Raw genomic sequence first — 121,896 nt, forward strand, 5'->3', positions numbered from 1 at the left:
CGGTCGGTGAGCCCCGTTCTTCCTCCTCCCGTTGGTCTAGTTTGTCGATCGTTAGGGAGCCCCTCAACTCGTCGTTTTGAGCGGAGATCTGGAAGCATCGACGAGCGAGCTGTTGGTCTCCGTGCATCTCCCCGACTCCGAGCCTGGTCGGAAACCGAACCAAGAGGTGGTATGTTGAGACAATCACCTTGAGAGCGTTTAGTCCGGGTCTTCCAAGTATGGCATTGTAGGCCGAAGGCACTTGGACGACCACAAAAGTCAAATGAACCGTGCTTTGTCGTGGTTTGGTGCCGACCGTCACGGGCAGGGTAATTTCACCTTCCGTCGCGACGGCGTCCCCGGCAAAACCTATCAAGGGCGTAGGGACCCTCTTGAGTCGGTCGGTTGATAGTCGCATCCGGGAGAAGGTCGAGTAAAACAAAACGTTTGTTGAACTTCCATTATCTACAAAAATTCTCTTTACATCATAGTTTGCTATTGTTGTCGAGACAACAACAGCATCATCGTGGGGAGTTTGGATGCCCCGAACGTCTTCTTCTGTAAAAGTAATCACGTTGTCCGGGCGCAGCTTCTTCGCGGACTCCCCTCCAGCAGACGTCCCCGGGCCAAGTCGTTTGGAAATCATATTGATGACCCCGGCCGTCGGCTGATTAGTGGTCGCTTCCTCAGTCGGCGGGGGTCGTCGGTCGGCCACTGGTCGAGTCGGCGGGTTTCTTCGAAATTTATCGAGATACCCTCGGCGGATGAGAGCTTCGATCTCATCCTTAAGCTAGATGCATTGCTCGGTATTGTGGCCGTGGCCCCGGTGGAATCGGCAGTACTTCCTTCGGTCGAGGCCTTTTGCCTTCAGAGGCGGAGGCCGTCACAGGTATTCTTCCCCCTCTATCTCCATCAAAATCTGCGCATGGGGAGAAGAGAGAGGAGTGTAGGAGTCGTACCTAGGGCGTGTCGGCCCTGGAGTCTGTCGTCTAGGCGACTTCTGGTTTCGTCGTGGAGGCGAGACCCGACCATCGGTCGGGGGCCTGCTAGGTTCGGTGGGGTCCCGACCCTTCCTTCATTTTTCCTTCGGACCTTTGAACTCGGTCGAGCACCGGTCGGAGGCTCCTTCGTCCGCGCGCATATACTTGTACGCGCGCTCCAACAATTCGGCATATGTCCGGGGGAGGGTCTTGTCCAGGGAGTAAGTGAACCGGGACGCCCTCAGCCCCCGTTTCATGGCCGAGATGGCCATGTCCTCATTGAGGTCCCGAACCTCGAGCGTGGTCGTATTGAATCGCGCCACGAAGTATCGGAGCGTCTCATTTTCTTCCTGTTTGAGGGAGAAAAGGCTGTCCAACATTCGCGGCGGCTTCCGGCTGATGCTGAAGTGAGCCACGAAAGAGTGCTCGAGCTGTCCGAAGGAGTGGATACTTCCTGATCAAGAACCGGAGTATCAGGCCCTGGCGGCTTTGCGTAGCGTGGCGGGGAAGCCGATACAAAAGAGAGCGTCGGTTGCCCCCTGAATCGTCATGAGAGCTTTGTAGCTCTTCAAGTGATCGATTGGGTCGGTGGAGCTGTCGTAGGGCTCCACGTGTGGCATCTTGAACCGACTGGGGATCGGTTCGTCGAGAATGAGTCGGGAGAGAGGTTGGGCGGTCTGAAAGTCGATATCGTTTGAAGACTTCTGCCCGTCCACCTGCAACTGTGCAAGCCGACGGTCAATTTCCTCGAACCTGCGTTCGTAGTCGTCCGTCCGTCAGCGCTGGGAGACCCCAGGAGTGGAGTCTCCGAAAGATTTCGAGGGGGAGGCGGACGGCGTTCGCGGTCGCTTCTCCTTCCTCGCTCATTCCAGCTGGGAGGGAGAAAGCTGTTGGGACCGATGGGCATCGCGCTGTGGCCGCCCCTCCTCCTCTCTGTGGGAGCGCTGTGGCGGGCGCTCCCACGGAGATGACGGAGATCGACGCGGGCGTCGACGGCTGCTCCTGGAGGGCATCGGACGTGCCGCCGGCTGCCCGACCGGTGATGGCGGCAGCCGTACCGGCTGTTGCTGGAGGCTTTTGACCGCGTCCGTCAGCACGGTCATCTGCCGTACGATTGCCACGATCTTCGCCTCCGTGGTGACCGCGGGGTGTGGAGAGCTGGGTTCCGCCACGGAGCGTGGCGGAGAGGCCTCTTCCCGACGGGAAGAGCGCCTCGCCGACCCGGTGACTCTCGATCGTTGAGCTCTTATCTTTGTCATTAGTATCTTCTGCCCCCCTTCCTGGCGCGCCAATCTGTTGCGGCCAATTCCCTCGTCGTCTGGTCGCCGAGAACGAGTGCCTGCAAAAGAAAGTCCACACTGATCGGAGGCGGCTCCGGCGGGGACCCTCCGACGGTCAAGTCAGAGAGAAGACTGGGCAACAGTGAAATGAAGATAGTGAGCCCAATTGAGAGAGAGAAAGGGAGCAAGCCTGAGAGTTTTTCGGAAGACCCCTAGCACTGTTGCCTTCCCCGATATATATAGTGGAGCACGGTATGGTGCCGTCATTAATGGCGCGGACAATTGGAGAATTGTCAATTCACTGTAGAATGTCAGAGTCGCCGTGAAGGTGTCACATCGCCGTGGGGCTATCAAATCACTAGGGTTGACAATGCCCTAGACGGAATGATGCCCTTAGACGGCAGTGCCGCATGCTACCGTCAGGACTGACAGCCTCTTGCAGTAGTACGGCGATCGGAGGAGTCGACCGACCTTAGGTCGGTGGCCGACTAAGTGGCATTGGGTGGAGATTTGGACCCCTCCGACGGTCAGTCGGGCACGTTGCGGGAGTCGGCCATCGGACTCCCTGATGCAGTCGGTCGGGAGAGCGGAAAAGGTCTGCCCGACCGATTATGAGTCGGCATGAGCAGGGTCGGTCGGTAATCCCCAATAGAAATCTTTTACCGGTTTACATTCTTTAAGCTGGGAGTAAAACCAATAGCTTCAGAGAGCTGTTCACAGATTGCTGGGATGAGGCTTGATTAGTTATGTAAAAGGCGCACAAGGTGCTTGTCCAGGCACTCGGGCAGGGTGATGAAGCCCCTGAGCATTACTCAAGCAAGGTGGGATTGCTCAGGTGCAGCCTAGGCTAGCAGCTGGTTGAAAGAGAGGTGCTCGGGTGAGCAGCTCTCTGGATCAGCTAACTGTTTTTTGTTTCTTCCATTTCTGCCCATCTTTGGAAGCCATCCTATTTGATGTTTTAAAACCTAAATCACAGGCAATTTGAAGCACCAACCGGCCAGGCTTGCAGTCCAGGCAGAACAAATCCAGTGCCTCCTAAAAAATCATTTAATTTGGAAAAACTGTGAGAACCATCTTATGAATAGGCGATCCATCCAAACCAAAATAATTCCCACGAACAGCCCGGTTTCCAACACTATTAATGGCCCAAGGGCCAACCACCCCAAGTCTCTTCCTCTTCTTCCCCTTCATCCATGCCATTATTGACCAGAGGGAGGTGATGGTCGGTGCCAGATAGGTAGGCCACTCATCGTCTCTCTCTCTCTCTCTCTCTCCTTGGGCAACCACCACAAGTCTCTTCCGCTTCTTCCCCTTCATCCATGCCATTAATGACCAGAGGGAGGTGATGGTCGGTGCCAGATAGGTAGGCCACTCATCGTCTCTCTCCATTTATCGTCTCTCTCTCTCTCTCTCATGCATTGAAATGCTGATATGAATAAAAAAAAGAAAAGTTTCAAATAGCATCATATCACTGAACACATTATGAAAAATATTTTTATGAAAAAATTTCAGTGAAAAACTTCAAAAACATTAAAAAAATAATAAATATTTTTTGTTTTCAACCATGCGACATAGAAAGATTAGAAAAAAAAAATATAGAATCATTTTAAAGTGTATCAGCTGACCCAGTTGATGAATTTATTCCTCCTCGAGAGTCGTGACCTCAGGCTTCATTGGGGGCAGGAAGATAGTGTCTTTGACCACCAGCCCAACTAGGTGCCACCTAGTCCACCCACTCTCGGCTCTTGATGCTCAAAACCTCAGCCATGGGCTTCCGCAATGATGGTGGACAAGGAGGCCTCAACCCAACCACCTCCATGATTTGCCCTAGTCTAAAGGCAATAAAGCCTTCGACTTCAAATTACCTCAGGCTCCAATAGGAGACGTGGAAATGAAGGCTTTCTATTGTCAAAAAGAATATTTGTGGAAGAGGAATTAAATATTTTCTACCTTTGTTTGTGATTTTGGATTAGAATAAGATACGGTTTGTTTGTTGTTCACAAGGATTTCATTGGTATATTAAATTATTATGTGATGCTATATTTTTATTTACAAAATTCTGATGCTTGATTTGTAATTAGTTTCTTAAGCAATGACCATCTAAATTTATTTACATTACATTTTTTATAATCAAAATGGTAATTTTATCAAGGTTGTACCTTTGTAAACAATGTTGGATAGTATTAGAAGAATGCTATGAAGTTTTAAAATATATAATTAATTAATCATATTATGTAATTTACATAAATATTTAATATTTAATATATTATTGGTTGAACCAGTGATTCATGACTGAATCATCTTTTAGGTATCTTTCAAGTTGGATCGACAGTGTGAGTTTTAAAATATGGATTCTAATTAGGGGTTGCAATTTACTCCACCCCATCAAATACCAATCTGATCTAAATGGGGTGGATTTTACCCAACTTGCAGCCAATCTGAGACAAGTATGGATAATAGTAAAATCCATCCAAAACTTGACCTGAATATATACAACTATTCACAAATCCCCTCCAAGATAAAACAAAAAAAAAAAAAAAAGAAAGAAAGATGTGTATGCAATCTATGTATATATATAGCTTTATTTGATCCAATCCGTCTAACTCTACCTGCCCTACCCCACGTGGAGGCAATATGGATAGGTATGGGTAATTGCCTACCTGACCCATTGCCATCCCTGATTCTAGTTTTATCTTGAGTATTGCAGCTGATTGGAGCCATTATATATACGGGGGCTTTAGGAACAACAAAGAAGTCACTTCTCTTATTTGGCTAGGGTTGGGGTTTGCTTCCCCTCTCCCCTCTCGTTTTTTCATTGGCATTTTTTTTTTCTTTTGTTCTTTTGCTCATGTTTTTCATCTCTTTCTCTGTTCTTTTTCTTTATACTATTCATATTCTGACTTGTTCTCACTCTCTTACCTTTTTGTTTTTCACCTTTTCCCTGACTTTTCCTCTCTCTGTTTATTCTTCCTTTGTACCTGACATATTTTTCTCCTGTTCATGCTGTCTTTTTTCCCTCTCGTCCTTGTTCAGACCTTTTCCTGCTCAGTTTTCCTTTTCTCCTTTCCTGCTTCTCTTTTTTTTAATGTTTTTCATTTTTTTTCTTTCCTTTCTTATTTTTCCCACACTCTCTCTCTCTCTGTTTAATAATGGAAACAGCCAGCCTAGACATTCCATTTTCCTTTTCCTCCTGTTTATTTATTCTCTTTTCTTCCCCCAGTTTTCTGTTTTATCTCTCTTCCCTCTATTTCACTTTTCTGCCTTTTTATTCAGCATCTCTTATTCTTTTTTATTGTTTTTGGTGTCTGAATTCTGACCAGTGATCTCAACTCCATTTTTGTCACAGTATTCTGTTGCTCGTTTATCTAATTTCTGATTAACAGTGTACTATATGTGCTGTTACATTTTCTATTATTATACTCTGTTTTTAATGCATGTATGGTAACTGTTTTGTTTTTTGAAGTTCTGTCTAAAGAAGATAATATCTTTATTGAGGATAATTTTTAATTCTTACATTTCATTGTTCTCCAATAGGAGTATATATAGATTACAAGATCTAGCTATTGTAGCAATTACAAGAAGAAGGAATATCTCGATTACATACCAAGTAAAGAGAAACCAAATGTAGAATAGCTAAACAAGGAGAAAGACCAAATAAGAGAGAAAGACCAAATAGGAGTGCCAGCCAAATATGAATATGTGTTGACTTGCTAAACATAGGAAAGAGCCAAATAAAACTGCAAGCCAAAATAGAATGTTGGGTTGGAATGATTGTGTGCTGATACACCCCCTCAAGATGAAGAATCGGGAGCACGAATCTTCAGCTTGTCCTTTAGGAACCTAAAACGGGAGGTACCCAAGGGCTTGGTGAGAATATCGGCAAGCTGATCTTGGGTGGAGATGAACTGAACAGATAGTTGATGTCTTGCAACACGTTCACGAACAAAATGAAAATCAATTTCGACATGCTTCGTGCGAGCATGAAAAATAGGATTGGCCGACAGATAAGTGGCCCCAATATTGTCACACCATAGAATCGGAGGACCATGTAAGGGATGGCCAATTTCCTGAAACAATGACTCAAGCCAGATAAGTTCAGCTGATGCATCTGCTAAGGCTTTATATTCAGACTCTATGGACGAGCGGGCAACTATTTTCTGTTTACGAGATGCCCAAGAAATGAGGTTGGGACCGAGAAAGATTGCATAGCCTCCAGTGGAACGCCTATCAATCCCACTACCCGCCCATCTGCATCTGAGAAAGCTTGGAGAGAGTGAGAGGTGGATCGGCGAATGTGTAACCCATGATCAGCTGTAGCTTGAAGGTACCGTAAGATGCGTTTGACCATAATCCAGTGATCAGTATTAGGAGACTACATAAACTGACATACTTTATTCACTGCAAAGGAAATATCCGAACGTGTCAATGTAACATACTGAAGAGCCCCAACAATGGAGCGATACTTTGTGGGGTCCGGATGGGGAGCACCCCCTGAATCAGAATCCTTTGTCATAGCCATTGGGGTCTGAACAGGTTTACAATCAACCATGCCTGCCTTTAAAAGAAGATCTTTAATGTAGCGGTTTTGAGATAATAATAATCCAGCAGAGTTCCGAACAACCTCAATTCCTAAGAAAAAATGGAGATCACCAAGATCCTTAATAGAAAATTTCTTAGCAAGCTTTTGAAGAAGAAGAGAAATCTGACTGGAGTCATTACTGGTTACCAAAATATCATCAACATAGATGAGCACATAGAGGACATGAGACCTCATCCTTAAAATAAATAATGAAGGATCAGTTTTGCTGGCAACAAACCCTAGTCGGAGAAGAAATTGGGAGAGACGGTGAAACCAGGCACGGGGTGCTTGTTTTAACCCATATAAAGATTTGTGGAGATGACAGACATAATCTGGATGGTCGCGATCCTCAAACCCTGACGGTTGGGACATGTAGACTTCTTCTGTTAGGTTGCCATGTAAAAAGGCATTATGAACATCTAATTGTCGGATGGACCAACCTTGAGAGATTGCAATACTTAGAATAGACCGAATGGTGGTAGGTTTGATAACCGGACTGAATGTCTCGTTGTAGTCGAGGCCAAGTTGCTGATGGAACCCTTTAGCAACTAGACGCGCTTTGTAACGCTCGAGAGACCCATCAGCTTTTCTCTTGATCCTGTACACCCATTTACACCCGACCAAATTCTTTTGATGAGATGAACGTGGAACAAGAGACCACGTACCATTGCGAATTAAGGCATTAAATTCTTCAGTCATTGCAGCACGCCACTCAGAGTGTTTAGAGGCTTGAGTAAAGCAAGTAGGTTCTATGGTGAGGATAGTGGTGGTGAGGGCGGATGGCTGGTTGGAACGGGGTCGAAGTACCATGGAATGTGTACGGGTGGGTTGGGCAGGTGGGTCAGGGAAGGTTTTGTCTTGCAGGGAGCTAGTGTTAGGGGAAGGCGTAGGAAGGGAAGGTTTTGCTGATGAGGAGAGGTCAGTAAGTAATCTGGTCCGAACAGGTGCAGAGTCGTTAATGCTAAAGGGGCTTGGAGTGGGATCGGTCATAGGAGAAGGTGTTGAGGCAGACCGAGAAAAGGGGGATGCAGCCGATGATGAGTTGGACAGACGATGCAAAGGAGAATGTGGAATTGGTGGAGAAACAGATGGTAGTGGGGTGGCCTCTTGTAGAGGGTGAAGTAATGTAACGCCCCAAGGTGAGGAAGAGGGAGATGATGGTGGTGGACAAGTTAATGAAGACTGAGATTGAAAAGGAAAGGTAGATTCGTCGAAGCGAACGTGCCTAGCGATATATGTTCGATTTGTTTTTAAATCGAGACATCGATAGGCACTATAAGAGGGACTATAGCCGAGAAATACACACGGTTGAGACCGATACTCCATTTTATGCCGATTGTAAGGACGAAGAAGAGGATAGCAAAGACACCCAAAAATTCGTAGGAAGGCATAGGATGGTGGTTTGTTGTGAATGAGTTCGAAGGGGGATATATCACTAGAGACTTTAGATGGCATCCTATTAATGAGAAAAACAGCCGTTTCAAAGGCATAGTGCCAGTATGACATGGGCAAGGATCCATGAGCAAGAAGGGATAGGCCGGTTTCCGTAATATGACGGTGACGACGTTCGACAGCCCCTTGTTGCTCATGGGTGTGAGGAGCAGCAACACGATGGGTAATGCCAATTTTACGAAAAAATTGAGGAAGAGAGCGAAATTCTCCTCCCCAGTCAGTTTGGATTGATTTAATAGTACGAGAGAAATGCCGTTCAACCAAGGCTTGAAATTGTAAGAAAGTAGAGAATACATCAGATTTGCGCATTAATGGATAAAACCAAATATATTTACTTTGATCATCAACAAAAATTATGTAGTAGCGGTGTCCTAACAAAGATGGAGTAGGGGAAGGACCCCAAACATCACTATAAATAAGATCTAATGGAAACTGACTGCGACGATGGGACAGAGGTAAATGCAACTTACTAGACTTGCCTAATTGACATGAGGGACAAAGGGAACGAAGATGTGCAGACTTACAGGGTAGATTATTGGTCTTCACCATGGAGCGAAGCAAGCGATAATGGGGATGGCCCAAACGGTTGTGCCAGCCATCAAGAGTGGTGCTCTCGGCTACGTGAACAGATGCAGACAATGGAGAAGGGTTGGAATGGAGAGTGTATAATCCTCCTTTACTCGGACCGGATAACACTATGGTCTTGGTAGTTCGATCCTTCACAAGAAAATGAGAGGGGTGAAATTCAAAAAAGACATTGTTATCTTTTGCAAACTGTTGTACGGAAAGTAAATTTTTAGAAATAGAAGGAACGTGTAAGATGTTAGATAACTGAAAAAAAAAGAGAAGAGTAGGGAGAGGAAAAAGAACCATGACCAATATGTGATATATGTAATCCCTTACCATTGCCTACATGCACCTGATCAGGACCAGTGTACTCATCATAGGAGGACATAGAATGAATGTTAGGAGTGATATGGTGAGATGCTCCTGTATCTGGGTACCAAGTGAGGGCAGTGGAGGGGTGAGGGGTAGGGAGAAGTGGTGGATTAGGGTGATGTTGAGATGGATTTGGATATGGTGAATATGAGAAATTGGCATTGGGTTGTGGAGAGGAAAAGTGTGGATATGGTTGCTGAGGGCGATAGAAGCAGGTGGCATTAGAGTGGTTGTTACGATTGCAAAACGAACACCATTGAGAACCACGGCCACCAAGTGGACCAAAACGATCACGACCTCGACCAAACTTGCCACGTCCTCCACGACCTCTAGTAAAGCCACGGCCAATAGAGGGCCTAGGGTCATTAGAAGAATGGACAAACCGTTGAGCAGTATTGACGATAGGATTGGTAGGAGTGGCATCAGCAATAGTTAATTTTCTAAATGCCCGCATGCTTTCATGGCTAAGTAACAGCCCATGAAGTTCAGTGTATGTCGGAGGGGTGTGTCGGTTGAGAATGCCAGGGACCGCATCCTGTAGATCATCACATAGAGCACGCAATACATGAAGATTAAATTCGGTTGGCTTGAGGGCATTACCAGAGGCAGCAAGTTCATCAGCCACAGCTTTGGCACGTCGGAGCAGAGAGGTGACGGTCTCATCTGATTTTTGACGTAGATTCTGCAACTCTAGATGCAGAGACATGAGCCTGGTAGGAGATGCTGAACCAAAGGCTTCATGAAGAGTGGTCCAGCACTCAAAACTAGTCTCTTTGTCAAGAAGAAGAGGAACCAAATCTTCAGATAATGAAGCAACAAGAAGGCTTACGAGTTGGGCATCTTGTTGTTGCCGAGCAGTAGCGGCAATCGGATCGGTGGGCTGTGGGTGAGAGCCATCAAGGAACCCAAACAGGCCTTGACCCTTTAAGAAGGGAGTAATTTGCTTTCTCCAGATCAAAAAATTGGATGCATTTAATTTGATAGATAGAAAATGCTGTGCCGATGGAAAGGTGAGAGGGGTCGTTGTGTTGGGTGGAGGAGGAGAAGAGGGATTGGAGGAGGTGGAGATAGATGAACTGGTGGCCATGAGAGAGCACAGAAGGAGGAAGAAGAAGAGATGCTCGTTGGAGCTTCAATGGCTCTGATACCATAAAGAAGGTAATATCTTTATTGAGGATAATTTCTAATTCTTACATTTCATTGTTCTCCAATAGGAGTATATATAGATTACAAGGTCTAGCTATTGTAGCAATTACAAGAAGAAGGAATATCTCGATTACATACCAAGTAAAGAGAAACCAAATGTAGAATAGCTAAACAAGGAGAAAGACCAAATAAGAGAGAAAGACCAAATAGGAGTGCCAGCCAAATATGAATATGTGTTGACTTGCTAAACATAGGAAAGAGCCAAATAAGACTGCAAGCCAAAATAGAATGTTGGGTTGAAATGATTGTGTGCTGATACTGTCGTACCCTTTTTTTCTTTTAATTATGCTGATTTCTTAGTTTATTTTTCTTAATATTCTTAACTTCTGATTGACAATGTCATATTGTATACCAAGGTCTGCAATCTAACCATTTTTCTCACTTTTTATATGGATACGCCTTGATATGAATTTTGGTACACCTCACTTTTCATGACTCTTTCTAATTTTACAGACTGATAGCCACATTGTTTCAAGTAAAATGTTATATTCTGAACCATCAAAATAGAAGAGGGAAAAAATATCTTGTCATGTTATGTCTTTTTTGATTGAAATCTAGTCATACTATGTCATATATAGATTGTGGAAGTGAGGTATGGCAATTGATTTGCTGAAGCTATATCTATATACGTATATGTGTGTGTGTATCTATATCTATATATATGTGTTTGTGTGCCTGTACGCGTGTGTGCATGTTTGTATGTGTGTATGTATATGACGTATGTATATTAATTATGTGAGCGATAACCTAAAATATAGAATGCTGGGTTGATGATATGGGGCAAACAACTTTGGGACATGGAAATCACAGGGCCCAATTATTATAAGCATATAAGCGCATACAGGATGAGCAACTCATGACTGATAAACTAATTTCATGTAATGATTCATTTAGCTTCCTCGTGTAGGAATGAAACTTTCACAAAAAGAAATACATCAGCTGCAAACTTAGCATAGCTTTTACAGCATAAGAATAAAAGAAGATGATTCGCTTGATGAAGCCAAAATCTGCAATTTTTAACGCAGAATTGTCATCTGACATTGACAGAGGTAGATTCTGTCACAAAATGATCAACTTCAGAGTTTCCTCACAAATGATAAACTTAAGGGATGTATGTTACTGTTCTTACTTTTAAGCAAAAATAATGTTAAAAACACCAAACCTTTTTTATTAGAAAAAATCCAAGCTATACAGGTTGAAATATTTATTAGATATTAAAACGAGCTTGGTTCTACGGATCATGGTACTCCAAAATAAGGAGGAGCATAGCAGAGCTGAGGATATTTACGGAGCCATTTGGAATGCAGGAGAAGCTGATGAATGTGTCCCCATAACAAAGTTCTAGGTATCCTTCATCAAGCAACAGATGGGACATAGGCAAGCCAGATGCTTATTCATCTATCTACTGGTGACACTGTGACAACTAACAGAACAAGGCCTGCAACTTAAAGATCATTATAAGAACAATAATGAGCTGGAGAAGCAGCCTATCCTGTAGACATGCCTATGATGCAAGATTAATTAAGCAGTAAATCAATTATATTGAAATTTGTTCCGACGAAATGCAATGCAAGTATGTAACCTAAATTTTATTGCATAAACAAACATACTGTCACTGAACACCAATCCACCTAGCCCAATCAACAAATTGCATTTTCCCCTATAAATGCTGTTTGCAAAACAGGCAAAACAGACACATACTGTGAAAGCCATTGCAACATGAGGAATATGTCTGGCCAAAGGTGATGCCTCAACCACGCATTCTAGTCCATTAATGATCTGGTAGCAAGTATTAGAAAACAGATAAAAGCACCCCCGACAATCAGAAGCAGAGCATTAAGATTGAGTATGATTGTTTCAAGGAACACCTCTTTATGCTGCCTACAAAAATCCCAAAAATATACAAGCTCAAGTGACTGCATTTAATAAACAGTACGACCAGACAGAGCCAGATAAAATTGCATGACTCATCAGAAACTTATAAGAGATGGACAGCAATGGCTATGACTTGGGCTATATACACCAAGATCTGTGTAGAGAAGATTCCCAATCTTAATGTTTCGCTTTATCAATATATCTAGTTGTAACTGTTTATGCCAAGGAATGCAGTGTAAACATGCCATTGACACTTGAAATGGAGAATTTTTATGGTGTAACACCTTTAAATTCTTTCTACAAATACATATACATGTCCAACAAAAAGAAAGAAGGTCGGCATCACTTTCATCTTTTACTTTCATCTGACATACTGGGAAACACTTCCGTCGAAAAGACAAACAGAGAAACACATTAGACAAGACCAGGAGACTTATAACTGCACCTCCTGGGAGCTGGGCTCATCATGGTATGACAGGAGCGTATGGACTACAGAATCCATCGTCGGTCTTTTGTTTCTGTCTTCTTCCAAGCAAGATACTACCATCTCCAGCATCTTCTCTGCTTGCTTGCAATTGAACTGCCCATTTAATCTAGAATCCACAATCTCTTCGACCCATGATTCATCTCCACTCTCCAGTTTTCCCTTCAACATCCTAACGAAACTTTTCAGCGTTCCTTCAACCTCCTCTTCCTCATCAACCATCAAGTTTGAAACCCTGATTCCCTTCACCATCTCCAAAAGTACGACTCCATAGCTATAGACGTCAACCTTTGTGGTGATTGGAAGATTTGTAGTCCATTCAGGAGCCACGTATCCCCTGGTTCCTCGAATCCGTGAAATGTCCGAACCAACTCCACCTCTCTTTGACAATTTTGCCAATCCAAAATCTGCAATCTTAGGCTCAAATTCACCGTCCAGGAGTATGTTTTCAGGCTTCACGTCACAGTGGATGACCCACTCAAGGCATTCATGATGAAGGTATGCTAATCCTTGTGCCACCCCTACTGCAATCTTGAACCTCTCGCTCCATCCCAAAACACATGCTGTGCCATGTTCGCCGAAGATGTGCTTGTCCAAAGAACCATTCGCCACATATTCGGTAACTAGCAGATTGTGCGGACCTTCGGAGCAGAACCCCCATATTCTCACGAGGTTCTTGTGATAAATTCTCCTTATTAGACTCATTTCAGCGCCGAGCTCTCCTTGGATCGCATCTCCCAACTTCTTCACCGCCACCACCCTCTTATCGTCCAATACCCCCTTGTACACAACACCTGAGCCTCCCCGTCCAATCTCATCCATGAATTTCCCAGTTGCCTTCTTGAGCTCTTTATATGGGAACTGCCTGAATTGACTGGAGACCTCCCTGCACCCTTCTTCCAGGGATGTTGGCTTCTGTTCCCATCGGAACATACACCACCATCCTGATACAAAAAACATGATTTCGATGGCACCGAATGCTGATACGAACCAATAGAAATACACCCATCTCGTCTTCCTGCTGCTGTTCGCGTACATATTTGAAGAACTTGCTGTGGCTTCAGAGTCCCCAGCATTGCAAATGGGCTCGTGCATTTGAGGAGCAGAGGACGCCGATGTTGATATACTTGCAGGAATCCTCAAGTACGTGATGCCTGGGGTGTCCGGAGAAGCTCTCCCATTAAAGAGACTGCTTTTAGAATAGCACTCACCAGACCCAGACCCATAATGTATTCCTTCGCAAGAACAATCCTCTTCGCATGTCTTCTTGCAAGCTTCCAAGGAAGTGGACTCGGAGTAATTGAGATCGTAACCCCAGAAATCTGTTCGGGGTAGCTCTAGGAATGAGTTGGTGTTGCAGCTCATGTGGAACTTTGGCTTGCAACCTTTGCGCCAGTCGCTTGGATCGCTCATCTCGTAATGAGGAGGGCACGAACAAACCACTTTGGATTGCATACACATGCAGATTCCGTTCCTGCCACACAGCCCATGTATCAGGCAGGGCTGCGGAAGAGCTTCCCAGGTAACCGACCACGTTCCTTTCGATTCATCTAGGCTGTAAAGCCTGAGATTGCCATCGTAGTCCAGAGTCAGCCTTCTTAAGATTCCAGGAGCCACGTCGGAAGCATTGAATGCTAACTTGTCGCTCGAAACGAACTTTCCCATCTCATCCAATACTGCATATCTGCTGCTGTTGTAGGTCGTCCTGCCACTTTGAAACACACTGTAATCAGGTTTGGGCCAGTAGATGCTAGATATCTCAGGCCCATCGTATATGAGCCTGAGGACGTTGTCGTTGTCGAAATACAAGCCATAGTAGCCTGAAGAGAGTGTTCCTGGAGCGGCCGCAGATACTACTCGAATGGCTTTAGTAATCGGTTGCGTAGGGAGAAGAGTGTCCGTAGGAGAATCGAAGCTTTGCCATAGAATTTTACCGCTGGGGTCCTGCACGACAAGATTACCGGTGTCCAATAGCAGCACTCGATCGGCTAGCGTCGAGCTTGTGTTGGTGCTCCACACAACCGTGCCATCGGCGTCAGCTAGAACCATGCCTCCATCCTTCCAGAAGCTAATTTTTGATCCATGACCATTTACCGGACGATCCCAGTTTGCAGTCCATGCGACGGTCTTGTTGGCTGAGTTGGAGAACCAGATCGAGAAGGAGGCATTAGTGCCGACGTTATAGAAGCCGCATGTGAAAGACCTGCTTGGGGAGACGAGGATATCCGAGTATTTCTCTACGGAGAGAGAAGACCCTCTTGAAAGAGAGCTCCGTGCTGCTCGCGATGCAGAGGGAGCGAGCAAGAAGAGGAGGAGGAGGAGGAAAAGAGGGATGAGGATGTTTGTAAGAGGAGATGGATTCTTCATGATCTTCTGGTGAATGGTACGAGAAGAGAATCTCTTCCCTTGAGCTGTTAGTTAAATAGGAGGAGGGAGAAGAGCACCAGAATGAGTTTCATTTTAAAAATTCTAAGAACATTCAACTCTACCGCCTCTAAAACTCTGTAGCTTGTTCCTTTGAAAGCTAATTTTTGTCCATTGGAACCCGTCTCTCTCTCTCTCTCTCTCTCTCGGTTCAAACAGTGAAACTATCCCCAATTTCTTTTATTTTGCTGAACGCAAGTGGAGGAAGGAAGAACTTCCCCAAATTTATTAATAAAGAATGTAGATTTAACAAATTGATGCTAATCTAGTCGTTCCTCGCCATAGCTAGCTAAAGAAAGCGCCAGCGCCGGTCGCGCCTGCGTTTAGGTAAGGTCTACATGAATGTATGGCAGTCTTCTTCTTGAGATGGTCTGGGACGGTGAGCCATTCAAATTCCACACAGCGTCCATGCCGTCGTCTTCCGTCTAAATCCACGCGTCAAATGAACTGCTGACCCTTGAACACCAGGGAACCGAAAATTGACCTAGAAGAACCCGTCAAAGATGAATGGATGCCGCAGCAACCCACCCATATCGCGGAAGTTCCCCTACGTGTCATTCCGAATGATATCCATGTGTCCATAGCATGCATGACATAGTTCAAGAGGTCAGCATGCATGACAAGTTTATCATCTTGCACAATATTTTGGAACGCACGTAGCAAAAAAGGATCGGTGTTTCACAGCAGAATCCCTTGTGAATTGCACAATATGAAGGACCTGTACTGCAGTTGAGAAGTGGCTGCTTTAGGTTCCAAGGCCCTCGCGTATCTCATTGTTCCATCCTTGAATTAGCATGATATGATGGCAGCGTTTCGAATCCTCCCTCACATATCCTAAGTGGCACCTTAATCACCTCATTGATAATGGTGAAAGTAGTTTCTTAGCCATAATTTTGTACGGCATCAATAGCAATTCTAAAGTAACTCAGAAAAATCACTTTTTAAGTCACTCTGCTGCGTTGCACCGTTGGCATAACTTTGCTTCATGATCGTAATTCAAAAGAGAACGATGATAATACAATTCTGCTTTTTCATTTAAAATTTTAAATGATAAAAATACTCTTTCTTTTCTGAAAAAATTATGACATCTTATGATCAGATATTCTGCGGTCAAATTATGACTTCTTGTTCATAATTTGACAACGGGATGTCATAAGGAAGAATATTTTCGTCATTTAAAAAATTTATAAATTTTCAATGATGAAAATATCCTTCCCTCTTTGTGACTTTTGAAAAAAATTATAATTTTCTGTATACAAAAACTCATAATTTAACCACAAAATATCATAATATAGCCACAGGATGTCATAATTTTTTTCAGAACAATAGAAACATTTTTGTCATTGAAAATTTTAAACGAAAAAAATAGAATTACAGATACTAAATAATGTTAGAAAGAGATAACTATGTGCTCCAAGATGATTGGATGGTGCACTTCATGTCACTTTTATTGCACCGCACACGGTGCATAAAGAATTCGATAGCGACTGGGCCATTCTTTGCCCAAGATCCACGGCAAGCTCCTCCACATGCCCAACTTACATGAAGAAATTCTTTTTTGATTAGCGAACAAACAGCAGCAACTGGCAGTTGGGAGCCGATGCAGCTGAAGATATTCTGCTGTATTGGAATTGGAAGCATCCTTGTTGCCGTAGTCCTGATCTCTGTCGATGGGCTTCTTTCTATAGCTGACGCACTCTGTGGCAATCAAAATAATCCCCATCATGCAGTGGGCTGATGTCTGCTCCATAGTTTCCCACGTCTCCCTTGATCATTGTGAAGTCACAGATGGTGGAGAGCTGTGACTTTCCAGGCAACCAATGGCATGAGTTCCTTTGATTGCTGCACCAATTATTGGCATTGATGCACTTATATTAATCCACTACATTTTGGAGATGCAATCGGTGAACTTTCTGATGAGCACGGTGATTTAATTACGTGACTGGCAAGCACTCACTGAAGAAGATGACATCTCTGGGGGTGGTTCAGGCACAAAGGCATAATCATGGTCAACAAACTCCAGAGAATCTATGGCTGTAGAATCCATACATCAAAGAAGAGATAATCAGTGCAAAATGAGTAAAATAAGCAGAAAATAATATAAAGACCAAAGAAAGGCTGAGGGTGACACCTTTTAGAGAAACATTGGTAGCCCTTAGTTCTACGGCTAACTTGGTATCTTTGGCATTGCCACCCAGAGATCTGTGGGAACCATGCCTATAAGCAGCAGCTTCTAGTCTATGCATGGAACTATATCCAGAAAAAAAGTTCATATTTTTGGTGAGACTACAACCTAGATTTTTGTCAAATCCGATACCAACAGAGGAATCCGTAAGCCGCTCTCGTTGAGCTCTTTTTCATCAGCAAAGATGGAATTCCATCTTGCTCACTGTATTCATCATCTGAAGGGAAAGGCATGCAGTCTTCACAAGAACGTTCTCCTGATGGCCATCTCTCACATTGTATGATGTCCGTCTGTTCATGAAATGTAGAAAATTTCATATTTTAATATGTTCAAGAAAATGGTTTATGGTATTCAGGATTTTATTTTAATCTTTCATCTAAAGGGTGCTCCAAAAGAAATTGGAGGTTAACGTTAAATGTTCCATGCTCCACTGAAAGCAACGGTAGTGTCACAATCATAAGTAATACACCTTTATCATTGTATCATAACGCTTCATATGAGTGAATAGATATGCAACGCAGAATTATATTAGCCAGCAGCAGTGGAAAGGATAAATGACGTTTCCCAGATATGCAATCTCCAACAAGAGAACAAATACTATTGAACAATAACTTTGAAACTGCACATAAGCCTTCTTTGGTCTCTCTCTAACACACATAAACATTACTAGTTCCCAAATCTGAGTGTTGTTGAGATCAAACAAAATCAGTGTAAGTCTGGTCAGAGGCTGGTTGGGGAACATAACAAAATCAATTTAAGAACAAGACCTTCCAGTCTACGAAATCTCTGCAAAATGACCATATGAAATCCACCTAGTTACTAGCCTACTTGTACTTCAAGAGCCAGGTTGTTGCTCATTCTTTACATATCACTGAAACATTGCAAAAAGAATGTAAAATGGAGTTCCACCACTTCATTGAAAGCGAAGCACAAAAGCATGGAAGACTCGAAGCACATGAATCACACAACCAACAATGTGATTCAGGTCCAGTCCCATGGCCATTCCCATGTTCCACTAAAATCCAATAGAAATGCATCCCTATCATCAACAAACACTACTTTGTGGCCACCTCAATCTTGCACAAACTCACCTGGAAATGGCAAGTACAATGTTGGTCCTACATCAATACATTTGCCTCAAGCAGCCCCCACCACACACAAAATTGCAGAACCATCAAACTGACATCCCCTAACACTCTAAAGCTGAATCAAACTCGATTGCAAGTCAATAGACTATTCAACAGTACATTGCTAGGAAATCCAGATACTTTCCAGCATAAAGCCTTCATAAAGCTTCCCAAGATACCCTCCTCCTTTCTCTACAACTGTTCAACCTTACCATAATCCATATACAAGGCAGAACAAGTGGGCAGAACTATAATCTGGATAGTAAGATTATATCATGCTGGGAAGCACCAAAGAGATAATATATTGCACGAACCACATGACTCCAAAAATCCATGCTTTGATAACTCAGGGAGCTATCCAAGCGTACAGAGTCCTAAAGACTTGACTTCAATGACTTAAAATGCTTAGTATTGGCTTTGATCATGAAATTCCAAATTTGATGCAGGACGACCAAAGATACTCTGTCGACAAAAATTTCAAAAGAGTTAAAAAAAAAAAAAAAAAAAAAAAAAGGACATCAGCTATCATATGCATCATGAACATGGATCTGTTTTCAATAACTAAAATGAGAGATAATTACATGATAGTTGCAGGCACAGCATTACTACACCAAACACCCTAAATCAATACCACCATCAGGTCAGGACAACTGCTGAATTGAAGAAAGTATTAGAAAGATGCTATCTTAGAATGTATAACCATGCATTTATACGTTTTCATGGGCATGAGCTCTAAATCATTTGTTTGCATTTTTACTAATAATAATTTGGCCCTTTGTTCTAAACAACCCAAACTGAAACAAGTAAATAAATGAATGACAAATTACAGTTCTATCCATCAAAAAAAGACAAATAGCAGTTCTGCAGCAAACAATTTGCAGCTAGAAACTCCAAGGAAGCAGTTATAGGAATGCAATCTACATGATACCTTGAAAAACATGTATAATTAAAAAATAAAATTATACTACAAAATAGTGGCTCTCTAAATCTAAACCCAACCACTGTTATGCTTGTTTGAAACTAACTGGGGAGCCTTGGCTCAGAAAAGGAGGGGTGGAATCTGAACTCAATCCTAGACCGGTAATTAGTCTCATGAATGGAGGAAAATCATCAAAGTTGTAACTGCATCATATCAAAATGTGCAATCTGTTCTCTTTCATCCAGAGTCATTGCCATGATTAATTCTTGGTACAAGAATTTGACCATCAAGGATATTGACCCATTTCTACGCTACCATCACTTCATTCTCATTGAATTTGTGGCAACAAGGGGCTTCCACCTTTACGATGCTTCTACTTCAATTGCTGAATTGACAGGGACATGGGAGGGTATCAGATATGCAGCCATAGTCCTTAAGGCCAGCCGCATCTTTCTTCTTTTTTTTTTTTTTTTTTTTTTTTTGGAGCAAGACTCGAGCATAGTGGCAGTTGGGTGAGGAGGCAGCATTGTTTGGCCAGTACCTACCCACTTTTGATGGATATTTTGGGGATGGTTCAGGATTTGCCAGAATTCAAGGTGAGTAGTGACCCATAACTTCAGGGAGTCAAACGATGCTACAGATTTGGTGGCTTCTTATGTTACCTGGCATTCCAAGGAAATCCTATGGGGGAATTTGATATGATTCCTGTTCAACTTCAGGATATTTTGTATTCAGACTCTTCTGGCTGTATTTATACTAGGATGAGATAATACACCCATTTTATCAAAAAAAAATGTACATCTAAAACTGTGTTTGTTGTTGTTTATTACATATAACCATTAAGCTAGTTTCAGCGGCACATCTCTTAAAAGATAATGCAAGGGTCCTAAGATGAGCTTAACGAGAATAAAAATCTCATGCAAGAAAAAGCTGAAAACTTGCTTAATTCTAATTTCTGGTATGAATACGAACTATGAAAGCATGACCTATGGATCCTATAGACCTTCGGAGTTGAAGCTAGAGGTGTCAAAAAGGTTACTGCAAGAATAACTGGCTTGCGCAGCCAAGCATTCATAGTGACATTGCTTTTTGATCCTTCAATGTTGGCTCTTCCTATTATTGTGAAGCAAAATTCACCAAGTGTTGGATGGTTCACTCACCAGTAGGGAATGTGAGCTGGGTTTAGATCATCATGAGACAAGTTAGTTTTACCCTATTGATAGCCATGCCGCAATATTAATTCAACCTAGTATGAGAGGAACTACTAATCAAACAATCGATTATCACGCTTGGTTGAAAAGCTAGTGGTGTGAACCATGTGTTGCACAAAAGTGGTATCATTTCATGAATAATAAGCCATAGTAGGTTGAGACAAGCAAATGCTTGCATTCATGACTCTTTCTAATTTTACAGACTGATAGCTAAATTTTTTTAAGTAAAATGTTATATTCTAAACCATCAAAATAGAAGAGGGAAAAAAGATCTAGTCATATGATGTCATGGACTGTAGACGTAAGGTATGACAATTGATTTGCTAAAGCTATATCTATATATGTATTTGTGTGTGTGTGTATCCATATCTACATATGTGTGTGTGTGTGTGCATGTTTGTATGTATGTGTGTATATGATGTATGTATATTAATTATGTGAGCGATAACTTGAAATATAGAATGGGTGGGTTGATGATATAGGGCAAACAACTTTGAGACACGGAAATCACATGGCCCAATTATAATCCGCGCTTTTAGGATGAGCAACTCATGACTGATAGACTAATTTCATGTAATGATCTATTTAGTTGAAACTTTCACAAAAGGAAATAGCATCAGCTGCAAACTTAGCATAGCTTTTGCAGCATAAGAATAAAAGAAGATAATGCGCTTGGCAAAGCCAAAATCTGCAATTTTCGACACAGGATTCTCATCTGATGTTGAAAGAAGTAGATTCTGCCACAAAATGATCAACTTCAGAGTTTTCTCACAAATGATAAACTTCAGGGATGTATGTTACTGCTCTTAGTTTTAAGCAAAAATAATGTTAAGAATGCCCAACCTTTTTTATTAGAAAAAATCCAAGCTATACAAATTGAAATATTTATTAGATATTAAAACAAGCTTTGTTCTACGAATCATGGTACTCCAAAATAAGGAGCATAGCATAGCTGAGGATATTTAGGTGGCCATTTGGAGTGCAGGAGAAGCTGATGAGTATGTCCCCATTACAAAGTTCTAGATATCCTTAGTCAAGCAAGTAACAGATGGGACATAGGTAAGCAAGATGCTTATTCATCAATCTGCTGATGAAACAGTCACAACTAACAGAACAAGGCCTGCAACTTACACATGATTATAAGAACAATCATGAGCTGGAGAAGCAAACTCTTTTGTATCCATGTTTATGATGCAAGATTAAGTGGTAAGTCAATTATGTTGAAATTTGTTCCGATGAAATGTAATGTAAGTATGTAACCCAAATTTTATTGCATAAACATACTGTCACTGAACACCAATCCACCTAGCCCAATCAACAACTTGCATTCCCCCATAAATGCTGTTTGCAAAACAGACACATACTGTGAAAGCCATTGCAACAGGAGGGATATATCTGGCCAAAGGTGATGCCTCAACCACGCATTCTAGTCCATTAATGATCTGGTAGCAAGTATTAGAAGACAGATAAAAACACCCCTGACAATCAGAAGCAGAGCGTTAAGATTGAGTATGATTGTTTCAATGAATATCTCTATATGCTGGCTATAAAAATCCAAAAAATATACAAGCTCAAGTTACTGCACTTAATAAACTGTACGACAAGACAGAACCAGATAAAATTGCATGACTCATCAAAAAGTTATAAAGATGGGCAGAACGGTTATTACTTGGGCTATATACCAGATCTGTGTAGAGAAGATTTGCAATCTTAACTTTTCGCTTTATCAATATATCTAGTTGTTACTATTTATACCAAAGAATGCAGTGTAAACATGCCATTGACGCTTGAAATGGAGAATTTTTATTGTGCAATACCTTCAAATTCTTCCTACAAATGCATAGACAAGCCCAACAAAAAGAAAGGTCCAGCATGACCTTTATATTTTATTTTCATATGACATGCAGAAAAACACTTCCATCAAAAAGACATACAGAGAAACACAAAAGACACAACAAAAATAAACTTATCTCTTGGTTGTGTCTATTCAGTGAATTCGAGGGAGATGTTTACTATTAGTATGTGAGAAAGATGAACAAGAAGAAGAACAAAAGGCATCAAGAACAAATAAAACTAAATCTACACCAAAATTGTGCCTCTTTTTTTTTTTTAATAGACGGGCCGGCCCACGGGCTAGACGGCCCAGCCCTTCATGGGTCGGGCTATAAATGGGCCGGGTTGAAAAGCCCTTTTGTTAAATGGGCTGCCAAAATACTAGCCCGGCCCTACTATTTTAAGGGCCTAAACGGGGCGGCCCGCAGCCCATGGCCCATTTTGATGGCTCTAATTAGAAAGAATATTCTATCACCTGTCCTGCAATGTCACTGCAGATTCATGCAATTACATGAAAATGCAAACTTCCAAATTATTTTGACATAGATGCAGCATATCTAAAATTGATATTGTAAATATTAATATTGTAAAAGAACTGTAATGTGTACCCAACCAGTGCAGCCCTTTTATCAACATGATAATCAGAAAGCAAGCATCCAATGAACAAAACCTTTTCTTCTGAACTAGAAAACACCTTACAAGAAAACGTACAGTAACTTGTATGCTACAAAGAATCAAGACATAAATGCAACCTTCCAGAAATTCTCATACTTTGTATTTGAATAGACTAGGTTGCCCCAGAGTATTAATAGATGGAAATTAGAGATCAACAACCAGAAATATGCAGTGCAAAAGGGTAGAATAAACCTGTGGCTTTAGATCTCGATGAAGACCTGCAAAGCAGCAGCTGTAGAAGAACACAGCAGTACAGAAAAAGAGAAGCTAGAATTTTGGCAAGTAGAATGCAACATAAAAACATATGTCCACAGATATCTAATATTTCCGAAACTCAAGCTAAGTGTATATAGTAGCTTCCAGAACACTTCCATGATGCTATACATACTTGGATGGATTACCACCTCTGAGGCCTAGGATAATGAGATGGGCAAATATATAAATGAATACAATCATTAACAAGATTATTATGATATAAGAAACACTCTTCCTCTCTATGAATTGCTCTAATTAAAGGAAAAATCCACAGCTAATATGCACTTTCTCAGCTAATCAAGATTAAATACTGTAATTTAGACATCAATAGAGAGCATTATAAAAACCAACAGCCTGTCTAATGTCTTCTTTTCTCATTGTAATTTCTCAATATGTATCCATCCCTATGTAATAGAGCCATCTTTGGTTTTTGCTGCATACAAGCACGCCATCTTATTTGGTTCTCCATCACCTTGATCCCTGCCACTGCCACTGCCACTACCGTGCATCATGGGGAATACACAATTCAAATCTCAACAATCTCATCTCTAGGTACACAATTCAACTCTCAGCAATCTCATCTCTACTGAGAGTTCCTATGTATATCCATTACTCTCACTGCTTAAGCTCCCATTTTTAGTCTAAATAACACTTTCTTTTGGTTGCTGAAGTATCACCAACATGTAACAATTACAAAATATTCCAAAGGGGCATCTTTATATTACTCATTAAATGTCATTCAAATTGAAGGCATCCTCAACAATCTGTTCATCCTCCATACCTGCAAAACCTAAGGTGTTGTCTCCATGAAACAAACACATCAATTAGTCTCATTTTGGATCCTTATCCCCCACATTATCTCTACATTGCTATTCCTAAACCAACTAAACCTTTGTATATTGATCGACAGTTTACCAACTACAAATCTAAGGGGTTAAAATGTTTAAAATGGACCACTAATTGTAAGCTTGTCTGGGCACAATCATCAATAGCGTTCACTTTAATTTATATATTTGTTCTGGCATTTATATATTTTATAAATGCTGAGGTACCAAAATTAATATAGTACATTTCCTGACTTCACAAATCCCTGCTCCATTTTTCAGTCACTAATATTCCATCCTCAGCCAACAACATTACCAACCATCCTTTTCTCTTATTTGTTAAATATAAAAAGGAAAAAACAACCAGCCAGCCATGCTCAGTTCATCATGATGCAAAATCACCAACCTCTCGTCGTTTTTTTCTCATCATCACAAATGGTGAATAAATAGAGAGCTCTATATCTCTCAATGATGCATGATGGTAGCCATCACTCCCCAGGCAAGAATTTTTGGGAAACCAGCAACCATCTGACAAGGTGATTTCTGTATCACAAATTCTTGGAATCTACTGATTTGGCCCATGGGATTTCAAAGTCATCTCATTCTCAATTCACACTAATCACATGGCCAAGCTGGTAAGGCAACCAGAAAGCCCCTTAAAAATGCAGATGATAGATACATTAGGAAGGCCACTACATTCTAAATTCCCCCACTCCTACCAAATGTTGCAATTCCATATAAACTGCAAAGAAGAAGAAAACCAACCTGGATGAAGTCGTGAAGGGTGATAATGTTGGGGCAGTTGATCTTTTGGAGGAAGAAGACATTGGAGAGGAGGCTGTCCTGGAGCTTCTTGTCCATGTGCTGCATGACAATCCCCATGATGGCCACCTCCGTCCCCCACACCCAATGCCGTCCCAACCACACCTCCAAAAACACCCCCAACCTGATCCACCAACTGATCATGTAGTTCCCCACCAGCTGACCTCCTCCTCCTCCTCCTACCATGCTGCTGGGCCTTGCCATCGACCCTTTTTCTCTGTCTATTGTTTTTTAACCAAAGAAGAAAAAGAACCCTAGACCAGAGAAGACAAGACAAGGAGGACAGATGGACCAACAGAAAGAAAGAAAACAACAAAGAAGATATCTGCATCCCCTCCACTGCCTCCGGTTCCATAACCAGTTCCACAAAAGCATCCTATATCTGCAACAAAGAAGATATCTGCATCCCCTCCACTGCCTCCGGTTCCATAACCAGTTCCACAAAAGCATCTGACATAGGAATAGTGGAGCAGAGTAATCGGGATGGAATGTTGAACACCAGATGCAAGGCTTCTGAGACATCTCCAATCTCCATTCAATCCACGCAAGCTAAAAGCTAAAACTGCCTTCCATCACAAGAAGAATGTTTGTCAGATGAGAGCATGATCATCTATCACAGGATTATTGGCTAGGATTGGTTCCAATGAACTATATCATTTTAAATCCCAAGAAAAATGAGATTCCCAAAATAGAATTTTACAGAGTTGTCATCACAGATGCGGCAGAAGGCACAAGGAGAAAGAAAATCATCATCCTTAATGCAAAACGATGAAAATGAGTGAAAGTGTATCCTAGAAGAAAGCAATCAAGGAACTGATAGGCAGGATTGGCTCATCAATTTCTCATGAAGGCAACCAAGATAACATTTTATGGAATTGAACCTAGTCATAACATAGATACATATTATAATTTCAATTAGTTTACTAGTACACGTATAAATTAAACTAGCCATAACACAACTAATGGTTTTAAGCCAATCTACTATCTCCAAAACTCCATGCGTAAGAAGGACTTGTACTGAAGAACTTAGATAATCCGATATGACAATCTTACTCATGAAGAATCAAATCCAACTGAGAGTTATAGACAAGCTAATTTTGAGTTCTTTGATAATAAAATTAACCTTGATCTCCAGCATCCATCCATTCCATCAGTTATAACAAAGCGTGGTTGTGGGCACTACCATGTGACTTTTCTGACTAATCCTAGAAACCACAACTGATAATCCCCCACGCATGTTAGCTGATATTAATCCACCCAGTTGCACTCCTGGAACCAATCATATAGATAATGGTCCCCGTATATTATTCCCATGATTGTAAGTTAAGTATCATAAATTCAGTTAAGATACATGCAATTATGCATGATATTGGTCATAAATTTTGCATATAAAGTTACCTTGAATGTCCAGACACAACCATCTCATGATGAGTCTTATCGTCAAAGACCAAATATAAGTCCCCCGAAGTTGGAGATACTTTATTAGGAATTGGATCTATAACCAGTAATAAAAAGATAAGGGCATATAACAGATTTTAAATCTACACTTACTGAAAATAGGAACTCAGCTTTCCTAGTACAATAACATGGTTAACTCTTTTCCCTGTTTTCTCATGAGTCGATCAACAATCTTAATGAATCTCTGGAGCATATTTTTCCACCATTTGTAATCTACCATATGTTAAAACAAATTTAAATTATTCCAACTCTCTTTTGAATCTTTCCATCAATGTCCACACAGATAACTATTCCAAGGTTGACCTTCATATTATAGAATTCAGTAGACTCTTAGAATTTTGATCATATTTTTCCTTCCCCAACCTATACTATGACTTCATAGTTGGTTTTGTAACAAACTATCATAATTATTATTGCAATTTTAAATATCAAGCTTACTTTTACTAAAGCTATCATGACTTATGAATAAAAAGACACATCGTCACAATTTATTATTGATCCTAATATTAGTTATGCAACAAAACATACAAAGATCTCCACTATTTGATATTGATCAGGAAAATAGTATTAGATGTCTCAGCACAACAAAAAAGAATAAGTAAACAAGCATAGACTGTGACCGCATATTTATAAGTCTATTAAGTCTATGGTCATAACCTAGGGAAGCTATTCCACCAATACTAGGTTTCAACGCTTGAAAAATGATAGCCAATTTAAGTTAACATTGATAAGATAATATAATAAACCCTTGACTTTACAACCTATAGTAGATTCATTTCAAGCAATAAATTATCAATCATGTAGAACAGCACAAAAGATTGTTAGAATTTTAAGGACATCCAAATTAGATCATAAAGTTATAATATGTTTTCTGGAAAATCTATGACTAAACAAAAATACATTAGTACGCACCACTTAGTTGCATCAAATTTCCTCCCAAACCAACCTCAGGAATACCAACATCTAACTGCTTCAGCCAAACATTGTTAAAATAATGATTCAATTCTACAAATTTCATCTGTATGGGAAAAAGTTTGATGCACAACAATTGCAAACTTCATGATGCAGACCGAGCCCAACCTATGTCCACAACCGGATTCCAGATCTATTAACGAAGGTAGCACAGGTCACCACCCGAATCCACTATCTGGATCTGAAGATTTTTTCAAATTTATTCTGAATTTTCTGTTTAGAAAGATTTTATCATCTTCCTTTTCTATTTAAAAAGATTTTATCATTTCTTTCTTTTTCTATTTAGGAAGATTTTATGCTATCATCTTCCTTTTAGAAAAAGATTTTTTTTAGTCATCTTTCTTTTTTTTTTTTTGCTTAGAAAGATTTCAACAAATTTCTTTTTCAGTTTAGGAGAATCTTAATTGATCATCTTTCTTTTTTTTTTAGATAAGTCTCTACGTTTGAAATATTTTTCTTTTATTCTCGGACGTGTTAGTTTATAAATAGCCCACAAGACTTTGGCTATGGAAGACTGAATGATTATCGAATAAAATTCGAGTTTTATTAAAGAGTTGTGGTGAAAGTTTTTTTTCCTTTCTCAGGTGTTACTGATTCTAACGAGGTCCAGAGTTTAGTACTTTTTTAGATCTGTATTCTTCTCTATTTTCTGCAAGTTTTGACTACCTACTAGTGAGATTTGATTGAGATTTGAGAAAGTTTGGAGATTTCACAAAGTAGGAAGAAGACGGAGGTTGAAGATGAAGATCTCCTTTCCCTTCTCCTTGCATGTGCTATCCGAGACATTCGACCAGCCATCCGTACTAGCGATCTAGGCCAACTTCAGCCCAAAGTCAAGTATTAGCATTTTAATCTCTTTGCTTAAAAAAAAAAAAAAAAGATTGCAGTGCTAATTTTCTGTCCAGATCCAGATCTATACATATCATCTATTGGTAATAAAAGCTGGATTCATACAATAGTTTTGATTTCTATTTTCTTTCCTCGAAAAACTCATACTATTCTTTCCTAAAAAAATCTCAAGAATTTAATTCAGTCATTTCCCTTCCTGCATGATACTTGATTGCGGTTATTAAGTAAGAATTGACTAATGTGGACATCTACAAGCTTAGCTAGGAGATTGTTGCGAATAGACTGTGAATTGATTCGGATTAATTGTAATAGCTTAATTACGTGCTTGTTGGACGTCATATGGTATAATTTCTTATCTAATTTAATTACTTCACTCTATTATTTTCTTTAGCCGAACATTCTTCCTTTATTAAAATTAATTTTCAAAAAAAATGCTCATTTAATTTAATTTTGCAATCGATTTTGCCTGCCACATCTAAAGGATAGCAATTTGTAGGATAGGTTTGACATCTTGTATGCTGCATTGGTGTATGGCATATAGGATTTTGGACCATCCTGCATCACTTCAATATCAATAGCCAACATAAAAGTGATAAAACAAGAAGAGAAAATGAAATCAACATGAAAACTCTAAATGGAAAGAAGCATTATGCCAAGAGAAAGTAGAGAATGCTATTACATGAAAGATCTTGCAATACACTGGTCTGTGATGCAACACATTTTCTACTGAAACTAATATGCATTCATGCTAGATTAATAAATGATAGTTAGGCAAAGGCAAGAATTAATTATAATGGTATAAGGCACATGAAGATCGAACTTACAATTGTAAGAGGAGTAAACAGCGATATCCTCATACTTGTCCAATGAGGTAGCTGCATCAACATCTCATCCTTTCCTAACATAAAAGGAACATAGGAGCTTCATGGTATAGAGGCTAGAATTAGCCTTCAAGCTAAGGCCTAGCATACTTGGAAGATTTTGAGAATCATCTCATGATGGAACTTTCAAGAGCTAGCATTCTAATAAGTAAATTCTCTACTCAGATTTGAGTCTTCTTGCTAGGTGAGTGGTAATTCATAACTATATTCTCCAGAAAACCATAACCAGCAAAAGAGATTATTTGAAATCTTTTACCGGCTTACATTCTTTAAGCTGCGAGTAAAACCAATAGCTTCAGAGAGCCATTCCCAGATTGCTGGGATGAGGCTTGACTAGTTATGTAAAAGGTGCTCAAGGTGCTTGTCCAGGCACTCGGGCAGGGTGATGTAGCACCTAAGCAATACTCAAGCAAGGTGGGATTGCTAAGGTGCAGCCTAGGCTAGCACCTGGTTGAAAGAGAGGTGCTCGGGTGAGCAGCTCTCTTGATCAGCAAACTGTTTTTTGTTTCTTCCATTTCTGCCCATCTTTGAAAGCCATCCTATTTGATATTTTAAAACCTAAATCACAGGCCATTTGAAGCACCAACCCACCAGGCTTGCAGTCCAGGCAGAACAAATCCAGTGCCTCCTAAAAAATCATTTAATTTGGAAAAACTGTAAGAATCATCTTATGAATAGGCAATCCATCCGAAACAAAATGATTCCCATGAATAGCCCAGTTTCCAACGCTATTAATAGCCCAAGGGACAACCACCACAAGTCTCTTCCGCTTCATCCATGCCATTAATGGCCAGAGGGAGGTGATGATCGGTGCCAGATAGGTAGGCCCACTCATCGTCTCTCTCCATTTGTCGTCTCTCTCTCTCTCTCATGCATTGAAATGCTGACATGAATAAAAAAGGAAGGTTTCAAATAGCATCTACTAATATCACCGAACACATTATGAAAAATACCTCTATGAAAAGACTTCATTGGAAAACTTCAAAAACATCAGAAAAATAACAAATATTTCTTGGTTTCAACCATGCGACATAAAAAGACTAGGAAAGAAATATATAGAACCATTTTAAAGTGTATCAGCTGACCCAATTGATGACTTTATTCCTCCTCAAGAGTCGTGACCTCAGGCTTCATTGGTGGCATGAAGATAGTGTCTTTGACCATGGGCCCAACGAGGTGCCATCTAGTCCACCCAGTATCGGCTCTTGATGCTCAAAACCTCGGCCATGGGCTTCAGCAATGATGGTGGACAAGGAGGCCTCAACCCAACCACCTCCATGCTTTGCCCAAGTCTAAAGGCAGTAAAGCCTTAGACTTCAAATTACCTCAAGCTCCAATAGGAGACGTGGAAATGAAGGCTTTCTTTTGTCAAAAAGAATTTTTGTGGAAGAGAAATTAAAATATTTTCTTCCTTTGGTTGTGATTTTGGATTAGAATAAGATACGGTTTGTTTGTTGTTCACAAGGATTTCATTGATATATTAAATTATTATGTGATGCTATATTTTTATTTACAAAATTATGATGCTTGATTTGTAATTAGTTTCTTAAGCAAAGACAATCTAAATTTATTTACATTACATTTTTTATAATCAAAATGGTAATTTTACCAAGGTTGTACCATTGTAAACAATGTTGGATGGTATTAGAAGAATGCTATGAAGTATTAAAATATATAACTAACTAATCATATTATGTAATTAACATAAATATTTAGTACTTAATATATTATTGGCTGAACCGGTGATTCATGACTGAATCATCTTTTAGGTATCTTTCAAGTTGGATCGACAATGTGAGTTTTAAAATATTGATTCTAGTTAGGGGTTGCAATTTACTCCACCCTATCAAATACCAACCTGATCCTAATGGGGTGGATTTTACCCAACTTGCAGCCAATCTGAGACAAGTATGGGTAATAGTAAAACCCACCCTAAACTCGACTTGAACATATATAACCATTCACATATCCCCTCCGAGACAAAAAAAAAAAAAAAGATTTGTATGCAATCTATGTATATATATAGCTTTATTTGATCCAATCCGTCTAACTCTACCTGCCCTACCCCACATGGAGGCAATATGGATGGGTATGGGTAATGGCCTACCTGACCCATTGCCATCTCTAATTCTAGTTTTATCTTGAGTGTTGCAGCTGATTGGAGCCATTATATATACAGGGCTTTAGGAACAACAAAGAAGTCACTTCTGTTTTGTTCTTTTGCTCATTTTTTTTCTTTCCTTTTTTATTTTTCCCACACACACACTCTCTCTCTCTCTGTTTAATAATGGTCTCTCTGTTTAATAATGGAAACAGCCAGCATAGACATTCCATTTTCCTTTTCCTCCTGTTTATTTATTCTCTTTTCTTCCCCCAGTTTTTCTGTTTTCTCTCATTTCCCTCTATTTCACTTTTCTGCCTTTTATTCAGCATCTCTTATTCTTTTTTATTGTTTTTGGTGTCTGAATTCTGACTAGTGATCTCAACTCCATTTTTGTCACAGTATTCTGTTTTTCGTTTATCTAATTCTGATTAACAGTGTAACATATGTGCTGTAACATGTTCTATTACTATACTCTGTTTTTAATGTATGTATGGTAACTGTTTTGTTTTTTGAAGTTCTGTTGTACCCCTTTTTCTTTGTTTTAATTATGCTGATTTCTTAGTTTTTTTTCTTAATATTCTTAACTTCTGATTGACAATGTCATGTTGTATACCAACGTCTGCAATCTAACCATTTGTCTCACTTTTTATATGGATACGCCTTGGTATGGATTTTGGTACACCTAAGTACATGTCAGTACATACCTTGTTACACCTCGATATGGGCCCGAACAAGATGGTATGGTGCCTATACTGATCTGAACTTGAATTTCATACCGATTCCCACCTAGTACGGTATGGTACCCTCCATACCAAGCAATATGGGGCAATACAGCAATCCATGGATTCTAGTTACAACTCTTTTGTTAGGACTTAGAAAAAGTTTGAACATTATACTTGTTGAATGAATAGATTATAGATTTTGCATTAATTTTTTGTATTCTATATATCTAGTTCCTGATTTAAATGGCATCACAGGGCTCATGATCAAAATGTAACAAAAAAGATCTAGGGTGGAAATATAATTACTTGCCGGATCCCGATGGCTTAAATACTGTTACATTTTTATTTTGTGGAAAGGTCGCAAAGGGTTGGATTTTCCAAGCAAAACAACACCAAGTGGGGAAACATAAGAATGCTAAGGCTTGTCTAAAATGTACTCCACATGTTAAAGAATAGTCAGAATGCTGGCTGAAGAGAAGAGTTTAGAAAAGTACTATGACATGTTGCCGTACTATGCAAGGAAATATAATTGAAACTGACGAGGATGATGAAGATCAAGTTGTTATTTCTCATGACAAAGGTGACAAAGGTAAAAGATAATCACTTCAAGTAGATAGCAGCCAAGTCAAAGAAACCAAGGGAAAAGGGACCATGGATACTTTGTTACCAAAAAACTAGAAGCAATTGCGCTCAATAAAGCAGAAGATTGAAGCAAACTACCATCACTTCATTTGAAAAAAATGCAAGAGAGAAAGCTTGTGAGCACATCGCTGGATTCTTTTATTAAGTGGAAATCCCATTCAATTGTTCTTATACAGATAGCTTTAAGTAGATGATTGAAGCTATTGGACAATATGGTCTAGATGTGAAACCTCCTGGTTATCATGAACTAAGGGTTTTATGCCTTAAAAAGGAGGTAGATTATATGGGGGACCTAATGAAAGGCCACAAGGATGCATGCACGAAGCATGGCTATTCTATTATGTCTGATGGGTTGACTGATAAAACAGAACAGAACTTTGATAATTTTTCTGGTGAATTGCCCAGTTGGAACAATGTTTACTAAATCAGTTGATACATCCTCTTAAATGAAAACTAGGGACAAACTGATTAAGTTGTTTGACAAATTGGTGGAACACATTGATGCATCAGATGTTGTTCAAGTGATAACCTGTAATGAGTCAAACTATGCCTTGGCTGGTAAATTCTTCCTTTTTAAGTCTAAGTAGTAATTCCATACTACAAATTCATCAATGATTGGTGCTAATTAATCATCATATTATTTGGTGATAGGAAAATTGTTAGAACCAAAGTGGTGCATTTGTATCCGACGTCTTGCATGGCTTACTGCATTGATCTAATTGTTACAGTAGTATCCTGAATGCCTCGGATTTGACATGTTGTCATTGATACCTCTGATTAGCGGGCTATCCACGCAGTCGCCGACCCAAACGCAGAACTGAGGTACATAGAGCAAAGCTATTTACCTCTATTATGTTGCACGGGCTATTTGCCTCGGTCAGCCTTCCATAGCCTCAGCCGATCAGCTCCTATGGACGTGCTACAGCTATCCATCCTGAATGGATGGGCTCAAGCATAACCAACTCCCCTGATTTTGCGGGAGCGATTGAGGGCTGAAATATCTCGCCCGCAATGGCATATTCAATGGCCCTGCAATCTCGATATCGCATAATCTCACAGTTGTTCAACCAGCTATTCGACGATATTCTATATAAACGACCAAAGCCCCGAGGATCAAGTCAAGCAATCTCTCTCAAAGAACTCGTTACTGCTTCCTTTGTTCTCTGAATCTGACTTGAGCATCAGAGGATCCTCGCAGAAGTGAAAACCTCCTACTCGGACTTCTTTTGCAAGTCACTCCACTTCCTGCGCAAGGACCAAACGTCCATCTTCCGACCTAACCGAAGCGAGCAGCAACAGATAGAGGAAGGGCCTAATCTTCATTATGCCACCAAAGCAAATATCATCCCGACTCTCCAACGCCGCCGCCTCTTGTCGGGCAGAGAGCCAGCCCAATAGTCAGGTGCAGCCACCGGCAATGAAGACTCCTCTGCCAACCCAGCCAGTGCTGGTCACGACGGATCAGTTCAATCTGCTTTTTCAGTGGATTCAAAATTTGACGACTGCTATTCAAGTGGTCCAAACTGTTCTTGCACCTCCTCAGGCGGCGCCGAAGCCTACTCGGGCTGCCCCTGCACCTCCCTTGGTAGTGCAACCGGCAATTCTCTCAGCGGCACTATCGGCGCCTCCCGTGGTGGTGCTTCCACTACAGCCAGAGCTGCGTGCGCCTCCTCAAAGCCCAGAGAAAAGGCAAACTCACCAGAGCCATCTCAGGACCCAACAGTCGGCCAGACGGCAATTCTTAGTCCACAATCAGGGCATGATTCAACCCCTAATTGCCATTCTCTCTAGTATTCCGAAGCCTGCACCGTCCGAGATCTCACCATCGAAAGATGATTCCGGACACTCGATAAGAGGATAAATAAGAAGATTAAGAATGCTCTTAACAATAACTCCTCGGCACGGCCCTGCAAGGGGTTCAATAGTGAGCCACCCTTCACTTCGAAGATAGTGCAGGAGCCACTCCTTCGGCACTTCAAGTTGCCCCAGTCCGAGGTCTATGACAAGACCACCGATCCCGTCGATCATCTGGAGACTTTCAAAGCGGCAATGCTCCTCCAGGGGGCATCTGATGCCATCATTTACCGAGCGTTCCCTCCTACTCTTACAAGGGCGGCTCGACAGTGGTATTCAAGCTTGAAGCCGACTTCCATCCACTCTTTTGAGATGTTGTACCGATCTTTCGTCGATCACTTTGTCAGTAGCCGACGACAGCAGAAGCCCGATTACCTCCACACCATCAAACAGAAGAAAGGCAAGTCGATGCGCACTTATGTTAACCATTTCAATGCGGCGACCTTGGAAATTCACGATCTGGACCAGTCGACAACGATGGCCGTAATGATGGGCTGCCTACTGAAGAACAATTTGAAAAAATCGTTGACTAAGACTTATCATCGGGACTTCCTGGACATGCTTGCCCGTGCGGAGAAGTATGCCCACATGGAGGAGGTTTTTGTAGAAGAGACCCATGGTGGCAAGGCAAAGTAAGGAGCATTCTCCGAGGCGAGAGGGAAGAACTTGTCAATGCTCCCGATCCCCATTCTAGAGGCAAAAGATTGGAGGCTCCTAAAATCGTCGATCTCGAAGTCCTCAGAGAAGGGATCGACAACCCTCACCTCCTAGGCGTTATACTAACTATACGCCTTTCAATATTTTCTGGAGGAGGTACTAATGGAGATACGAGCCGAGCTGCTTGAGCCTCCGAAAATACGGACGAAGCCAGAGCACCACCGCATCCAAATAAATATTGCTTCTACCATCGGGAGAATGGCCACGATAATGAAGATTGCATTCAGCTCTGAGACGAGATTGAAAGGCTCGTCAGATAGGGAAGGCTGAATCACTTTGTTCGAAAGGCGACACCTCAACATCGACCTTCGAGAGCTTAACAGCCACCTCCTTTGCCTCAACAATCGTTCTCTCTGCCTCAACCAAAACCGATACCGATGCAGCAAGATAGGTAGGAAACAAGAGAACAGGTGATAGTAGAAGATCGACCCATCCGAAAAGAAATACATATGATAACTGGAGGGTCATCCGGATCGACAGAGCCTCCGAAGGCAAAAAGACCAAGGCTCGAAGATGAACATGAAGATGCTATTACCTTCACTGAACGGGATGCGGAGGGTATGCTAGTCCCGCATAATGATGCGGTGGTTGTAACAGCGAATATCGTTGACTTTAATATGCACCATGTATTTTTTGATAATGGAAGCTCCATTGATATTTTGTATTTCTTTGTCTTCGCCCAAATGGACTTTACACCAAATCAACTAAGTAGATTTGATACCCCGATTCAGGATTTCTTCGAGGATTTTGTGATCCCGAAGGGAATGATTAGGCCACCCGTCACAGTGGGTACTACACCAAAACGAACGACGATCCAAGTCAATTTCCTAATGGTCAAGCTCCCTTCAGTTTACAATGCAATCCTTAGCCGTCCAAGCTTATGGACTCTAAAAGCCATGATGTCGAGCTACCATTTGATGGTGAAGTTTTCAATCCCAAATGGAGTAGGATAAATCAGAAGCAACTAGACCATTGCTTGACAGTGTTTTGCTGCCAAACTTCAAGCAGAAAGCCAGCCATCCCATGTAGAGGTCCAACCTGAACTTCCTATTGGGTTGGATGCCCGAGATGATCTGTCCGAGGAACGAGCCCAACCATCCGAGGATCTCCTGAAAATTTTGCTAAGGAAAGAGAATCCGCAGCAAACAGTGAAGATCGGCTTACACCTAGATGAGGTAACAAAGGATCGGCTAACTACTCTTTTGCAGAAACATGCAGATCTCTTCATCGGTTTGCTGCAGACATGCCCGACATTAATCCTGATGTGATGTCCCATCATCTAAAAGTGGATCCAGCCTATCGATCAGTGAAGCAGAAGAAGCGAAGCTTCATCCCAGAGTGCCCGAAGGCCATATCCGAAGAAGTGGACAAACTACTCAAAACTGGTTTCATCAGAGAAGCAATATATCTGGATTGACTGGCGAAGGTTGTCCTGATCAAAAAGGCGAATGAAAAGTGGCGCATGTGCATCGGCTTCATTGATCTGAACAGGATCTGCCCCAAGGATAGCTATCTGTTGCCTCGAATAGGCCAGATGGTGGATGCTACTTCTGGATATGAGCTCCTCAACTTCATGGATGCCTTTTTCGGCTATAATCAGATCCAGATGGCACCTGAAGACGAGAAGAAAATAACCTTTATTACTGACCGTGGTCTTTATTATTACAAGATGATGTCCTTCGGTTTGAAAAATACAGAAGCTACCGATCAATGGCTGGTGGACAAGACCTTTAAAGATCAACTCGGCCACAATATGGAGGCGTACGTAGATGATATGCTGGTCAAGAGCCGTGTAGTCCCAGACCACATTTCTGACCTCCAAAAGACTTTCGACATCCTCCACCGATTCCAGATAAGGCTGAACCCAGCGAAATATGCCTTTGGAGTTACCGTCGAAAAATTTTTTGGATTCATGATCTCGCAAAGAGGCATTGAGGTGAATCCCGAGAAGAACAGAGTAATTCTTGAGATGACTCCATCGAGAATAGTTAGAGAGGTACAGCGTCTCACTGACAGGATCGCTTCGCTCAATCGCTTCGTCTCCAGATCGGTCGAGAGGTGTCTCCCGATCTTCCAGACCCTCAGACAGCCAAAGGACTTTCAATGGACTATTGAATACCAAAAGACGTTTGAGGAGTTAAAGCAACATTTTAGCTCTCCACCATTGCTTACGAAGCCTCAACCTAGTGAGCTGCTGTTATACCTCGCTGTCTCTCCAATGGCGATCAACGTAGTTCTCATTCAGGAAGGACGGATTCAAAAGCCAATATATTACACTAGCAAAGTCTTTCATGATGTTAAGATCAGATATTTAAAGCTAAAAAAGTTGATTTTTGCATTCGTCATCACGGCAAGAAAACTTGGGCCTTATTTTTAAGCCCATACTATTGTACTGCTCACTGACCAGCCAATCAAGGCCGTTCTCCACTGTCCAGACACTTCAAGATGAATTGCAAAGTAGGCTTTTGAACTTGCCGAATTGGATGTGCAGTACCATCCGAGGCCTTCCATCAAAGCCCAGGTGCTAGCGAACTTCATCCTGGAATGTACCATCCCGAACGAGCAGAGTTCACAAGATGAAGAAGGCTCAAGAGCTGGCAAGGGCTCAGAAGCTGGTGAAAGCTCAAGGAATGAGGAGGCAGACGTAGGATCTGACCCTGAGGAGTTATGGACGCTGCACGTCGATGGCTCATCAAATGCTTCTGGAGCTGGGGCCGGGCTAATCTTAACCGATCCTGAAGGCAATGTTGTGAGATACGCATTACGCTTTGAATTTCCAACCACCAACAATGAGGCAGAATATGAAGCTCTGCTTGCTAGACTCAAGGTAGCGAGAGAAGTGGGAGCCCAACACCTGAAGGTCTTTAGCGACTCCCAGCTAGTGGTGGAACACAAAGGGCGAATACAAGGCAAGAGAGGAGAATATGAAGAGATATCTTTGGAAGGTAAAGGATTTAACCTTAGCCTTTTTGAGTTGTGACCTTTGACAGGTCATTAGAACGGAAAACACCAAGGCAGATGCACTATCGAAGTTAGCAGCCATGCTGCTGGCCGATCTGAAAAAAAGAACCTACTTCGAAGTATTGAAAATCTCGACCTCGAGGAGCCTCTCGTCATCCTGCAAGTTGATGAAGAATCCTATTGAATCGACCTCCTGCTGAAGTATCTGCGATCCAGAGAACTACCATCTTATCACACAAAGGCTCGAAAGATAAGCAAACTACTCGCTACGTCCTGTATGATGACAAGCTTTACAAGCGGTCATTTTCTCTACCTCTGCTAAAGTGCTTACGTCCGTCCGAGGCTGATTATACATTGCGGGAGATCCACGAACGAATCTGTAGAAGTCACTTGGGGGTAGATCCCTATCCTACAAGATCCTACAACAAAGATACTACTGGCCCATAATGCAGTAAGATGTGGGTGCCTTTGTCAGGAAGTGCGATAGGTACCAGAGAAACTCCAACATCCAGCACCAGCCGGCAGCACTTCTGACTCCAATCAGCACTCCATGGCCATTTGCTCAGTGGGGTATGGATATTCTTTGCCCCTTTCCTCTCGCATCGGATCAGCACAAATTCTTTTTGGTGGCCATCGATTATTTCACAAAATGGATCGAGGTCGAGCCTCTTGCTCGCATCACCAAGGCAAGAATAAAGGATTTTGTTTTAAAGCCAATCATCTGCCGCTATGGTCTTTCTAGAGTACTGATTATGGACAACGACAGACAGTTCAGTGGTGCTCGACTTCGTGAATTTTGCAGAGATCATGAAAAATAGAGCACCACTTCACCTCCATCAGCCACCCACAGACAAATGGAGAGGTAGAGGTAACCAACATAACTCTTTTACAGGACTTGAAGGCCAGAATAGACCGGACTAGAGGGTCATGGATAGATAAGCTTCACTATGTACTGTGGGCTTACCGAACCACTCAAAGACTCCCAACTAGTAAGACTCCTTTCAATCTTGCATTTGGGACTGAGGCAGTCATTCTTGTGGAGTTTGGACTCCCATCCCTTAGAGTGGAAGAATATAATGAAGACACCAACTCAGTGTGGCTCCGAGATCGACTTGATTGAAGAAAGCAGGGAGCACGCTGCTGTGAGGATAGCCGTCCATCACCAGAGAGTGGCCAAGTATTATAATGCCCGAGTCAAGACCAAGGAGTTCCAAGTTGGCGATCTGGTATTGCAGCGAGCTGAGGTATCACAATCCATTGAGCTAGGAAAGTTATCACTTAATTGGAAAGATCCTTATCAGGTGGATGAAATAGTACACCCTAGGACCTATTGGTTGAAGCAGCTTGACGGCACTCCACTTCTTAGGCCATGAAATTCAACCAACCTCCATGTGTATTATCAATGAGGATGTTGTAACATCTTATTATCACATACATGAAATTTTAGATTTATCAATTCTTATTTGCACATAAGAATGACCTGAAAAACTGATCAATACCTCGATGACTTAGAGACAGGGCTAACTTATAAGACCCCAGCAGAGCCCAAGTCACGCGAGAAACGGAGGGAGACCCAAAGGGACCTCCGAGGGGCTAACTTATAAGATCTCTGCACAGTCCAAGTCACGCGAGAAGCGGAGGGAGATCCAAAGGGATCTCCGAAGGGCTAACTTACAAGATCCTTAATCTATAATAGTGAGCAGAGCAAAAATGCCGCTCACGCCTTCGAGCAAAACAAAAATACCACTTGCATCAGCGAGCAGAGCAAAAATACCGCTCACACCTTCGAGCAGAGCAAAAATGCCGATCGCATTAGCGAGCAGAGCAAAAATTCACGAACCTTCGAGCATAGCAAAAATACCGCTCGCATCAACAAGCAAAGCAAAAATGCCGCTCACATTTTCGAGTAGAGCAAAAATGCCGTCGCATCAGCGAGCAGAGCAAAAATGCCGCTCACATTTTTCAGCAAAGCAAACATATCGCTCGCATCAGCGAGTAGAGCAAAAATGCCGCTCACATGAGCAAAAATGCCGCTCGTATTTTCGAGCAGAGCAAACATGCCACTCACATCAACGAGTAGAGCAAAAATGCCGCTCATATTTTCGAGCAAAGTAAAAATACTGCTCGCATCAACAAGCAGAACAAAAATGCCACCCATATTTTCAAGCAGAGCAAACATGCCGCTCATGTCTTCAAGCAGAGCAAAAATACCGCTCATATCAACAAGCAAAGCAAGGACGCCGCTCGAATAATTGCTTTCGATCTATTGACTTGGGAAGACCTTTTGATTGGGACCGTTGTCATCAAAGCTCCTCTGCTCGGGATAGTTTGGCTCTGGTTCCATGATAAAGTTCGGTCCTTTAAATCAAGATGAATTCATCTAAAATCCTTAAGATTGGAATTGCGTTGTATACCTTAGTGGTAGGGACAACTCAAGTTCCGTAAGCCAGGGCTAGCCTCTGCATGTTGAGTAAAAGTTACGCATACATAAATAAAGAGAATGCAAATGGTAGAAAGGATAAAAAAAGATGGCATTCAAATATTTATAGAAAAAAGATGGCGCTTGAAGCACCACCTTACAAAAAAAAAAAAAGAAAAGAAAGGGAAGAGAGGAGATGAGAAGGCTCAATCCTCATCTGATGAGAAGGCCCCCACCTCTTCGTCGTTGTTTTTAGGCTGAAGGAATTGGAGCTCCAGATATGGCATTATCTGCAGCAAGCGGGCCTTACAATCCTCAAAACTGAGGATAAAGGCGGTGACAGCAATGTTGAAGCCTCCTCAAACTTCGAAGAGGTCCGAGACTCCTCGACACAATATGTTCGGACATTGGGCGGAATCCACCCAGACTGGCGGGTACATCAACTCTCAAAAGGCGACAAGGCCCAAGGGTCGAAGGGCACCCCACGAGAGGAAGACGATCCGACATGCCTTAATCCTTTTTCTCTCGGGCCGCTCTCACGAAGGCCCTCCGCTCCTTTATCTTAGCCTTGATTGCTGACAAGGGTGGATACAGAGGTAGTGCCATTGCAATGAAGGAAAAAAAAAATTCTGCAAGGAGAGAGACGAAGGGTAGAGTTCAACTGGCCTTCGACCTCTATTTATAGACGTCAGTGCCTACATCAACTGCCAATCGATAGCTTGAAGGAATATAGCCGTCCATCAAGCAATAAATAGTATATTTTTCAACTACCAAAAATAAATCCAAGAGACGCTTCGTGGATCAACGCAGGACCATGTGGCATACACTTACAGGCCCTGCATTCTTTCCCAGGCATTATCCTATCGAAAGAGTCAGCAGAAGTCATTCTCTATGGCTGCTCACACTGAAAAGTGTGAGATAAAGATGCCACCCAAATAATTGTCTCAGATAGGCGAGCGCAAACAATTGCCTCAGATCGACGAGCGCAAACAACTACCTCCGATCGGCGAGCGCAAACAACTGCCCTAGATCGACCTTAATTTAAAACTGACTTGGCTATCATTGATGTTCCTTTGCTCGGAACACTCCTTTTTATGATTGGAACTAAGTTTATGACAGAGCCTAGTATCCTAAATCAACTTATGTGCTGAATAAGAGTGTGCAATCGCAAGTGAAAGATAGAAAGTAAGAAGATGAACAAATTTTATTTATTCATTCTCTGCAAAATATTTACAATGAAAGTTTTTACAACGACCTTGGAAGATCTAGGTACAAAGCAAAAGAGGAGAAAAAAAACCTAAGTCTAAGATAAGAGGTGGCATCTAGAGCAGAGGCATCCGTTGTAGGTGCGTCGGTTGCAATGGGATCCCAAACTTCATCCAAAAGGTCCAGATTAAGCTCTGGATATTTGACAGCAACTCTGTCCCAGATCGACTACCTCCCGGCATCGTAGACGTCGATGGAAAGTTCAACCTTCTCATCCTCATACTCAGCTAACGTCCGAAAGTCCACAACGACCTTTGAAGCAGCCTCAACTGCCTTCTTCTCTGCTGCCTCGACTGCGGCCTTACTCTCCTCCAAGAGAGTTTCAAGCTCTTTTGTTTTAGCCATCTGAGCTTCTTGAACACCTATTAGTTGGTGATTCTTCTCGACAACTCCTCTTAGGGCATTCTCGGCATCCTCAACCCTCCTGATGGTCTCATCAGCCCTCATGGCGACCTCCCCAGCTTCTTTTAAGGCCTGATCTTTTATCGCTTTGAGCATTTCGACAACAACTTGGTATTTTCTTGCTTCGATCGAATGCTCATGGGCGCTCTCCATGTATCCATTCAGATAATGGACGAGCTGCCAAAAGATGCCTCTTATCAGCAAGGCTTGGTGAGTACATGTTTAAACTGAATAAAGCTATAGAAGTATTGGCTTATCCGGATGACTGTCTCCACGGCTGCTTTCCTCATCTCCTTGCGCGGCACCGCTAACAGCTTAGTCGCGTTAGCTGGGAGGAACATTCCAGTGAAGATCTCATGCGCCAGCTTGTAATCCTTTTAAGCTGAGCCTCTAGCTCCAGTCCGACTGGTGCGGTTCTAGAAACTCCAGCTGGCGCTGCCCCTAAAAGTCCCAGCTATCTTGACCGGCACTTCCTCAGGAGAAGAGTCAACGACTCGGGGGCTTAGCAAAGCTGGCAAGCTCGAAGGGGCTGACAGGCTTAGAGCTACCTCTTCGGAAGCTGGGGCAACCGGCGAGCCGACCCTCACAATTCTGAAGTCGTCCACCCAAAGAGGTTCTGGATCTTCAGGATCTCCTGATCCGAAAGCTGGCAGCACAGAAGAACTTGCAATCCTGTTGCGGATGCTCCGGCCACCCACGGGCTCAGCCACCATTTTCTGACGGGATGTCTTCTCCAACTTCTTGATCTTCTACATCCTTTTTGGGGGGTCAGCTCCATCTCTGCAATCAAAGCAATCGGATGGTTAGTGTAAAAGGAGCCAGGAGGCAAGCAACCTATGCGCACTTTGAGGGCCGGCCCGACTGATGATGACATTGAACAACGTCTGAGCAGAAAGCAACTCCTTCAACTCTGAAAATTTGAAGCTGCGCAGGGTCTCCGTTTCTTCCCTCAAGCGCTGATCCAAGACAGGCTCTTTCAGCAAGGCTTCTTGAGATTCGCCCCAGACGACGAACTCCCAGTCTTCCTCAGACGTTTGGGAGAGAAAAAGAAAGCATTCCTTCCAACCATGGACAGCGATCGAGGCATCTTGGATCATCGATCGGATATTTTTCTTCTTCCAGGCGACATGTACCACCATCTGCGGGATTCTGGATGCCTCTTAAGGCTGAAGAAGAGGCAAAAAAGCGTGATGCTGGGCTCGATCTCGGCCAGCACGCACATCGCAGTGAACCACAGATGTGCCATCATGAATAGGGTACCACCGAACACGCTGATATCTCGAAGAACCGAAGGAAAGCGACGAAGAAGGGGTGAAGGGGGAGCCTCAACCTGGCTCAAAAGCACTCTTCATAGAGGCTAATCTGGCTCGCTGGAGGTTGGCAGACTCGATCGTCTGGCTCTGAGATTTTCAATTAAAACTCCGGAGAAATCTAGTACTGCTCGTGGAGCAAAATCACGTCTCTCTCTGTCAGCTCAAACCGAAATCCTAGTGGCGCAAAATCGGAGTTCCTAGAAGCCATTCTCCTCACAGGAAAAACAAGAAGATTCTAAAGCAGAGGACGACAGAAAAAAATAGGCGACCAAGGAAAAGATAGTCGGTAATCCTAACGGGCTATCTCATCAAGGGTTTATATAGATCCAAAGATCGAATCATCTCCAGACGATTCATATCTTCAGAACTAATTATTGAAGGCATGAATCGACGAAGCGCAAGCAGATGCTTGATGCATGGCAGCCCTTGATAGGATGTGACTCCTGCCACTGATATGGCAATTAATGCTGGTAATAGGTAAGGCATACTCTGCGCCATTTTCAAAAAGACGTATGCGGACGTGCGACGGTATCCACCACATGGATACGATTGAATTCCAATTTCCTCCAAAACCTGCATAACAGGTATGAGTGGTATGGCTCGGATCGTATCTTATTATTACAGTTAAACTTAGCTCAACTCGAAATATGGCTTATGTCATTCGGAATATGTTTTACGCATCCATTCAAATACCAAGTGCCATTAGCAAAGATAAACTTTATTTATTTGCATCCAACATGATTACAAAGTTCAGGTTAAAAAAAAGAAAGCGAAAATACATCACTTCTTCAAAGCATCATCATCATGACACGCTTTGGAGCGACGTGTTTTGCTGTCGGCAACCTCTTCAGTCTAGATGGCCGCATCGACTTTGCTCAACCCAACAAAGTACCAGGATGCTCTTGCAAATCTCCCGATGCTGTCTGCTTTTACAGCCTTCAAACTTTCATCCAGGAGGTTAGCCTTCCAAAGCTCTACGTGTGCGGTAGGAAGATGCGGCTCAGCCATTGCTTTGCACCTCTCGAAGCCAGCGGAGAATGCCGACTTGCAGGCTTGGTTTATAATCTCAACTCTTCTCTTTGCCAGCCAATCCACCCTCCACTGAGCCTTCTCAGTTAAAAGCTTCTGATCCGCGAGACGGCCATGAAGAAGAGCCTCCATTTTTCTTTTATCCTTAACTTTCCTTTTCAGATGCTTCGTTTCTGAAAGAGCTGCCTGAAGCTCGGCCTGAGATATGGATGACTCCGGAGACACTTGAGTCTCTTTGGAGGTAGAGCCTCTATCCCTCTGCGATGTTTTCTCTCTGTGGCCGACCCTATCCGAGATCTTGGCCCTTTTGGTCAAGCTTTTGCTGGGGCTCCCTTAAGAACGGGCTTCGGAGGAGGTGTAGTTGCAGCCTCTCTTCCCTCAGAATATTCTCCTCAGGCGCTCTACATCGTCGTGAGCTCGGCGCTAGTCCCTCTCAGCCCTAGATCTCTGCCTCTCGAGATTTGCAATCATCCTTTCAGCCCTTCTAATCTCGTCATCACGACGATTGATTGTTTCTTGGGCTTCTTAAAGGACCTCCTCAAAAGAGTTGAGCTCTCTGATCAGTGCGATGTTGGTTCTTCCTGCCTAATCCAATTAGTACTTCAGCAAGTCAATCTCCTCTCTCACTGTTGTAAGCTCTAGTGCAAACGCATTAGAAGTAGAGCCGACAAAGCTGGTCAGATGATGCCCAACCTGCATAAAATTAGCATCAAGACTATTAGATGCCGCAAGTCGCAGGGGATAGGAAGGAGAGATTCAAAAAATCTCTTATCAAGGCAAGGGACTCGAAGGCGCTCGCCATCCGTTGCTGAGCCCCTTATTCTTCCAGGAACCATTTCTCGATGAGAGAGAAAATTTTCCAAAAACTCCATTGCAGATTCGAGATTCTCCGCCGCAAACAAAGCAGTGGGCACAGGCTGTGAGGCTTGAGAAGCAGCCGGAAGAAGAAGATATGCAGCGGGCACTGCTTGCTCCGAAGGATTCTCGACTTCTATTACGGTAGCTAAAGCCTCTTCTGGATGACTGACAGTCTCCTTCATCCTTGTACCCTCTGCTGGAGCCTCCTCCATCAAGATCTCCTTCGCTGGAGCCTCCTCCATCAAGGTCTCCTCCGCTGGATCTCCCTCACCGGAATCCCCTCCGATAAGGCTTCCGTCGCAACCTCCAGAGGGGGGACCAAAAATTCAATGAGTGAAGGAGGATTTCATCCCCCATGGCAACAGAAGTCGATTCGATGGCCGAAGCCCCGACATCACCACCCATCGAAGCCAGAGGACCAGCCAGGAGAGCCTTGGTTTGCCTTTTTCGGGCCAATCTCAGTTCGAGCTTTTTCACAAACTTCGGATTCTTCATTCTGTCACTGGGAATCTGCTAGGAGTCTCAACAAAAATCTGGAGCAGAAAAGAATTTGTGATTGTCTTTTGGCACATCTGTAGGCCAGATTTAAAAGGAGGATGGAAGAGAAGATAGAGAACCGCCGTTTAAGGAATTAAACCCTCGAGAAAACCACCAGCCGAGTAGTCCTATCAACCATGGTCGTTCGCAACAATTCTTCGTCAGGCTGACGTCATTGAACTTAAATACAAGAGGCGCATGGAAGCATGAGCGCGCACATGCCTAGATTCGAGAAATCACTTGAGATACTACTTTCGCCTGATTCTCAAACTCAGGAGTAGAGGGATAGTATTACGATAGTATCCTGAATGCCTCGAATCTGACATGTTTTCATTGATACCTTTAATCAGCAGGCTATCCACGCAGTCGCCGACCCAAGCACAGAACTGAGGTACGTAGAGCAGAGCTATTTACCGCTGATATGTTGCACGGACTATTTGCCTTGGCCAGTCTTCCATAGCCTCAGCCGATCAGCTCCCAAGCACATGCTACAGCTGTCCACCCTGACTAGATGGGCTCAAGCGTAACCAATTCCCCTGATTTCGTAAGAGCGATTGAGGGTTGAAATATCTCGTCTGCAATGGCATATTCAACGATCCTGAAATCTCGGGATCGCACAATCTCACAACTGTTCAACCAACTGTTCGATGATATTCTATATCAACAACCAAAGCCTCGAGGACCAAGTCAAGTAATCCCTCTCAGAGAACTCGTTGCTGCTTTCTTTGTTCTCTGAATCTGACTTGAGCGTCGGAGGATCCTCACAGGAGTGAAAACCTCTTACTCGGACTTCTTTTGCAGGTCACTCCAGCACTCCCTTCACATGGACCAGGCATCCGCCTTCCGACCAAGCCGAAACAAGCAGCAACACTAATGTTGGAAGATAATGGATTCCTCACATCAAAAAGATTTTGGAAAGGCCAATTTCAGTTGGCATCTTCATCCACAATACTTCAAGCATGTTAAATATGATGATGGAATTCACAACAAAGAAAGTTGATTAGCCAGCTATGACTTGATTTACCACTTCATTCCTCATAATGTAATGGATCCATAAGCAAAAGCTTGATTTGAGAAGATTGTTCATGTCGAAAAAGTGACTGACTAGTAATGGGCAAAGGAATAAAAGGGCAAGCAGGCAATGGAGATTATTTTGATGCCTTCATTTTGGGATCAAGTCATATACATACTCTCAAGGTGATGGGCCCTCTGGTTAAAGTTCTCCATCTTGTTGATAGTCAAAAGAAACCAGCTATATGGGGTGCTTATATGAGGCTATGGACAGCTAAAGAAGCTATCAAGAAATCAATTAATGAGAATGAAGAGAACTACAAGGAGATCTTTGAACTTATTTGTGCAACGGATTGTCAGCTTCACAGGCCTTTGCATGCAGTAGGTCACTATTTAAATCTGGACGTCTTTCTTACAATCCAAACTTGGAGTTTGATGACAAAGTGACAAACAGATTATACACTTGCAAAATTAATTTGTACTGTTAAGTTGCAAGACAAGATCATCGATGAATTGTCGTTATTGAAGAATGCTGAAGGTCTTTTTGGTCTATCATTAGCAGTTAGATCAAGGAAGACAAGATCTCAACATATGATTTTTTTTTTTTTTAATTTACTGAACTGTTTGACCATATATTAGATAGCTTAAGTTGTAATTTTTTTGTTATACTGCTGAATGGTGGCATTCACATGGAAGTTCAGCTCCCAATTTGCAGCAACTAGCAATCAACATTCTAAGGTTGACTTGTAGTGCTATTGGTTATGAACATTTTTGGAATGGCTTTTTCCACAGATCATAGGCTTGTTGATTTTGGTGATCAGCTAATCATAAACTAATACATGATCATTTACTTTAATTTACAGATTCACACCAAAAAGAAAAACAAACTGGACCAAAAATGCCTCATTCATTTTCTTTGATTTACTACATTCAAGCTCTCACAGCATGTTAGTATATGTGATACTACTGGCCCATCTCACTGGAAAACATTGATGAAAGTAATGAATGGTTGGTGGGGAAAATGAATGCAGATTTTGAATCTGAAGATGACTTTGGTGTTTGATAATAAACTTTGACATGGGGTGCAGTGGGAACTGCAGCTGGAGTTAATGAAGTGAGGAATACTAGGTCTCAAGCAAGAGCAAGGGCAAATGCAATAGCTCCAACTTCACAACCAGATTTCGATGAGGAGACTAATTCTGAAGAGATAGATGAGGAGAATGAAGAATCTAAATCTCGTGAAAATGAGAGCATAGAGATCTCAATTGATGATTATGATGCTTGAAGCCCTGAAAGTTCTTTAGGATGTTTGTGTTGATCTTTGAATAAATGGTCTTTGTTTCTAATGTATTTACTGAATTTGTCATCAATTAGCGCCTTGCTTTTTCTGCTGAGTTCTTTTTTGGCACCTAGCGCCACGGGCGATACAGGGGTCCTATCCCCTTGAGGGTGCTTTTTGCTTTTGATAACATTGGGCTAGTAAATATGCTTCTTAATCTAAAAGGATTAAACATAAAGTTATGAAACCATAGTTAACTACTAAGTAGGTGAGGTCAAATTTATATCCAACCTGAGACAAGGGCCATCTTATCATATTGTAAGTGCTACCGTGATGATATCATCGGAACCCCACCCCCCACCCCCCGCCCGCAAAAAAAAAAAAAAGGGAGAGAGAGAGAGAGAGGGAGAGAGAGAGAAGGAGAGACAAAGCCATGTTATCTCTTCTACGCAGTCAAAGAGCAAAGCAAAAAAAAAAAAAGGGAGAGAGAGAGAGAGAGGGAGAGAGAGAGCCATGTTATCTCTTCTACGCAGTCAAAGAGTAAAGCTGACATCAGTATGGTTAAGCATTTAATTTAAGTAAATCCAACACAGAATTCCAAATGATGCTTCTAATGATAAAAGGTATGTTTTAGACATGTTCGAATAAGATTTCACACATATACCAAAGCAGCTAAAGAAAGTAACAGTAGCAACAGAGATCTATGGTAAAAGAAAAAACAAAAGAAGTAAAAGGGGAAAAAAATGAAAAGCATTGCAAGACTGACCGGCTCCACTGAACATATTTTGAATGCAAGCAAAGCAAGGAACAGGAAATAGGTTCACAAGGTATATCATCACTAGTTTTGTCCTGCAAGGCAGAGCACATACACATCACGCATCCATTATTCTAAAATAAAGGGCAACGTTTAGGCCTCGTTAGTATTGCTTTTATCTTCTGTTTTTTGTTTTCAAAAATCCAAGAAGAAAATGAATCAGGCTGGACAACATGTAATATGAACACCTTTTTTTCTTTTTAATTGTTTGTGTAGTCTTCAGTTTTTAGAAGCAGAGATTTATTGTTTTCAAAAAAAAAAAACAGTGAAAATAGAAGCAAGGAACAGCAGAATTTTATGCAAATGTTATCTTCCACGTCAAATCCCCATGTACCATTTCACTGATGTGTAGAGATAGAAAAATACAAAAATGGCAGTGACCTTGCTGCAGCTATTTGTTGTCAGCAGCCAAAGCACAAAAGGAGAGCTCATAATCTAATAAATCTGACAGCATTATAAGTGCGGCTTACCCGTGTTCCCGGACATAAGTTAAATGAGTGGATGTAAAGAGCCCAATCTGAAATCCGCAGCGGTGCACAACAGATGCAATGAAGGTGCATGTTTAACCCTAATTGAGATTTATTCAGATAAAGTCCACGATCCTGCAGTGAAAGTTAAGAAAAACAGAGGAAGACATATGAATATACACCACGCTCACTCATCTCAGTTGCTGCTACCTGGCCGGAGTGCATCAGTCAAAAATATATGAGGCCAGAAAGCAACAAAAGGAAAAAATAAATAAATATAGTGTTGGTTTGCCCACTGTATTGGAGGGAGATATCTCATGCTTGGGTATTTGATTGATGAAGAAAGAAAATAAATGAAGAGAATAAAATATGTTAATATATATTAAATGTTGCGATAGTTTACATTTTATGCAAAGATAAATTATCTTTTATTTTTTAATGATCATGTAACGTATAAGTAAAATGATAATTGAAAGGAACAGGACAAATCTATTCCATTCCATAAATCTATATCACGAAAATGGTATGGAGAGATGCCCCTTCGTATTGTATATATCTAAATGTTTTGATGTTTAACAGGAATTTGGGAGGCAACCGAGGGATGTCTCTCTACTTACGTCACAGCAAAACATCACCTAAAAACATAACAAGCTCATTTATTCCGAACCATGGATCAAATTAATCCAATGACCTACGGGCGGCAAAAGAAAAAAAAAATTGAATGGTCCAATACATTTCGCAATATGCAAAGATCACAGGACAGGATGGACCATCATGATTCGTGTACCGAAGAAAGAAGATCGGACGGACCTACTACTAAAGTTCGTTGTAGCGCCCGTATCTGATAGTATGCCGCCGCAGCCAGAGCTGGTATATCACCGTGTGGAAGAGATCAAACGGACGTGGCCCAGTGCTCCAGTTGAAATGGATGCTAGCCTTGCCGCCGGCCGCCCTCATCCGTTCGTACGTCTCCCCGCACGTGCGATTCATCGCCCGCCTCACCTCGCCAGCGCCGCCGTGGAGCCCCACGAAGAGGGCGATATCGGTCCACCGCAGCACGTCGGAGAACGGCAGGTCGAGGATCGGACTGCCGGATATCACCACTGGCACGCATCCCATTGCCAGCGCGTCCCCGATCGCGAGATTGCGACGCGGGCGATCACGGTCGTAGTAGAACAAGCAGAACCTACTGACGGACATCGTCCGCAGGCGGCTCACGGGATCCGACGGCCAAGAGCTGATCAAGAAATCCGGGATCCCGCGCAACTCGTCAAGAAACTGGGAGATCGCCGGGCTCCGGGTGGCACCATCGTAGAAAGCGAAGAATTTGGAGGGTTTGGCGCTGGGGATCGGGAGGTTGGCGAGCTGAAACATAAGGGAAGGGAGTGTGAGGTCCTTGTGAGGGACAAAGCGGCCTTGGGCCGTGGGGAAGGGGGAAATCTGGATGGAGTTCTTCTTGAGCTCGACCAGGTTGCGGTCCGATTCGATGCCGAGGCCGTCGATGGCAAGGAAGAAGTGGTCCGCGCCGAGGGTGCGGTTCCAGAAGGGGTACTTGGAGCGGATGGCGCGAAGGAATCTTGCAACGGAGCGGGGTTCCTCCGAGGGGAAGGAAAGGTAGAAGAGGTGGGCGCGATGGGGGTCGGAGGTGAGGAAGGGGCTCCGGAGAAGGGAGGCATCGAAGAGGGCCGCGGCGGAGGAGGCTTCGACGAGGGCGGCGGGGTCCTTCGGAGGGGTGGGGTAAGCGAAGATCTTGAAGGATTTGAGCATCTTCTGGTAGTCCGGGAGGAATGTGGATGGTGAGAGGTAGAGGGAGGATGAGGTTTCGGCGAGGCAGAGGGGCAAAAAGACGACGAGCAGGAGCAGGTGGAGAAGTTGGACCGCCATGGCCGCCGAGAGTCCTTGGAGCGGAATCTTGACTTCTTGAAAGGAGGGAGGAGACGGTGGTTTTAACCGGAGAAGGAAAGGAGGGATTAAGGTTTTTAAAATTCGAGATTGACACTATCAGCAATAATCCGATTTTCGCCCTTCCCCAGGGTTTCCAGAATTTATAAAAAATATCTAAATATGTTTAAGTTATCCAAATATTTCAAATATAACTAAATAGGTTAGAAATTGCCATGCTTCAAAAAGATTCTTAAAAAATCATTGATATCTAAATATGCTAGCATTCACCACATATAGGGAATAAATTATTTTAGAAAACCATGTTATAATTAATTACGAAAAAAATTCATTTCAATAATATTACCCTCCATGCAGAAAAAAATTCAAAATAAATTTCTAATACGAGTGAGACTCTACTTAATTTGTCTAGAAAAAAAATTGAATTTAAATTTTCTTTACAAAGCTTTTAATTGTTTTAGAAAACCATCTTAAAGTTAATTTAAAAAAATCTTTAATAGAAAAAATGATTGGCCATTAAAATTGTACAAACAATATAAAAACTGAATTTTAGAGTTATTTTAAAAAGTCATTAACTAATTTAACATATGTAGAAAAATAACTTTACGAAAAGAAAGAAATAAGTTTGAATTTGAGTAGAAGTCTTAATTATTTTAAGAAAAAGATATTAGCTCCATGCATATTGAAGAAGAAAAAATGAATTTAGAGATATTTTAGAAAGCCTTTAATCATTTTAGAAAGTTGTTAATCATAAAAATTTATGAAAAATTCCCTTCATAAAGAGAAATTTTTCTTTCAAAACTATTTCCTCCATGCTCACATTGCTTTTTCAAAAATATTTCCCTACATCCACACAACAAGCACAAAAAAAAATAAATTTTGAATTTGAGTATGACTATTCTTAATTAGTTTTAAAATTTGAATTTGAGGTTCTTTTATAAAAGAGCTAATTATTTTACGAAGCTATAGTTAAAAAGGTGTTACTTAGTTCCATGCATGCCAAAGAAAATCTTAAAACAAATCCTAAATAGGCTTGAATTTCAGTTGGTCCCTTCTTAATTATTTTAAAAAAAAATTATTGGTCATTTAGCATCCACGCACCAAAAAAAAGTTATTTTCGAAAATCATTATTTAATTCCATGCATGTAGAGTAAAAAATTTGAAATAAATATAAAGCTGAGCAGTTCTAGTTATTTAGAAAAATCTATTAATCATTTCGAATCCACGTATAGGGAAAAATTTGAAACTTTTTTGACTTTTCATAAAAATATTAATTACTTCAAAAACTATTAATTACAAAAATTTTTCTTTTTAGAAAAAATTCCTCCAATAGGAAAAGCTTTTTTTCTTTCATGAATATTTCCTTTCACACACATAAAGGAAAAAAATTAGCCAATTTAAGTGGGACTCTTCTTAACTGTTTTAGAAAAAACAAACTTAAAGTTCTTTTTGAAAGCTATTAATCTTAATTATTTTAGCAAAAAACATTGACCATTTAAAGCATTGGCATGTGATTCTTAGTTCAGATTATCATTTTAAAGTTAGTGATAAAGGAGTTAGACCATTTTAGAGTTATTTTAGAAAGCCATGCCAAAGTTAGTGATGAAAATTTTCACCCATGCATGCAGAGATGAAAATTCAAGAAAATATTTTAGGAATCCATTTAGAGTTATTTTAAAAAACTGTTTAAGAACCGCCTCCATTTCTTCCTACATTTAATGTGCTAAAAGGTTTCACTGTAATCAAAGGGAGTGGGAGGCTAAAAGGACGAATGAGTTGATTTCATGGTGATCAAAGCAATCGAAAGGCTAAAACAATAATTACTTTTATTTCTTCCGGCATTTAATTTGCAAGTTGGTATCATAAGCAAATATTTATTTGTCCTACTATAGATATTTTAATTCTTCTGTCAAATGATTTATCTTTTGTACGGTATTATATCTTTATTAATAAATTATTGAAATCAAAATGATCACTTCACAACCTCAACCAATTAATTTTCATGATGTAGTCACCCCGAAAAATGCATAGACATGCTCGAATCTCTTCCTACTATGTTATAATCGACCCACAATGATAGAACAATCTCCATAACTGTGAGATTTGCATCTCATCACATCTCCTGAACATGAGCCAGTTATCTTTTATGGCCTCCCTTGTATTTTTCAATATTTTGATTGCGATAGGCTCTGGCCCTTATCTATATAAACTATTCTCAGAGATCATCCAAGAAAGAGAAGTTGAGGTTTTTAATCACAAGTCAACTCCATACTAAGTACAGAGTAAAGAGTAGCAGAGAGACTTTAGCTCTCTATCTCTCCATCTCTTCCTCATAGATACACTAACATGGACTCTAAATCTCTCCATTCCTCCCTCCACCTTCCACTTTGAAGTTAGAATCTCCACTCTACTGTTACCCTTAGATGATCTAACTTAGGTATTGGAAAAATCTCTACGAGAAAATCTTTGGCAAGTAAACTTTCTCTGCTTATCATGTTTTAAGATTGATCCAAGTTTTTAAGCAAAAATTCAGACATTGTCAACCACTTCGAGATCTATGGCCCAATATCTAGAACCCTTAACCACTTCATTCAGCTCTCCAATTTTAATTGAGTCAGACTGATCCTCAACGATAACAAAATATTTTCTAAAATCTCTTTACTTCAAATGTTTCTAAGATGTTTGCTATTATACACCTACATGCATCTATGCCTGCCCCTGCAAGTACACCTACTTGTGCACCTGCTCTTGATTCTCTCCAGTTGCTCATGTAAAATACGTGTGTAAATACAAATATATATTTCCACTTGATTTGTAACATGGATGTAAAAGAGAAAAAATATTTCAATATTTTTCCTTTATGGATCCTAATGAACTTATTTGATGTGATTATTTCGATTGTATGGATTCTTAGGATCTGTTTACAGTCATGTGCTACACTAGGAATTAACCCTTGCCGTGGAAAATGCGGAGGGATAAACTTAATAGTAGGCAAGCTCTATACAGCACATCACCTCCATTTATGCATTGCATGCAATGAATTCATGCACATTCTTAAAAAATGATGATTTTTATTGAAAATTTACGTGATATCTATGTGTTTCATAGACAATCGACAACAATGCATTGTCGATATTACAAAGCTTTGCTCCATTTTTTATCTTGGGAGGCCTTCCAAATTATTACAACTCATAGCCTAAAAGCTTAAGTTGTTGGAAGAAGGACTGATTCAGGTTAATAATTTCATATAACATCTTTTTTCATTAGTCAATGTAGGACTATGACAATATTCCGCATCCAATATTGTCACAATTGACTCATACTTAAGAAAGAAGAGGCCTCCCATGGCTTTGGTTCTTTTTGACTCGTATCCGATCCTTATCAATTTTGGTATCTTCCAATAAGGAGCCCATATGATTAATAAAGTTTGTGATGCAAAATGGACCTAGTTTTGATATTGTTTGTCATGGTTCATAATCCAAAAGCTTAGACTATTGGAAGGAAGACCGGTCCAACCTAATAATCCTATGTGGCACCCCTTTTATCAAGGCAGGACTATGACAAACACAGAAAAAATTACCATTTTAAGTGATGTGACTTATCTTCTAAACCAGTTACGCTTTGAAGAATGGAAGCTTAAAGAATCGCATGAAGCACCACAAGATTCTATAAAACGTCTCAAGGTAAAGGTCCATTTATAAATTATGTGTATCTTCCCCTTTGTCTAATATGCAAATTGGGTTCAGGTGTTCTATTTTGGAGTTACAACTGTTGGTAATAGATAAGAAATTTACAATCTGTGAGTATTCCAGGCTTTTTGCATGTACTTCTGTGGCCAGCAACACTCGTCAACATAAGGAAAGGTGAGCATTCAAAGTAATGAAAATATTAACGAAAATTCCATCATACGGTGAACTTAATGATATGAATTGCCTTGATACTGTTATATGTCATATACCTAGCCGGGTACCAGATTTATTTCACAGACAATCATCTTTATTAGCTATAAAGCATGATTTTGAGCTAAAACATGTGGGCTGCAGCAGAAGACTGTAAAAATTACCGTGGTCCTTTACTGACTGGACGGAGAACAAGGAAAGGCATCTGTTTTCCTTCCATTATCCCCACTGCCCCCTGATTTCGATCACCACAAATAGATTTTCTGCTATTTTCATTAAGAGGTTTCATGATATGAGTGATTAAAACCAGCATCGCTGACGTCAACACTCCTACATGCTTATTCTCTGTGGTGGTGATTTTCTCAAGCTACCGTCCAAGTTTGGGACAGTTTTTGCTATGAAGAGACCTCGAAGTTCAGAAATACACTTCAGTTTAAAACAGCATTTTGTGAATTCGAATTTATCAAGTATAGTTCACAAGCTTGACATCAAGTATCTTGCTCATTCTTCTAGATCCGTTGATGCGACTTGCAGGCAGAGAAATTGGAATTAAGGGATGAGAAAATGAGGCTTATGTGTAGAAGATCTTTTGTCCGAGCCAGCCTTGGCCTCCTGTTCAATCTTCTATCCTCCCCAACAAAAACTTGATAGTATTAATATAATATTATGATACTATATGGTAAAACTGAATGCTAGGTTCTTTCAAGGCTCGAGGAAATGAAATTTTGCAAATACACAAGTGCCAATATTTTCTTTTGATAATTTTTAATTTCTGGCATTATGTAATTATACTATAATCTGTTTAACTTTTTGGTTTATTTGGCCATCATATCAGTCTCACACACTCAAGGTTCTTAGTTTGAAACTGGATCCAGCATAAAGATTTTCAATCCCTTATATATTCTGCTTCTAAGAAACAGTTCAGCATTGTATTATGATTCAATCCTCCTTCTCCTTAGTTCTCATTAATTATTACATTTTTATGGGTTTTGCTTTATGAAAAGTTTTAATAGCCCCTTCATTTCTTGTTGCTTTCTAGCAAGCTACAATTCGGTCCAACACTACATTTTAATTAGGTATCTGATTCTTTTCTTAATCGTTGGTTTTTGTGTACTTTTAGTTGATACATCATATTTTTTTCTTCCATTTTGGTAAACCATTTATCTCTTTTGCTTCTGAGAATCAACTCAATCTTCTTTCCTCTATTTTTATAGGGATGGCAATGGATCGAGTATGAGTAAGCCATTATTTTTATCCATCCTATACTCATCTCGGGATGGTAGAGTTAGACAGAGTAAGTTGGATGCTTGGATAAAACTACAAACATATTTTTTTGACGTATAAATCAGATAAATAAAAATAATATAAAATTATTTATCAATATTTCATATAATATACAATAGAATAAGAGTTGAGGACATAGAATATAACAAACTAATTTTTCAACTATAATAGAAAAATAATAAACAAAAGTATTATTTTTAAAAAAGTCAAATATCTATTAAACTAAGAAAAATAATTAAATAATTAAATAACTAAGAAATCTTTGGGATTACTATTAATAGTAGAGCTTTTGAAACTAGATGAGTAGAGCTTTGGGAAGAGAGCTTTTACAATAAGTTATTTGTTGCTTGATAATTACATTTCCAAGGTATTATAGAACTTTAACTTGTGTTTAGTAAATGAAACTAGAAAAAATTTTATGGTATAATAAAATAATAATAAAGTACATTGCATAATATAATATAGTATACTATTACAAATTAAAATATTATTATATAGTATACTATTATTAGAATATAATATAATATGGTGTAATATAACACTGTGTACTATAATATAATAACATAATATAACATGATATGATATGATATAACAAAATATGATATAGTAATGTATTGTTACATAGTATAATATTATCATTACATAATATAATATATTATATTACAGTATGATAATATAATATGATATGATCTAATATAAAAATATGTTGTTATATATCAAAATATTATTACATAGTATAATATATATTATTATATATAATGTAATATAATATAATATATTATAGTAATATGATGTAATATAATATAGTATGGTAATTTATTATATATTATTATAATAATATAATATAATATTGTTGGTGCAAAAATCTGCTTGCGCCGGAGAAGCTGGAGTCGGGGAAGCCACGGTCGCCGCCGGGACCTGCAAAGGAAGTCTAAACCGGAGGTGGGGTTGCTTCGGCAAGACCTTCCGACGCTCAAGTCAGTTCTCTGCCTCAACAAGAATGGAGTGCTCGAACGGAGAATTTAGCAGAGTTTTGAGATAAGCTCATTTCTTATCTCAAAACTTTGCTAAATTCTCCGTTCGAGCACTCCATTCTTGTTGAGGCAGAGAACTGACTTGAGCATCGGAGGGTCTTGCCGGAGCAACCCCACCTTCGATTTAGACTTCCTTTGCAGGTCCCGGCAGCGACCGCAGCTTCCCCGACTCCAGCTTCTCCGGCGCAAGCAGATTTTTGCACCAACAGGATTGGTGCTAGAGGAAGGAGAAATACCTCTTCGTCCACTGCCCGACCTTGGAACTGGGCCTGCCCCCTTGGGGTTCTCTGAGGGATTCCGTCCGTCGGGCTCCCAGCCTGGGGGAGGACGACCTCCAGGCCGCCCAGAAGCTTCTAACTTATCCCGCTCCTTCCCTTCCTAATCTTCTGAGGGAGCAGCTTCTTTTCAACATCGGCCTGAGCCCTCAGGATCCAGCGAGTATTCATCTTATCTTTTCTTTTCTTGCCTTCCTCTTCTTCTTCTCTTTACCTCTTTTTCCTTCCCCCTCTCTTCTTTTTCTTTCTTTCTTCTTTTTTTTTTTTTTTTGACTCTTGATTGATCGGTGTTGCTTCTTTTTTCCTTTTTTCTTCTTCCTTCTCCTTTTTTCTTTTCTCATCATTTTGTAATGAGTCGATCTTTGATGCTTGCATCTTCCGATGGCAGTGCCCTGCTGAAGCACTCCCCTTGCCCCTGGAGGTCCCGCTGAAATCAACAATCCAGCGGTTGAAAAAGGAGGTCCTTCACCTGACGAAGAAGTTAAAGAAGACGGAAGGCGAGCTCCGCAAATCAAGAGAAGGCCATTCTGAAGCCGCCACTGAGGCCGCCCATTTTCGGAGTCTCCATGTGAAGGCGATCATGGATTACAGCCGGAGGAAGGCGAACTTCACGAAGGAGCTCGAGGAATGCAAGAAGAGCACCAGCGATCGAATTTGGGCTCAAGAAGCCAGGATCAGCGCCCTAAAGGTGGAACTGTCAGCTGCGAAGAGGAAGATCGGCCAGCTGGAAGGAAACTCATCCCGGCTCTTGGCCCGGGTCGATGATGGACAGAAGTGGTCGCAGAAGGTCTCCGACCTTCAAAAGCAGCTCCAAGACGCCGAGATGAGCCACGACGTGCAGCGGGCCAGCTGGCGCCGGCAAGTGGAAGAGTATAAAGGGAGATTCCGGACGGCGGCTAACGAGGTCGTCCGTCTCCGGAGGCAGCTGGTTAATAGGACGCAGCTTACTTCCGCCCAAGATTCCGAAGAGCTCCAAGCCCTGAGAGGCACTGTTGAAGGGATTTCTGTCTCCCTCGAGAGAAGACAGCCGAGCTGCAACAAGTGAAGATCCAACTGGCACTTGAGCGGCAGGCCGTCGCAGACGTGGAGGCGGAGTCCGAAGTTTTGCGGAAGTGGCATCGAGAAGCGGAGGCTGAGAGCCAGCAACTTCGTCGGGCGCTCCAGGACGCGCTGCGGAAGAGGGAAGAACTAGAAGAAGCAACAGAGAACCTGAGGCAGTCCTGGTTGAGGGATGGAGTAGATAACCCTAGGTCGGAGGGAGCAGGGCCTCCTTAGAGCTCTTTTGTCTTTATGTCTTATCATGTAGTTACTTCCTTTTTGTCGTTTTGTCCTTCTTTCCTCGGCCGTTCCGGCCTTGTAGTGTGTATATCGAAAATGGAAAGAAGAGCGTTTTGTGTTACCTCGTCCGTGCGTCGCACTGATATTGTTGTCTGCTGAACCTTTCTTGTTGTTTGACTTGTTTGATGTAGACGTCGTCGGGGGGTGGGGGCTTTTTCTCTTCATCCAATCTTGTTAGGCGGTCGGATTTCGCTACCATTAACCCCCGCTGCAGAAGTCGTAGATGGAGCCCGGCTCCCGTAGGAGTCCGGGCGAAGTCTTCCTTGTAGGCAGAACTCGGCTCCCGTAGGAGTCCGGGTGAAGTCTTCTTTGTAGGCGGAACCCGACCCCCGTAGGAGTCCGGGTGAAGTCTTCCCTGGCGTTGGGACCCGGCTCCCGTAGGAGTCCGGGTGAAGTCTTCCGGGTGAAGTCTTCCTTGGCGTTGGAACCCGGCTCCCGTAGAAGTCCGGGTGAAGTCTTCCTTGGCGTTGGGACCCGGCTCCCGTAGGAGTCCGGGTGAAGTCTTCCTTGGCGTTGGGACCCGGCTCCCGTAGGAGTCCGGGTGAAGTCTTCCTTGGCGTTGGAACCCGGCTCCCGTAGGAGTCCGGGCCTTCCTTTTTGCTCGAGCCGGCGTGAGGTTCTCCTCTCATTACCAGTCTGGCTTGTGGGGGCGCGTTAGGGCGCTGTAAGGCCTCTCCCCCATCCGGTCTAAAAGAATCGGGCCTTCGACTTTGCTCATGTCAGGACGAGGCTCTCCTCCTGTTCCTGACATGGCTGTGGGGGCACATTAGGGCGTTGTAAGGCCTCTCCCTCCATCCGGTCTAAAAGAACCGAGCCTTTGACTTTGCTCATGTCAGGACGAGGCTCTCCTCCTGTTCCTGACATGGCTGTGGGGGCACATTAGGGCGTTGTAAGGCCTCTTCCCCCATCCGGTCTAAAAGAACCGGGCCTTTGACTTTGCTCAAGTTAGGGCGAGGTTTTCCTCCTGTCCCTAACAGGGCTGTGGGGGCACATTAGGACGTTGTAAGGCCTCTCCCCCCATCCGGTCTAAAAGAATCGGGCCTTTGACTTTGCTCAAGTTAGGGCGAGGTTCTCCTCCTGTCCCTAACAGGGCTGTGGGGGCACATTAGGGCGTTGTAAGGCCTCTCCCTCCATCCGGTCTAAAAGAACCGGGCCTTTGACTTCGCTCATGTCAGGATGAGGTTCTCCTCCTGTTCCTGACATGGCTGTGGTTTTTGGAGGGGTCGTATCCAGTCGTAACAAATTCATGCCGGGTGGGAAGAGCACGTTAGGTAGAAAGAAAATTAGATTCAAGGCGAAATCGTAAGTGATACATTTACAGTTTTCCCGCTCCTCCTTGAGGTCCTCCGGTGATGGAGTCGATGGTCCCGATGGGAGGCCGGTCCCCGGGTTGCTCCTCCCTTTTCTGCGGTTCAGGCTGTGGGAGGGCTCTTGGCCGGTCTCCTCTACCCTCAGGCCTGCGGCGGATGAATCTGTCGAGTCGACCTCGCCGAATGAGCTCCTCGATCTCGTCCTGGAGCTGGATGCATTCTTTGGTGTCGTGGCCGTGGTCGCGGTGATAGAGGCAGAACTTGTTGGGGTTGCGCTTCCCGGGATGTGTGCGCATCCTCTCCGGCCTAGGGAGCTGCTCCCTGACCTCCATTAATACCTGGGCCTTCGAGGCGTTGAGGGGGGCGTAGTTGCGAAATCTCCCTGGTGGGGAGCCCCGCCGAACCCCACGGTCCAGGCTTCTCGGCCTGCGTGCCCGGGGTGGAGTATGGGCGCGCTTATGCCCAGGAGGAGATCGGGAACGCGGCTGGGCTTCCTTTGGCCTTTTCTCAGCTGCGGGCTTACTCGAATCTCCCGCTTGACGCTCCCTTGCTGTCTCTTCGTCCTTCATTTTGAAGGCTTCTTCCGCTCGGGCGTATCCTTCAGCCCGAGCCAGTAAATCGGCAAAATCCCTGGGGTACTTCTTCTCCAGAGAGTACAAAAGATCATTCTTCTGAAGGCCACCTTTCAGGGCGGCCATGGCAACTGATTGGTCCAAGTTCCGGACCTCCAACGCCGCGATGTTAAAGCGGTTGACGTAGGCCCGTATGGACTCCCCTTCCCTCTGCTTGATGTTGATGAGGGACTCCGAACCCTTCCGGGGACGCCGGCTGCTGACAAAATGGGCCACAAATTGGTGGCTCATTTGATCGAAGGAAAAGATGGTACCCGACTTCAAAGCTGAGTACCAGTTCCTCGCTGCTCCCTTCAAAGTAGACGGGAAAGCCCGGCATAAGATGGCGTCAGGAGCGCCGTGAAGCAGCATCATCGTTCGGAAGGCCTCCAGATGATCAATCGGGTCCGAAGTCCCGTCGTAGCTTTCGAACTGGGGAAGCTTGAAGTTTGGCGGGATCGGTTCCTGCATAATCATTTGGGAGAAGGGAGGGTCAGTGCAAATATCCTCACCATAAGCGGGGGGCGCGTGGCGGAGTTCTTCAATCCGCCGGTTCATCTCCTGGAGCCTCCGGTCCAGGAAATCCTCTCGACTTCGAGTCTCGAGGGTCCTTTGACAGAACGGGGGCAGGGATCTTCCAGGGGTGGAGTCATGGTCCGATTGAGGGCTCTCTACCCTTGGATTTGTTTTCCCGGGAAGGACGGGGCGGCTGGCCCAGGTGGCCCGCCCCGCCGCCGGGTTCTGGCATTCTAGCGATGCCCTTTCCGGGTGCGCTGACACCTGCGGTTGCTGCTGCTGCATTGCTTGCACAGCTTCGACGAGGCCTCTGACCTGCTGTGCCAGCAAGTCAAATTGCTCCGCGCCGACCGCCGCCGCCGGAGGGGGAGGAGGAGGAGGTTGAGAAACAGGAGGGGAGGCCGGAGCCTGAGATCTGGCCGTGGAGGCCGTGGACCGTCGGGTGGACGCCTTGCGCGGAGGCATCGAGTGTCGATCTCGCGGGGGAAGATTAGGAGTGGGTGACAGAGAGACGGTCGGAGGCGGCTCCGTTGAACACTCCTTTAAGAACAAGGGTGCTGCGAAGACACGCCCCTTCCTCTAGCGCCAATCCTGTTGGTGCAAAAATCTGCTTGCGCCGGAGAAGCTGGAGTCGGGAAAGCCGCGGTTGCCGCCGGGACCTGCAAAGGAAGTCTAAACCGGAGGTGGGGTTGCTCCGGCAAGATCCTCCGACGCTCAAGTCAGTTCTCTGCCTCAACAAGAATGGAGTGCTCGAACGGAGAATTTAGCAGAGTTTTGAGAGAAGCAAAACTCTGCTAAATTCTCCGTTCGAGCACTCCATTCTTGTTGAGGCAGAGAACTGACTTGAGCGTCGGAGGGTCTTGCCGGAGCAACCCCACCTCCGGTTTAGACTTCCTTTGCAGGTCCCGGCGGCGACCGCGGCTTCTCCGACTCCAGCTTCTCCGGCGCAAGCAGATTTTTGCACCAACAAATATAATGATGTAGTAATATAGAGTTTCTCTCAAATAGACTTTTTAGCTCTTTAGCGAAGCTAAGATAACTTATAGATTTTTTATCAAACACTACTATATCATCTAAAAGTATTTTTAGAGAGCTAGAAAGTATTTTCTGACTATCCAAAAGTTTGCCAAATAGATAGCACGTAACTTGTCATATATTCAATCTTTCTTATGAGTTGGTCAAATAAGACAAAAAATAAGAAAAAAATTTATAAAAAATTACATAAATTTGAGTCAAATTTGGAGCAGGTGTTATCATTATCTATCCCCATGTCAAATCTGCTAGGGGTCAGATAAAACTCATTCTGTTAGGATCAAATCGGATAGGATATTTGATGAGACGAAGTAAATTGATACTTTTATCTGTCTTATTTTACATCGTATTACAGTGCATGAAAATACATGCAATCTAACTTCACCAATCTTCTGTTTTTTTATGCTTTTTTATATTTTTTCACTACCAAGAATTTACTATATAAATGTATGGATTATTTACCACACGGAAACGATTACAAATAAACCGAAATGCTGTTTTCGCTATTAACAAGTTGGATTGGAAAAGATTTCTTAATATTATTAGATGGATGGATTTATCTAGTGTTAACTAGATTTTGCGCCCATGATTTTATTAATCAAAAACTTATTTTTTTGAGGTGGCATCTAGAGAGATCTAATCTCGCCAGTATTGCATGATCGGACTAGTTTACACTGGGGCATTGGGCAGCGCTTTGATGGAATTCAGCCATCGTGTCTAATTTGAATGCTTGCTGATGTTAAACTCAATTTTGCATTTGAAGATAGAGGAGAGAATCTAACAAAAAAAAAACAGCTACTCTTATTTTTATCTATAATATATATATATATATATATATATATATATATATATATATATATATATATATATATATATAAATTGTTTAGAGAAAAAAATTTGAATAACGGACAGCACCATGGTCCGTGGTTACTTTGAATGAGACCATATCTTTCCCACGAATTTATATATATATATATATGAATTGTTTGGAAAAAAAAAATTTAGAATAACGGACAGCACCGTGGTCCGTGGTTACTTTGAATGAGGCCATATCTTTCCCACGAATTCGAATCCCTCCCGTAGTCTCTCGGTCCCCACTCCCCTCAGTCCGATTTCTTTCACACTTGCCTCTCCGTTTCCTTCGAGGTCGGAATCGGAGGACCGTCGGTATCTAGGGTTTCTTCCAACACATACAGAGACGGAGCGTCGAGAGAGTAGTCGATGGATTGGGGGAACGTGACGACGGAGGATCTGATCGACGCCCTTCGAGAAGTCGACTGGTCTTCTCCCCCGCGCCCGGTCACCGAATTCTTCTCTAGATTCACCGTCCCCAGATCGTACTCCAAATGGAACAGCCGCTTAAAGTGCAATCTCTACTAGTATGAACCTCGTTGATTTATTTCTCATTTTTCATGACTCATGGAAACCCTAATTCGCGCTTTTAGATTTATTGGATTATTCGTTCTTGATCAATTAGGCTGTTTTCTTGATCGATGACGTGACGTGCTTGGAGTTATTTTTATCGGCATGACAGAATCCTTCTTGCATAAGAACTTCTTGGATGAATGATTTTTTTTTTTTTTTTGATGATTAGAACTCTAAGAATGCTTGGCAATTCAGTAACCTTAGAGTGCATAATTAATCAGGTGAACAAAAAAATTATGTGAAATACCAGTGTTTTTCTTTTCTGTTTTCTTCCTCCGATACTATTCTATAATTGCGTTGGATTTCTTGGAAATATTATAGTTTGCTGGCTATAGAGGCAAACTGGATTCGCTACGTTATCTTTAGAAAGATTATATCTTGATTTCTTCCTTTTTTTTTTTTTTTCACGTGAGCTGCAGTTACCGGACGAATTACTTCATCATGATCGTATTTATTCTTGGTAAGAAAGTTATTGAGGCAAAGTTCTGTTGTTGTGTACATGTATGTGTTATTTCCTGACGTTTCTTTTTTTTTTTCCCCTCCTTCCTTCTTCTTGTACCATAGGGATTGGCTTTCTTTTCAGGCCTCTTGCCATTCTTGCCACCATTTTGACAAGCCTGAGTATTGCATTTCTAAATGACAGGTAGGTTTTTCTCATCTTCATCGTTTGACTGGATTGATTTGCTGACAATGTAACTGCAACATATGCTGATATAAAGCTAGTTATAACTGGTAATGCGCTTCATGCAATTCTTTCTTTTCTGGCATGCATGCTGTCTTTGTATTGATTAATGTAAAATGCATTTACAAAAATAGAGTTTATGATTCATTATATAGCAAAAATTGATGTTTTGTGTTTGCTTCTGTTGACCCTTAGGATATGATGCAACACAACTGTTGATGCAACTAATATTGAATTGTTAAATTTTTGTCATTTTGCTTGATGATGAACATTTTTGTCCAACAACTTGTGCTTAACCTTGATCATAGATGTAGGACCTGTTTTGGCTTTTTGACACCTTATCCAGTCAAAAATGTCCTATAAGATTGGGATTTGGGAAGTAGGAATCCTAAAATTGAGGAAAAAAGAGTGTGCATTTGAGTTGTTTATCAGATCCCTCATCCTGAAGTTCTTGGATTTTGATAAGAAAAACCATTTGAAAGGTAATTCACAGTGTCTGAAAAATTTTGGTATTTTGACTCCACCATGCCTCATCATCCACCCAAATACCTTCAGCCTCTCCTACGTTCTCATCTCTATAATTCCCATTCCACCTGGCAGATCTTATCTGATGGATAATGTGTTGCTTCATCAAAACAGGGCCTTCAAATGCTCAGAAGATTATTTACCTCTTGGGTTCTGGAAATCAACATAGAGGCCCCATACAAAAGCTTAAATAATCACCTCTATTTTGTAAGAAAAATCAAGATCAGAGAGGTGTCACCTTTAAAATGACCTGTGAAAGACAGAGGAGTGAAAAAAAGGGGCTACCTCATACATTGTAATTGATGGACTGTAAGGTTTCCATGTTAAAATTGAAAAGGTATGGAACTAGAACATGTTTGACTTTCACCGAAAGGTCTTAAAATTATGTTTTCAGCTTAAGAAGCGGTATGTCGTGCTTCATTACTTTACTTTCTCCATGGAAGGAATCAGCATCATAATCTTCATTAGATCTTTTTATTGTTGTTCAAATATCCCTAAAAGTACTTAGTGCTGATAGTTTCTTCATTTCCTTGTGACCTATTAAATTGGTTGTATATTTTGCCCTCTTAGTCGCCCAGCTATAAAAAGGAATATTTGAGTAGTTTGGAGTGCTTGTTATTTATAATAGAGATCTCTTAGTAGGTATCCATGCTTCTATATTTGACAGTGTTGAGTTGCATAAGTTATCATTTATCTAGAAAGGAAAGAAACCATAATTTATCAGAACGTGGATATCTTGGTAGGAAAGTGTAACATCTCTTATAGACATGATTCTAGGGAGGAGAGTCGATATGAGTATTTTACAAGAGATCAATAAAATTTAGCAATAACAAAAAAGAGAAATGGAACTATGTACTTATTAGTACGAGTAAATACAATATGGCAGATGGGTTTTGGATAATGGAAATGCAGGTCTAAAGCATTAAATATTAGATGTAAAGAATAAGTAATGGAAATAACATGGTTAAGTTGGTAATTGGATGGAGATATAGTAACAATAATATTTAAACATGCTTATTTAATGTTGTTTGGATGCATTAAATATTAATAGTAATATTTAAACATATTTCTTGAAAGTTATTTGGATGCATTAAATATATAAACATCAAAGTTATTTTTTGTTGGATATATTTGGTCATGTAAGGTATGGTTGAGAGGAGATAAGTGGGTATATGGAATATAACACCTAGGGATAAGAAGAAGGAATGCAATGTGAGTTTTCGTGCTTGTGCATGGTGGCGTATGATCTAGCAATTTTTGTGTTTACTTTGCAGAGAGATGGGCATTTTCGGATCAGTTAAGCAGAAATGTAGGGGGAATTCAACACTAATCTTGATCAAGATGGATGCATTATGCAGGGCATATCGTGTTAGAAGGTATTCATACGTAAATACTACAAGGTCGTTTAATGTAAAGTTGAATGGGATTTAAGAGAATGCATGGAATAAAAATTCGAGATTATTTTGTGAGATGGCATACCTGAGTGTGTACTGGTTGATGATTTACCAGTAACATCTTCTCTTTTATAAGGGATATATGTGCCACTAATCCATTAAGTGGGATTGAAGAAAGCAAACCAGAAGAACCTGTAATGAGATGGATATGTTGAAGCTATTGATATGAAAATATTATCATTATTAATAATATGTAGATACTAATTTGGTCAGTTGAAGTATTGTCTAGATGCAACATACCATGAATGAGTGTATATCAGCATGTTATCTAGCGACAAGAACTGCTTAGTTTAGAATAGATGTATTTAATGTTTATAATAATAGATCAAGCTTGTCAGAAATAGATTAACTTCTTTTAATTGAAGAGGTGGGGCCTGTTGTGGGGGGGGGGGGGGGGTGCGGTGAACAACATGCCAAAGTGAAATTGTACCCAGATAAGTCTGCCACTCACTGCATAAATTATCAGGTATTGCCATGGAAGTACAGATGAGAGAGACAGCTCAAAGCAAATTTTTGCTGGACAAGGTTTAGCATGTGCTCCATGAAAAATGTTGATGATTCAAAATAAAAACTATGAATAATATGAAATAATAGAACATGTGAAGATGTGAAAATCTGGTAAACATGTCTATTTATTTGGCTAATGGTGTGTTATGCAATAGATTAGGCTTGATGAAAGATTAGGAAATCAACAAATTTTATATAATGGTAAAGGGAGAGCAAAATGTTGTTTAAATTTAAGTTTGTCCACAGGGATGGTTCATGGTCGTGAAAAAACTGCATGAAGATCTGAGGGACATAAAAAGAGATGTGCTGAAAGATATGAAATGGTTGGTGGACTAGCTAATTGTTTGTCAGATCTGAGGGACATAAAAAGAGATATACTGAAAGATATGAAATGGCTGGTAGACTAGCTAATAGTTTGTCATATTAATAGTTCTCATGCTATGGCTCAAATATTGGAAGGTGAGAAGACACTTTCCAAATTAGTAATATATGAGGGAGGATCAAATTGCCTATTATTAAAAAATCAAATTTGTTGAACGATGATGAGGTAAACTGAAGGCAAACTGTACATTTCTCAAAATCATTGAACAAGAAGTTTCCAAGGGAACAGATTTCAGAGGAGACCTTCATGGTGGATTTGTTTGTTGCATTGGTGGATTTGGATGTTGTTAGCTAAGAAAAATTTGGATGGATGTAGAGTTTTAGTTTGATTGGACTAATTCTAATTCCTGCACAAATATCAGTCATTAAGGAAGAAATTAGATTATTTTGGTAACTCACGTGTTTATCACACTCTCTGAGAAGGTTGTGGAAGCACTCTTTACTACTAATTTGGTGAGTTAAGATTATTTACAACACTGTAGCACCTGTGTGCAAAATTGAAAACATGCTGAAGTGGCAGTTGTCGAACGGTGGTTATTAAAAGCTGATCATAGTAAATTTTGAATCAAACTTATGGTGAATAGATTTCTCCTGTATTTATCGCATATGAAAGCAGCTTTTGTGATCTAGGTTGTACTTTGGTTGCATCATTATTTAGCATCGTTAATTCATAACTTTCTGATGCCTTTGTTGTTTATCTTTGGCTTGAATTCATATTTATCTGAATAATTCGAGTACGTCTTCTGATTGTTCGAGATTTATAGTTTTGCAGTTACTTTTAATGAAAAGGTAACGAGAACTGTCAGACAATTTTCTCCACATGTTGCAGCAAAGTTGAGGCCATCTATAACGTGAGTGTGCTTACCTCTTTCTCATGTAATTTGTAAGGCCTAGTTATCTCTGACAAATTTTACTGCTGATGGGATGGATGATCAGGCCTGTTCTTCGTGGGCGGCCAGCTGCAAAGAGAGCAATTCATATATGCGGACGGCCTCGTTGGGTTTTTGTCTTGGTATTCTCAGCAGGTTAATCTAAAACTATGTAAAGCTATAGCTTTTATGGCAAGTATATATCTCTTGATCGTGAGGCTGACAATATACATCTATATTAATTGCTTGAATTCTTTGCTCTACAGCCAGTTGTATCCTTTGGTTAACCTCTTGCAGTCTCCTTACTGTTCTCTGGGTACTTCTCATTGGACTTCTTGGTATAAACAAAACCCAGTTGATTTCTTAGTCATTATGACAATTTTCTACTCATGAACGTTTTAATCCATTCTCATGTCCTTTCAATGCTTCCCTGCAGCAACACTACTTCATGCAAGCTTTAGAACACCAAATCTGAAAGCACGTCTGAACACATTTCGTGAGGAGTTTCGAGCGGTGTGGCGCAATTACAGTGAGCTGTAACTGGAGTCCTGCTGAGGCTATATGATGTGAGTAGCATGCATGTTTTCTTCCTGGCTTCTTGACTTCTATGCATATTATTAACTGTGGATTATCTTTTGATGCATTCAGCACGTATAAACATCGATTAACCTTTTAAATATTTTGCCAGGCATCATCTTGTCGTTTCCTGATTATTTTTTTTTTTTTAAAACATCGCCTGTTTCTTCATGGTCCGTTGGAATCTAAACTGAAACTACAATTAGAATGGAATATTTTTAGTATCTTGATAAACTTGGGTGTGCAGTGTCAGTGCCTCATTGATCCCACCAAAATCTCCTACTCTTTCTCTTAAGATAAAGTGGAAGCAATAGATTTTTTTTTTTTTTTGCCACTGATATAGGAGATCATACTTATGTGGTAGGTGGGCACTCAAACCAGTTCTTGTCTTGAGCCAGTCCACTGATAAAACTGATAATCTGATACATTGAAATATTTGAATTCTATAAGCCCTAATTACTTTATAGATATAAATTTTTATCTTCAGAATTCTGCAACAAAATAGGATAGCTACTTGCATGTTTTATATGATTACAAGCTTTCAAGTTATCGCACAGGCAACAAACATGTTTTGCAAGAACTGATTATGTCATATGGACATATTTGAGTTTTGTATGAATAGGAAGTGAACACTTGATGAATGTGAATAGCGTTCGGACACCACCTGTATTACTATGGGAATTAGATTAGCCGATTGTTTCCATCTAGTTTGGTCATGTTATGCACATTTCATTGCCTGTCAGTTTGCGATATTGCTGTTGCTATTGATGTATGTCATGGGACTTGACCATGCAGTGGCATTGTATATAGCATATAAGAGTTTCTGTTCTGATATTCTTTAAAGATTGCAAGTAAGGTGCTTCTCACAGTGAGCTACATGAAGAATTGCCTTTACAAGACTAGATTAAGATGCAATAAATTTGAAGGGTTGGTTAAACAAGGAAGTTCAACAGCTTGCATTTGGATTATCACAATCTGAACTGAGTAAAAGTTAGGTGCTCTTCATAGAGGGTGCCATGTAGTTTGTCTCATTCCATCTTTTTATTTAATCTTTATTCAACTAGTTCATGCTTTTCTTCTTTTGCACTCCTTAGATCTATCATGCTTGCTTTTATTTTCTTTTCTTTGTTAACATATCAAATAGAGTAAGACGGTCCTGTTACATGGAAGCTTTAACTGGGTCATTCATATGCATGAGCCTTAAAACATTTCAACTTAAGAGAGATGAGAAACTTGTATCTCCTGCTAGTGGATGAAACAGGAAGTTTGTAAATATTGGCCCTACTTGGTATGTTTATATCGCTGTCACTCTTTTAGGGTTCTACTAGGTGGAGATAGAATCTGTGTTACTAGCATTTTGTGTAATGAATAATAACATAATATTGCATATAGCTTGATGTGCCTACTGAGACTCTGTTTTGCGGCTGGATTGGGGCAGGACATTGCTGGTTGATCTGCTGGTTTTAGAGGTGCAGACCTGTTAAGCTGATCAATGCAGTTCTGTATAGAGCGTATTGTATATTACTAATGATTCTAATTCTGAGAACCTTCAGGCCCATTTGCGGAGAAACTCTGAATTGTGGGCAGTAGGTTGTAGTTTATCGATAGTGGTCATCAATTACTTTATTTGGTAATGTTTACTGCCACAATGTTCTGTTATGCTGCTGAAAGGACAGATCCATCAGATGGTTGGAAAATGTCATGCAAGGTGTTTGCTCAGAATCTCTATTGTTTTTGCTCAGGATCTGAACTGGGTAGGGATGGGATTTTGACTGAAGAGGGAACATCGTGCAGCAGAAATTCGGATCCCCTCCAGCTGGGCAGCTTCCCATGTTTGTTTGCATGGGTTGGGTGAGTTCAGTTGGGTGAGTTCAGGCAATTGGAGCCTACGCGAACGCACAGCCTTCAAACCAGCTGTTTTGATTTAAATATAGCCTAGTCTGGTTTGGTTTGGATGGTTGTATCGGTGTAGTCCACCAAACTAATGAGGAATTAGAACTTAGAAGGATGAAACAAAAATGGGCTAGAGTTGGGACTGTGGGGCATCTTCCCGGGTTTTAACTCTCCTGGTTGAGCCCGGCCTAGGGCCAAGGGAACTGGACTGGGTGCCAACCAAGCAGAGGGGCCGTGTTGGGTGGTGCCAGTCTGGTAGCGATCGAATTTATTCAAGCTTTCAGCTTTCTAGGCGAGTCAGGCGCCCTGCTCATGGATAGGGGCTTCTGCAAGCCGAGTGGGGAGCTGAAAATGTCAGTTCGCCGAATGACTCTCAAATGTCGGAATGTTGAAGATACAAAAAAATACAAGCGGTTACATTAACTTATCCAACGCGGTACTAAATAAGATATTGATAAAGAACATTTAACATCAAGTTAAATTTCTTTAAAATATTGAAGAATATTAAATAATTTAGAATGCATTATGAAATTCTTTTTGAGAATAGAGATAAATTATACTCATACTCAATAATTTCAAAAAACTATATTTATTTTTCTAAGATGTACTTTTGTCCAACATCTTAATGTATGGCAGGGGGTTAGTCAAATTGTTAATCTTAAATGGGATCTAAATGCTGTGTCAGAAAATTTCAAAAATAAAAAAAATAATTTTAGATGACATAACTACTATCAAAGGACATGAAAATGTGTATTCTTATTCTTGCTTAAGCGCAATTTTAACTTTTTATGTGAGGTAAGTGGTTTCATTAATATTGTTAATTTAATAGGAGGTAAATGTAGGTTTTACAAATTTTTGGATATAAGTATAATAAACATAAATTTAAAGAAAATTTTAGTAATTTAATTCAACAATTAAAAGTATTTAGCAATGTAATACTATGTCGGCAGAAAAAGGGTTGAGCTATAGAATTAAAAGCTAAAATACACTTGAACTTTAGCAGACCATCCTACAAAGAGAATATACACTAGATTAATACATGCTAGACTAATGCAATACCCTGAGATGCTAGTGTGCCTAAATTAGAACTGTGTCTGGTGGCTAGCAAAGTTTTCCTTTTGATGGCTTGAAGTTTGATATATTAGATTTTTTAGTATTATTAAGTTGCACTTGCACACTCTAAGAATATGTGGATCAGGTCCACGTGCTAATCAGTGAACTTGCCGTAAATGTGATATATTTCCTCAGCTTCAATCTTTTCATGAACTTGTCCCATCAAATTCGCTAACTATTTTTTAATGTAAAGAGCATTGGTTCATGTAATATATTGCGAACACTCGTGCTGGTACGATGATCATGCTTCTTGCACTAGTGGCTCTGGATCTAACCTGGGAAGTCTTGCAGTTTGACAAAAACTGCAAATGGATTGGATTGCCCTGTGACTTGATTCGACTCAAACGGCTTTGATCTGATTCAATTTGTTTTAAAAGACATATGGATTCAGTTGGATTCTAAAATTTGATTTGTTTTATTTCTTGGGTCGGATTTGGATTACTGAATTTGGACCTGATTTGAATTGATCCGGCTCGACCTGACTCATTTGATATTTGCTTCAATTTAGATCTTCTACCCTATGATCTGGCTTGACTAGGCTCAATATAGGTAATGTCATTAGGATTGGAACTTGTTTGAGTCTTTTAAGTTATGATTTTAAGGTTTGTATGAGTAATATTCTTAACATAGAAATAAATTTTAAATTATTTTTATATACTAATTTACTTTGGAAGCAATATTATTTATTATTTATTTTGTATAATTAATAGGAGTTGGTTATAATTAAATGTAGTTGGCTATGTTTGATCCGGAGCCGATTTGGATTTGATCCAAATTCGAATTTTTTGGATAGGAGCTGAGTTATATATTGATACAACCTGATCCGGATGATCTTGGATCGAAAATTTTGGCTATAGATTAGATCTGATCCAATTTTTTATTGGATTGGATCCGAGTCAAACATTGAGATTCGATCAAGAAATCAAATCATATCAAGATCACTGGTGATCTAGTCCAACTTGGGCCATTTGCATCCTTAAGTTTGACTATATTCATCAATATCTTATGGGTTTCAAACTTACTTTTATGTCATAAGCACTTCAGCACGTTTGCATGGTAATGAAGTGAAACTAGTGTAAAGAATTCACCGATGGATGCATAGGTAGCATGCCTTGTAGTCTGTGTATACCTAGCAATTTCTCGATTGATTGGATTTTTTGGTGGATCATAATTTTTGTTTCAGAACTGTTCTACTTAATTATTAAGGACTTGTTTGGTTCATGAAAAGAATTTTTCTTTTCAGGAAGTAATTTTTTAAAAAGTAACTTTTCAGGAAGTTATTTTCTGAAAATAGATTTTAGTATGTTTGGTTGATCATGAGAAGATGACTTATTATAAAGTAGCTTATGTTTGGATGAGCACCTATTTTTCTAAAAAAACTGTATAAAATACCCATTATACCCTTAGTAGATATAAAACCATACATTTTTACTCATAAATTTTAAAAATATTAATATTATATTTATATTAATATAAATATAATATTAATATATTATAATATAACATCAGACCATAATAATTTATTGTGTTAATATAATACTAATATATTAATATTATATTAATATAATATGAATATTTTAATATAATAAATTTATTAATATAGATATAAATATAATATTATATTAATGTAAATATTATACTAATCTTAATAAAAATATTATATTAATATAAATATTAAAATAATATTAAAATATAATAAATATTAATATTATATTTATATAAATATTAAAATAATATTAATATAATATTATATTACTATACAGTATTTCATCCTCACCATCCATTAATATTTTACTAAATTTTAACTATGCATCTTAAAAGGATATTTTAGGAAAGAAAAAAGTACTACCATTTTTCATGTTACTGGAAGTGTCAAAATCCACCTCTTCCATGGGTTTTCACTTCCTATAACATGTGAAAAGTGACTTCCCATGAGAAGTGCTTTTTCCACTCTCTCTCCTCTTAAAACTCCATCCAAACAAAAGGCTCTTTCTTCACTTTTTTGGAAGTATTTTTTTCCTCCTCCACTTTCCGTCAACCAAACGAGTTCTAAGGGGTTTAGCTCGCTGCAAACTGGTTCGACATTTGCTCAAAATATAATTTTTGAGAAATTTCATTAGGCTTTTTAATACTGTTATTCAAAATTAGAACACTTCGATTTCAGATGGTCTTTGTAGGAGGAAGGGCTAATGATTTTGTCACCTTTTATGTTAGTATGCATGATCTTTGAGATGATGAGATCTCAGCAAGCAATATTGTTTTGCCTTTACTCATTGTTGCATCAAAGAGAGAGCCCAAGATGATTTATTGTTTCTGTTGGGCTGGTTTAGCTTTGCCATTGCGATCTTAACCGCTCCAAGTGCACAGGATCGTAGGTTTTTTTAAAAATTGGGAGGACAAAGGAACAATCTTTGTTTCCATCCTATTAGCATCCGGGATATTTGGTTAAGGAGAGTTGGACTTTGGAATTGAAATGAAAATAAGTTACTTCTATTTCAGCTATTTGTTTGAAAGGAGTTCCAATTTATTATGATTCCAAAAGAGAATAGGAATGCCTCAATTCTCGAAAATGCAATCCCTATCCTTCCTAGTATTCAAATTTTTTTTTCTATTCTTATTTCGATTTCGATCATAAACCAAATGTGTTAGTGGATATGATCATTTTGATTTTTATTCCAATCTATTTTGATTTCGAGTTTGAGTCTGGTTGCAAACCAAACATGCCCTAGTGGAGGGTTCTTAGATTAACCCAGCCATTACCTATTAAAAATTTCTTGCAAGTCCCTCACCAAGTTGGCTATTGGCTTGGCTCATTAGTGCTCCTTATGATGTTTTAGCTGACTTAGCATCTATCATGGCGACTGGTTGAATGACCTGACTCCAGGGAGGCAGGAGATCTAGCAGAGAATTCTGTTCTATCTCAAAGAAGAATGAATAGGAGTCCACTGAGAAAAAAGGTTAAAGAGAGTTTTGATGGTAGCTGGCGAGCCGACTTTTTTTTCCAAAATAGTCGAGGGAGTCCATCTTCTGGAATGGTAGCATGCAGATCACCTTTTCGAAAGATGAAGTTTGTATTAAAGCCAAAGGGACACTCGGAAGTCTTTAAGCCCCATGCCACCATTTTTCATGCGAGCAGACCCATATGAATCAGGTCCCATGGGTGAACCTACTTGGATGGCGGATCTTCATCTGGCTTAGTTTTCGGTCTAGTCCTCAGTCCATTGATCCTCTCGACCACAAAAGATGGAGATGGAACCGAGCATGGAGGTAGCATGCCAGTGGTAGCAGGCTGAGCAATCTAGATAGTTGATCATTGGGAAAGTATGCTTGGTCACAATCAAGATTCATCTCCGTAGTGACATGATGGGCTAAGCTCTCCCTGGGCTCCTTGAGAAGAAAGCCTAATGCTTTGGTTGGGAGAAAAGAATAGAAGAAAAAAGAAAAGAATGGGAGAGAAAGTTAATACTTTCTTTCGATTGAGAGTTTTTTTTATAAAAGAAAGGGAAAAAAAATGAGAGAAATAGAGAGAATACAAATTTCCTCAAATATGTAACTTTTTTCTCCTCCAAATCGAGTAGATTTAGAGAAAAAGAATTTGAGAGTTAGTGAATATTTTATAATTTTCATACTATCCTTCAATAATGAAGAATAAAATTAATATTACATTTCAATCCAAGACTTATTTTAAGTCTCCCACCTAAGCCTCTTGTGGATGGAAAAAATCAATGAAAACAAAAGGAAAGATGGAAAAAATTAAAAGATAAGATCTTTTCTTGATTCTTTCTTGGATTTATTGGGTTCCTTTCAAGGGTATAATAGTAAAAGAAGATTGTAACATTTTTTTCTTTTTCTTTTTTTTTGTTTCCAATCAAAAAGGAAAAAAAATATTTTTTTTCTTTAAACTTTTAATAAAAAAGAAAGAAGTATACTTTCTTTCTTTTTTTTTTTCTCTCCTTACTAATATTTTCTTTTCTTCCGCAGACTACCAACCAAGGTGCAAGGGAAGATCAAAGTCGTCAAAATATGAAAATTGGGCTTTGCCTTTCGCGCTTGAGCATCGTTGATGCAAAATTTGATTCGTAATGGGAATTGGTGCGGCTAAGGGTGCCTCATCAATCAAACCCACTATTAATTACTTGCTGCCTCTCTTCTAGGGCCAAGCATATTGTATCTATCTATATCTATATAATATAAGTAAAATGATTAATGAGTATTAGAGATGAAATCCTGTGTTGATATGTAAGAGTCTAAAATAATCTCCCAACATGCTATGTGTCGAGTCCTGATTTTTTTTTTCATAGTATATTTTTTCTCTTTTTTTTGCTTCGAATCCCTCTCGAGCCCTCTCAAACATTCCTGAGCCCTTATAGATCATCTGTATGACAAAGGGTCTTACCCTTAAATTTTTTTTTGTCTTTCCTTCATTTCCATTGATTTTTCCTATATTTTTCCTATATTTTTTCTATTTTCCTGTCCTCAGGGGTCCCAATCGGGTGGGAGGCTTGGAGCAGCCGCAATGGAAGCTTAGACGATGGCTAGGGTTTTGTGTTGGGTATTTTCTTTCTTTTTTCCATGTTCGGTAATCTCAATCGGGTGGGAGGCTGGGAGTGGCCGAATATATCCAAAGATTTTATGCTCAAATCCTCTCATCCCCTTGATAACCATTTTTTTTTCCTATATTTCTTCTTTTTTATTGATTTTTTCTATATTTTTTCTCTATTTCCCCATCCTCAAAGTCCCAATTGGGTAGGAGGCTTAGAGCGCCCGAAAGGGAAGCTTAGATGATGGTTGGGGTTTTGTGTTGGGTATTCCATAGATTTTTTCCATCTTCCCTTCTTTTTTATTGATTTTTCCTATATTTTTTCTATTTCTCTTCTATTTTCCCATCCTCAGATATCCTAGTTGGGTGGGAGGCTTAGAGCGGCTGAAAGAAAAGCTTAGACGATGGCTAGAGTTTTGTGTTAGGTATTTTTTTTCTTTTTTTTCATTCTTGGGAGTCTCAATCAGATAGGAGGGTGGGAGAGATCAAATATATTCAAAGATTTGGGTCTCAAAACATCTCATCCCAGTGATAATCCCAAATCTAAATAAATTTTAATGGAGAATTATTTCTTTATTGTGTTGCAAAAATTGATTCTCATATCTCTCTTAATACATTTTTGATATGTCTTGTAAATCTGCATTATAGCTCCGTAGTTGTGTGTATATTATATTATGCAGAAATTAAAACTGTGGTTACAGTAGATTCATATCTTTATAGTTGTGTGTATATTATGTTGTGTAGAAATTAAAAGTGTAATTATAGTAGATTTTTGTAGGAATAAGACAATAAGGAACAATGGAGTATGTATCATTCAAGCAAATGATAATAAGAAATATTACCTATGCTATCACAGTAGGAGTTTTCAGAATGTGGGAATATTTTCATTTGCAATAGGATAATGAATTTAAAAATCTTGACATGATTTTGTTAGATGATGAGGTATGTAGACGTAACAATTTTGAAGCAATATATTCTAATATTTATTTTCATAGAAAAAATATATAAGCAACAAAATTAATTCATAACAAAATTAACTGCTCAAATGACAGAATTAGCTGATACATGCCACTAAAAAGAAAGATCTAATTTCAAATTCAAACCAATATTGCAAGAGGGTTATGCATTTGCTATAAAAAATTTAGGGGTGCATACAATGAGAGGCAACTACAGATCCCTCAGTTCGAAACAAATGGTTCAGTTTATGGATAGTACGTTAGTGACAGATTTTGATGATTAAAAAGCTCACATATGTGCCAACTATTTTGAAGTTGCTTCATATTCTAAGATTAATGCCAGGAAGGATGAAATCAAAGCTTTATGCTCATGCATTAGAATTATCAAGATAAAATTTAGGTAAAGTGAGCTTTTCTCTTTATATCAAACAACTCATATTTTATTTTTGATGCCTATATATATAATATGTTCTACAAACCTCTCTTATAGCATTTTTGACTTTTAGACTTACTAATATTCATAGTATTAAAAAAAAATATTATTATTATCGATCAGACCTCTCCATAATGTGGGGGTTGAGTGCTAATTAGAAGAGAATAGTAGATCGCCTGATTGATTAAGTTAGGATTCCAGGTTAGACACGCCTAGAGGGGCTAGTCGTGCTCCCAATCTTAACGTGGAGCCAAGGCTAAAAGTGGCATCCTCAATCGATCTCTAAAGGTCCGTTTGGTTGGGATATATCAGATTACAGAGTACTTGACAATTTCTGTGAATCATTTATTTGAAAAAATAATTATAGAGAAAAATAACTTTTACTACGTTTGGTTGGTGAAAAAATTATTCTAAAAAATAATATTAGAAAAAAATTACTACATTTGATTGGAGGTAAATCTATGTAGAAATATGATCAAATTTATAAATATACCATCTAATATAAAATATTTTTCTAATACAAAGATAGTATTTTCATCTCTAATTAATTTTTATATAATGACTATAATCATATAGTCTTTTATATAACGTCATCTCCATCTTAATTTTTTTACAAAAAATTTTTATTGAATGAATTTGAAAAAATATCAAATAAATTTAATGATTATATATAAAATTTTATTGAAAATATTATTATCAAATATGAATTATCATCATTCAAAAATTTATCAAAAATTTATAAAAGATATCAGTGTCACTCCCTCCTGCAGGCTAGAATAAAAAATGATCTTTCTTGGCTGAGTCAACAGCCCAAGCACGTAATGGTCCCTCCATACAGCTTTAGAAGAACTCTGGTTTGGAGTTTACGAGGGGTTCCCCCTTATCTGGGAGGCCGAGGGCGGGTTAAAAACATCGAAGAATCCATGACGTTTCTGCCCTTGTCGGTGGACGTGCAACAAGCTGCTTCGGGGAGGAAAGAGGATAAGGAAATTGTGATACTTGAATTCCACAGGATCCTCTGGCTTGCTCTCTAGGAGTTGGAAGAGTGACTGACCCCTCTACAGGGAAAGTAGACTAGCCATGCCATTTCGACCGGACTTTCTGATGTGTCCGTTCTCCCCGCTCCGCTAGCAGGTCTCGCATTTGAACTTAAAGGAGGTTTTCCCGGAGCATAGGAAGAAACAAGGATAGCATTTCGTAGATTTAAAGCTAAGGGCTGGTGGGAGGCGAGGTCCAGGTACGTGGGGACTTAGGATGGGGGGTGGGAGAGTAACGGTGGCCATAAAAGAAAGGGTTATGGTCGCTATCCGAATCTTGCTTCTTAGTTCATGATCAATTATTGCACTTTGGAGTCATTAGCCATCAACTTCGTATTGCATCAGAATCCGATACCACAAGATGCAGCAGAAAGAAAGAAGAAACAAAATAAAAAATATAATATAAATACGTAGATTGTCCTCAAACCTACCTCTATGGGTTGTGTAAACTTCATTATGAGAGAACAAAATACAATCAATACAATAGAAACTCACCACTTAACTCTTGTATAATAGTCTTTCAAGAAAAAGTCCTAAAATTCTTACAAAAATTTTTTGAAATCTTTGTTAAAGTCTTTCTACACCTCCAGAATGTCACCAGTTCTCCAACGCAATAAACGGTTCGTCAATCAGAACTATGTAAGCTTCAGAATCATAAAAACATTGTTTCAGTAGGAAATAGAGTCTCAATCAAGCCTAGAATCATCTGTGATCGTCCAATCGTGACCGGCTCGCACCAAAGCCATCCGATTATGCAAAACAGTCTCTGATCATGCCTAATCAAACTCGAAATCATTTTCAGCTGTTTGATCGCGACCGGCTGTGATCTGGATCTTTCGATCACGCAAAAAGTAGCCTGAACCATATATGGACTGCGACTTCGGTCCATGCGGTCCCATGGACCGCCCAACGCCTTATGGTCCACGGTGGATCGCGCAGGGGCACTGGGTCGCCCGCGTGCGCTAGTCTGGCCTGCATGCGTGCCCATGCTGGGCCCGTCTGTGCGTTGGGCCGCATATGCCTGCGCGCACGCATCTCCGCTAGGCCCCACGGTGATCCGTCGGTTCCCACCGACTGCTGCCGCCTCGTACATTGTGTCGTCTTTTTTTCGTATGTATCTTTTTCGTTTGAACTTTGATTGGATTGTTCTTGAGCTTGTTGGACTCCGTTTGTCGTCTTCGACCTCACTGTGGGCTCAATGTGGACCGAATCTCGAGACATATTTTCTAACAATCTTCATTTTGACTCGATATTCAGCTTCCATCTGTCTCTGAGAGCTTGTGATCCGTCTCACCCCCATGTCTTAGAGCATGCCTGCTGTCTCATAGATGGACAAACATTGGAGTCGAGCCAAGCCGCTTGATCCTAAATCCATCATGGGCTGTGTCCACTCTGACCGAAGATCTGCTTGGGAAAGTCTCCTATGACAATAGAAATCTCACCCTGCGACATCGTCTCTCATCCTCCCGAATTTCCTGTCTAGTGCTCGATCATCCTCCATCTGGAGCTCCATTTCGCTCTGGACTCCTGATTTCTGAAGCTCCACCTCGCATTGGGCTCCCTATCAGGTAGTAACGTCATCTCATCTTCTTCTTCCCCTTCAGAACAATCCTATCGCCGCTCAGCACCTTCAGGATTTCTCCACCAGCTATCGTACTGTAATATCTCGAATTCAGTCTGCTTAGTGAGATAAGATCCACCTGAAATCGGGTATGTATCGGACCTCTCTCAATCTCCTCACTGCACCATCATGTGTCCTCTAGCTTACCATTTCGATGTCTTTGATCGCACAGTTCGATCCATCCGACAGATAAACAGTACCCTCACTGCTCTCCAAAGAGTTAAACTATTCCTCTCTGCAATATACGTGATAGGTGTATGCAGAATCTAAAATCCACTATTGGGAAGAAGTAGATACCTCGTCAGATATCTCTAGGGCATCACCCTCTGAATCGCTACTGGTCGTCGCTGCAGTAGCCCTCGTCCGATCCCTGAGTTGAGGGCAATCTCTAGCTAGGTGCTCCAATTCGTCGCATCGGTAATATTTGGTCTTGCTCAAGTCCCTCGTCCTGGACTTGGACCGCCCTCATCGCGATCTCTTATCACTCTGTCTGTCGCCTTCTGCTCCTTCAGAAACCACCAAAGCTGAGCTGCCGTCACCTGAGCTCAAAATTGGATTCTCCCTCCGGAGAACCTCGTTCTGAAAAATCGCTGCGATAATCTCGTCCATCTTAATGGTGCTCTTCCTCACTAGAAGAGTAGTCATCAAAGACTCATACGAAGAGAGAAGCAACGCTAGCAAGATCAACGCCCTGGTCTTCTCCTTAACTTTCTCGCCAATGCTGAGGAGGTCGATGAGGATCTTCTAGAAATGGCTGAGATGCTTCTGCATGCTCTGTCCCTCAATCATCCGCAGCTGGTAGAACTATCTTCAGAGGAAGAGAGTGTTGGTGAGAGACTTCGCCATATACAACTCCTCGAACTTCGACCACAGCATCGTCGGAGAAGTCTCGTCAAGCACATGGATCACCACCTTATCCGCTAGGTACCAGCGGATTGTACTCACTGTCTGCATCTGAAGCCGCCTCTAATCTTGTACCTCCATGATGATCGATTTCTTCTCATACAAGAGAGCATCTATCAATCATTGTTGGATGAGCACGTCTTTCATCCTTATTTGCCACAAGAAGAAATTACTCTTTCCATCAAATCTGTTGAACTCCATCTTGATGATACTTGTCTTCTCTATCTTCTATCTTGATCACTGTCACCACAATCTATGCTCTGGCACAACCTTGCTCTAATACCAATTGTTGCGCCAGGATCCAGTTCTATAAGGTGCAGCAGGAAGAAAAAAGAAACAAAATAAGAAACATAATATAAATACATAGATTGGCCTTAAACCTACCTCCACGGGATGTACAAGTTTCATTATGAGAGAACAAAACACAATTAATACAAGAGGAACTCACCACTCAATCCTTGTACAAAAGTCTCTAAAAAAAAATCTCAAAACCCTCGCAAAAGCTCTCTGAAATCTCTGTTGAAGCCTTTCTGTACCTCCAAGACGTCATCAGCTCTCCAACGTAACAAACGGTTCGTCAATCGGAGCTATATAGGCTCCAAAATCATAAAAATATTGTTTCAGTAGGAAATAGAGTCCCAAACAAGCTTAGAATCATCCGTGGCCGTCCGATAGGGACCGACTCGCATCAGAGTTGTCCGATTGTGCAAAACAGTCTTTGATCATGCCTGACCAAACTCGGAATCATTCTTAGCCGTCTGATCACGACTGGCTGTGATCTGGACCCTCCGATCGCGCAAAAAGTAGCCTGAACCACATGTGGACCACGACTTCGGTTCACGCGGTCCCATGGACTGCCCAGCGCCTCGCAATCCATGGTAGACCGTGCTGAGGCGCTGGGTCGCCCGCGAGCGCTGGGCCAGCCTGCACACGCCCGTGCTAGGCCCGCCCGTACACACCTGCGTGCGGGTGCTCCGTCAGGCCTGGCGGCGCTCCGCCGATCCCCGCTGGCCCACCACCGACCGCCACCGCCTCGTGCACCGTGTCGTCCTTCTTTTGTGCATATCTTCTCTGTTTGGATTCCGATTGGGCTGTTCTTAGGTTCGTTGGATTTCATTCGTCATCCTCGACCTCATTGTAAGCTTAATGTGGACCGAATCTCGAGATATATTTTCTAACATTTTATGCTTTACCTTGCTCCACAGACAGCCATTTCTGGTAACATATTGCATATATAGATTATTACTACTACCACTACTTTTAGGAAATGTATATGAAGCATATATTGCATACGTGAATTATTATTCATGAGAACAAGTACATATTCATGGATGGTAAAGGCCTCCTAGTGCTTGTGGGCATTTAGGATCGCACTTGGGGCAGTTTGCTTGGAATTCATTTTGTGATTTAAAACAAGGTGTATGAGACTTGGTTGCCCTGCAGAAGCAGAGATGCCATCACTACAAACGTACCTGAGGCATGGTGTAATCACTATTTCAGTCCTTTCATCCATCCTCTACGACTTGACCTACCCAAAAGACGTGAAAGAAGAAAAGCATATTGGCCTCTTTTGAAGAGTCCAATAGAAAATTTCTAAAATTAGATAGAAAGATCCAAAGATTCAAAACTCGTCAAGAAATATAAGTTGCAAGAAAAGGATCTCACTTTTGTTTAACAAGGGAGGAAGAATTGTATTTTAAATGATCGAGTAGCTGTTAAGATGTTTTCTTTCTTTATCCTATAGTGTTGTCCATCTTCATTTTTTTTGGTTTTTTTGAATGAAAAAGAAAGACGGATAGTTAGACATGCATAGACACGCACAGAGAGAGAGGCTGGTTAAGAGAATAACGTCATACTCACATTGATTATGAGCAAAGAGAACTACAAGGATGAAGAAAATCAAAGCCAAGCACTCGGTCTTCATGGTTAGGGTGCTAAAGGGAATTGAAGAAGACAATTACAAGACTACCTTTTCCTATCAAACAAGGGAGCATTGCTCAAAACAATTACAAGACTACCTTTTCCTATCAAACAATTGAAGAAAATCGGCTCGTTCTCTCCTCTGTACTCTAAACTTCTCAGTGATTTTTGATTCCTCTTTTAGCTGACCTCGCTGTACATGAGCAATGGCGTTAGGAAGCCGTCTGTCTTCTCATATGTTTCATTGCAGATGGTATCTCTCATGTTTACAAAGGATCCCATTGTTTTTGTGGATGTCCAGTCCTGATAAAGAAATCTTAGGGTGCGTTTGGTTACAGGAGATTAAGCGCTTGGCTTTGATTTTTTCCATCCTTCTAGGCCTCTTTGCTCTCCATCAATGTGAGTATGAAATTACTCTCTTGATCAGCCTCTCTCTCTCTCTCCCCCTCCCTCCCTCCCTCTCTGTGACTATCTATCTATCTCGTTTAAATCAAAATGATGATCGACAACACTACAATACTAAGAAAGAAGACACCACCTTACCGACTGTTCAACCATTAAAAAATAAATACACAGTAAGTACTTCTTTGGTTCAAGAAAAGTGAGATTCTTTTATTGCAACTTATATTTCTTGACTAGTTTTAGATCTTTGAATTGTAATATTTGATTGTTAATTTTAAATTAGGCCAACTTTAGATGTTGTCCATCAGACTCTTGAAAACAGGTCCATATAGTTTTTAATGATCAATTTCTTTTGAACAGGTCAGGTCGTAGAAAGGACGGACGAGGGGAGTAAAGCAGGGTCTACACTACGTATCCCACTTTACTGTGGAGATGACCATGTCTGCTACTGCTGTCTGGCGGATTCCGGATATCCTAATTGCTATGGAACACAAGAAATATGCAAAGCAAACTGCCATTAGTGCGACCCAAGTGCCCACCAGCACTAGAAGACCTTTAACATCCATGAGTTCAAGGGTCGGAATATGTACTTGTTCTCATGAATAATAATGCACGTATGCAATACATGCGTAACATTTATTTCCTGAAAGGAATAAATATTTAGCACATTATTTTCTTATCTCATGGTTACATAGCAAGTTTAAATGTCCAAAATGTGAGTCTGCTTCTTGCATTGACATGGAATTCAAAACCATTATCAAAAAACATAACCACCATATATCATACTAAACGATTGTAATTTTCTTGCATCAAATTTTGAAACTGCCATAGCTTTGCTTAGACAATTTATTTGTTTCTGTAGGAAGGCTACACAATTTATTTGTTCTTTTAGGAAGCCTCCTAGCAAACTTAATGGCAGCTTCGAGCTTATTGGAATCGATATGGTACGTGTGTTGTTTGTGCAGGTCGTGCTCGCATTGAGTTTGAGATCCGTGATCTCTTTTAAAGAAATATATTACAAATTCCAAAACCTAATCAACATTTTGTCATGGAGCAAGACGTCTTGTTGTTGCCATGGGTAATGATGGGGATGGAAATTATTTCTCAAGCTAACAACAATAATGGACTCATTGAACCATAAGAATCGGTGGGATAAATGATCTTTTTACATTAATATTTTGGTTTCTGTGTATTTTATGATGACTTATTAAATTCTATGACTTGGACATTCATTTAACGAATTTGATGAATGTAGAATATATGTATCCGTGTCTATTACACGCATCTTATTGTGTACATAAGTTTAACATTTTAAGGAAAAAAAAAAACTAAAAGCAGGGTGATTTGGATCCATTCTAACACTTTTCCAATCTTTTAGCGGTATCTTTGGTTCTTCTCGCTGGAGTAAAAGAAGCAGCACTGGGTGAAATTTGTAGTAATAGGTTACACGGTGGTGCAACCTAGGTCGTATGCAAACGTCACCCGAGGATTTACCAAAAGTGTGATTGCGAAAGAATAGCAACTTGCATCTCAAAATAGCTCTGCTTGTAGAAAATCTCAATTAGTCCCAGCTATTTATGGAGAAAAATTTAAAGACAATAAAAGGCGATGATATATCAAAGTAGCAAAGTTTGAAAAGAAACATACGAAGCCAAAGAAGATTTATCCAGAGGCTGCCCCATTCTTCTATCAAGGATTCCTGGCCTACCCAGGGATGTGATTCCCCTGATTATTTTGTTATAATAAGGTAGCCCATCCCATTTTATTGAATGGGATCATCCCTCATTACGATTCTTTTCTGTGGGTGTTCTTCCCAGCACGTGGCAGGCTAGCCTTCACGGTACCTACGAAATCCCTTTGCTACCCCATCTTGCTATCCTCTCTATAATAATGCCTTTGCTCGTTCCAGAAAAAAGGTCCAGCAAATGGCGTATACAAAAATATTATGGTCCATGCATTATCTTTACGTAGTCATCTTGGTATTGGAATGGATTGAAAAAAAGGAATCGGAACAGCCATATCTCCCCAAGCATTTAGTTTATGGCCCAAACCAAAATGAAATTTGAATATTAAAGGAAAGTAAGGATTAGATTTTAGAGGATTGGAGGCATTCATATTTTTTTATAGAATCGTAATAAAAAATGAGATTTTCTCTAATGGCTAGCTAGTATGAAAGTCACTTATTTTCATTTTCATTCTAAAATCCAACTCCTTGATTTATAGCAGCATTCTAATTGTTCATAACGGATATTGTGAACATTGAGAAATCTAAGCATCTTTCCTCCCTCACTGCTCATAATTTCCTGTTTAAGCTTGCATTTCAGTCTCATAGATGAACCTCCCCTAGTATTTAGGTTAACATGAGTAGATCAATCATTATCATATTAACAAAAGCCAATTTAAGACTGGATCACATTGCTCATCATGTTGTCTGATATGGTCATCAAACATAGTATTCAACAACCAGAAGACTCTCATCCTGTTTGTGATGGCCCCATATGCTATAGCCTTTGAGATCAATGGCAAAATAGTTTCCCCCTGATCGAATTGTTATGCGCCTATGTGTTTCAGGGAATGCAGATTTCGTATGATTATGGGTGCAAATGGATCGGATTTGTAGGATTCTCAAGTCACTTGGATCCATCTTGAGTTACTTTGGTTATTAAAGCTTCCCAATGGTGTAATTTTTCTAGGTAGCTCTTATGAATCATGTTCAACATTTTCCACGAACGAAAAAAGAAAAGAAAAAAAAATAACCGAGTGACGGCTGCAAGAAGCCAAGGAAGTTATCATTTGGGTTTCAAATTTTCTCACACTCATCGGGGCGAGTTCAAGAGTAGAAGGCTTTTTGGAAGAATTCTCCGTAGAAAAGGTGATGACATATTGGTATATCTGATTAAGACTGATACTACCATCGCGTTAGATTTGCAGTTAATTGATTAAAGAACTCTGGTTGATCAATTAAAAGTCCAAAAATATCTTGGAATAACAAGTAAATATTATAATTGCACTAAATCATGTAATTCTAATAAGTGAACTTCTAGCATCGTCGATGACGAGCTAGATTTGGCTAAAGGGTTTCTAATTTTTCAAAAGTGAATAAAATAAATACAAATACAATATTTCTAAATCGGACCATCCATTGTGGTTCCCATGTCAAGTCTCTTTACATTTAGAAAGTCTGCAACCTCGGTGATGGCCACGCTCATGCCACATACGTCATTGGCCAGCATGGTAAAGGTTGCACCACCAGCTCCGGCTCATCCATCCCACCAAAAATGAAAAAAAAGTTGCACCACCAGCCAAGTACAAGATCCAGCCTGATATTTTTTTAGACCTGAGATTTAATAAAAAAAAATAAGATATTTTTTATTAAAAATTAATATATTTTAAATATTAATTATTATTAAAAAAATTAATCTACATGTAATAATTTTCTATAGATATGTTCGTTAAACAACATATAAAATTCATCATTAATTTATTTAATTATTTTTTTATTATAATATTATAGAAAGTCATCCTTGTATCTCATTAGAATATCAATGCAGGACCTGGGATCTGGGACAGTTGTCTAGTTCGATCTGCTCTGACATATTATATGACCCTCTATTTTGAAAAATTATAGCATATACTATATATATTAGCATGGTCGTCCATGCCATGCTAATTATCAAGATAAAAATATGATAAATGGAACCAAATGCATCTCAGTGATCAGCTATGTGCATAATTGATGTGGTGTATACAGTATAAGCAATAATTTCTCCTCCACCGCATAGACTATTGTTTATCATGCAAGTACAGGAAAGGCCAGAAGGTATCCAGTAGAAAGAAACAAAGCACATTTTAAACAAGCAGGAATATGTTCTATCAAAAAAAAAAAAAAAACAAGTAAGAATATATAAATCTTTGTGCACAATGGTGACATATTAGAGTAAATTCCATGGTGGTCGGAGTTTGCAAAATGATTTTTTTTTTTTTTGATAAAGAGGCTGAAGCATATCAAATTAATGAAATAAGTACATTACAAATAAAAAAATTTAAAAAATATATATAGTTATAATAAAGATAAATATCTGTATCCAAAATAGTATTCATATCGAACCAAAGCAAACAGAAGAAAAATTTTATAGAAGCAGAAAAGAAGATATGTATCAAAACATTACAAAGCAAAATGATTTTTTTTAATGTCTAGGGGTAGATCTAGAGTGGCATATTAAATTGGTCATCTTACTCAGTCACATTGTGTGTAAAATGGACCATGCAAGAGTTTTCTTCAGCATCCCAAAACAAAGGTAAATCCAATCCAACATCTTCTATTAGTCAAACTTTGGACTAATGGCTGGCCAACCTATTCGTCAACACGTTCAAGTGCAAAATCAAGTTACAGCCCTAACTTAGAAAAATTAGGTACCAAACCGTGGAATTCTATTAATTAAACTTAACACAGGAAAGGGCCAATTTGAAGCAGTTACGAGGGGAAAATTAAAATACAGAAGAAAACATAAAAGCTCAGTCCTAATTCGTACGAAGGAGAAAACAATTGGGCTAGCTTATTGGAACGTGTTTCTAAATTTTATGGCTTCTCTCATATTTTTGTTGCTTTTGCGTTTCCAGTTCCCTGAAAATTAGTGAAACATCTCTCTCTCTCTCTCTCTCTCTCTCTGTGTGTGTGTGTGTGTGAGAGCTTTCCCATCCTTGGGGAGATAACAAAGAGACTGAACTGTTGGAAGGCAACGTTCTTTGCCCCGACCTTCCCTAGCGTTCATCTTTCCTTTGTTGGGGGTGGTCAAATCCCCCGATGGACCAAATTCCAAAGGAAGCTATCTAAATTGAAAACATAGGGACCATATCGTTAAATTGTAGGGTCTTGAGTGCAATAATGCGTACAGATTCTTTGAACTAGTCCCATCACACCCTTTCAAGTATTAGTTAGGGCCTTCATTGTAAATAACGGTGTGCATTATTGAACATTACAAAATTAACGTTTCATGTAAGAATTGCACCGTCCATCCGAAGTGGTCTCCTCACGCCACCTGTCGTAACCACCACCTCATATTAAATATAAGAAAATATTGCCAGAAACATCCTGTAGAACTTCAGTTGGACGAACTCATTGCAATAATAAATTATTGCTTAGTATTTGGCATGGTTTTCGATTTTATCAAAAATAAAATCATTTTTAAAAAAAAATTCAAAAACCCCAATTCGTTTGATGCTGAATATAATGACCGCGATTGATGCAAGGCATTGGCGCTAGATGATGATGACTGACAACTGCAGCAAGTGATGGTTGTGGCTAACAATTGTAACAAGTAGCTGTGGTGATGAGCATTCGCCAGCATCAAACAAAGGTGGTGAAGTTGATGGTGGGAGATTTCTGAGTTTCAAAAAAATCAATTTTTTATTTTTATAATTTTTAAAAAATATTTATTAATTTTTAAAAAAATAAAAATGAAAATTGAACTTTGCTAGTTTTGTCTCAGTTTCTGCTTCGGAAAGGAGAAAAAAAAAACATCTGAGAACTAACAATCATGTAGGATTGGGGTTAAACTAGATTAGTCATGGCAAAAAAAAAATTATTTAATTTGGCACTTTACGGGGCTATGCATGTAATAATTTCTTACTGTAAGTCCGCAATAATCCCGATAGGCGGTTTGCTGAGAGCAACTCAAATCTTCAAATGTGCACCTTTACATATAACAATTTATAAAATTTAAATATTTTATTATTAGAAGATATTTTTTACTTCAAGTCATCTCAAAGTTGAAACCACCCTAGCACCTATCCTGTTGGGATTAGTTTAATGCAAATATTTTTTTATTATAGATAAAATTTAGATTTGACACTAGATCGGATAGGATATCAGCGTATCTATATTTATATTTATTTTATTTAATAAATATAAATATAAATATAGATATTATTTTAATTTAAAAATTTATATTTATATTTATTTTAAATAAATATGAATATAATTAAAATATTAAAATATAAATATAATTATATACACACATACATACGTGTATATATATATATATATGTATATATATTGAATAATTAACTTTATAATTATATAATCAAAGATATTATTAAATAATTAATAAATTAAGTTTATAGTATGATTAAATATTTATTTTAAAAATTAATAAAAATTATATAAAATTATAAATAAATTTGAATATTTGTATACAAATTAAATAATTTTCTATTTATATTTATATCTATTTATATATATAAATATTAGTTGAATTTTTAAATTTTTATTTACGTCTCGATTGGTTTGAATATAAAAGTGAATTCGGGTAGGTATTGCTCATCCTACCTCCATCCCTAATAAAATCCATGTATTATTTAAGGTATTTGCAAACGTCTGTGATTATAAATCTGGGCCGGTATATATATAAATCAAGTCTGCGGGCGTCGATACGAGAGACCGGACACGATTGTGAGCGAAGCGAAAAGGTCTAGGGTTTGGGCGAGTGGTGATCGTGAGAGAGGAGACAATGGCGGTAGACGGGGCCCGCCCCCACAAGCTCCGGTGGGGAGAGCTTGACGAGGACGATGGCGGCGACCTCGACTTCCTTCTGCCGCCTCGGGTGGTTCTGGGCCCCGATGAGAACGGGATCAAGAAGACGATAGAATACCGCTTCGACGACGAGGGCAACAAGGTCAAGGTCACCACCACCACCCTCGTCCGCAAGCTCGCCCGCGCCCGCCTCAGCAAGCGCGCCCTCGAGCGCCGCTCCTGGCCCAAGTTTGGCGATGCCGCCCGCGAGGACGCCAGCAGCCGCCTCACCATGGTCTCCACCGAGGAGATCCTTCTTGAGAAGCCCCGCGCACCAGGTTCGTTTCTTCTCCTTTTTTTAACCCTCTCAAGATTCCACCTTTTCGTGTTCTTCTTAGGATTTGGTTTTGTTTTCTGCGATTATTGCTTGGATTGTATCTTGATCTCTCTTAAAAGCCTAGTTTCTCATGCTAAAGAAGAAAAAAATTAAGGGAAAGACTGGATCTTTTTTTGTGTTTCCGTGGAATTGGTTATTCATCGAGTTATTGATTGGATATTTTTGTTCATTACGAAGAAAGACAATCATTCCCCATGAAAATTTTCATGAAGACGTTGATGCATCTATGGTTCATGAGAATGTTCATTGCTGACTATCATTGTTCAGGCTACTTGTAGGTTGTTTCTAATGATTCAAAGAAGAAAAGGAGAAACAGCGTAATTTTTTCTGTTTCTGAAATTCATCATATATGCAGTTATTGATTTAACAATTTTAGTCGTAGTAAAGAACAATCCTGGGAAATGAAAATTCTGGTGAAAAAGTGATGCGGCAGTGTTATATGAAAATGTTTTTTACCAACTAATCTAAAATAAATTACAGTATGATTCAGATTCATTGATGCATAAGCCTTCAATTGCTTGTTCTGTCTTCTCGTAAAAATGTTTTTTTTTTTGGGTCTTAAATGTTGTCTTCTGCTGATCGAACAATCTAGTGTTTAGAGCAACAATTTATTGCCTTGTACTCTTCAGCTGGTTGAACAAATTTGGAGTTTAGAGCAGCAGTTTATTGCCTTATCCTTGGAAGGAATCTTAAAGAATCTTTACTGCTTTGTAATATTTGATCTTCTCCATTTGTGTTTATTTGATTGCTGGCCTGATGGCAATAAATCTATATGCACAGCCTCCTTGTCTGTGTATGCTTGTGCTATGATCTATATCATCTCCATTGAGATGATCGAGAATGACTAATGTTCGTAGTCAAGATCATAAGACCTAGTAATTTATGAAATCTTGGACAAACATTAGGCTACAAGAATCCTTGAGCAAGTAGATTTTTTTATTTGAATACAATACATGTTAAGTCATAAGTTCAGTTAAAGTAACCAGCTGTTGGTGTAGGATTAGTAAAATCATTGGTTGCTTGTTCCTCGTTAGATTAATATGTTGATTATATGAGGGGATCTGAGGTGCTTTGGACTCTGATTTTGCATGTGTGCTCTTATTGAGAGAGCATAGTGTAGCTTGTTAAAGAGGCTTCCGAATAAAATTTTAGCTATATGCCATTTTTACTGTCTGCTGCAACCTAGAAATCTCTCTCTCCAACAAGAGGAGGACCATTGGTTTCTGCTAATTAATATAGGTTAGAAAGTTGTCTAAAAGGCTTGCATTAATACATGTGTGTGTTTGGGGTAGTTACAAGTTTTGCAGGTCGCAGGATGTGTTCCGACAAAGTGGTGTGGTTTTAGTTGGAATATGGATATGGACAAGGGAGGAGATGTAAAATAAAATAACACAACTATGAGTAAACTTTTAAAGCATACTTATTGAGGAGATCTAAAACAAGCTTGAAGGGGTTCTGCAACTACTCTTTAAGCATGTTGAGATCAAGCCAAAAGATCGGACAGTTGAAGTGCATGCACCTACTCTTCAGCCTGTTTTCTGAGGTTTGGTAGGATGAACTTCAAATGGCTGAGCATCCAAATGAGATGTCTATGATTCCCACGAAGCTACAATGATTGATTAAGGGTGGGTCACCTATCCAGATAATGGGAGTTTGAAGCTCTTGCTCTAGCATGAAAGTAGACTACAGAAAAATCTAAAGACAAGAAAGCACTTTTTCCAATCGATAAAGTGGTCTGTGAGATGATTTTTGAAAGAATATTGGAACTGTAGATGGTGAAGGAGTCACACAATTTACCCGAGAAGGTTTACAAGGGCATATGGAATGTGAGTTACAGAGCTCAGGAGGAACAGAGGGAGCCAAGTTCGGTTTATGGATATGGGATTCTGCATTTCTGCACATAAACATGGACGAGGTTGCCATAAGGTACCAATTCATGATTTATTGTTGTAATCAATTTGGTCATTACCAATACAAATGCAAGAAGAAAATGTTTAAGTGTACTATTGCTAAGTGGGACGATAAGGAAGATAATGATGAAGAAGCATGGGGCATGGAATTTGGTGAAGTAGTTGACAAGTATCTATTAGGCGACTTCCTTTGGCTTAACTACTTTTGTTGATGTCTAGCCTGTTTGTGTCAATGATGCATGTGTTGAGTTTGCTTCAGATAACCATAAGTTTGATGATGGTGGATTGAACAAATAGTATAGATTTGAACTGCTCCAAATATTTTGTAGATGAAAGTAAGCAGCCTCCTCTTGAGTGATCAAGGATATGTTCTCAAATAAGGAAGCTTGCATGGAAAAGTGTGATGTCATAGTTAAACAATTTTTTCATGCTCGGTGATACAGTATTTCCTACTACATCATAGTCATTCAAAGGATCTCTTGACATTTAAGGTTTGTAGACAGAAATAATTCCATAATGATGATGATGCAAGGAACATGTCTGGTGACAGCATGCTAGATTGAATGGCAGTTATCATGCATTATTTGATATTGTGGAATCATAGTACATGATTGAGTTTATGCTCCATCAAGGTTCTAGTAGCATGCAGTTTAAGCATGGATGACAACAATTCATTGCATGGTATGATTGCTGAATAGGTAAACCAATGCATGTTCATGTAGATGGAAATCATATACTAATTTGGCCTTTTTTTCCTTCGGAAATGGAGGGCTGCTGTAAGGGATGACTCAAAAATATACTTAACTGAACCAAAATATTAGAAATCCTTAAGAGACTTTTTAAATTTGAACAGGATAGCTTTTAAGTTGTTGCTTGAGATAAAGTTGGTGGAGGATTTTTTTGTATGGGATTAATAAAAAATGTTAGAGTTTGGGTATTTGGGATAAGTAGCAAAGCAAGGGCAGCAAATGGTAAAGAGAGGTGTTTGTTTTTCAGTGTGAGAATTAGTATTTTAACAAGCTAAGGAGATGGCTGTTTTGTTGGTGTTGCTTTTGAACTTGAGTTATTTTATCGTTCTATACAATTATAATCATCATAATTATAATCACTAAGTTATAACCTGATGATTAAGGGTTGGTTGGCTTTATGAATCCTCATACTGCCAATTATTTGGGTTGGCTTTATGAATCCTCATATTCCGATTATTCTTATCAATACCTTTGGCTTTTTACATGGATGTCCTCGGAAGCATGCAATATGCATATCAATTTAAAGTTCATTTGTTGTCTGAATTTTTTAAAAAAAGTTTTTGACTGAATGTCAACTCATCATCAATCAGTCACTTCTTCTGTTTGGTTTTCAGACCCCAGGTCAACTTTCACGAAAGCCCCTATATGGAGGGCGGGCATATTCTAGGTCATAGTTTGGAGTACTTCTGAGTACAAGGAAAATGTGCTTGCGGGACATTTGTCTCTCCTTTACTTATCCTTCTTCTGTAGTAATTAGTTGGTTGCATGGGAAAATGACTTCTCCAGTTAGCACTCTACATTTTAACCTTCATATATTTTACATTTATCTTTCCTTGTCAATGTTTTACCATGTTAAGAATGATTTTGCCATCGTGGTGTTTCCAATAATTGCACTAGCTTATTCCTGAAACAACAATGAGTGTAAAGTGTGCAGACGATTATACCTATACCAGTGGGGTTTGTTATTTTATTGCTTGATCTTTGATTCCATAGTATTGGTCTTATAGCTGGTGGCATGCATCACGTGATGATCATTCTTTGGTTCCTTTGCTGTTTGGAGTTTCCATTCTCAAGTTCAAGCATTTTGAAGTTGTTACTTGGTTAATTTCCGCTTCCTTTAATTTTAATAAACCTGCAAGAGTATTTTAGCTTCTGTTATGGAATCTACCGCTGTAGTCATCTTGATAACCTTAAAATCTGATGTTCTTTTAACTTTGATGGCATAACCAGCTAGAAGTGTACTGTCTTAAGATCACATGACTCCTAATATATTTGTTCATCAAAATAATTTGTTAAGTTTAGCAGGATCATTGAATTATAGCAGCACCAAACTGGTAGCATCATTCATAAATAGCATGCCTGCTGTATGTGTATTTTCAGTTCTAGCAACATTATTCTCCATAAGGAACATTAAAAACCAAGAGGTTGTCATTTTGTTTTGGCTGGTATTTTTTCATGGGGAAATTTTTCTTCCTTATGAATAACTACCTTGGGGAAACTTGAAAATTCCAGAGGACCAAATAACGTTGAATTAAACAATGGTCTGATACTTGCAAGTCATACAATCCTAATAACAACATCAAAATGTCCCTCCCTTCCTCTCTGTTTGTCTGTGTTGTGGTGCTGTTCATGAGGCAACTTATGTATGTATGTGCCTTTTTCTGTATGGTATTTTATTTCATCCTGGTTAAAAAAAAAAAAAATTTACAAGCAAATCATCTGCAAGATAAGCATGCTGTAAAGTTTCCTCTCGGTGATGTTGCATTGAGGAAGAGATCATCATCACTACAATCAGCTGGATGTTTGGCAAGTGTTAAGCTTTAGGAGCCATCATGTGTATAGGTAGGATATGTGGTCGTTTTTAAAAGGATACTTGGAGCAATTCTATTTTTTAGCATCCTTTTTTAATGTGAGGCGGGGGCACTTTGACCACATTAAACAATGATTTTCATATTAAGAGAAATGCTTTTTCCTACTGTGCAGAAGTTGTTATATTCCCTTCTTCAGTGCTTTGTTTAACAGCATATTATGTAATGTGGTTTGCTGAATTACTATTAAAGACAGCATCAGATGTGAGAAACAAAGGGCCAGAATGATTAAATCATCATGTTTTGCTTCTTCTTCTTCTTCTTCTTATTATTATTATTAGTTTCTTATTTTTTTATCCCTTCTTATTTCATGCATATGTTCCCTTAAGCTTTAATCCTGAGTTTCATGTGAGGTTTCATGACTTGGAACGCTGGTTACAGGTAGCAAAGCTGAAGAGACGAAGGCTGCAGGAGACCCGTTGGCTGCTATTGGAAAAGCAGGTGCTGTTCTCATGGTTTGCAGGACTTGTGGTAAGAAGGGTGACCACTGGACATCAAAATGCCCTTACAAGGACCTAGCTCCACAAACAGATGGCTTTATTGACAGGCCAGCAGCTTCAGAAACTGCAGCTTCATCTGGTCCTAGCAAGGGTACTTATGTTCCCCCTGGCTTGAGAGCTGGTGCAGAGAGGAGCGGAACTGAAATGAGACGGAGGAATGATGAGAACTCGGTTCGGGTGACCAACCTTTCTGAGGATACTCGGGAGCCTGACCTTCATGAGCTCTTCCGTCCTTTTGGCCCTGTCACTCGTGTCTATGTCGCTGTTGATCAGAAGACTGGAGTGAGCCGAGGCTTTGGTTTTGTGAACTTTGTCAACAGGGAAGATGCAGAGAGAGCGATCAACAAGCTTAATGGCTATGGCTATGATAACCTTATCCTGAGAGTTGAATGGGCTACACCGAGGCCTAACTGAGTCTAGTGGTTGATCGCAATTGTTTGGAGTTTTCATAAGTGCTTTATGTTGCTAGCAGTTTCCCCTATTAGATTTTGCTGTGGTATGTCTGAACTCTTTAAGAGAGGATATATTAATTGTTTTCACCGTCAGCAGATGTGCTCAAGCACTTACTTTTGGGATAATGCATGGTATGCGATTATTTACCTTTGCATTTAGCTACAACAGTTTAATGTGGGTTCTGTCTTGATTAATGGAAATTTGGTTCCTCTCTTCTGAAAAATTGTGTTTGAAATGCTATTGGTGGAAGTGCATATATTTTCATTAGTTTGTGGACTTGGTATAGATATTCCAATACGCTGCCTCATGGAAAATGGAAATGTATCTTTTCTCTATGCACGTCTTTTTGGATGTTTTGTCAGCAGAAAGGGGCCCGCTCTGTTGTGATTTTTCCTCCTGGTTTCTCTTGGTTTATGAGATCGTGCCTCGTGTCCTATTTTAGTATTTTATGTTTTCGAGCACGCTTTCAATATATTTTATTCTTTCTTGAGGTATTATTAGATAATTCGCCCCCATCGCCATCAGCGACCTGTCAGCAGAACCCACCCCGAAGATATGCACGTCGTTCGTAGTCGAGGTAGCTGAGGCTGCGATGGATGGGCTGCTCGATACCATCTTTTAGACCTCCTTCGTTGCAGGGGAGGTTGTCGCGGGAGAATTTGGCGCTGGCGGACCAGACGACCTCCCACATTGTGGAGGAACCAAACTATAACCAAACATCGGCACGGGCTGACCGGTCCAACGGTACAACATTGTGTGGGCTTCCTGCAAATGGGTGCGATCTAATTGTCCAGTATCTAAGCGGTCTTTCGATGACGTACCTCTTCCGTGTCAGATCTCTCGGCAAGGTCTATTCTTGCATGGATCTTTATTGTATTATCTCTTTATTGTTTTCTCGCGACGAATGTTTGCAAAAGTTCGCTATGCTATTTTTATTGTAATGGATCTTTTATTTCCCTGATGGGCATAGACCTGATTTTAGGTGAACAACATTAACTCTTGGTTTATTATTTTATTTAGCTATTCAGTCAACTTGGATGGGCTTGTACGCGTTGGTTTGCTTGAACCACGAACATTTCCAGTGGCTCTGGAGCTGGTAGGATTGGCTTTCGGAAATTAGAATTCTCCATATGTTTCCTACCATCAGCAACTGGCTATTCCATTCGGGATGATCCTGTCGGCAGTTACTCTTGCTGATCCGCACTAGTGCCTAGTAGTTGGCGAGCTAGATCTGATGTCTTTGGACTCAGACCACCGTGCTTCATGGTGTGCTGATGCAAAGCTTCTTGGAAAGACACGGCGAGCCCATCATGGGTCGATTTCTGTGAAGAACGGCTTTGGTTCGAGAAAACTCGTTCGACGTAGACCCCATGTTGATAAAACTGGGTTGGAGGTGTGTAAGCGTTTATATTTGGTGAGTTCTGCGATTGAAACAAGGCCACCAGCTTGCTTTTGGACTTTCAGGACAGGCTGGCTGACGTGCACCACTCTCCAACAAATATTCGGTATACTTGCGCATGTACGAACAGGTATTCCAACGCTCTTCCTTGAAAATCATAAAAAATTCCTTGTCCAAGAAATTTCAACTTTGAAACCAGTTCGCAAGATTCCATTCTACATGTCTCGCTCGTTGAAATTTGATTTGCAAGAAAACTAATTCCAGACGCCACCAGGTGTTTCACAATTATTATTATTATTATTATTTTTGTTTTGTTTTTATATGCTATCTCAAGGCCAGGTTTCTGACCGCAAAAAATTGGACTCTCAAGATTCGAGACAAGACTTCCCCTATCAGGAAGAGGAGCATTATCGCACGCTAACAAGTACATGTATCTAAGAAGGGTTCGAGGAATGCAAAAACGTTCGCAACATGTATATATCTACTGATTCATGGGAATTAAGCGCTCTATTTTTCATTCGACGTCCTATTTACCCATTAGCAGCTTCGGATCGGATTGGTTTTGCATCGAGTAATTGCATTATCATTCGACTTGAATCAAGTTCGGTGCAGACCATCTCTTACGAGCGCTATAAGGAATGGCCACATGCGCTGTTAGTTCTGCTCACCTTTTCTGTTGAAGCTTTTGGCAGTTTCGATGCTCTGATATAGAAAATTTTAGGACACACACGCGCGCGCGCGCATATGAAATCCACAAGAATCTAAATCAATCTAATGTTTTTTTTACTTGTAAAACCCTAATTTCGTATCAACTAAAAACGGTGATAACTTGTCGCCCATCGAGCCAAAACCATCCACAGTCATCTCATATGATGATGAAATATAATACCACAAAGTATATACGACACTTTCTCCCTTCACAATAAATTCCTTATACGTCAGACGTGACTGTATTTACAGAAATTCACATATGCTCATCCACCTTCCTTAAAATACTTGAAGGGCGCCTTTTGGCAGACCCTTACCTGAGAGAGAGAGAGAGAGAAGAGAGAAGCTCCTTCATATATCGTCAAATAAACCTGAAACACGCAACGCATCTAGGGGGAGAATTATGAAGCCAAGCAACATCCCTGGTCATATCAGTATCACATCTGGCTAGAGAGAGCCTCGATCACCTTCATGATTATTAGGCTTGCCGGCGGGAGGTGGGCCGCCGGAGAGGAGAATGCAACACGGTCGCAGCAGGCGGCGAAGTGAAGAATTGGATCTCCAAGGACCGGAACCTATCGGAGTCACCACTAGGTAATCGCGTGTAGTGAGCCGAAGGCGACTCGTCGAACCATGAATTCAGTAGAGGAGCTCGTTCACCATTCCTATACTGGACTATGGCCTTGTAGATAAATGGAATGAGGCCTTCCATTATGAGAGCAAATGCGGGGAAGAAAAGAGATCCTTGCTTTGATTGGGAGGAGAGGGTGGCTGGCTGAGAGAGGCTTGTGCTCGTTGGACCGAAGAGAGGAGGGGGACTGCTTTAAAAAGAAAAGGGAGGATTGAGGCTAGATGACGTGGAGTGCTGATCATTGAAATCCAGCTCCTTTGGGGAAGCTGCGCGATTGGTCAGGAAGGACGACTTCAACGCAAAATTTAGTTGGTCTTCGGAGAAGAGTAAAACTGGAAGGGGCCATATGTCCACAAAGAGAAGTTGCCGTCTACCCATAACATCTCACCAAATCCGGTGAAAATGATGATCTATCAATGGGTTTGGTAGATTTTGTCCCTTTATAATGCTATAGTCGATTGGGGGGATTCCATACAAGTTCCACTTGCCCCTCCATCACCACAAACTCGCACCACTAGATTAATTACTATCATATCATGACTCATCCATTTTTGGTAAAATGTTTCTTTCCGCGGCAACAAAGTAAAAACCCCTTGGAATGATGATAGAGGTACCAAAGGATTTTGATTTGGACATACTCGGTTTCTTTGAAATTTCGCAGTTTGACAATTTGACTTCTAGAATAAACTTGATGGAACGTTCGTAATAACATAATGGCATCATGTACCTTTCTTAGGGTTAAATAGCCATCCTCTGCAAATAATAAAATACTATATTTTATGGTCATTGATAATAAAACTAAATTTATATATGCTGAGGAGTTAGTGCAAACTAAAAAAAGTAATTTTTGAGAATAAAATTTCTTTTAAATTATCGTATTCAGTGGATGCAACTTCTACCATCAATTAAAACATTAAAGGTTCTGAACTGCTGAAATTTACCTCTATAATTTTACTTGCTTTATATGTCAAAATGTGGCTACGGATATGCAGATAATATGGCACTTTTTCTCAAAGAACGGTCATATGAACATTTAACAATAGCCAGCGCACAATTTTATGTTATTGATGATGTGCTTAGAATAACTAACCATACCATTTTTTTGTTTGGAAGATTTCTTTAGTCTCTCCAATGTCATAGTTCTTCTAGATCAGCCAGAAAAGCGAGGACCCTGGTAACAAAAGGTTGGCTCAAAATTTAGCAGTCGTTCAGTTTGTTCTTCTGGCATAGAATTTTTGCATCTTGAACATACTCTGATGATAATTCAACAAGCCAAGTCTAATGCAGATGACCCTACATTGCCTGGCTGGATACGTATCCTTTTAGCAAACTTCAACACCTCCCACCAAAAAGTTTCTTCTAAATTTGGGCTCTTTTGTACGAGGAAATGCCGCTGGACCTGTGTATTGGGCTTGGGCTATACGCTATCTAGGAAGAATAGTTTTGTTGATGTTATCCTCATGCAAGTGCCGCCAACTGAATACAGTATTGCTTCGATTGTTGGCACGTGTTGTCAAAATTTAGAGAACCAATTAACAGTTGTTAGCCTGTAATTTAGACGAAATGTATCATCAAAGTCATTTCAATCCCAAATGCATGCCATACATAATGAGTAGTATCATGATGGTGCTACGACCTAAATATTGTCCATTTTTTTTTTCCTCCTGAAAAATTAAACTTTATTCATACCAAACCGTTACCATTCAATAGGCTGCTAAATTTCCTAAATAATGCCAAATTCTTTGATATTTAAACGGCAATAGAAATCCCTTGATGGTTTTTGAAAGTGGGGCAGGTTTACGAGAGGAGGATGCCTTCTTTTCTCCGTCTCGAGTTTTTAGCTTGCACTCAATTGCCAATAACAACGGCATATGGAAATGGGGCCCTAGGTCTCTACCTGATCCGTGTTAAATTCTAGCAAATCAATGATAGCTGGGATTAAAATTTTCGAAGAGATGGACCCTTCAACAGACACTTGTTCTGCGCAAAATTTCGATGAATGTTAAATGTGAGAGCCGGGTGACGGCACGCTCGTCAGGGAAGACCGATTTTAGTTCTGTTGGTCGTTGGAGAGACGATAACATGGGGAACGCGATCATCACCATGGGCTAAGAACCTCATCTTGTAGGACGTCAGCTAAGCCCATCAGTTCAATATCTCATCATGCACTCTTGGACCAAAACCAGGATGAAAAGATAAAGATCACGATCTGACGACTGTTTGAGACCATCTTAATGAAGCTTGGAAAGATGGGAATCATATCTTTCATAAAAGTAATATTGAGATTTTTTTTTTTCAAGGAAACTTAAAACTAAGGTAAATCATTTAGGTGCCATTTTTTAAAAGAAAAAGGTTAAAAGGAACTATCAAGGCAAATCGATGCAATGGATTGCGCAAACCACACATTCTCTTCAGGTTTTAAGGAAACATATCTATTTTGTTGAACGTACTTGGCAAAATAAAATATTTATTTTATTTTCAATTACAGCTGTCCACCAATCTTCACATTTGTTTGTTTATGAACTTTGGTTGCCCTCCTAGTGCGGTCGCTACAAAAGTAACAGTAGGTTGTGGACCTATAAAAGTGAGTAACTTGGATGATAGGTCTTCACAGGATGTAATCATGTAATCATGGATATTTGAATTTAATAGGCCTCCGCAAGAGCAAAGATTTTTGCTAAAATTAGCTACTAGCTTTTCTGACATCTGTCACTGTAACAGCTGTTGTTAGAGATCATGCACCTAAGGCAATTAGTAAAATATTATATCCATGCAGAGATTAGGAATGGCAAAATCGATATGATCCGATGGATATGCATCCTACCCAAATCCGATCAAATTCGAAAAATAAGATTTGATCGGATTTGGATAAAATCCGAAAACTATAGCACGGATATGGATAGGATATGGGTAGTACTGTTTTCTATCCAAATCCAAATCTGAACCCGATCCAAACCTACGGATATGGATAATACTCAAACTCATACTCGAATATATATGTTTATAATTCTATTTTGGTAATTCTGTTTTGGTTGATAATATACATAAAATTATTTTGGTTATTTATATGTTCTATGTTGAATTGTAATTCTATTTCTATATTTGCTTTCTATAAATCTGGACTTATAAATTATATTGTATGTTGAATTGATAATTTTGTTTTGATTGATAATATGCATAAAATTATTTTGGTTGTTTATTTTTTTGGATATGGAATAGACATGAGGCAGAGATAGGCATGAGAAAATGGGTTACCCGTGAATATCTCCGAACCCGTTGGATATGAGGATGGGTATCTCTTTTCTTATCTGATTGGATAGAGTTTGAATATAATGTATTAAATTTGGATTTGGAGATGAACAGCTGATCCAAACTCTACCCATTGCCATCTTTAGCGGGGATTCAAATTTGGATCCAACTGTATCATTTTTTTTTTTTTTCCATTTGATATTGTTTTGGACCTGGTAAAGAACACGATTATCCATTTGATGAATGGATTTCCAGATGCTTGTGCACTTAAATTTTCCTTTGCAACTGTGCACAGTGCATTAGGTCTATCGAAGATCTATCTTCTGAAGCTAAAACAAACATAAATTTCACATTTATCCAAAGAGAGACAGAGTCATTTCACATATTTTCTCACGAACAAACACTGCACATATTTAACCAGTTCATGTAAGGAAATTAAGACTAATCCAGTAATCTGAATAAGGTACCATAATGAGGCTCAACAGCAGCAATGAACGTGAAGTCTAAACACCAATCCGTACACTATTTATTAGCAAGTATTCAGATCAAGATATATGTTTTTGTTTTTTTTGGTGAATGAAGATTCGTGGTTCCATTCAACCTCTTGAGAATGCAAATTGCTTGGTTCTACACATACATCTGGCTAAGCAACAAGGTCGCCAAGCGAGAAGGGCTCTGACCAAATCCATTAATAACTCAATCGGACTCGTCCTTGTCATATCGCTTACCCCTGGTTGAAATGGGTTTCGACCAACGCCAAAGTTCCCAAGGTTGCTTGTGCCCAACCCCTCTGGGCTTAGAAACAACAACCAAGCAGGAACAACACCACCAGAAATAGTATTGCCTCTCTATAGCACGATCTAACACGACTAAATTATATTTGCGCAGCTTGCTCTCACACTTCACGAGGAAAAAGAGCCGTCTTGCAAATTCAACAAGGTGAATAAGTAAAATATAATTTCCCTAATGCACCTCGAAACCATTCAAACAATGGCTTTCTTACAAAATTCGATCAATAAATATCTAAAATCTTATAGACGTAGATCAAAAACAACTGAAGATGAGGATCCAACATGATCTGCTATGCCTGTCTTTTGAGATACCGCATGCCAATCAGTCCATGACAGCAAGCCATGGGCTGAGAAGAAACACTTGGCAGCTAGGTTTATACAATATCTTGTTGGCAGTCTGCTCAAACTTTTTCATTGTAGCTTCATTTCCTTTTAAGCCTATCTGGACAAATATCCTGTCCATCAGGATGAACTCCTGAAATTTGACCTGCAGGTAAATGCACAGAAAATTGTTGCTGTTTAGTAGAATGTAGGGAATTTGGTTGCTTCTATGTTAAAGGTTGATTAATTGATGCACACTAGTATATCCTAGAGATTGGAAATAGTAACTTGATCCATGAAAGCCGATGGTGGTGTCGAAAAACAAAGATATCCACCTTCGCCAATGTTTATAGCTTCCTTACCACTGCCAAATCCACCTGGTCATTGAAAAATCGTATCTTCAGTTCATATTATTAGATTTGAGGTATTTATAAACACAATAAAATCATTTAACAGAGTGGGAATCATAGCAAAAATAATAAATTCTATCTTGAACTACATAACAATCACTTATATAAGTGATTTTTAGGAGACTAGAACAGACCTGAGCCATGATAGAAGCAACCTATGAGAAGGAAAGCACCCTGAGATTTACAGAAAATCTAATTACTTAAATTAAACTCCAACCTTATAGTACCTTACCAGTTGATGCACTTGCATTAACATACCAAGGGAACCATACTGATGGACAACCAAGGCAAGGTTTGTGGCTTTTGATGCAGTGATCCAACAAGCAGTAAGCTTCCATTGTCAGCTAAACGTCGAGAGGGATTTACCGGTCTTCTTGTTGCCATGATTCCGATATTCAAACAAGTGCGATTGCATGCTGAATTTACTTAATTAAAAAAAAAAAAATATTACGCTGAAAAAGGTTGTTAGGATTTGACGCCTCGAGATTCAGCCCACAGCGAGGTTCGCGGCGAAAAACGGAGTCCAACGAGACCAAGATCACCTGAAACGGAGCTCGGATGGAGGAGATACGAGCTTTTGAAGTCGGCACGAGAATCGAGGCGGCGGAGGACCGCCGACTACCGACGGCGGCGGCAGCGGCACGGCCGCAGGCGGCGGCGCGCGGGACGCGCGACCCAGGCCCGCACGTCGCGGCCCAAGCGCGCGCAGGCCGGCCCAGGCCAGCGGCCTGCTGGCCCCCTTGCTCCGGTCCACCGTGGACCGGGCGGTCCACGGCGGGGCCTGTGGACCGCGTGGGCATTTCCCACGCATTTCTCGTGGTCCACGGCACTATTCCGTGGACCGGAGCGCGATCCAACGGCCCAGGTGGCTCCCGGTCTTGATCCGACGGTCTGGGACGCTGATTTGGCTTGTTTAGGACTCTTAAACCTAATTAGATTAGGTTTAAACTCTGTTTAAACCTTTAAAAAGGCTTGTGACGAAACAGAGAGGTGAGTGGTTCGTTTTCTCGCCGCCGTACGAACCCGAGAAGAGAGAGAGGGGCGAGAGCGCTGTGAGAGAGGAGCAGGAGGCTCCTGGACAGCGGTCGCCAGGCTCTTCAGGGGTTCAGGGGGGTCTCCAAGAGAGAGAGAGCTTTTGAAAGGAGAACTTCAGATGAGAGAGAATTGGGTGTACAAGGGTTGAGGGTGAGGTCTCCTCTTGTAAAATTTCTTTTTCATAGTGAAGTTTGCATGCCCCGTGGAGACGAGTCATTTTGTGGCTGATCCACGTATTTTGATTGTTTTTTTTTTGTTTTGTTTCTTCTTTCTTCCTACTGCATCGCGTGGTATTGAAAGGATCTTGGGAGGTGGTGTCCTGACCAGACATCCACCCAACAAAGATAGAAGAAGAGCAAGGAGTGCTTGAAGCTTGTATAAAAAGGCGTACAAGCAGAACAAAAACAGCAAGAAAGAAGACAACTAGATGCAAACATACAGCATGAAAAGCTGTTCCAGTTTCAAGAACATATCCATAATCTATAATATGGTAAGAAGAATTATGCAACACCACATCATGAAGCCTTTTTTTGTATCGAATTTAGAGAACAATCAAAATCTGCAAAAATCTCACCTTGGTAACATCAAAAAGTCGCATAGATTATCAAATGAATTTACTGTATTTGTAATTGCATGATCTTGGTTAGTGAACTAGATTTACTCTGAGAAATTTCAGTTTTATGCTATAGAATCTCTAAAGATTTACAGACTGATAGCGATAATTAAAGCAATAAATATCGTTACTGAAGCTGTTTTCCTAATTTCTAAAAGAATAGAAAAAAAATTACTTATAGAAATCTATCTTGGAATAGGCAGACCAATGTGTTGTGGCGTAAAAGAAAGGACATCATTAGTCCCATATTGGTTGAAGTCAAGGAAAAATCTAACTTATATAGAAAGAGATCACTTTTCTTACTTAGGCACCTTTCTAGAGGTAAAATCGTGAGATCCAAAAATAGCCCATATAGCCCTCAGCCCTTATTGCAACAAAATTTACAAGCATCGTGAATGTAACTACAAAATCTATGAGCATCCTGTGGACCTAATATTATTAGTGAGTTGTTCATAGAAAATAATATTCTAGTGAGTTGTTCATAGAAAATAATATTCGATCAGGAACATCCCCACTGCACTGATGTGCTACTATGAAACAATGTCTCTACATATAGAAATAAAACTTTGTTTTCTTAAAAAATACACCATATACATCAGATGCTTTTGAAATAAAATATGCATCAAGAACTATACTGGTTGATCATGCTTAGAAGGTGGAGGTGATGTGAATGCAGTGATGAGCTTGAGATATTTTTTACTCTAAAAGAAAAACAAGAAACCCTAGTCCGTCCCCTCTCTCTTTTTCTCTGTCTCGCTCAGGGAAGAAAACGGACGAGTGCGCGGGGTACGCGTGATATTTTTTTCGCTTTCAGGTAGACCAAGGGAAAAGATAAGAGGAAAAAATAAAAAGAAGAAAAAAATCGATCTTTTTTGAAGGAGGGATTTTTTTTTTTTATAAAAAAAAAAGCACTCTTCCAAATCATATATACTTCTTTCATAATCAAGAAGATTAGGAAGAGATTGGACGAGATTGCAGCGATAGGCCGATGGAAATCGTCCATCGGCAGGTTTATGGAAGAGATGGGGGCAGGGAGGTCATCGTAGCTCCGGTTGTTGGAATAGGAGGTCTCGGCAATGAAAGGTCAAATGCTAAACATCATTGGCTCTCTTGATCATCTCTGTGCCTCTTAATGAAGAAGTAGTGGGTTTTCGAGATCTCAATAATATTTATAAAGCTTTTAAATTCAAACTCTGCTGGACTTTATTGCATTCAGATGGATTTTGGAGTGACAAGTTTCTAACTAGATAACATGGTTTTCCTTTTTTTTATTTTTTTTTTTAATTTTTCTTTTTCTTGGTGGTACGAGAGGATAGAGAAGTCGAAGTTCTCCGTAGGTTTTGGAGGGTTGGGGGCCGCCGCGGATGGAGGAAGAAGTGACTATTGCAGTCCACCCGAGTATGGAATGAACAAAAACCCAAAAGAACTTCCTCTCCTCCTCCAAGATGCCCCTTTCCTCGCTATTCCTTCTAATCCCAACCCAAAAATAAATTAAAAAAAAAAAGGAGAGAGAGAAAGGGAGAAAGAGAGTAGATGAGGAGCGAGACCTTGGGAGAGGTGTCGGTGGACGGTCTCGTTGGGATCCATGAGAGTGGAGTAGATCTCCGAATCCGGGCAGTCCGCTGCCTCGTCGCCCTTACTTCCCCCTCCGCCGCCGCTCATCTTTCCTCCTCCTCCTCCTTCCCAAAGTCGGAGGACGCGAAAAAGGAAGAGGAGGGGCGGCAGGATTCGGGTCGACGCGGACCATCTTTTCACCGCTCGAAAAAAATTTGTGCGTGTAATTACATGACATGTATACAAATGTTTTTGTTTTTTTTAATATTCAACCCATCCCCAACTCTAATCGGAAGAGGGGGCGAACCATCTTTCCTCCTCCTATAATCGGAAAAGGGGGCCGCCGCCGCCGAAAGAGGAATAGGAGGGACGGCAGGAGATTGCGAAGTGGGGTTCGGATCGACGCGGACCATCTTTTCTCCACTCTAAAAAAAATTGTGCGTGTAATTAAATGACAGGTATACAAGTGGTTTTCTTTTTAATATTCAACCCATCCCCAACTCTAATCGGAAGGGGGGGCTTGAACCCAAACCCGGACGTCATCTAACTGCAGTTCTGTATTATTAATTTTCGTTTGATGTATTATTCATCATATTATTGATATATATATATATATATATATATATATATATATATATATATATATATATATATATATATATATATATATATATATATATATATATATATATATATATTATATTAGATTATTTTAAAAGATAATAATCTTACACATACTTTGCTGGTGGGTTATATTTGTATGGCACAGCATTTCGTGTTGTATAACATAAAAAAATTCTTTCTTGAATTAGATTCTTAGTTTATCAACTAATCTAGTATTTATTTTACATAACGAGAGAAGATGAAGGTGATTGGATGATCTGGGCTGCTGAGGATAGCCTAATGCACCTTTTCGACCATTTCAGTTATATTTTATGCTCTCTAACATCTGGAGTGTGAACTTCATAGTGATAATATATACTCTGATGCCTTTGTCTTTGTATATACCATTTGATTCAATAGATCATATGTCCTCATATATAAACTTACTTTAGTCACTAATATCTTTAATTATTTTTTTCTTGCATTCATAATTTATTGCAGCCATTTTATTTAGTCTTTTCCTATCTCAATTTTACTAGTAGATGCTTTTCAAATTGTCTTGTAAGTATCATCTCCATTTAAATTTCCAATTGATTCGTTGCTAAATGAATTTAAGCTCATGGCTATGTTAAAAGAAACTTACATATTTCATTTATGCAATTACACTCATCACATTAATATATAAAATTTTTCTGATGATTTTATTATTTTTTCATATTTTTGTAGCATGATGTGATATAATTATTTTGTGAAAAAAAAAAAAAGACCGAGATTGATATCTTACAACATTGACTCTAGCAGTCACCGGTGGACTGGTAATTATTTTTTACCATTTAAATCATATGCATAAAACATTTATATCTTGAATACAAATATACAACACATGCCAATTATTTTTAATATATTAAAGACTATGACAAAATTTGTTATATTATTAAGTATGTATTATTTATTGAATTATAATATCTGATTTTTTTTATCATTTTGATCTAACGTAGCTTGCCAGATGCGGGAAGGAGATTTAATGCAGCTTGCCACGTGCGGGAAGGAGAGACCACTTTTGGGGTTGTTCTTCCTCTTTATTTTATCCTCTTTCTTCAATATACTTAATTTCATCCTGGAGTGAGGCTGGGTGGTCGGTACATCGACGTGCGGACAAATGGCTGATCAGATGAGAGAGCTGGATGGTTCTTGTGGACTTAAACAGCAAGAAATTTGTGAGATTGTCCAAGTAAAATGGCGTTAGAATTAGAAAGAATTTAACTTTGTCTCCATGGATATACCTTTAGGCGGTAATTTATGGCTCTATGATAGTTTCAAATGGTGCATGTCTTCTTTTTGATGGAATCAGGAGGGGAATTGAGGCTCTTCCCCTAGTTTTATTAAGGATGCATTTTATTATATTTTTTAATTTTTAATTTTTAATTTTTAAAAAATATATTTTTTATTTTTATTATTAAATAAAAATAAAAAAATATGTTTGATAATTACATTACTATAAAGCAAAAAATAACATTTAGAGATGACAGGTGAAAAACTCGATGAAGGAGAATGATTCAAGAAGGAAGAAAGAAGGGTTTAGAGAGGTGAAGAGCTCGACGAGAGAGGAGAATTTGAACTCTTTACTTTTAATTTGGTATTTTAGATGTGAAAAAAAAAAAAATAAAAAAATAAACAAATAAATTTTGAAAAATAAAAAATTTTTGCTTCACATATGAAGTAATTATTTTGATTTTAATTTTTTATGATATTATCAAACATTATTTTTTGATTTTTAATTTTTAAAAATTTAAAAAAATAAAAAAAAATATTTTTTTCATGATTAACCAAATGCGCCCTAAGGTACCGCTATTTACGGAGATGTAATTGCGTGAACATGTTTTGCAAAGTCTCTTTATCAAAAATGTACCTTTCAGTGTTTCATGCTCGAAAATTCCGTTTGATGTATACAGCATTTTGTTTCAATCTATTGCGGATTGGGGATGGACTTGGGCCTTCCGATGTTTTGACACAACTGCAGGTCGATTCACGAGGTAAGCTGGAATTTTGAAGTGGAGGACCTCTTTTTAGGGATCGCCGATTGCTTCATATCGGTTCAGTGATGCAACTGTTTCCTTTGAAATTTATTCCAATTCTGCACCTCCCATTCCATTCTTATGGAATCATCGTACACGATTTCTGCATAGATCACTGCAACATCTGATAATTCTGGGAATGACAACTACAAGATTTTGACTCTAGACCTACACTGCTTTTGTATCTTATCGAGTTATAATGCAAGAATACCATTATTCATCCTTATATTTAACATACTCAGCTCTCTACTATTAACATTCTCAGCTGCCTTCTTTCACTGCTGGCATGGTAAATGGACCTGAAGACCTTCATCAACGATGCAAGAGCATATTGTGATGGAGAGGGATTGCTAAGCACAGACTATGTGCATAGTTTGGACCAAGTTACCTTTGCAGAATTTGGCATTATCATCTTCATATACACTTCGGGTAGCATTGCTTGATGTTTTGATAAAGTGGTTCTTCGTAATGTTTCTTGAATGAAGGTTTGTACTAATGTTGACAGACAAGGGATTGGTTGTTTTAAATATGTGTGCACAATCAGGATAGTTTATTTACTTTGTGGTGATGTTATCTTCAAACCTGAGGTATTATTTTGCTAGCTTCAAGTTGAGACTGGGTTATCGATTTTGGAAATTCTGGGCGAATTTGGAAGGTTTTAAGCTGCTAATAGACATAAAGCATGGACATCTGGAAAAGGTACTCGGGCAAAATGATTCGATAGAGTCACTCAGAACTGAAGTTCCTAATTTTAGGAAGAAAGTTGGGGTTATTGCTGAATTGCTTGCTTTTGTTGTTGTTTAACGCAAAATCCAAGATCACTATCTTCCCTAGCTGATGCGAGGGCTTAGAGAAGTAAGCTCGATCTATTTGTTAAACAATCAATTCAATGTTGTTAAACAAATCATTTGTACTTTTATGCCTAATTTGCAATAAGAAAGCACAACTTCTCATTCTTCAATTTCATTGGGCCGCATTATATGACAGATATTTGCGACACAAACAACTAGAAAAATGTAAAGACCAACAAAGGTGCTGCCGACCATCAAATTTTCCTACCAGACACAGCTTACAAGCTTGGCCAAACCAATAAGCATTCGCTTGGTTCAAAATCTAATTTTGGTTGGTGACCTGTGGATAATATATAGTTGACTATTTCTATGTCAATACCATTAATTATGCGAGGAAATATAAAGACGCACTTGTTCAACCCAATGAAGCTGTCTATGGTAGCTGTCTGCCCCAGTCCCCACCTTCTAACACCAAAGAGGTTCTGGTGTTGGTAATGCATCTCTAGTATCATATGTATCTTGGAGAATCAAATGTCTACTTGGTTTATATGGTCAGAAGGGGTAAGTGCATTGGATCTATCATTTTTTTTTTTTTTGCCAGGCCTGATCTCCACTACAACCCTTCCGCATTATCTTTTCTTTTTGTAATGATAACGATGTATGATAAGGTATGACATTTCTGGTGTGGTGGTGGGTCGGTGCGTGATCTCATCCATCCTTTTTGTTAGTATTATAGAAGTGGGGTGGTAGACAACGGTGAAAGAGACCTCCCAAGTCCCTCCTATCGATTCGCCCAACATCCCTTTCACACGTCACAGATCTCGAATCTCTCCTTTGTTGATTTGAGCACGACAATGTAGAAGGTCATGGCACTGGAAGAGCTCCTCTTTCAAAGGGTGGTCACTTTCTGAATGTGGATGTTATTATAGCAATGGGTTACTTTCCTACGTACCTTGTTATCAATTCTCACATCACGATCAGGACTGGTGCAGCGGTGCCCTTTCTTGGCGATAAAATTGCAGGAAAGGAGGCAGGCAGGGTATGCCATAAGTTTGCATTAAATTTATTCCTATATCCCCAGCCTTAGCTCTAGGATTCGATTAAAGTGTGATTGGTTTGAAGGGAGTTGGCCTCTAGAATGAAAACTGAAATAAATAACTTCAATTTCAGCTATTTGGCCAGAGAGAGTCTTATTTCTATTTTGATTCAAGAGAAAAATAGGAACCAAATGCATTGACGATATAAAGGGTCCAATTCAATCCAATTCTGATTTCATTTGTGATTTCGACTGCGAACCAAATATATCCTGAACTGCTTTGTCTTGTGCCGATATGGATGTCATGCTATTATATCTAAGGGCTAATAAGGTGATTTTATGATTGCCCTGATAGTTTGGTGATCAAGCAAAATGTGCTGGGTTGCTATAAGGGAAATTAGGAAAAGCATGGCATAAATTTCAGTGTCACGATTGTCTTATCCTACCTTAAATAAAAATAAAGTGAGATGTCTTTTGGACTGTAGCAGATGCCCTCTACCAATCTAAATTTGTATATAGATTGCTACTAAATAACTATTTTTGGAAGTTTCGATGAAGCTTCCTAGCATATTAGATATACCGATCTTAATTTGAGACTGATGGGATTCTGTCACATGACGTGCTATAGAACTCTTGTTATTTGAATCCCTGTAATCAGTCAGTTTTGTCCATGCTTGGCGTATAGGAAGAACCACCATTGGCGCATGCCCTACGAGCCCAGAATCTTTTAACTAAGCCATAGTTGTGAACTGTAGATGATGGTTTGCTAATACGCAAAGATGGATTTACAAGTTTGCAGCATGTTGCATGGTCTACCAGTCAGACTTGCACAAAGTATTTGATAAGACTTTTTATTTCTTTTTCCTTAAAAATGAACTTGACCATTTTGGCGTAGCAAACGAGCATCTCAAGACATCAAATCTATCGCATGTAGATCTCAAGCATTTCAACGGGGCAATGCATCATTGGGTTCAAAAGTCAACGCTATCTGAAATATAGAAGTTGGCATTTTCTGTTGACATTTAGAAATAATTGTATCTTTTATAGAGCAATGCTATAAATCATTGAAAAAATGTGCACCAATCAGTTTGCTTCATTAAAATGGACACTCCAGTTCTACCCGAAAAAAAAAAAAAAAAGGGGGCGGGGGGGGGGGGGGGGACACTTCACCATGCCAATTCAAAAGAGAGCAATGCGAATATACCGCGTCTGCTAAGCCTTAAGTATTTTTAGTTCGACGTGGCTCGCTTACAGATAATCGTGATACTATCACCCAAACACCAAGTTGCGGTTGTTGAAATGTGACTAGAGAACAGTTATTGTGAAATTATGTTATCGATGGTGCGAGCTTTAAAAAAAGAGAGAAATTTGCAAGAAAGGGTTTGATAATCACGTGGGAGGAAATGATTGGCGGTGGAGCATCATCCGACGTGGCGTTGACGATGGTGGAGGACTATTAAATGCGGTTCTTGGCCGTTTCATGTCCGGGAGAAAGGAGTCACCAGAGAGCCCTCTTTCGCGCTGAAACAAGGGGAAGAACCAGGTGTGCTTCGCTTCTCCTTTGATTTCCATTTGTGGACTCTGTTTTAGTAGTCGGGTTGTCTTCTTGATTGTTTTGATTGAAGATGATTACGTTTCTCGGCTGGGAACGATGAAATTTGGCAATCTGTGGGTTATCTTTCATGGTTTTCTGATTTCTTGATCTCTGATCGATGATGATACCTAATTGTAGTGATCTTTTGCATTTATTTATTTCTTTCTTTCTGCTAAGAGATCGTCGCTTGTGTTTCTCGGCGAAACTAGATTTAGTTGGTCGCATGATTTCAAAATTTGGAGTTTTCAGAGTTTTTCTTTCTTTAATCCTGTTCGATCTCTGATGAAAGTTCTTTTCTGCTAATTTTCGTGTTTCTTGGAAATAAACAGATTGATAACTGAGGCCATAACAATGTTGCCGCGTGAAAAGACTGGGAAAAATCTCTCTCTCTGAAGTTGCTACCCTGGTAACAGATATAGAGGAGGACGCAAAGTTGGCTTGATCAGATTCTGACAGTTATGGTCTAAAAGACAACTAAATTTTGCTCAAATTTTCATCTTTAGAGATATCTTTTTAACTAGACTTTAGCTTTGCTGATTTTTAACTGTTGGAAAGACAGGTTATCTTTCATGGCCATCATCTCCAGCAGCGCCAATTATATTGAGAAATTGCTTGCCTTCTCCACCATCTAGTTGTGAATTGGATTATTCTCGCTTTAGATATTAGAGTATTTAGATACTGAGAGGTAGAGAAAAGGTATGGGCTGCTTGCTGCTTGGCTCAACTGGACCACCGATAAAGCGACGAGCTGGTCTACGTAGGAAGCAAGCAGGACGTGGTTCTTACAGAGGCAGTTAGGGACTGCGAGGGTCTGGTGGCTTGACATTCTGCCTGTTTTGAATCACGCAGTTTGACTTGGGCAATGAGAACTGCTACCGCATTGAGGCAGTTGCTAATGAGTTTATGCTACAATTCACAGTGGAAATATGCAATCTTTTGGAAGCTCAAGTATGGGAACCATATGTAAGTTATTTCACTTTTCATTTTCGCAGAAGTTACCTCAAGTTCTATATGCTTGGAGACTATTGAGGTCTTCTTTTATTAATCCTGTATTTTACCATTAATCTGCTGGTGCCATTTGTTTATATGAACTGGCTACATCAGAAACCTGCCAATTCATTGTTAACTTGCCGGTGGGTTGCTCCTTTTGGTAATTCTTGTTCTGGATCATTCCATATCTACTTTAAAATGATGCTTCTGGAGTTTTCAGATTTGATGCAGCTAGTTTTCTAGAAAAGGATCATCAAAGCTGTACCAAAGTCTGACAATGAAGCTGCTGATCATTAAAAAAAAAAAAAAAATTGATGGTGGAACATCGATGATAACAATAATGTGGAACTCATATTTGAGGTACAGTGTCCGAAGCTAAGAAAACCATGCCTAAGCCAACATCCATATTCTTCAATGTTCTTTGTGTGACATGGTATTCTGTACCAGCTCGAACGGGCCGGGATATCCCGTACCATACCGTGCCGATGGAGAACTGGTCCAATTCAGACCAAATTTTCGAAAAACACCCTGAACCACACCGAACCGGCCGGTTTGGTACGGTATAAGGCCGAACCGATCGAAACCATGTGATTCAGGTCGATTCAGTCCGGTTCGGTATGGTACAAGGCCGAACCGGCCCGGTTTATAGATAGGCATCAAGGAAAAACATCAAAATCATGCACAAATAACTAATGAGATCAGTATTTGCTTTCTTTACATTATCATATTTTGCATATCTATACCATGTAGATAGTGATTTACTTTTAGGGATAAGTACATTACAGTGTTTGTTTATGCTACAATCACATAGGCCAGAAAGTGGTGCTACTGTTGCTTTTCTTGGTGCAGGAGTATCTTGAGGTATATAAACTAAGATACCATTTCATCCAGGGGGCACACTTAATTAGACTTCTTTGCTTCTGTTATGGATTCTGAATTTTGAAATAGTTTTTTCAGATTTCCTCTAAAAGATATTCATAAACATTAAAGTGTGATTTTTCATATGTTAGTATCCATTTTTTGTGTCTTATGGTTATTTTTGCAGGATATTGACATGGGAGGATGGTTATTTAGACGATGCAAAAGAAAGTGTTCCTGTGGAAAATGCTTTGCATGATGGATTACCTAGTGTTAAACCTGGGATCATTTCTTTTGGCTGTGATAAGGATGCTTGGATTGGAAGTTCTGTGGGATGCCCCATTGAGATGGTGGTCGCAAGCATGTCATGTCAGCTATACTCACTTGGAGAAGGGTATGCTTGGTTCTTTTTATACTTTTAATAGATAGATTATAAACTTCCTTGATATGCTAAAATAGTATGTAAAATTTTCCTGTACTACAATCTTTCCATCAGGGAGGATTTCACTCAACAAAGGACTCGCCATCTCTCTATATACACACAGACACACTCTATTGCTTGATTGATTTTGGGCTGCAAATTCAAAATCAACAGTGATGCTACCAAAATGCCAATCCATATAGTTCAGAAGCTAATAGTTCGTAGGATCTAAAGGTTGTTTGAAATCCTTCATAGATGATGACATGCATGGCATTCTCTTTTACTTCATTTTGAAGGAACATCTAATATATTACTTTTTGTGAGTTAATTGGCACAGATTTAGTGCTTTTGAAATGTTTTTATACAATGTTTCGATGTTTTTGTTTCATCATATCTCATGACTTTCTTTGATGGATGTTTACATTTGGTCTTAAGCCCGCATTGTTCATCAACAAATGCAGCCCGCGATCCATGTTATGCTGTTGCAGCACATGTAATTATGTTTCTTTATTTGGATTTCTAGAATCCATATTTGTGAACATGCTTCTACCGTCAGTTTGTCTATCCTGGTGACTCAAAAACAATGCAGTGACAGATATTGTTTAGTGTAATATAATATTAAAGCAATGTGAAGACTGAGGGCATTGCTGGATGCACCATAAACATGTTTTCCAGTTGATGCAGATCAATATTCACTTTATCCTCACTAAAGAGGTGTAAGTCTCTTACCTTCTACAGTTCTCCACCTTTGTAAGGATTTTCCAACTCAAGTACCTAGTCATTATAGTCCAGAGTAGTCATATTTGCATAGTCATGTTGCAAAGCAGTGTTAAATTTATGCAATTCGTTGCTTCTTTGGAGAACTTACCATATCTTCTACTTGTGTGTTCAATGTTAATATTGTGGCTGATGGAACTTTCTTTCATTTTTCTAAAATACATCATAATTATACTTCTCTCTTCAGACCACTTGTCCAATTGTCCACCATTTTATAGAGCCCATACAAACTTCATCAGCAACTCTGCTTCTAGTTAATGGGTATCTATTCCTACAAATTTATTCTTCATCGAAATTCTGATGCTCTTGTGTGACATAACTTTCCATTACTGTGAGTAAATACAACTTGGAGTTCAGTGCATCAAGCAACCTGAGTTTCTTCAACAGCCTCTATTTCACCCTACCCAAAGTATGTGTTGCTCCAGTCAAACATATTCTTATTCTTGTAGTAATGATCTTGCAGTTTGAATTCCTATCCTGCAACATAGGAATGAAACCAATATTTCTGAGAGCTAATGCTTCATAAAAACCTGCTCAACAAATAAAGTTCCTGTAAAGATTGTGACAATGTGTCAATCATCTTGAAAATAACCGGTATTTATGTGTAATACTTCATTCAATGGATCTTCCTCTTTGCATATTCTTAACACTTTTTCTTGACCTGTACTCTTTATAATGGTAAAGGTGCACCTTTCTGTCCCACCAAATTCTGTCCCATTTCTTGCTAGGGTTGAAAGATAAAGTCAAAATGATCTGGCTTTTATTCCCACACAAACATAATAAGGCCCTACCTATCTTCATATTCTACCTGATCTGCACAATGCCAGGCTGCATATGCAGGTTGCGCAGGCTGCATATGCCAAGGCAACACATACCTGTGCTGCCATATGGACCGCTTCATAGAAAAGCTAGCCATCTTGTAGAAATATAGATTCTTTCCCTTGTATTAGATCAGAAAGCGCCACCCATAATTTCATTCCACAAGGAAAAAAGGTGAAACACCAAAGGTGGACAGAGACGAAGGAGATGAGAAGTGTAAAAGCCTAAATCATTAAGCAAAGTAGCAATCTTATGACGAGACCCATCCAAGTTGGTATGTCCTGGTGCTGCATGTTGGTTGAACTTTGCTAAGCCGAATTTCATTAAAGTTGTCTCTAGAATGTTACCCCAGAAAAAAAAGAAAGATCTCTAGAGAGTTCCTTTGGCTGCAAAATTAAGCAATTGCTTATTGTATAACAGGATTATTGGTAAAGTGGCCCAAACAGGGAACCATCGTTGGATTTTTGCTGGTGAATTCAACTCTAAGTCTCCATCAGAGGTGAGCTATTAATTCATAATTCCTAATTTTAAATTGATTAGTGTTGTGTTTTGACCTTGAATAAGGATGTGAACTGAGGCAGATGTTACTAATTACAGTGCAGAGAGAAATGGGAACTTCAGTTTGAAGCTGGTATCAAGGTGATTGAAATCTTTGTAACCAGGACCAACAAAAAACGTTTTGCTTTCAGTACTGATAAGTTAGTTCATTTTCAACCAGACCCTCCATGCATGACAGCTGCTAATGTATGCACTGGTCAATTGTTTCATGGTTTTGCAGACAATTCTGCTTGTACCTGTTATACCTCATGGGCTTGTGCAACTTGGCTCATTAGACATGGTGCGTTCTGTTATACCATTTTCATTTGTTGACAATTGAATATCTTTAAGATGATGAAGGATGAACAGGACCAACTGTTAGGTAGTTGGGATAAGGCTTGTCAGTTGTGATTTTATACAGTTGTTTTTGAATTGTCCATTTTTTTACTGTTGAAATGTTTAATCTAGGTTCTTGATACAGAGTATTTATTTTGACTTAAAATGTTATTCAGTGGTGAACTCTTAAATCAGATTGTTGAACATTTATATATTCTTTTTTTCTTCTATTCCTTGTAAGGCATAAATTTTCCAGTTTGCTCCATTTGGAGCACTTAATACATATTATAGTTGGATTTATGGTGTTTTATCTTCTTGATTATCAGAAAGGTGTTTGTTATCTGCAGTGAAGCACTGGACATGGTCCTCCTAGACTTTTAGAAGTAATAGCCTCTTTCTGCATTGTTTCTTCAGGATCAAATTAACCAGTAGTAATCCAGATTTTAGAACTTCACAGTTTGAATGTATCTTTTCAAGCTTGTTCAAGAAGCATATTTGATCTTTTATATACATCATACCAAGGTTCGCCATCTTGTATGGGACCTCATAATGTTACCATGTTGGTACGGTGTCAGTATGCCCGGTATAGGGGTTGGTTTAGCATATCAAGACTTGCTAAAGGGGTATGCACCGGTATGGTGAACCTTGCATCATACAGTTATTGCATATATAGTGCCTAATACAAATTTTGTTTTCCTTGCAAAGCACAGGTCACGGAAGATTCAACACTGGTGGTTCACATTAAAGATTTATTTTCTACACTTTATCATATCTCAGGGACTTGCAGTTCCTTAGCCCCGAGGGTTGATTTTCTGAATCCTTTCTCATCATTCAGTATGCCTTCCTTGGGGAATCTTTCAGCTCCTTCAGCACTTAAGAGTGACTTGTTTAATCCTATCCAGATGCAACAGTTGCCGACTGTTAGCCCTCACATGCTACAAGATAATTTTCCAACCTCACAAGATGTTATGGACCATATATTTGATACAAGCGCAAGACCATGTAAATATGACAATGTATGGAATGCAAGGTACAGCAACCTGTGGATAGATCCTGCTGAAGAGCCATGCTTACTGAATGGTTCTACTGACCTTGATAAGATACTTGAGGGCGATATCCCCTTCATTGATGATGAAATGAATTCAATCTCACACCCTACTGATGTGATTCATAGGTTGACCTCTGAACAGATTGCCTTATCAAATGCATTTGTGAAGGATGCAGAACACGGTGACTATGATCTTTGTAAAGTCAGTGATGTGACAAATCAGGAATTTGAAAAGGAGCATGCTGATATAAATGGCAGATTTGTTAATTTCCCCATTGACTCGGAGCTACACAAAATACTTGGGCTTCATTTTAGTACTGAACATGATGACTGTGTAATGGCTGCTGCTACTCCAAAAGCTGATGAACAAAGAAGCTCCACTGCCATCTGCCAAGCAGCAGGACCTGAATTTAATGGGCCATTGATTGAGGAATCTAATGCATGGTTTGCAAAAGAAAGTGATGCAGATTATCTCTTGGATGCATTATTAGCCAACTTACAGCATCCAAATAATAACTCATTTGAGACATTCAGATGTATGAAATCATGCAGTAACTCATCAGAAGGGTGTATGGATTCTTGCCTGACATACTGCAGAAATGAACAGAGTCCCCTCAATTTGAGAGATTCATCTCCATCAAATCATGAACTGCTTACATTTGTCTCTGAGAATGAAGGGTCCGCGAGTACTCCTACTGATTCTCCATCCAAGAGCATTGGTATGTTGATCAACAAAAAGCAGAACAGTTGCCTGGCCGGGGACAAAAATGACAGGGGCCCAAAGTCATCGCAGACTAACAAAAGACGAAGAGGTAACAAACTTCACCAACCAAGGCCTAGGGACAGACAGTTGATCCAAGACCGAGTTAAGGAGTTGCGGGAGCTAATTCCTGATGGATCAAAGGTGACTGTTTGATCATCTTGCATTTCCTTCATGTTTGTGACCAAAATTATTTGTGCGCATATTGCATACAGCACAGTTGTCTTTATCTTTACAAAGAAGATTTTGCTTTCTCGGTCTTCTATGTGATCATATGACATAGCAGATGTTTGGCATCTGGCATCAGCCTTTTGACATTATCTTCTTCTATGATACAGTGCAGCATTGATGCACTTCTGGATAGAACTGTAAAGCACATGTTGTTTCTTAAAAGTGTTTCCAGTCAAGCTGAAAAATTGAGGATGTCTGCAATTCCAAAGGTGAGTTAGCCATTTTGGTACCTATCTATGATGATTCACTATGGGATATTCTATAAATTCAGGTTAAATTAGCTCTGGTTGATTGTTGATTTGGACTCTTTGAAAATAGTGTCACATAGTAATCCACAACATTTCCAGCTTCTTGGCAACTCAACCATTCCTTGGAGTTCTTAATCCATTCAGGAATGAGATTGGATATGCATTCTCTTGCATAAATTAGTGTTTTGTGTTTGTATCCTTAGGTTTTTTTCCGTCATTCATGCATTTCTTTAGAACAGATTTCACTTGCTTGAGAAAATGACAATTTGGCTGTCTCATTGTTCCCTAAAGACATCCTTACTATTATAACAGATGTATTTGAAATTTGACACATCAATCCCATTCAATATTGAGGTGGTAAATGATAGCCAGAAAGTAATGCCTGTTCACAGAAACTGCCGCAGCCACCCCACATCACTCATGTTCATAAATAACACCTGACGTTGGTAACTGTCTGTTGTTATTTATTTCCTTGTCACCCAGACTTGATTTTTTTAACTAGTTGGGAGTTTTTTCCCCTGTATGCTTGTTTTTCTCTTTAGTCAAAAGTCATTGTTGCCACATCATCTTAGAACACTAAAAATTGATGATACAGAAGCTCTGTATGTTTGCAATCGGTTACTCCACAATCATTATTGTGGAACACCAAATGTCCTCCTTCCCTAGGCATTAGTAAGCTGATGTCAAGTAAAAGCACATCAATTTACAGGTTACAGGTGAGGATTGGAACTCTGAAATTTCTCAAACTCGGCAAAATGGAGCCACTTGGGCTTATCAACTGAGATGCCAGTCTGAAATTTGCCCTCTCAAAGTTGAAAACCTTGACCAGCCAGGCCAAATCCTTATAGAGGTATGATACTAAATCACTAGTTAAATTCAATGCTCTACGGTGACTTATTGCATGCGATTCTACAATTCAGATGCTATGTGAAGAATATGGGCTCTTTTTAGAGATTGCTCTGGTTATCAGACGTCTGGAATTGATTATCCTTAAGGGGGTTCTAGAAAGCAGATCAGACAAGCTGTGGGCTCACTTCATTATTGAGGTAGGTAAATTGCACGCCACTGTGCTGCAAAATCCTCATTTTAATGAACAGGAGCAATATATGACATAAAAACTTGTCAACAGGCTTCCAGAGGTTTCCACCGAATGCACATTCTTTGGCCGCTAATGCAGTTACTGCAGCGCAATCCCAAAGCAAGTTCTGGTTGCCTGGCGAGCATGTGAGTGCTCCAGATTTGTGATCGTCTGTTGACTAAAGTAAGCCACTTTTATTAAGGTGACATGAACAATTTTTACAAACTATTCTGTGTAATTCATAACTGATATAGAGAGATGGCTTTGAAGTTGTATAAATTATTGTAGAAAATAAGTAAGCAACTGCACCCTAAAGAGCACATCGAGATTTAAAAATAGAGCTGTCAAGATGGACCGGCCTGCCCCGACCCATCCCGACCCGTCTCTAAATGGGTCGGGGTTGGCTGATCCGTTTAACTTATAGGTTGGAAAAATCTCAACCCGATCCGATCCACCATGGACCGCGGGTTAAATAGGCCAACCCATCAAAATTTAAAACAAAAAAAAAATCTTATAAACAGTAATATAAACTTAATTTCATATTCAATTTGAAC

General features: G+C 39.9%; 8 protein-coding genes across 22 annotated transcripts; 4 read left to right on the forward strand and 4 right to left on the reverse strand.

Moving 5' to 3' along the window:
* Nucleotides 1-12,328: 12,328 nt before the first annotated feature.
* LOC105044339 (putative receptor protein kinase ZmPK1) lies at nt 12,329-15,412 on the reverse strand. Its single transcript, XM_010922194.4, has one exon. It carries the CDS (start codon nt 15,139-15,141, stop codon nt 12,724-12,726), a length of 2,418 nt encoding a protein of 805 aa, XP_010920496.3. The 5' UTR covers nt 15,142-15,412; the 3' UTR covers nt 12,329-12,723.
* A 1,070-nt stretch (nt 15,413-16,482) lies between these two features.
* Nucleotides 16,483-26,695, reverse strand: LOC109505810 (serine/threonine-protein kinase ATG1b-like). Of its 4 annotated transcripts, XR_012141282.1 has the most exons (4): nt 24,993-26,695; nt 22,005-22,118; nt 19,092-19,160; nt 17,681-18,972 (listed from the first exon to the last, which is right to left on the reverse strand). XR_012141282.1 is itself a non-coding variant. In XM_073257093.1 (3 exons), the coding sequence occupies exons 1-3, from the start codon at nt 25,251-25,253 to the stop codon at nt 18,916-18,918; spliced, it is 432 nt and encodes a 143-aa protein (XP_073113194.1). In that variant the 5' UTR covers nt 25,254-26,695; the 3' UTR covers nt 17,681-18,915. The 4 variants fall into 4 exon arrangements, 1 of the variants encoding a protein (XP_073113194.1); XR_012141281.1 differs by lacking the exons at nt 17,681-18,972; nt 19,092-19,160; nt 22,005-22,118 and adding exons at nt 16,483-17,232; nt 17,330-17,673; XR_012141280.1 differs by having other exon boundaries at nt 19,092-22,118.
* A 10,015-nt stretch (nt 26,696-36,710) lies between these two features.
* On the forward strand, nt 36,711-39,027 carry LOC140857806 (uncharacterized). Its single transcript, XM_073256998.1, has 5 exons — nt 36,711-37,478; nt 37,740-38,075; nt 38,239-38,328; nt 38,426-38,532; nt 38,685-39,027. The coding sequence occupies exons 1-5, from the start codon at nt 36,711-36,713 to the stop codon at nt 39,025-39,027; spliced, it is 1,644 nt and encodes a 547-aa protein (XP_073113099.1).
* A 9,991-nt stretch (nt 39,028-49,018) lies between these two features.
* Nucleotides 49,019-51,567, reverse strand: LOC105044539 (probable glycosyltransferase At5g03795). Of its 2 annotated transcripts, XR_012141279.1 has the most exons (3): nt 50,415-51,567; nt 49,608-49,739; nt 49,019-49,172 (listed from the first exon to the last, which is right to left on the reverse strand). XR_012141279.1 is itself a non-coding variant. In XM_073257092.1 (1 exon), the coding sequence occupies exon 1, from the start codon at nt 51,486-51,488 to the stop codon at nt 50,421-50,423; it is 1,068 nt and encodes a 355-aa protein (XP_073113193.1). In that variant the 5' UTR covers nt 51,489-51,567; the 3' UTR covers nt 50,244-50,420. The 2 variants fall into 2 exon arrangements, 1 of the variants encoding a protein (XP_073113193.1); XM_073257092.1 differs by lacking the exons at nt 49,019-49,172; nt 49,608-49,739 and having other exon boundaries at nt 50,244-51,567.
* Nucleotides 51,568-63,802: 12,235 nt separating this feature from the next.
* Nucleotides 63,803-84,726, forward strand: LOC105044340 (PRA1 family protein A1). 8 transcript variants are annotated; one of them, XM_073257099.1, is made up of 9 exons: nt 63,803-64,184; nt 64,650-64,690; nt 64,795-64,873; nt 66,712-66,813; nt 68,544-68,630; nt 68,716-68,804; nt 68,915-68,986; nt 69,085-69,214; nt 84,408-84,726. In XM_073257099.1, the coding sequence occupies exons 1-8, from the start codon at nt 64,027-64,029 to the stop codon at nt 69,186-69,188; spliced, it is 732 nt and encodes a 243-aa protein (XP_073113200.1). In that variant the 5' UTR covers nt 63,803-64,026; the 3' UTR covers nt 69,189-69,214; nt 84,408-84,726. The 8 variants fall into 8 exon arrangements, with proteins under 8 accessions (XP_073113200.1, XP_073113197.1, XP_073113198.1 ...); XM_073257096.1 differs by having other exon boundaries at nt 84,403-84,725; XM_073257097.1 differs by lacking the exon at nt 84,408-84,726 and adding an exon at nt 76,212-76,446.
* A 5,728-nt stretch (nt 84,727-90,454) lies between these two features.
* LOC105044341 (uncharacterized) lies at nt 90,455-96,581 on the forward strand. Its single transcript, XM_010922200.3, has 2 exons — nt 90,455-90,891; nt 95,859-96,581. Exons 1-2 carry the CDS (start codon nt 90,552-90,554, stop codon nt 96,389-96,391), a joined length of 873 nt encoding a protein of 290 aa, XP_010920502.1. The 5' UTR covers nt 90,455-90,551; the 3' UTR covers nt 96,392-96,581.
* A 6,340-nt stretch (nt 96,582-102,921) lies between these two features.
* Nucleotides 102,922-107,492, reverse strand: LOC105044342 (uncharacterized). Its single transcript, XM_010922201.4, has 3 exons — nt 107,135-107,492; nt 103,818-103,906; nt 102,922-103,695 (listed from the first exon to the last, which is right to left on the reverse strand). The coding sequence occupies exons 1-3, from the start codon at nt 107,247-107,249 to the stop codon at nt 103,531-103,533; spliced, it is 369 nt and encodes a 122-aa protein (XP_010920503.1). The 5' UTR covers nt 107,250-107,492; the 3' UTR covers nt 102,922-103,530.
* A 5,539-nt stretch (nt 107,493-113,031) lies between these two features.
* LOC105044343 (transcription factor LHW) lies at nt 113,032-121,621 on the forward strand. 4 transcript variants are annotated; one of them, XM_010922204.4, is made up of 13 exons: nt 113,032-113,189; nt 113,570-113,695; nt 113,800-114,202; nt 115,275-115,481; nt 117,525-117,603; nt 117,702-117,743; nt 117,883-117,942; nt 118,688-118,780; nt 118,880-119,929; nt 120,124-120,225; nt 120,974-121,114; nt 121,185-121,310; nt 121,394-121,621. In XM_010922204.4, the coding sequence occupies exons 3-13, from the start codon at nt 114,102-114,104 to the stop codon at nt 121,490-121,492; spliced, it is 2,100 nt and encodes a 699-aa protein (XP_010920506.1). In that variant the 5' UTR covers nt 113,032-113,189; nt 113,570-113,695; nt 113,800-114,101; the 3' UTR covers nt 121,493-121,621. The 4 variants fall into 4 exon arrangements, with proteins under 4 accessions (XP_010920506.1, XP_010920505.1, XP_019706387.1 ...); XM_010922203.4 differs by having other exon boundaries at nt 118,688-119,929; XM_019850828.3 differs by lacking the exon at nt 113,032-113,189 and adding an exon at nt 113,212-113,314 and having other exon boundaries at nt 118,688-119,929.
* The last annotated feature ends 275 nt before the right edge of the window (nt 121,622-121,896 follow it).

This window comes from Elaeis guineensis, chromosome 5 (genome assembly GCF_000442705.2).
Source record: "Elaeis guineensis isolate ETL-2024a chromosome 5, EG11, whole genome shotgun sequence".
Taxonomy (NCBI): Eukaryota; Viridiplantae; Streptophyta; class Magnoliopsida; order Arecales; family Arecaceae; genus Elaeis; species Elaeis guineensis.

Excerpts from the sequence above, each read along its gene's own strand:
- LOC105044339 (XM_010922194.4), bottom strand. The coding sequence starts at position 15,141 with ATGAAGAATCCATCTCCTCTTACAAACATCCTCATCCCTCTTTTCCTC.
- LOC109505810 (XM_073257093.1), bottom strand. The coding sequence starts at position 25,253 with ATGGCAAGGCCCAGCAGCATGGTAGGAGGAGGAGGAGGAGGTCAGCTG. Across the intron at positions 22,119-24,992 it reads CCCTTCACGACTTCATCCAG|GGGTGTTTTTATCTGTCTTC; the intron begins GTTGGTTTTCTT and ends TCTGATTGTCAG. Across the intron at positions 18,973-22,004 it reads CTGTTGCAATGGCTTTCACA|AGTATCTTTGGTCGTCCTGC; the intron begins GTATGTGTCTGT and ends TTTTGTCGACAG.
- LOC140857806 (XM_073256998.1), top strand. The coding sequence starts at position 36,711 with ATGTGCATCGGCTTCATTGATCTGAACAGGATCTGCCCCAAGGATAGC. Across the intron at positions 38,076-38,238 it reads CTCTGCTTGCTAGACTCAAG|GTCATTAGAACGGAAAACAC; the intron begins GTAGCGAGAGAA and ends GACCTTTGACAG. Across the intron at positions 38,533-38,684 it reads TTTTCTCTACCTCTGCTAAA|GAAGTGCGATAGGTACCAGA; the intron begins GTGCTTACGTCC and ends TGCCTTTGTCAG.
- LOC105044539 (XM_073257092.1), bottom strand. The coding sequence starts at position 51,488 with ATGGCGGTCCAACTTCTCCACCTGCTCCTGCTCGTCGTCTTTTTGCCC.
- LOC105044340 (XM_073257099.1), top strand. The coding sequence starts at position 64,027 with ATGGATTGGGGGAACGTGACGACGGAGGATCTGATCGACGCCCTTCGA. Across the intron at positions 64,691-64,794 it reads CATGATCGTATTTATTCTTG|GGATTGGCTTTCTTTTCAGG; the intron begins GTAAGAAAGTTA and ends CTTGTACCATAG. Across the intron at positions 66,814-68,543 it reads AGGGCATATCGTGTTAGAAG|TTTTGCAGTTACTTTTAATG; the intron begins GTATTCATACGT and ends CGAGATTTATAG.
- LOC105044341 (XM_010922200.3), top strand. The coding sequence starts at position 90,552 with ATGGCGGTAGACGGGGCCCGCCCCCACAAGCTCCGGTGGGGAGAGCTT. Across the intron at positions 90,892-95,858 it reads TGAGAAGCCCCGCGCACCAG|GTAGCAAAGCTGAAGAGACG; the intron begins GTTCGTTTCTTC and ends CGCTGGTTACAG.
- LOC105044342 (XM_010922201.4), bottom strand. The coding sequence starts at position 107,249 with ATGAGCGGCGGCGGAGGGGGAAGTAAGGGCGACGAGGCAGCGGACTGC. Across the intron at positions 103,907-107,134 it reads CCACCGACACCTCTCCCAAG|GTGGATTTGGCAGTGGTAAG; the intron begins GTCTCGCTCCTC and ends TTCAATGACCAG. Across the intron at positions 103,696-103,817 it reads CATCGGCTTTCATGGATCAA|GTCAAATTTCAGGAGTTCAT; the intron begins GTTACTATTTCC and ends ATTTACCTGCAG.
- LOC105044343 (XM_010922203.4), top strand. The coding sequence starts at position 114,102 with ATGAGAACTGCTACCGCATTGAGGCAGTTGCTAATGAGTTTATGCTAC. Across the intron at positions 115,482-117,524 it reads CTATACTCACTTGGAGAAGG|GATTATTGGTAAAGTGGCCC; the intron begins GTATGCTTGGTT and ends ATTGTATAACAG. Across the intron at positions 117,604-117,701 it reads ACTCTAAGTCTCCATCAGAG|TGCAGAGAGAAATGGGAACT; the intron begins GTGAGCTATTAA and ends TACTAATTACAG.